The 144,179-nt window shown below is 36.3% G+C and overlaps 1 protein-coding gene across 6 annotated transcripts; it reads right to left on the reverse strand.

The window, feature by feature from the left end:
- Positions 1-14,252: 14,252 nt before the first annotated feature.
- On the reverse strand, positions 14,253-87,552 carry LOC131038525 (transcriptional adapter ADA2). Of its 6 annotated transcripts, none has more exons than XM_057970975.2 (14): positions 87,076-87,552; positions 83,802-83,857; positions 74,878-75,050; positions 65,463-65,528; positions 65,198-65,323; positions 65,007-65,082; positions 61,016-61,091; positions 59,873-59,934; positions 59,578-59,733; positions 55,939-56,161; positions 40,755-40,965; positions 38,922-39,257; positions 18,131-18,314; positions 14,253-14,281 (listed from the first exon to the last, which is right to left on the reverse strand). In XM_057970975.2, exons 1-14 carry the CDS (start codon positions 87,126-87,128, stop codon positions 14,268-14,270), a joined length of 1,812 nt encoding a protein of 603 aa, XP_057826958.1. In that variant the 5' UTR covers positions 87,129-87,552; the 3' UTR covers positions 14,253-14,267. The 6 variants fall into 6 exon arrangements, 4 of the variants coding, with proteins under 4 accessions (XP_057826958.1, XP_057826956.1, XP_057826955.1 ...); XM_057970973.2 differs by lacking the exon at positions 14,253-14,281 and adding an exon at positions 17,073-17,980; XM_057970972.2 differs by lacking the exon at positions 14,253-14,281 and adding an exon at positions 17,075-17,895.
- Positions 87,553-144,179: the final 56,627 nt, after the last annotated feature.

Here is a 144,179-nt window from a genome sequence, read left to right on the forward strand (position 1 = left end):
AAATTCCCATCATTGCATTCCTTACACCCAAATCTGTAATGCTATAAATTCAAAGAGCTCTCTTATCATACACAACCCCGGTTAGCTTATTTACTTCCTCATTCTTTACTGATTCCAAAACAATAACCTTTCTGATAGAACACAAACTGGTTACATCCTTCAGGGCTTCCTTGAAAATTAAATATGGTTGATCCAACCACAAGAAATCTTCACGTATTCTTCTCAATACAACCCTTATTACTTCTTAGAAAAACATGTGAAAATTACTCCATGTGTCTAACCTCATGTGCCCTAGACTGGCATATTTCGGTTTAAGTCTTTAAAAATCATCAACTAGATGGGTTCTTCTAAAATCATTGATTTCACTATGATCATATTCATCCAAAGAAACATGAATCAATAGTGAATATCCTCTTTATGAATAACTTTGGTGGGGACGAGAAAAAGCACAAATAGGGTCTTCCACCGCAAGAATGAATGAATGAATCCCGAAAACAAGTCGAGACTCATCAAAAAATATTAATAATCTTAAAATTTTCCATTGAAAGATCACGATTTTAGAAATACTCTTGATTGAATGTAGTGACATCCCTACTCCTTTTTGCATTCACTAACTCCTCAATTGCAATTGCACAAAATGAACTCTAAGAAAACAATATATATTTGTCACTTAGAGTTTCCAAAAATTTCCTCAAAATGTTAATACCCTATACACCTAAAGACCTCAATCAATGTTTCAAACCAACAAATCCATTAAAAGACCATTGGAACCAACTTCCTAACATCTACCATGCTAAAGGAAATTCAACATTTGAATCATAAAAGGGCACAAGGGATCTGTGTTAAGTTCTCCCCCTCATATAATGCCAGCCAAATTAGTTTCTCGAAGAGGGATCAACACCCGCTATAGGTGTGGATCCATCTTAAATCTTCTCAACCATTTTATCTTTTGATCTCTTTAACCATATCATCTTCATTTTCTCCTTCTCATTGATATCAATTTTTTTTAGGACCATTAGTCTTCTTACTTCTTTTATTGCAGAATTTCGCAATATGTCCCATTTTGTTACAACTATAACATATTGGATTTCATTGTGGTCCACTCTCATTCATTTTTCCATTCTCGGTCCTAAATCTCTCATTAGTCATGCACTCAACAATTTTGTGTCCATATACAATGCAAGCATAACAGTATCGATTAAAAAATTGAACATCACTTGAAGTTCCATATTTATTCTAGTTCATCCTACTTTTGCATTCACTTACTTTGTGCCCAAGATTATTGGAATAGAAACATTGGCCATTAAAATTTTGATTCCTGATCTAACTTCTACATTCACTAGCTTTATGTCCAAATTTATTACGTGAAAAACAGTTACCACTAAAAGATGAGGAATACCTAGATAGAGCAAGAGGTCTCCTAAAGTTCTTCAAGTTTTGAACTGAAATCTGACCATTATTAGTATCTTCCAATTCATACTTGACCTTTTCCTTTCCTTTGTCCTTTTTGTTGGATGACTTAGAGCATTCACCGTTTTCAAAGCCAAATCCACCTTTATTTTTATTCTATTTTTTAGAAGTGAGTATTACATCAAACACTTCACTACCACCTCTCGATTTTGGACCATTATCGATCCGATATTTACATCTTTTAATTAGTTCTTAAGTTTGATCACTTCAATTTTGGAGCATTATTTGGTTGTCTTGTCGATTTTTTTTTTAAAATCATCAATAACCTTCTTTCCTTTATCAAGTAAACTTCTCAAATAATAAATATTTTCTCTACTTTCATTTAGGTCTTCCAATGTGAATCTTAACTCTCCTTCCATGTCAACAAATCCATCGACATCATCCTAATCACTCAAATCCATAGCATTCATGTCACTCAATTCTTCTCCAAACACAGTGTTCAAAATCCGAGATCTACCTAAATTGTTAAAATCTCTCTTCAAGAACCAAGCTCTGATACCAATTGTTGAACACTATCGAATGCTAAGAGGGGGGGTGAATCGGCATATACTAAAACTTGATCAAATAAAATCATTTATTCTATTATTCATAATATCATTCATCACAACTGCATGAAAGTAAATGATTGAGATAGAAAATGCATCAACACAAGAACACCAAGACTTTTATGTAAGAACCCAAACTAGAAAAAACCACGGTGAGAATTACACTCACAAAATATGTATGAAGATTGTTTACAAAGATTTAGGTCATAGGTCAAGGAGCTCACTACTCCTGACTTGCATGATAAGGCACACAACCTTAGAGAAAGAAACAAAAGATGTACACAACTAAAAATCACTTCTTCAAACCAAGATACAAAACATTTGCCTAAATACATTAAGGATAAGAGATTGAACTACAAATAAATAACATATGCCAATATGCAGCTAACAGTTCACGACTTAATACTCATCTAATCCAACTTTCACTTCTAAATTGTACCACATTCAGACCTTTGTATCACTTTGCATATCACCTTTATCTCGTAGCACACTTCCATATCTATATCGGTCACACACTACTCACATAATACTCAATTAATTTTACCTTTATATATCAACCAAATATTCAATATCCTCTATTAAGTCTACCTATAGAAATGTAGCATGTATATGCATCATCAACCCAAAATGATTTATTAAAACACTTGTGGAAGGCAAAAGAGACATGTGAAGATTCACACCATGTCAGCACACCTTTCAATTATCTCCAAAAAGGTTCTACACACAACAACTCAACCCACAATGCATAAGTCGGTTCATACCAATCTATTTTACCCAAACTTTTAATCCCAACCCAAAAATAAGATATGCAGGCCACCACAAAAGAAACATAATGAGCCAAATGACATAATCTAATGATCCACAACACCCTTAAAGTACTAGAAAATTGAGTAGTGCAACACATTCCTCTGCAATGTCATGTAACAATGTTATCTCTAAACACAAACATATATAGCTCTCACAATAAAACATTTGTCCATCTGAAATTGAAATATAAGGAGATCAGCCTTTCATAACCATTCCACTCCAATCCACTCATCTAACCGATACATATCTGGTGCAACCACAAGCCACCAGACAAAGATACAATTCAGCGGAGCAGTCACCTGAAATAGTTACACAATGTTTGAACCAAGCAAAAATACATCAATCCTCTAAAAACATATTACATCGTCAATATTTGCCATCCAAAACACCTGGAGTTAGAACCAACTTACCGATATTAGATTTCATCTTTTCTTCTTTGTTGGTCACCATCACAAATTCCTCAATTCATTAAAAATCCAACTAAAATGTGCACCCAATATGAATTATAAGGACTACAAATTGTTGTGAATGAAAACAAACCTCCTAGAAAAAGGATTGAATAATCACTTGTTGCAAGTATACAAGAAAACCATATGATGCTAAACAAAGAACAAGGCCAAATAATAACTCATAGCACTTAGATATGGAGAAAATATTGTCCTCATTTTTTAATTTTCAAAAATGTGACAATCCCTACAATTTTTTGCTTAAAATGTGTCATTTTTGTCTCCAAGGCACATTTTACAAGGTACAAAACTCACATTTGTTAGTGTCAAATCATTAGGGGATGTTTTTTCCATCATTGTCCAAATTTTGGTGAGTTTTGGTCTTCTATTTCCTAGCTTTTTGTGCAAATTCGAGTTTCAGAGCAGTCACTACAAGTTGAGATTTTACTCTTAAGGTACGCTTACCGAGGCAAATTTTTTATTTTTGTTAAACTGGTTTGATCTATTGTCCATCCTTGATTCATGTTTCAAATTTCATCATGTTTCGAGTTCATTTGCTCTATTTTTTATTCAATTTTGGGTTTTTCCTTCCTGACTGCAGGTGGGAAATTTTCCTTTGATTGCAAGTTTTATTTTTCTCTTGTTTTAGTGTTGTAACAAAATTTTAAAACAATTACAAATGCACTTTATTTAAAACTTGTCACTTGTAACTTACTTTTTATTTCCCCCTTGTTTTTTTTGTCTTTTAAGTCATTGTGGGAACTTTTTGGACAAATTACATGTGAATTTAAAATTATAAGTTTAAAAAGAACTTGTAATATCTTTTAAAAGTTCCTACTTAAGTAGTTTTTGGATGTAATAGGGATTTTATTTCCCTGTTACATGTTTTGTGTCCTTTAAGTTGTTTTAGTTTTAAAACTTGTAAAAGGGATTTTATTTCCCTATTACAAGTCTTTTTGACAAAGTCATTTTAAACTTGTAAAGGGGATTTTATTTCCCTGTTACAAGTTATTTTGACACGTCTTTTTGTTCTTTCCACTCACAAACCGGAATTTTCCTTAGGAGTTGAAAAAGTGAAACATTTAAAACTTGCAAAGAGGTTTTTAAAACCCGATTGCATCTATGGAGGGCACGTTTTGCTTAAAGATGAAGAGGAAAAACCCGGTCTGCATTATTGCTCTCATGAATCCGTTATTTGTGGCATTTACTCTCCTAAATCTACCCCACATTCATGCTAAATGGTTAAGATTCAATTTTGGTTACCACGTTTTTCACCAAAAACGGTTTTGGCAAACATGTTTTGCATTTTTGAAGGCGTTTTTGAAGAAGTTGTTGAAGACGTTTTGGATCCATTTTTTGCTGGTTATTACCACGTTTTGGAGCATGAATTCGCCCTTGTTGCCACATTGCAAACATGTCTCACATTTTTCCTCCATTGATGAGCGTTTGAAGTCAAATATACTTCTCTTTTCAAGTTGTTTTTTCTGCAACAAGGAATGCAATGTGGTGGTATCATTCTTCTTCCCCATTGGTAAAAAGAGTTAATCTTTTTTTTTTTAAAATTACAAATGTTAAAGAATTGCCATGAGACTCATTCATTTGATTCTGGGTTTTACAAATCTGATTGCAAACGAGATTTTTTCCCATTTTCCAAGTTTGTCATTGTCGGTTGGTATCATTCTTTCCATTTTCCCCTAATGTCAAAGCCCCCTTTTATCCATTCATTTCACCTTCATTCATTTTTGCTATTTAAAATCTACTTGCAGTCAGAAATTTTAAAACCCGATTGCAAGTGTCTTCACTTGCAATCAACCTTCCAAAACCCGAAATTGGTCCAAAATGCACTCAAAAAACACTTGAAAATGAGTCTCTATTGTCTAATTACAAGTTGCATGTTTGTTCTCCATATTTGCAAGTCAATGCTCTTGCTTTTCCACACATGTAATGCAGTATCCAAAACCCAAAATTCACTTGCGAGCCCATTTTTGCATCAATTTATCTCTTCCTATGTCATTCTTGTTTGCACACACGACCTACCAAATCAATAAATTAAGGCATGGGCCGTATTTTGCAAACAGATTTCAATATTGGAGGATGATACAAAGAAGAGATACAACAACAATTCATGGATGCAAATTATAGAATGTTTTCAAGACAGAGATGGTCATGACATGAAAAGAGGAGGGCAGCCCTTTCCCTTCTGAATGAATGGTACTACCCAAAGCAAGAAAATAAGATTGAAGTTTGTTGGCAAAAGACATAAAGACTATCAAGGGTGCAAGTTCTTGTTCCGATTTGAGATGTCTTCACCGACCCAGAATACTTCAAGTTCTAAAATCTTGTAGCATCATGAAGATCATCACAGACAAAGGATGATATAGTTGGAGTCGTGTCTTTGGACACCTACATTAATTATGCATTTGTAATTTTGTTTTGACAAATTACATGTAATGTCAAATTTGTAATTGCAAGTGTCACTTTACTTGCACTTTTGTAAAATGTAATTACATGTAAAGCAACTACAAGTTGAGTTAGATTAAGACTATAATTGGAATAAGTCATGGTGGTTGAGAGAATTTCTCAAGTTAGTTAAGATCCTCCCACTCTTTTTCTCAAGATTCCTCTTTTATAAATACTTGAGGAGGTCTTTTGTATTTTCATCTTTTGGTAATGCAACAAAATTATGTCAGTTTGTTTGTGCACTCTAAGACTTTGAGCTTAGATGTAAATCAAATTGCTTTCAATAAAAGAGGCAAGTTGTGTTGAGACTTTGAGCCAATTCAAGTTGTTATGTGACCAAGTTTTCTGGAGTTGATTGTGATTTTTGTTCTATTGTTCAAGAGGAATTTAAATTCAATCTTGCAGACTTTGAGTTGCTAATTGTATTTAGAGTTATATGTTTGATTTCAGATTTGGGCTTGCAGACTTTGAGCTGCCTATCATATCTGAAGCTAGTGTGGAAAGCCCAAATGGGAATATATCTTATAGACTTTGCGTTGCTTCTATTTTTAAGACTTGTGTGTGTAAGGTGAAGTGCATCATGCAGTTAGACTTTGAGCTGCTACATATTGTGCTTGGTTACCATAAAATCATCTAAAAAGGCTGGTAGGACAATAGAAGTGTTGAAGACTTTGTGCTTTCATTTCGGTTTTCTCATCCCGGGGAAGTAACGGAGGTCTTTGTCCTTTCATGGATACTTTGCTTCCCTTTATGTTCCAAAAATCCTACAAAAAAGTCTCATTTATGTACTTACTGTTATTTATTTCCAATTGCTATTACTTTTCTGTGAAGAGAAAAGGGTATAGTTTCTCTGGAAAGAAGAAGAAAGACTATTGTCCCACTGGGAAGATATCTTATAGACTTTGCGTTGCTTCTATTTTTAAGACTTGTGCATGTAAGGTGAAGTGCATCATGCAGTTAGACTTTGAGCTGCTACATATTGTGCTTGGTTACCAGAAATCCATCTAAAAAGGTTGGTAGGACAATAGAAGTGTTGAAGACTTTGTGCTTTCATTTCGGTTTTCTCATCCCGAGAAAGTAACAGAGGTCTTTGTCCTTTCATGGAAACTTTGCTTCCCTTTATGTTCCAAAAATCCTACAAAAAAGTCTCATTTATGTACTTACTGTTATTTATTTCCAATTGCTATTACTTTTTTGTGAAGAGAAAAGGGTATAGTTTCTCTTGAAAGAAGAAGAAAGACTATTGTCCCACCCATATTAAATCAGTTTAGTTTGTAGATAAGGGGAGCCTTCCCTAAATTAGGAGAGTATCATACTCACACATTGTGGTTGAAACCACAATTTTGCACATCCCCCAGGTGTACAAAATTTTCAACCAACAATTTTTGGTGACTTTACTGGGGACACGAATGCATTCGAAAGCCTCACACTTTCGTTTGAAGTCTAGTGTCTTGTTGTTTTCAAAATAACTCTTCTTGGGTTTTTGTTGAGCAAGAGATTTGAAATATTTTGGTAATTCTATCTTAGAATCTCTGATATAAATTTGTTGAATCATTACATAGCAGATCGACCCATTTGAGTCACCATTGTTGACTCTGTTAGGGATACGATACGCATCCAAAAGCCTCACGCTTTTGTTTCAAGTATATCGGTATCCTATTCATTGTAATTTATTTTATCGTAATTTCTCGAGCTTTCACCAAGGACATGTAGGATGGCTTCTCAAGGTCCTTGGGGGGAATGCTTTGGGTTCGTTGAATCTGGCTCCGCCATTACATGCTCTTCCTGATGTTTCGCGGAAGAACTTTTCCAAGTTCTTTAGAGATGGACGACAACATCCAGATGAGCACATTGCTACCTTCTATATTACATGTGGTGTTCATGGTGTTGAACACGAAGATGTATCTATAAGGCTATTTCTGGAGACTCTCCAAGGTATTGCAGTTGATTGGTTTTATAACCTTTATGTCAGTTCGATTATATCTTGGGCCACACTTAAAGACAAGTTTGAAGAGAGGTTCAAGCCTATAGAAGACGTGCATGAATTGTTAGCTCAGTTGACTCAAATGAAAAAAGAGTCACATTAACCCATGTGGGAGTTTGTGGCTAAATTCAACAAGTTATCTAATAGAATTCCAGTTGTTGCTCAGTTTACCGCTGAAAATTTGAAGTGCTTCTTCATCAATGCTCAAGTGCCTGAGGTGTGTTTCTTGTTGAGAAGGGTTGTTCCAAGAGACCTTGCAACAACGCAAGCCTTAGCAATTGATATTGAAGATGATCTTATCCTTGCTGGTAAGATAAAATAGAGCCAAATGGATCCAAAGAAAATTCTTTTTTTGGGATCATGGTCTACCAAGAGAACAAATCCCATGGTACAGAGGTTAGTTAATAACTTGGTTGCCCTTAAAAGGAAAATAGCTCAAGGTGTAATCTCTTCCCCTTATGATGAAGACATTCCTAGGAGATTGTACCCAAATACTACTCCTAGTTATGTAGCTGAAAATCAGGATGAGCTTCCTTCATTACCCAAAGTGTTTGCTCTTGAAGCACCACCAACAAATGCAGTAGTGGAGGATTCTAAATTTGAACAAAGTGATCTTGTTGGTCTCTTCTGAGAAGAGGAGAAAGCAGTCGTAGTTGACGACTCTCAAATATGGTTTATGCAGTACCAGAAAGTTGATGAACAAAAAGAATGGACCATGTCGGATACCATGGACAATACACAACAAGAGGTTGAAGGCCACTTTTCCAAGGTGCTGGTAAAGGAGGACATTCATATCATGAGATATGAAATGATGAACATGTATGAAGGAACCATTCAAGTTGAAGAAAATGAGAAGACTGCATCTATATTTCAAGGTCGTGAACTTGAAAATATTGTACATATGGAAGATAAAGATGAACTTGATGAAGACCTTTTCACAAGCATAATAGAGGAGTTTTGTTCAAGTCTTGATGACAGTTCTCCCAAATCTGAAGTTTGTGAACAGCATACTGAGAAAGGCAATGCAGTCATGTTTTCATTTGAATCACGTGAAGAAACTTATTCTTTTCAGCATGAGGTTGTAATTGAAGAAGCATCTGATAAAGATGTAATCAACAAGAAGAAGTTTGTTTTTGTCCCATCAAGAGGATGTCCAATCAGACATCTTGCTTGGTTGGAGACTAATGGAAAGCCAAAGGTTTCACTTGTTCATAAGCTTGAAGATGCACTTGAGGAAGAGGCCAAACATGTATTTTTCAGTTAAGCAAGAGCAGTCTGATTTCAAAACTCTACTTTGGAGCAGCAGTACATATGATTCATTTCAAGAGGAAGGTGAATTTGTTCATCTTTTCCAAGAAGTGTTGCATCAAGTTCTGGTACACTTGTTCGTACTTCAATTGGTTGTGGCTCCTCTTGATAATGCATGGTACCTTAAGTTGTTGAAGAAAGGCCATTATTTTGTTGAGCCAGTGAATGGTTTCATTTGAAAGGTTTTCATTGTGGCTAGTTTAGGATAGGTGGGTTTCCATTTTCAATAATTGCAGTTGCACAAGTCTGTGTCTTGTTTTCAATTAGTTTCTTTGTGTCAATCATATCATTTGTCTTGTTGTTTGTGTCTTTATTGCTTGACTTTGTAGCCCAATGGATACTAAGGCCCTTAGAGTTTTGGATTCCACTCCCTTCAATCATTCCAACAATCAAAGGAAGTTCCCCAGTCAGAGCCAGCTATTGTCCTCATTTTTTAATTTTCAAAAATGTGACAACCCCTACAAATTTTTGCTTGAAATGTGTCATTTTTGTCTCCAAGGCATGTTTTACGAGGTGCAAAACTCACATTTGTTAGTGTCAAATCATTGGGAGGTATCTTTTCCATCATTGTCCAAATTTCGGTGAGTTTTTGTCCTTTTTTTCTTAGTTTTTTGTGCAAATTCGGGTTTCAGAGAACTCGCTACAGGTTGAGATTTTACTCTTAAAGCACGCTTCTTGAGGCAAAAAAATTCCTTTGGTTGAATTGGACTGATCTTCGATCCATCCTCGATTCACGTTTCAAATTTCCTTGCATTTCGAGTTCGTTTGCTATGTTTTTTCTTCAGATTCAAGTTTTCTTCCTGACTGCAAGTGGAAAATTTTCCTTTGATTGCAAGTTTTATTTTTCTCTTGTTTTAGTGTTGTAGGGAAATTTTAACACAATTACAACTGCACTATATTTAAAACTTGTCACATGTAACTTACTTTTTATTTCCCCCTTGTTTTTTTGTCTTTTAAGTCATTGTAGGAACCTTTTGAACAAATTACATGTGAATTTAAAATTATAAGTTTAAAAAGAACTTGTAATTACTTTTAAAAGTTCCTACTTAAGTGGTTTTTAGATGTAATAGGGATTTTATTTCCCTATTACACGTTTTATGTCCTTTAAGTTGTTTTAGTTTTAAAACTTGTAAAAGGGATTTTATTTCCCTATTACAAGTCTTTTTGACAAAGTCATTTTAAACTTGTAAAGGGGATTTTATTTCCCTATTACAAGTTATTTTGACATGTCTTTTTGTTCTTTCCTCTCACAAACCCGAATTTGCCTTATGAGTTGAAAAAGCGAAACATTTAAAACTTGCAAAGGGGTTTTTAAAACTCGATTGCATCTTTGGAGGGCACATTTTGCTTGAAGATGAAGAGGAAAAATCCGTTTTGCATTCTTACTCTCATGAATCTGTTATTTGTGGCATTTCTTCCCCTAAATTCGCCCCACATTCATGCTAAATGGTTAAGAATCAATGCTGGTTGCCACGTTTTTCACCAAAAACGGTTTTGGCAAACACATTTTGCATTTTTTAAGGCATTTTTAAAGATGTTGTTGAAGGCATTTTTAAAGATGTTGTTGAAGACATTTTTGGATCCATTTTTTGTTGGTTATTACCACGTTTTGGAGCATGAAATTCACCCTTGTTGCCACATTGCAAACACGTCTCACCTTTTTCCTCCATTGATGAGCGTTTGAAGTCAAATATACTTCTCTTTTCAAGCCGTTTTTTTTTGCAACAAGGAATGCAACGTGGTGGTATCATTGTTCTTCCCCTTTGGTAAAAAGAGATAATCTTATTTTTACAAAATTTACAAATGTTGAAGAATTGCCTTGAGACTCATTCATTTAATTCCGGGTCTTACAAATCTGATTGCAAACAAGAGTTTTTCCCATTTTCCAAGTTTACCATTGTCGGTTGGTATCATTGTTTTCATTTTCCCCTCATGTCAAAGCCCCATTTCATCCATTCATTTCACCTTCATTCATTTTTCCGATTTTAAGTCTACTTGCAGTCAGAATTTTAAAACCTGATTGCAAGTGTGTCTTCACTTGCAGTCAACCTTGCATAACTTGAAATTGGTCCAAAATGCACGAAAAAAATATTTGAAAATGAGTCTCTAAGGTTCAATTACAAGTTGCATGTTTGTACTCCATATTTGCAAGTCAAAGTTCTTGTTTTTCCACACATGTAATTTAGTTTCCAGAACTTGAAATTCACTTGTGAGCCCATTTTTGCATCAATTCATCCCTTCCTATGTCAGTCTTGTTTGCACACATGACCTACCAAATCAATAAATTAAAGCATGTGTCTTACTTTGCAAACAGCTTTTGAGATTGGAGGATGATACAAAGAAGAGATACAACAACAATTCATGGATGCAAATTATAGAATGCTTTCAAGATAGAGATGGTCATGACATGAAAAGAGGAAGGCAACCCTTTCCCTCCTGAATGAATGGTACTACCCCAAGCAAGAAAATAAGATTGAAGTTCGTTGGCGAAAGATATAAAGACTATCAATGATGTCAGTTCTTGTTCTGATTTGAGATGCCTTCACCAATCCAGAATACTTCAAGTTCTAACATCTTGTAGCAGCATGAAGATCATCACAGACAAAAAATGATGCAGTTGGAGTCGTGTCTTTGGACACTTGAGTTAATTATGCATTTGTAATTTTGTTTTGACAAATTACATGTAATGTCAAATTAGTAATTGCAAGTGTCACTTACTTGCACTTTTGTAAAATGTTAGTACATGTAAAGCAACTACAAGTTGAGTTAGATTAAGACTGTAGTTGGAATAAGTCATGGTGGTTGAGAGAATTTCTCAAGTTAGGATCCTCCCACCTTTTTCTCAAAATTCCTCTCCTATAAATACTTGAGGGTGTTTTTTTGTAATTTTTATCTTTTGGCAATGCAACAAAATTCTACCAACTTGTATGTGCACTCCAAGACATTGAACTTAGATGTAAATCAGATTGCTTTCAATAAAAGAGACAAGTTGTTTTGAGACTTTGCGTCAATACAAGTTGTTATGTGACGACATTTTGTGTAGTGATTGTGATTTTGAAAAAGTTGAGAAAATACAACTTCAGAGATCCCAAGAACACCTACATGCAAATACCTGTCACAAGAGAAGAATAGAGACACATAAAGAAAAAAGCATAAATACTCTCAAAAAAAAGATTATTATTCAGAAAAGGAATCAATTTAATGAACAAGTACAATACAATTCTTATAAAAAGATAATAGAAACCCTAAAGATATGCAACCCTAAAGAGACCCTAAAGGGGTAATATGTATTTAATAATTACCTACAATGTTTATTAAATGCCTAAGTTTAGCTTTAATGTAGAGTTTAATAGACTAATAATTAAATAAATAACTATCAGCTAATATAAGATAACTCTAACACCCCCCTTAAGATGAACTTAGGGAGTAGCTAAAAAACTAAATGCATGAAGCAAAAAAAGCAACTACATGATGAAGGCAAATTTGGGTCCTGGCAACAAGGCCTGATGAGGTACCCAATCACAAAACCACGTGGGAAAAAACTCTACTCCAAAAAGAGATGGAAAAGCAAGAAGAACACCACTAAAGCAGGAAATAACTACAAACACTGTCGAAGAGTAACTACTGATCTGAAGAACCTCCACTGAAATAGAACATGACCAGGTAGAGAAGACTATAATCTGCATGAGTGCCCTCAAACGACACTACTCGAATCAGATGGCAAACAAAGGCAAACAACTGAACTCAAAGATACAGATGGCATGAGACATCAAAGCCTGAAAACTTGATCAATCGAACCAAGGAAGCATTAGAACCAACAGGACAAACCTCCCCATAATGTTGAAAAGGGAGAGAGACAGGTATACTACCAAGAACGACCAACAAGAACTGCATGACGAAGAACCAGGAACATCGAAGGTGCAGAGAAAGTACATAGTGTCGTGGAAGGAACACTCACTTGACACACATCATGAGGTGATTGTCATGGAATGAACACTCACTAGACAAAGATAGATGGCAAACAAATGGCAAACATGAACCCCCTCATGGCACTTTATAAGTAGTGCATGTATAATAAGGGTGGAAAGAACACTCACTTGACACACATCATAAGGTGAATGTCATGGAAGGAACATTCACTGGACAAAAGTAGATAGCAAACATGAACCCCCTCATGGCACTTTATAAGTAGTGCATGTACAATAAGGCACAAGATGTGCAAGATCTCAAATAAACAATGCATGATGGCACTTTATCACAGTGTGTTTGCATAAATGAAATGCTACAATGATAAGAAGACTGTAAATAAAAAGAAGAACCAAAACCGAGACATCCTACTCAAAAAAGAGATCTTAGGACCTGAAACAACCAAGAAATCTACCAGAATGTTGAAAAGCAAAAAACTGAATAACATATTCCTAGAGCAGAATCTGGAAAGAAAACTCATATGGATGGAAAGTGCACAGAACAAGATTTTGAACTATATAAAGTTTTCAAAAAACCGAATTCGGATGCTCAAGTTACGTCTCCCAGAGTGCAAAAACGAACTTCTGACTTTGACAGCAAAAAACACCATCAAAAAAGAAAAATCGGAAGATCAAACCTTCAGATCTAGAGAGAGCTCGAAAAGAGCTTTCCGACGATATAAGGTTTTTGAAAAAGTGCCTCCTTATGACCCATTATGGCCAAAAGAAAAAACCCCTCTTTTATGGCATAAAAAGGGTTGAAAAAAAATAAAATTTATTTTTTTTGACGAAAATTTTCCGACGCATTTGCAGGTACAGAGGTACGGATTTTTGTCTCGTAAAGTGTGTCAATGAAAAAATCATGGCCAGATGCACTTGTCATCAAAATAAGTCGAATTATATATCAAAATGACTGGAAACGCCCTTCAGAAGCCAACGATGAGATCTTTTTTGGCCCAAACTGCTCTAAATTTTTTTTTAATGATTTTTTTGACGAATTTCTCGAAATTCATGCCAAAAAAAGCAAAACCAAAGAAAAAATTTCAAAACCCAAATTTTATATGGAATGGGGGTTTTGAGACGTTCTAAGCTCAACAGTGAAATCCGTTTGAGCCCAAAATAATCATAAACAAAACTACCCCATATCCAATAAAAAACTCTGAGAAACTTGAAACCCTCCTCCAAAAAATCTTCTGAAAAATTAGGAACAAGCAGCAGCAGATGTAAGCTTTGATACCATGAAGAAGTTGAGTAAATACAACTTCAGAGATCCCAAGAACACCTACATGCAAATACCTGTCACGAGAAGAATGGAGACACATAAAGAAAAAAAGCATAAATGTTCTGAAGAAAAAGATTATCATTTAGAAAATGAATCAATTTAATGAACAAGTACAATACAATCCTTATAAAAAGATAATAGAAACCCTAAAGATATGCAACCCTAAAGAAACCCTAAAAGGATAATGTGTATTTAATAATTAGAATTAAATACCTACAATATTTATTAAATGCTTAAGTTTAGCTTAAGCGTAGAGTTTAATAGACTAATAATTAAATAAATAATTATTAGCTAATACAAGATAACTCTAACAGATTTTTGTTCTATTGTTCAAGACAAATTTAAATTCAATTTTGCAGACTTTGAGCTGTCAATTGTATTTAAAGTTATATGTTTGATTTTAGATTTGGTCTTGCAAACTTTGAGTTGCTTATCATATTTGAAGCTAGTGTGGAAAGTTCAAATGGGAAGATAGCTTGTAGACTTTATACTATTTCGATTGTTAAGACTTGTGCATGTAAAGTGAAGTGCATCATGTATTCAATGGAAATCCTTCATTTACACCATTCTTTCAAATGAATGAGCGTGAGGAGGCAAATGATTTGATTGTTTTTGCTGAATTTGTTATCAAAATTCAAATTGCAATGGCACAACACATAACAAACTTAATTAACATGTGAAACATAGTGCCAAAAGGCTCCACATTTGCAGACCTACAAAACTGCAACTACGTGCTTGTATAATCAACATCAACACCTTTGCAAATGTCTATAGGAGAAATGACTCTTAAAGGCATTTCATCTTACTCTTCTCACAAGCACTAAATTTGTTCACAGCCTCTTCAGTAACATGGTCTATCAAGCAATCCCTACACATTCCTTGCACGGATTGAAACATCTTATTTTCAATTCATTGATAAAAATCTAATATACATACACACCCTTTTTATTGTTTATGTTTGTAATATAACCTCTTAAGAGAATTGATATGAGAAAATATATATTTGCTACAACAAATATAAGTTTTAATGTAAAAAATAGAAATTACGAGTCTATGTAGAGAATATTTCAGGTCTATTAATTTTTGTCAACCACATATCAACATTTTAGGAAAATACTGTACTTATATGACGTGAAAATCCTCAATGAGAAATTTCCCAATATATAAGGGATGTTTCTAGATGTATAGAGATGCAAAGAAACTTCATCTTAAGTTTCCTAATGTATGGTGGTGTCCCCATATGGCTCTCTAAGACAAGGATGTGTTTCTAGTATGAGAGACAAATACTAAGGGTTAACTTAAGTCTCCCCGTTAACTGTCTGATTGAGCATCAAGGGTGGATAGACACTACCTCAACAATTTGTTTTGTAATATTATAGCTAGTTATCATGTAATTTAAATACTGTAATGTTAAAGACATTGGTTTTGACGCAACTTAAAAGTGCTAGGTCAAACACAAAATAAATGTACACATTACGTTATGCATTATAAATATGGTTCAAGATTTGTGAACATACTAAGATACAAAAGGTGCATATGTATATATATTCTTTAACATTGTAATTACTATAATATTATTTCTGGTAATAAAAAACGTAAAAACATTTGTGAATCCCTTATGAGTGAAACTTTTACATCATATAACATCATTCAAAACTCGGACCAAAAGCAAGCCAGGAAATTAAAAACTCTCGAGCAAAAACAAACAAAGCAAATTCAAACGCTGGAAAGCAAATTCAAACGCTGGTGCCCTGGGGAGGCCACTTTAAGGCATCCCTTCCCCTACTTTAACTACATTTGAGTCTCTTGGACCATATAGACCTTTTTATAGCTGAAAACTTGCCTCCAACATATCTTCATTATTTACACTGCACCATTCTCCCAAGCAATGGTACTGGAATAATATTCCAACCAGACTTTATTGTTCCATATAAGAGCAATTTAGTGCATATTCAGTTCACGACCATAGGAATGAATTTCACATGCTTACCCCAGTTTAAATTCCATAACCACACTTCCAATCAATGGTATGTATCTAGATGACGTGTGGGAAGCACACATCCTTATTCGGAAATAGCATCGTCTAGCTTAATACAAAGACAAATTTTAGTGCATACATGGTTCATAAATTCAACATGCTTACAACAGTTATAAAATAGCAAGCAATGTGCAATTTATACCGTATAACATCATGAAAACTCAGACCAAAAGCAAGACAGGAAATGGAAAAGTCTCGAGCAAAACCAAACAAAGCAATTTCAAACTCTGGTGCCCTGGGGATGCCACTTGAAGGCATCCCTTCCCTACATTAACTACATTTGTGTCTCTTAGACCATACAGACCTTTTTTAAAGCAGAAAACATGCCTCCAACATATCTTCATTATTTACACTGCACCAATCTCCCAAACAATGGTACTGGAATAAATTCCAACCTGACTTTATTGTTCCATAAAAGAACAATTTAGTGCATACTCAGTTCGTGACCATGGGAATGAATTTCACATGCTTACCAGAGTTTAAATGTCCATAGCCACATTTCCAATCAATAATATGTATCTAGATGACGTGTGGGAAGCACACACCCTTATTCAATATAGCATCAGCTAGTTTCATACAAAGATACAATTTAGTGCATACATGGTTCATAAATTCAACATGCTTACAATAGTTATAACATAGCAAGCAATACGCTTAAGAGACGAGCATTCATTAAGAATTAACATTTCCTTAAAAAATGAAGAAATCTTACTCGAGATTTCAAAGTTTGTATTCACTGTATCACATTGAGCACCACAAATGAGTGAAACAAATACAACAATCCCTCATATCTTCCAGGCAGCTTTTTCATTTCCGCAGATATAGCTTGTCATCTACATGGTTGAATCCTTTACAACAACTAGGACAATTGTTAATAGTACTCTCTGGGGGAAATCTGATTATTGGTTTTTTGACCAGTACATTTTATTATCATTTTATCTTTATAGAGTAGGCTTCTTTCAATCTATTTCCCTGTGGATCAGACAGAAATATTTTGAGGATCCCAGATGGAAAGGACCAATAGATTCTTCAGCCGATAAAACAGCAAGAAAGGTCTATAATGTGACTACTTATATCTCCTTATAATAATCACCATCTCTTTGGTAAAAGACCCACACTTATGAAAGTTAAACTTAAAGACAATGGGGAAAACTTCTGTGATTTGAAGACTTTGCATTCCTTACTTCAATAATTATAGAATATATTATTTTGAGAAAAAAACTTCAGGCATCCCTACAAAAATACTCCTGTGGATTTTTAAATCACACTATCCCAATAGATTGACATCCATTGAAGAATTAGGTGTATGTCTGCTACCCTGAAAATGACAGCAGCAGCTTGAAAAAATGCAAAATTCATCATTTTCCTTGCTTTTCAAGCTCTGTCGTTTTATGATTACAAAATCAAAAAGATGGTGGAACTTGTATTCTTAATTCCAGCCACATTTGTGGTAATTGGTGAAATTATTGACTGGAAATATTTAAGTAACCTTCCTCGGCAAAGAAAAGTTAAAAAGGGCCAGACAACACAATGAAATTTTGAAAAATCTGCTCAGCATGAACTTTTTGTTTGTTCCCTGATGCTCCTGTCCTACACTTTCATCAGGGTAAAAGGATGGAAATTTAAGTGTTTATTCAATACCAATTTCATCTGTTACATGTACGCACCTTAGGTTCTGTAAACATGCAAAATCTCCAAATTATTATTAATCAACAGATCAAGCAATTCAAACAGAATTAGGACACACAAGAAGAGATTACAAGTAATGCAAATTTATATATATAATATTTATTATTAAAGAATCAGATAGTGGCTGATTCCTCACCCTGAATCCAGCCCATTCTTGACAGGAAATCATACACTTTGTCCACTTTGCTGGAATCAATTTTAAAAAAACGATATGCATCAGCCCTTTTTACAGGACCGCCTGTACTCTTGAGCACAAGAATATTCTTTATTCGTCGATAATGTTCTGGGAATAATCTATTCTGAGAGCATAATTGTTGTTCCTGCAACAAAAATAATAGCATTTAATGCCAGCCATTGTCTCAAAGGCAAACAAGAAACTAATTCAGAAGAAATAAAATAATTACATTGAACATTGAATGGAAGCAATTTCAATACTGTACCTGGATGAGAAAGAAAACTAAGCACAAACCCATGGAAATTTTATAAAGCTTGAATTTGACAAATGGATATACCTTTCAATAAGTCTGTTTTTTAGATTTTAATGCAGATTTTCTTGAATTATAACAACCGGACATCACCAAGTACAGATAACAAAAAAATAACAATGAAAAATGAATTATTTCAAAACACATTTGGAAGAAGACAGCTCCCTCGGTGCAGATCTACTATGGGTTAATAAGTCTGTTTTTGAGATCTTAATGCAGATTTTCTTGAGTTTCGCCATGTACAGGAAACAAAAAAATAACTAAAAAAAATAAATTATTTCAAACACAAAACATATTTGGAAGACAGAACTCCCTCAGTGCAGATCTACCATGGCTTAATAAGTCTTTTTGAGATCTTAATGAAGATTTTCTTGAGTATACATTAAAAAAATTATTGTACTAAGCTGCTACAACTCTAAAAATAAGCAAAACACAGATAAACAAAGAATTCAGATTATTATGAGGAAGACTTCAAATTCAAATTGACTGAAAACAGTAGAGATCGGTTGTTCTGGCAGTAATTTATGCCAAACAACTTCATTTCAGGATGGTGGTTCTGCCAGGAAGGTCAATACTTCTAAAGATAAGGAGTATTTCCAGGTGCAATAATTTGGACACCAACAAATGCAAATGCAAATCATAAATCTACCACACAACAATCAAAGTTTTAATGAAGACATGTTAGTGCCGTTATCCAAACAACTTCATTTCAGGATGGTGGTTCTGCCAGGAAGGTCAATACTTCTAAAGATAAGGAGTATTTCCAGGTGCAATAATTTGGACACCAACAAATGCAAATGCAAATCATAAATCTACCACACAACAATCAAAGTTTTAAGGAAGACATGTTAGTGCCGTTATCCAAACAACTTCATTTCAGGATGGTGGTTCTGCCAGGAAGGTCAATACTTCTAAAGTTAAGGAGTATTTCCAATTGCAATCCAACCTACCTCCCACTCTATATTCCTTGGCAATAAGAGAAGCCAACCTAACAATCTTCAAAACTCACAGTGAAATATCCCATGTGCACCATTAAGAGCATGATCCACCTAAAACAACTATGCAAAATGGGATAGTATCATCAATGCAAGTGCTTGAATCAAAAATATAAAATGCAAACAAATAAAAAAAAAAGAGATAAATGCAAATGCAAATGCAAATCATAAATCTACCACACAACAATCAAAGTTTTAATGAAGACATGTTAGTGCCGTTATCCAAACAACTTCATTTCAGGATGGTGGTTCTGCCAGGAAGGTCAATACTTCTAAAGTTGAGGAGTATTTCCAATTGCAATCCAACCTACCTCCCACTCTATATTCCTTGGCAATAAGAGAAGCCAACCTAACAATCTTCAAAACTCACAGTGAAATATGCCATGTGCACCATTAATAGCATGATCCACCTAAAACAACTATGCAAAATGGGATAGTATCATCAATGCAAGTGCTTGAATCAAAAATATAGAATGCAAACAAATAAAATAAAATAAAAACAAAGAGATAAAGCGTCCAATGATAAAACTATTCCTATGGCACCTTGGGCAAGTAACATGATTAAAGCTAGCTTTATGGGTGTCATACAGAAATTTGCTACCTATTTGTACCCTACACTTGGGGTAAAGATTCTTGCACCCACTCATCACATTCATCTTTTGCAATCATTACCTAGTCATCCATGTCATACATATATCGTATCATCCCATCCATCTCCAACCCCATCCTCATTTCCCACTTTTGAAACTAATAAATAAGTGGACAAGATCTTGAGCATGAGCATATCATTTTTGTGCAACATCGCCTTTGTAAATCGCATCCTACATCCACCCCCCTCCACCCCTTTCCATCTCCAATCCCACCCTTCCATCCATTATTGCCATCAATACTATCATCCTTCTATCCACCCAACACCTTCACCCTTGGAGCTCGAATAGTCTTTCTCATTAGCAATTAGAACATTGATCAATCCTAAGCTAGACACAAGATCCATAAATCCTATATTCCAAACACTCAAACTTTAATAATTATGATCCCCCACATAATATGCAAATCCAATCACATGTGGCCAGTATTATCCAAATCTATTTGACACAAGAACTCAACCAACCAAAGCTCCTCATCATCCAAACACACCAACAAAACCTAGCCAAGCAGTGCAGCTCATATCCAAAAAGAATCCAACCATTTCATCCTTATCTTGTTTAAATCAGCTAGTTATCATCATCGAAATATATCGAAACTCGACCAACCAAAGCTCCTCATCATCCAAATGCACCAACAAAACCTAGCCAAGTAGTGCGGCTCATATCCAAAAAGAATCCAACCATTTCATCCTTAATCTTGTTTAAATCAGCTAGTTATCATCATCGAAATATATCGAACCTCGTCCTCACATTGTCTTCTAGATCTATTGTTCTCACATCAACAACACTATCATCATCAAATCAACCAATCATTGGCTTTCATTTTAATCAAAGGCAACATCTTGTGTGTTTGCTTGTCTTTTTATTCATTTGTGCTTGCTTGCTTGTGCTTCTTTTGCCACTTGCATTTGTGAGTCAGTCCTTGGGGCACATCATGACTAATGTCATCATGATTTCTATATCATGGTGCATTAGGTGATATGGCTACTTGAATATTAGTCCCTCACGCACTTGGCACATGGCCACCTTGGTCCTTATTGTGGTGCACAATGTCAATTGCTACAACAAACATTTCTTGCTCACTATAAGTTTAGCATATACCTACATCCAATTTTCATCATCGATTCCTCATAAAATCTATCATCCTCATCACCCATTCAATCATCCTACTCATCCTCATCCTTATCTTATTCTTTACTAACATTATCTCTTCCTTTCCTTGCATTCCAATCTTAATACATCTAAACATCCCCCTTTTCCTTTTTCTTCAAACCCCATCCATCTTCCCCCCTTCTTCCTTTTTCTTCAAATCCTATCCATTTGTTAGAAGTACGGTTGCCATTGCACCAAAAGATCGTCCTATTAATGCCCAATACAACCACTAGACTTATAGAATCCACAGGAGGTGGTTAAGCCATGTCACAAACCCAAGCCCTGCACTGCACAACACAAGGAAACCAAGGGCACACACCTTGCAACAATCCCCCCAGCGCAAGCAAGGGGGCTTGAACCTGTGACCCAGGCTCTGATACCACTTGTTAGAAGTACGGTTGTCGTTGCACCAAAAACCGACCTATTAATGCCCGATACAACCACTGGACTTATAGAATCCACGGGAGGCAGTTAAGCCATGTCACAAACCCGAGCGTTGTGTTGCACAACACAAAGAGACCAAGGGCACACACCTTGCAATACCATCTTCCATCCTTTTGGACCTAGTTCTCCTTTCAAGAGAACACTCAAGCCCTCTCAACCCACCTCATTTCTCAAGGGGGCATCCCTAAACCATTTCTTGTAAATGATAGGGACATCCTACTACCAATTCTATCCCACAATGTCATTGCTTCTACTAAGTCACAATGTTGTCTCCAAGAGGGGTAAAACATACACATAAAATTGTCCTAACATCATTCCATATTAATGTTTCATTGCTACTAAGTAATTATATAATTATACTAGTTCATCACCAGCTAAGTAAACAAAGGTTATTTAATTAGACTAATTCGATGTCATCTAATTAAATATTACCTCAATTTCCACCACATGGATAATTAAATTAAATAATATTTTATTATTTTCATCCACCATCCCAAAAAAATGCGTTTCTCTCCCAAATTTTAAATAGACTTGTATGGTTGCAACAAATTACTATTTTTAGTAAATGAAATCTTAGCCATTAATCTTAAACAAATTAAATCTAAACCCTTCATTTTCTCCTTAATCTAAAGAAAACGCTTGCATTGAAACTCCATCGTAGATCCCATCATCAAATCATTACCATCCATCCTTCCTAGTAAAAATCTATAAATTGGCAAAATCATCCCATGCAAATGAAGACATACTACGGAGATTTCAAGCAACCACACCCTGAATCCCATTGAGCAAGTCCACTTCCAACTTTATAACATTTTCTTGTTTGTTATTTTGAATTTTCATTTGTGCTCAATCTTGAGATGAATATTAGAATTCAACTTTCATTTTGCATGTTTATTTCATTTAGTGAGAACAAATTTCCACAATCCATGAATAATCTATTTAGTGCTTCTGAATTTGACTGTGTAAAAAAAAAAATTGCATCAACATTTCGGGTCACACTGCATGAACCATTTTTTCAACTCCTTGAGCTCTCTCTCATCTTGATAATGGTTCACATAGTGTGACCGGAAACATTGATGCTAAAAAAAATTTACACAATCAAATCCAAAAAGCACTGAATAGATTGTTTATTTTATGTTTTAAACTAGTTTGAATGTATGCTCACATTTTGTTCATTAACCGTAAATGCTATTTAATGGCATTTATGATGGATGTTTCAAACAAACTGTGGTTTTTCCATCACAATCTAACAATGGCATAGGGAAATGTAAATATCTAGTGTTGTATCAATTATTGTGATCATTCAGATTGGTTTCAAGGAGTTGTTATAACCCATTGGGGCCTTGGGTTGGTGTTTGGGTGGAGGTCCTATGTTGGCTTACTTGCCACCACTACTCCTTAAATGTGAAAGAAGACTCTAGATGTTAGTTGGATATATTGGTGTCTCACGAGATACTTAATCCAACAGATATATTGAGGGCCCTGTTGGTGTATGTTTTATCATTCACTAAACATTAGAATAAAATGTCAAGGACACTCTACCCTCTCTTGAACAAAATCACTACGTGTGCTGAGATTGCAAAGAAAGACCACACGGCGACTCCAAGGTTTATATGTGCGAACAGGCGACTTTATGTCGGATAGCTTCCTTGGTTATGTATGATGAAATACAAGGGGGACTTACGCTCAACTAATATCATTCACAAGTTAAGACTTAGACGAATTTGACAGAAACTGCTCTCTTCAAATAAAAGGATAAAAGGATAAGAGTTTAGAAGTTCTATGCTACTCCTAAGAACTCAAGAGATGGTAAAGATTAGGTGAAACCAATAACAATACTCCGCTTCACCACACTAAGGACAACTACACACAATAAGTGCAATCTTCTAGGGTTGTGCTCAAGATTTCTATACTATGAAAAATACCATCTAACAAACAATATTTATCCAAATTAAGAGTTAAAGCATCCACAATGATAAGCTCGGTCTAACTTTACACTTAGAACAAAAATCATTCATTCAAATAAAGTATGAGCAATTGTTTCACCAATCTATACTATCAAATCCTTCATTCATCTAACAACTTTGAAAAAAAAAATTTACTCTAAGCAAATCTATTCTATGTTGAAGAAAGTATGCAACCATGCAATCACGTGATAATAATAAGGTTTCAAAGCAAACTGCAAGTGAACTTATTTTACCAAAGTAGCTCTTAGCAACAATTTCATAAATCTCTCCACAATTGCAGCTTAACGATAAAGCCCACTTCAAAAGGGTAAATGATGTGCATTATATTTGTAGACTTAGTGCATTTAAGTCCTATGAGTCTTGGTTTCATTGACGTAATATAAGTTAAGCTGGTAATGTACATCAAAAATGCATCATTTACCCTTTTGAAGTGGGCTTTATCGTTAAGCTGCAATTGTGGATAAGACTCATAGGACTTTTGAAGTGGGCTTTATCGTTAAGCTGCAATTGTGGATAAGACTCATGACCTTGCAAATCAGTCATGTATATTTGTAGTTTCTTGCCAATAAGTAAACAATGTAGGAATTCATATAAAAGGACTTCGTCCTTTCCAAATTTTTCAGCTGTTCATTAAGGTTGTCGCTGATTATCCGAGACCAATTGAAGATTTTGACACCTGAGGTGATCTCGTCAATGAAATAGTACATCTAGGTTTCAAATGGTGCACCCTAAGGGCTGCCCATTACTCTATTTAGCAATAGAATGATATCACCATAGTCCTCTTTGAAGTCAGTGCGAAGCAATCTCTTTGGCACTTGCTTGAGGCTGGGCCTTGGCTTCTCCAACCACAACTTATTGACAATTGTCGTGCAGAGCTCAAGTTGGTCTTCATAGAGCCTTTTGGTTTCCTCCTTAGTTTTATATGAAGTTCGTTTGTAACTTGGGATCCCAAATGCTTCCTGAATGGCTAACTCTTCGAGATGAGCCAATATTCTCCCATCTGGCACAATGATTTGCCTTTCTTGAGCATTGTAATGTATGGCACATTCAACCATCAACTCAACACATTCCATAGCCGGTGGAAATCCAGCTGCTTGGACAAGACCATTTCTCATCATTCGGCGAGCAATAGGTGTGGGTAACTGTCCATCATGCCCATACATTCTCCTTTTGAAATCTTTTAAGTCTACGTGCCCGAGGTTGGTGTCTCTAACATTTTTCCATTTGGAATTGATCTTTGACTCAAGCTGCAACCCGTTGCTAGCGAACTTCATCTAGACTTTTCTTGCAAATCCTCCTCAATTGGACATCAACCTGAGGGTTTTAACTCTGATTTTGGATGCTTTGCCCCAATTTTCAACCTTCAACCTGTCAAAAGGCTAAATTTCTATGAAAAAACAGACTGAAAATGGAAGAATTTGGCCTAACACTCAGCAAATTTTGTGAGAGAAATGATTAAGACAGAAAAAAAGGACAAAAGAAATCGGTCAAAAATATGGATTTTTTAACTTCTCGAATTTACTTTTGACTGATTTTGGTGAATATCTGCCTTCACTTCTGGAATTCTTGGTAAATTTCTTCTCCTTTACTCAAAAAAATTACTTTATCTTTCGAAAATCCTCCTTAAAAAATCTATTTTTCTTAACCTCAAGAGAGAAAACCTTTTCATCATCGAACTTCAATCTTCAAACTTGAGAATGAATTGAAAATGAGAAGTTGAATTGATATAGAGTTGAAGAGTTCGATTATTTTAGCAACTTCACATTTTTTTCTTAGATTCATCGACTTTTATTTTTTGCCAAAATGGAAACTTAATCTTCTCTTTGAACAAGTCGGCATGGAATCTTCTAGATTCTTCTTGAGTTCGAAATTTCCAAAGTGTTAGAATTATTTTTGAAATAATTCTAAGTGTTGAGTTTTCGAAAAAAATTCTGTGTTGGATTTTTGAACATTTCTCTAAGTTTTTTAACTTGGCCAACTTCTAACCATGGCGAACTTTTCTATGTGCTGGAACATTTCATTTTTAATCATGGACAAACGTTGAATAACCTTATGCCATGCTAGGGGACTTCTTATTTTCCAAGCTATCATATCACTTTTAACCCTCTCATGTGCTAGGTGGACTTTGAGATTAGTAGGCCAAGGTTGGGCGGACTTTATGATTGTTTGGCCATGTTTATCTAGCCTTGGTGGACTTCAACCTCTTCAAGCCATTGCCATCTTGGCATGGCAAACTTTACATTTTCCATGCCAACCAAGTCTTGGACATTGTCTTTCATTCCTAGGCGGACTTCACTTGGCCTTGGACATTTCGAACTTGCTTAGGCGGACTTGACTCTCCATAAGCCATCTTCCATAGGCGGACTTCACCTTGTGTTGGACAATGTTTTGCCAAGCTTGGGCGGACTTTGTCTTGTCTTGGACATTGTCCTCTTTACCTAGGCGGACTTTGAGTATTTCATGCCAAAGCAAGTCGGACTTGGCATATCCTTTGCCATTTCCCCTCTATTTCTTTCCTTGGCGGACTTGCTAGCTGGTTGGACATTAACTAGGGCGGACTTTACCTTTGCCATGACACTTCTCTCATTTCATCAAGGCTGACCTTGCCATTCTTGTGCCATTTTTGCTCTGACCTTAGGCGGAGTTGCTCATAGGTTGGACATTTTCTTGGACATGGCCAACTCTATTGATGGCAAGTTTTGAATCAGCCAGAGACATGATCTTCTCTATTTTCGCCATAAACACTTGGATAAATTTTCTTGCTCAATAATTCATGTTTGTCTGGAATAACAATACCTTGTCTGGAGATTTTCCCTTGCGTTTTGTACTTGGAGACACATTTTTTTTATTTTGAAGATAGGAAACTTATTGCCATGACTTGAGCGACCCAATCCTAGGTCAACTTTCAAAAAAGCTGAAAAAGCAAAAAGCCAAAAAAAAAGCAGGTGAAAAACTGCTTCCTGGATTGGTCCTAAAGTGCCAAAAATCAAAAAAGGAAAAAAGCGAAAAAAGTAGAATCCCACAAAATAGGAAGGTGCACTTTGATAATTTCCAAACACTGTTTCGAGCATGATATCCCTATTTGACCTGGATGACTTCAAAAAAATTCTAACTCCAGACTCTCAAAGAAATGGACTTATGAAATTGCAATGCTAAGACAAAACCCTAATAAGCAAACTACTGGGGTCCCCATTTGCAATGGGGCGATGTGTGAAATAGGTCACAACAGGACCTATCAGTGTTGATTGTAATTCTGAGTTGATTGTAACAACGATGTCAATGTAACCTAGAGGCATATGCATTGTACTCCATCCATGCTATTATTTGAGATGACTTTAGGAATTGTAAATAGAAGGAAACATGACTTAGTACTGTGTTGTAATCATAGTTTCATTTATGGTTAGGAACATAGAAATTGGAACTTGAGTACTGATGTACTTGACAGTTACTATATACTGATGTACTTGACAGTTGCCCTGAAGTTAATATGTACTTGACAGTTGCCCTGAAGTTAATATGACTATGCATCTATATGGACTTTTATAGCATGAATTTGAATGATTTCAGTGGGATGCATGTATTAAAACTGAATGGTGTATGGGGTATTGAAACTCAGTGAGGTAACTTAAATAGTTAAAAAATGATTGCTTAAAGTTTTATAGATGGAAGATATGTACTCCTTAAAAAGTGAAATGTTAGTGAACGATTGAGCAAAGATATATTGATTGACTTATACTATGAGTAAGGGTATTAACTTATATCAGGCAATAATTATTGATATTCCATATAACCGTTGTTTAAAATAGGCAAGTGATGATGAAGAAAAATGTATTTGTTGTAAGGTTAAATTTTGAATGAATTGAATCATCATGGTCTATTAGAACAACATGCAAGGTCATGGGATAGTAGCAATCTTAATTGAATAAAACCTAGGTCAAAGAAAGTTATGACCTGTCAGTTTGTCTATGCTAGGCTTATTAAATTGGCAAGTCTTAAGACTTATGAATCCATGTGGCATTCCCAAGCAAAGTTCCTATTTGGTAGAAAGAGAAGTAATTGAGCAAAGATCATGATATTTTAGTAAATTACGACCCAAGTGATCTAATTCAATGGATGTACAAAATTGTGGTTTCAGCCACAGTGTGAGTATGATACTCTCCTAATTTAGGGAAGGCTCCCCCTATCTACAAACTAAACTAATCTAATATGGGTGAGACAACAGTCATTCTTCTTCTTTCAAGAAAAACTATATTCTTTTCTCTTCACAGAAAATTAATAGCAATTGGAAATAAATAACAGCAGAAACTTATAAAGTAAAATGAGAGAGAGGAAATGAAGTTTCCTAAAAGCACAAAGACTTTCGTCACCTCCTCCGGGATGGGAAAACAATATCAAGCGCAAAGTCTTGAATATCTGAAATCCTATCTACCCTTTTATAACAATAATTTTCAAAAAGTGCAAGGTACAATAGCACAAAGTCTACAAATATAATGCGCTTCTAAGACTAAAATGAAAATCATCACAAGCACAAAGTCTTGTAATACTTCACAACTTCAAATTGAGAACTAAAACTAATTTCACCTTTGATATCTGCAACACAAAGTCTGCAATTATTTGGGGTGAAGCTCTTTCCAATAGCCTTCTACAATCTTAAGTAAGCATAAAGATATATCCCTCAATGACACAAGAACACAATGAGAGCTAAGCAAGATTTCACCACAAAGTCTGAAATCTTACACTTCTTTATATTACTCAAAAATGAGAATTTACAGCTATAAACCTCAAAGTCTTTATGAGTATAAAATCCTGCAAAATTTACTTGCTTGCAGAAAGATAAGATATACAATAGACCCCCTCAAGTATATATAGGAGAGGGAATTTGAGAAAAAGGTGGGAGGATCCTAACTAACTTGAGAAATTCTCTCAACCACCATGACTTATTCCAACTACAGTCCTAATCTAACTCAACTTGTATGCTCTACATGCAATTACATTTTACAAAAGTGCAAGTGAAAAGTACACTTGCAATCACAAAAATTGTCTTTACATGTAACTTGTCAGAAGCAAAATACATAACACAAAAGCCAAGTGTCATGGGACACTCTTTATTCCTTCTCATTCGCAGACATAAAAGACTGGAAACTGCTAATTAACCTTTGCATTCTTTTTGGATCGAGCCCTGAAGTATGCTTGGCAACTGCAATCGTCTTGATAATCACATCATAATACCTCACTGTTGCTTCCTTATGTTCTTCAAGAACAGTTTGCATCTTATCATAAAATACTTGACAACTCACAAACTTATGGATTGAATCCACAGTAAACTGTTATGCTTCCAGTTCCTTGCGGAGTCTTGAAACCATTTCTGCAAGTACCTCATCTGCTGCAAGTAACTCTCCATCTGAATTTAGAATCTTACAAGACATTTTATCAAAATTAGAAAGTACGTCTTGTTCAACCTCACCACTCATCTCAAGTGTTACTTGAACATCTTTGATGAGTTCTTTGACAACCAATGATTTGTTTGTCAAAAGTTCATCAAATTCTATGTACTGTTTTCTGTCAAATATAATCATATGGTTGCACAATGCCTCTAACTTAAACTAATCCATTTGATGCCAAATCTTCAAATCTTCTTTAATTGAGCTAAGACTTTGCTCAAAAACTTCCAAAATCTCATTCAATTTGGTTCTTATTGCTCTAACGCCGCTCAAAACATGCAACACCTTCTTCACTACTTGAGTACTTTGATCAATCAACTGATCAACCCAAGTATCAACTGCGTTGGCTTTCTGAGCAACCTTTTCCAACTATTTGACGGATTCTTCAGAAGTAGAGGAGGTCAAAAGATCAACTTGCTCTGAAGAATTCGTTATCTTCTGAATTACTATAATGAGTTGTGAATTCTTCTCTTTAAGCTCATTCTTCTTCGGCAGTAATTAGTCATAATTCTGGACCAAGAGGGCTATTGAATCTGTGGCATCATGCATGATACCTGTATGCATCTACTTACCAAGTTCTATCTTGGTGAGCCTGTAATCTAACAGTTGCATCTCTTCTGGTGGCTTTTCAACTAGTGGCTCTGCTACTTCTGCATACTTTATCTTATTCTTATCCACCCCCACCCGCGAAACTGTCTTTGCTTTCTTCGCGGCTCTAGGCTTAAGTTTTGTAACTTGCCAAAAATCAAAGATATCAGGAGAAATCTCCTGCTTCTTCCTCTTTGGTGTGATCGAACTCAGCCAAGGGGGTAGTTTTAATGAGCACGTGTTTGAGACAACAACTGTGGTTTCTGAAGAAATAGGCTCTACCTGTACCACATTTGTGACTCGAGGAAAAGTTTTTGTTTAAACAACAACAATTCTTTGCTCATGTGGTAACTCAATACTTGCCTCTGTCATGAACTTCTCAAAGTTCAAAGCAAAAGTATCAACCTCTGGAAGAGAAACACTGGACATGGCCACATAAGAAGGATTTATCTCAAAAACATTCTCAAGGCTGCCATGAGACGTTTCAGCAGATAATCTTGTGTTAATAACAACAAATATACTTGGTTCAACCGGAGACATAAGAACATCCACTGATAGTTGTGGAATAGCTGTATGAAGAGAATCTGATCCAACTGAAGGTGGTGATTCTGCAACATTCTCATCATGGGATTCATCCTCAACATCAACAACATGGATCTGCACCTGTGATTTCTCCTTCCCTTTCAATGACACTTCTGGTGGAGGGATAACCAAGACTCTACTCACTCGCAACTTGATCCTTGTGCCAGAAGAAGAAGCACCTTCCTTAGATTTGATCCTAACTTTCGATCTTCGCCTAGCAGGCCCAACCAAGTCACTTTCATTCTCCACCTTGATCTTAATAGTCTTGACCCTATTATCCTTCAACCAAGCATTTGTATTTGCAAGGATGGGCTGAAACCTATCAATGATAGAGTCACATTCCTTCTTTGAATATTGTGGAGAAGGAAGAGGAGCTTCTGCAACTCTTTGCTCGACATAATCAGGATCGAGGATCTTTCCATCATCTACCATGTCCTCTAGAATTCTAGTTAAATCAAGATCCACAATATGCTCCAAAGTCAACCTACTGTAGTCCATTCTCTTAATTTCTTCTTCAGTGCGGAGATCAACCCAGATGTCTTCAAGATGATGGACATGGGTGAAGGCCCTTTTGATTTTGTGTTTCATGCCTCGGTAGTCAAAATCTTTTCTGGCTAAAAAACTTCCTCAACTTGATTTCCTGAAGTTCTGCCTCCATTGTCTTAGCCCTCGCTAAGGTATTCAAAGAATATCAACTAATCTGCAGTGGATTATGTGAGGAAATGTTTATACCAAGTTTATGATTGGCAAGTTGTACTGCATGAACTGCCGTCAATTGTCTTGCCAATTCCATCGGGAGAACTTTATCTGTAGGATATCGAGGTAATATGTATGGTTGTCCCTCAAAACATCCAACCCTCATATATGTGAAGGTTGGGAACTGCAAATTCAAACATCCATACTCATTCACCTTCTTCCATGCAGCCTCAAAAACCCTCCTGTTCTTGAGTGTCTTATCAAAGACACGCATGAAATGACTGAAAAATGTGTCCTGCACTCTTCTGTTATGAAGCCTACTAGGCCTCAAAGTCAACTGATCATAATATTTCCATACCAGCACTAGAGATCTATCGCCCTTGGTAGAAAGACCAGGAAACTGTATGAGTGACGCTGCAATAAAAACCAAGTAGGAAACTTGTGACAGCTGATCACACAAGTTGTCGCTGATAATCTCTCCCCAGAAGATGTGAGATGCATTCTTCCTCATGACCACAATGCACTTGTACATACAGATTTCGAATACATTGGAATGTTTCAAACCCATGATCCTGCTAAGAAGCGTGATCATGTCACTCACTTCTTCAATGAACTCACATCTATACAACTTGGGCCATCTCGAGAAGCAGGTCCAAGGAGTTTTCAGCTATTTTGCATTAATATGCCTAATGTATTTTGATCTCCTCTGATTATAATGATCCAAGGCACTCTTCATGGTTATAAGAAGATGTGAGATGTATTCTTCCTCATGACCACGATGCACTTGTACATACAGATTTCGAATACATTGGAATGTTTCAAACCCAAGATCCTGCTGAGAAGCGTGATCATGTCACTCACTTCTTCAATGAAGTCACATCTATACAACTTGGGCCATCTCGAGAAGCAGGTCCACGGAGTTTTCAGCCATTTTGCATTAATATGCCTAATACATTTTGATCTCCTCTGATTATAATGATCCAAGGCACTCTTCATGGTTATGTCAGCATACACAAGGGATGCAAGAACTTTGAAGATTTTGTCTATTGTTTTTGGATCCAGTCTTATAATTGCATTCTCGTCCTCATCTCTGATTGTTCTCGTTTCTCAATCAAAGTGAGCAGCACATGCGAGAACAAACTCAGGTTCTAAGGCAGCCACTGGAAATGAAGACACTAGATGGATATGATTGTTCAGGAGCAGCTGCATCCCATGTGTTGGTGAACACTATGTTCTTTCCAAAAACTCGGACATGTCAGCGTGTCCGATCTTTGTATCCCGAATCTCTTCAATGAAAGAGACCACCTGTGTGAGAGCAACCTCATTCTGGTACTTGTCATATTTGTATTTCATCTTCTTGTCTGGAGGTGAAGATGTCAGCTCTTCTGACATCGAACAAGAATCTGCAACACTGTGATGAAAACTCAAAAGGGTAAGAACATCTTCTGCTGCAACTAGAGATTCCATAGTCTTCAAGCCTTGAAAACTAATGCTCATACCACAACTTGGGAAGGATTTCAATATGAAACAACTTGGACTGACTCAAAGATGCTTTATGGATAAGCTCGGACAGCGATGGGAAGGCAAACCAGATCTCGTGAGGGTGACTGCAAGTGGAATAACTTACACAGTTCGCGCTTGTAATCGGGTCTCCAAGACCCGACTGCAAGTGGAAAAGTGAACTGTGGAGGCAAGCGATGATGCATATATGTAAATGGAAGCTTGAGGCCTGATTCAAATGGCAAATGTGCAACATGACTTTGTGGAAAGCATTTTGAAATGGAGGAAAATGACTGCAAAGAGTATAAGTTTTCCAAGCCAAGGGAAAGACCATTTTAGGCACTTGCAGTCGGGTCTTGGGGACCCGATTGCAAGTATGCATGAGAAGTAAAACAATGTGTTCTACTTGTAGTCGGGTCTCCAAGACCCGACTGCAAGTAAATGTGAGTTTTCCAAATGTGTGAAAAGTTTCATTGTTCATCCTTGCAATTGAGATTTATTGAAGGGGGGGAGAATGCATAAAACAAGTATGAAAGACACATCTTCAAATGGAGCAGCCTTTACTTGTAGTCGGGTCTTGAAGACCCGACTGCAAGTAAGTCTTTATATTATGAACTTGCAATAACAGTAACAAAATCCGATTTTGCCTTAGGAGCGATGTATCTCTTGTAATCGGGCTTGAGACCCCCGATTACAAGTGAAAGACATATGTTATACAACAGACTTGCAGTAACACATTTCAAACCCGGTTTCAAAGACGAGCCTCAATGGGAGAGTCAATTTGCAAATAGGAGAATGACTTTGGGTAGAGCAACTTCTAATTTACTTGCAGTCGGGTCTCTCAATGGGAGAGTCAATTTGCAAATAGGAGAATGACTTTGGGTAGAGCAACTTCTTATTTACTTGTAGTCGGGTCTTGAATACCCGACTGCAAGTAAATTAGAATATGATTTAAACTTGCAGATATAGTCATAAGATCCGACTTGGAGCTTATAACGTAACGTTCTTGGAGGAATAAAAGATATAAGACAAATACTTGTACTCGGGTTTGCAAGACCTGACAACAAGTCTTTCTTATTTAAAGACCTGCATCTTTAAACAAATGACCAGATTGCATTGTCATTAGGGGATGAACAAGTAACAAGGGAAAGCTTACAAAACAATACACCTTGGATACATTGGAAAATCATGACGCCAACATAGGACCAATGATGGATGCAAAGCGAGTACACAATCGAAAAGGAAGACTCAGCGAGGGAAATGGGCTAACATATACAAGGCAACCAATCAAACAAAAGAGGAATCTAAAGAACATACCTGAAAGATGAAAACCCACTGAATATAGAAAATGACTTAGAAGAAGCAATAAAACCCTACGAATTCACAAGGATTAATCATGCACTTATAGATGATATGGAAAAGACTCCCTTTCGAATTCAATCTCTCCTGCATTAACCGATCTCCTCAAAAATTGCAGAGAATGACGAAGAAGAAAAGGACTCTAAGAATGTTCTTCAAACTTGTAAATGAGAAGAAGGAAGAACAAACTCGAACTTGAAGTAGAGCCCCAAAAACCCGATCATAAATGCTTAAAAGGAAGAAGAGACTTGTGGTCGGGTTTTGCACATTCGACTACAAGTCACTAAGAATGACCAAAATAAAACAAAGACACTTGTAATTGGGTTATTATGACCCAAATACAAGTAAGAATAAAAACAAAACTTGAAAATCAGAAGACCCTATGCACTTGTAGTCAGGTCCTACAGGCCCGACTACAAGTGAATAGTTTCACTTGCAATGTGGTTAAAAATTCCCCCAACTTGCAGTATAGTCTCTGAAACCCGATTTTGTACTAAAGGTGCAAAAAAGAAGACTAAAAACAAACAAAAATAAACTAAAGAAGAACAAAGAAAGGTACACACCCAAAATAGGCAAGATCTGAAACGAATTTTAACCTTGGGAAGCGTGCCAAAAGACTTGAAGGATGAATTTTAACAAAAATTTAAAGGAATTGCCCCACATTTTTAATTTACAAAAATGAGGACAACACAATGAGCCTATAAGGCAGTGGTAAATGGATATTGAACAGAAACTAAACATGATGATGATGAAAGTTAGATGCTAGCCAAAGAATTATTGACAGAAACACTGAGTCACTTACATCATCTAATTATGTTATGAGAACAAATAAACAAACAAAAGATAATCCTAAAATCTTGATAAGCATGACGGTATTGCATGTTAAACAATTAGGATAAGTGTGTGATAGCACCTCTGACACTTGGATAAAAAAGCTATTTGAATCTGAGATGTCTTTAGATGGACATTCACTCCGAATCAGAATCAAGAAGCACTAGGCTTTCTCTTCATAGATTTGGATTGTTAGTTTCCCTAGTCATTGGATAGCAAGTTTCATCGACAGTGTCAACTTTCCAGTGATAAGCATGTGTCACCTTAGTTCACAGTGAAGACTCACAGATACATGTTGACTATTCTTATTCCTGTATATCTTCTCTTCCAGTCTCTTCCAAATTGTTTAAGAGATAATAAGCAAACCAGGGAAGAATACTCATCAAAATAATAAGAGAATTATTAGCATAGATAAAATACAGTCCTAGAACCAAATTTTGAAATATAAAAATCATTGTATTTGTAAGCTATTGTAAATAATATCACTACTTTATAATGATATGTCATAATTATTAGACAAATGTAGTTTTGTTTGTAATAGTGCCTACAATGGTTTGATATTGTGAGCATTCTAAAGGTGTAGTATTGCTTGTGCTAAATATAGCACATGGTTATATGTAGGTTGTAGGTTGTTGTGGAGTTGTTTGTAGAATGTAGCAAGTATTGTTGAATGTGTGAGCTTATTTAAAAAGTCTCTCTGCAATGTATTTGTCTATGACTCAAACAATAAAATGCTTTAATGGTATGTGAACCAATTGTGTGAATAAGAGCTTGCTGTTATTGTTTGGAGAGGCGGAAGAGAAGCATAATATCTTGTTATTGATGTTTCATGTTGCTACTGAGTGAATATCATTACATGCTGCTGATCTATGATCAATTATTAGAATGGTCGGATAGTATTTGCACTTCTTCCATAAGAGCATTATGCAGAGCCTGGATTGAGAAGATGTGTCAAAGATGTGGCAGAGCAACATGGATGTCCAACCTGCAATAAGACTACAAATGACAGGCTACAGGATGCTAGCAGGACAGCAGGGGGGTATCAATCTAACATTGCTTGCACAGCAACAAGGGGGTTAACAAAATTTCAATAGAAAACTTAGATATTCAGCAAACTTTATTCAAGGTTATAAAAATCATTCACAATCACTCTTCAGATTTGTCATACAGATGTTGTCAAATCAAATCAGAAACCTTAAAAAAAGTAGCAAATCACCTAATACAATTGATTTCGTTGGCAGCCACTAGGGCTTTCCCCAGTTTGTTTTTGTAGCTCACATCTGTGTTTGTTTAGATGGGCTTATCGAGCAGCTGAAATAAATGTTTGCAGAGATGAAATGTATCTTTAAATCTCAACGAAACAGGATCCAATACAGATGTAACAAGTATTTGAGTCTAATTTGAAACAATCTGAAAATAGATTTATGTTTCCTAAATGAAATAGGCATCTCTAGAACGAACAGAAAGAGATGCCATCTCAAAGGCAACAACATTTTTTCAGTCTGACAGGTGCTGCATGGGAGGTAAATCTTTAGGTTTTAGCTTCTTTACTGAAATCTTATTTTAATTTGTTAACCTAATTATTTTTGCTAATATTGGGTAAATATTTATAAAATGTGTACAATTAGAATTTTACATTTATTAACAAACAATTTCTTAATCATAATAAATATTTATTTACTAAATACACTCAATTTTAATGTTTTGTACAGATATAAACTTTTATATATCTTAAGTTTAAGTTTCTATTTTGTTATTTATTTACACATTTATGAATTGAGATTTGTAGTAATATTTATATTTAACATATACATTTATAAAATTCTAATTATAGATCTTTTGAAAAAAAGATTAAAATTAACATGAAACTATATATATTTATATTTATAATTTATAAATTGAGGTTTGTATTTAATTATAATATTTATCAGATTAAGCAATTATTTGTTTATTTATAGTAATAGATTATTTTTATTTTTTATTTTGAAAATAAATAATAATCAATAAACATTATTCTTTAAATTTAATCACAGCAACAAGGCCCCATGACCCAAAAGAATCACAGCAACACTACAAGAGCAAAGTGAGGGTTGAAAAAGTTTTGGTTCTGAAAGCATAATGCATCAGTGTGGCAGCAGCACTCAAGAAGCCATGGGGGGTAGATTCATTACTTCTGAAAGTAATAGTGATGAAAAAAGTTCAAATGTTTTGATTTCTAAGACGAAATCTTCACTCTGCTAAGCAGTATTGGGTTCAAGCAAGAATATCAAGGGGAAATGAACGATGAATTGTTTGAATATTTAAAACTCACTGTGGATAAATATGTTTTGCATTCTTGGGCTATGTTTATAGATGCTTTGGTTAATGTGCTGAAATATCCTTGGCTGGTCTTTGGAGATTGTTAACATTAATAAGAAAAACAGGTTCGTGAAGCTTTGGTATAAAAAAACAAAGATTTGAGTTGCAAGGTAGTTCGTAGCATATCAAGGAAGAGTGTGAGGAGACGTGTGAAGAAGAGGGAAAAGGGAATCTAGAAAAGATTGTAAGGAAGAGTCCAAAGTAGAACACAAAGAATGAAGGCACAATGAAGAATCCAAAGAAATGCAAGAGCAGAAATCTGTGTAGGTAACAAAAATTATCTCAAGAAGCACGTAAAAGAAAAAATTCTTATTGAAAGCTTTTATGATTTCATAGTAGTAGAGCATGAAATACTCCATTCTAACCACAAACTGAAATCCAGGTTGATGATTTAATTAAATAATCAGCTGTAGCAGATATTTTTTTTCAAAATTCTAAATTCAACTATCTATGGACAAAAATTACAGTGTCATATTTCTAAGAGACATTCAGCTAATCTAGTGTCAGGCCATTAATATAAGAGCATAAACATAAAGGTCAGTTGATTGATTAGTGGATACTTTGTAACTTCCAACACATCCCAATACTTTAAAAGTAACATTGAAATATTCCAATTCAGATAAGCAAAAATATGCAGCCACTTGCATTGGACCCCTCTAGCTGCAAGTATGTGGAAGTTGGAAACATTTCAAGCTAGTCAACTTCAGCACCATAGGGGATACAATTATCAAGAAAATCCTATAAATTCCAAAAAACACATGAATGGGTCTATTGACACTGTTTATCTTTACCATTCTGCTTCAGGAGAAAAACTTGCAGAAAAATTATCTGACCACGTAAAGAAAGGGCAATGCATTGCAAGAGAAATAATTTGTATGTTCCCCCTTCTCCCTTCTCGTATGTTTCGGTTATATAAAAAGATATATATCATCTGACCAAGTAAGGAAAGGACAATGCATTGCAAGATAAGCATTTTGTATACTACAGACATATGATTTCCACAGTTCATAATATTATTGTGCATAGCTTCTGGTTTTAAATGTGAATAAAATAAATTTGTATATTCTATTCTCCCTTCTCATCTGCTGTGATTAAACACAGACATACATAGTAAATGGCATCAACTTGCATAGCAATTGCATTTGTAGCAATAAAAATAAGTTTCATCTAGAGCTAATTAATACAAGGGAACAAAGTGATAAGCAAATGTCATTATGATGACCAAGAAGGCAAATTTGAGGTTGCAATAGAGAAGTGAACAATATATTTGTCGGAAGATACAAGAAAATGCCATTGAAAGAGTTGAGGAAATCCAAAGGATGGTAAACGATGCTATAAAGTTGCTTATCTTGTTTCAAGACACCACAAGGATACAATAACAGAAGAGAAAATGTGAAAAAGGACTCAAGCACTCAACTGAAACTACCAAGGAAAAAACGATGAACAATGAGGCTACAAAACATTTTGAACTAGTTTAAATAATAGATGTAATATGCAGGCACATAAGTGTCTAGCAATGAAAAGTTAAATAAATATTTCAGATAATCCAAAAATGGAATGGGTCCGATCACCACCATAGAGATAACATTAAGTTCCTGACACACATCTTATATGTATATATAGTAAAAGAAAATGGTGCAAGTGAAATTCTAACAATATCATAACATCCAGTTGCCTTGACTGCTTCTCACCAAATTGGCCTGAAGTTAGACTACGGTCACATGCAGATCCATCTCTTTCTCTACTCTTCTGAATAAACTGATTTAACAGTCACTGAAATGGTTCTCACTGTTATAAATTAATACGAAATGCGTACTATCAACACATGTTTACATGAAGAAATCTAGGGAACGAAGTTAAAATCAAGGCTAGCTGGGCTTACAGTTAAAGATAACAACTCTGCACCCGGAAGGCCTTTAATATCCCATGGTAGTAGAGATTTCTTTGTCCCCTTTTGTCCTGTGGTCACAGGACACATGTTACCAGAAGCTCCCTGTGCTGTGGTATTCCTTGCCTTTTGGTTCTCCACCACACAGCCTGGACTGCTATCCCCTTCCCCTCTTTCTCTATTCACAGAGCGGTTTGCACGGTGCACTGCTTTTGCAGTTGCAGACAATGGACCACTTTCCTTTGATTTCCTATTACTGGCTTCGGCCTCTCTCTTAGCTTTTAACTGTTCCACGTCTGCGAATGTATGACAACCAGCAATGTAATATTCCTGCAAATTAGAATTCAGTAGAGTAAAAGTGGTTATTTTCTCTGGGAAACAATGATTTTAGAGAAGCAATCTTTTTCCAGATCAAAATTTTCTACAAGTTAATGAGCCCAAGTTCTGGTTGTCCAAAAAAGGAGCATAATTTAGTTGCTGCTTAAGAGTGAAATATATTATCAATGATTTAATTATACATTTTTTTCAAATTATATTGTATTATACGCATCTCCAATCAATCAGTTGTCATACCAAAATCATGCATTATCCCTGAACCATACAAGTGTTCAACCAGCAGAAATAATACCCACTAAAGGCTACTAGATCAAAGCCTTCCATAATCCTATTTCCAAGGATTTGATTGGATTAAATTTCATATTATTCAGTTCATGTTGTTTGAAAGTTTAAAAAAATTTGACTTGTTCAATTCATTTTAATCGCGGTTTTTCTAGCTTTTGTTTCGGGTAAAGTTGATTTCTAAAGGAATCCCATGATTCTATTTGCCTTAAAAAATTGAAAATCATTTGTTATTCCTGTGATCTTTGAGATTGTTTATTTCAAAGTTATGACTGGACCTTCAAGATTGAAGTTTAATTATTACTTTTTAAGTAAACATACCTTACGCAGAGTGCATCATGGTTTGCATACAGACACATTTTCAATTATAATCAGAGTAAAACCCAAATTATGTAACCCTTACAGTGTGTAATCTGTTGTATGGAACAACTAATAATATTCTTTCTGCAATGTTGAAATTTGATACAAAAACCTGACTCAGATCCTATTTTTATAGGTTTTCTCTTCAACATATTTCAAAGCTGTTAAAAAAAAAAAAGTGCATCGTGACTGATAAGAATGTTAATGTCCTTCCTACTAATGAATAAAATAGCTCACAACTTTGTAACTTATCAAAGGCATAATCCATCTTGAATTTTAACTATGTTAATTAGTAATTACTATAGATGTTAAGGCTTTGTCCTCTAAAATATGAACAGTGCATATAGTTTCTATGTGCATAGGCGTAAGCATTAAAATCCTCTTCTCGCTGATGGAGATATCTTGTATAACTCAATAAATTATCCTTCCATACAATCTCAATGGAATCTTCTCTCTTGCAGAAGATTATGTTTTATTACTTTTATATGCTACAACTTAGCTTCTATACTTTTCCTTAGTCCAGAATCTCCAGATAAATAGATCCTTCTAAAGAAAAGTCTAAATCCTTCTCATGCTAGGGGTTGCAGATAACAAAAATGACTATACAACAGATACCCTAGGCGTAATCCACAAGAGGATTGAAATAGACACATTGAAGCTTCATCATAAACTATGATGTATTAAACAGGAAGTAAAAAATTTATTTATGAAATAACTTCCAAGTTCCAAAACATGATCATGTGCAACATTCTACACTGCTTTTCAATTCATCAGAGAAGAATTTGTTTAATATAGGCCAACATGAAATGGTAGATACTTGAAAATGATAGATTTTAATCAGTAACCAACCTGTAGTTCTTCAATCTTTTGTTTAATCTTACGTTCCTTGTTCAGATCCTCAAGCAATTTATAATGCTCTTCTTGTGAATGGAAACGCATGAACACCCTGAAACGCTGGAAAAGCTCTCTTTCCTCCTTTGTATGCAATTTTTCAAGGTGCCTAGAATTAAGGAGGTCCATTTTCAATATAAAATCTTTGCGCCGTTTGCGTTCATCAAGCCTGTCACTCGCAATATTGTCTTTCTTAGATGAAAATTTTTACAAACAGGTACCAAAAAAGGTCAAAAAAATCTATTCCCTATGAGGTTGTCAATTCATCTATTGTTTTTCTAGTAACCTATCAAAATGCAATTATCTTTAATTCAAGAGTAACATTAGTTGGTCTCATGTCAGGAAGCATCCAAATTGCAATAATTCAAGAACACAGGCATGAAATCTTCCACAGTCAACTTCCTGCACGTCACTACTTTTGCAAACCAGTACCAAAGACTATTCCATACAAACCATTATCTGATACAAAAAAGATTAGTGGACATAGAAGACCTCCAGGTGCAATTGAATAAAATGCATATAATATTATTATAGATGATCTACATGCTCATAGTGTCTACAAGTAATCAAATTGCATACATGAAAATGTAATCAGCAAACATGTAAAAAACAAACCTGCAAGGGCGCAATATATAATCATCACAATTCAATCACTGAAGATGTAACCAGCAGTTTAATGATAGTCTTATATTTAAAAAGATATGATGAATATTGGTAACCAGTTACTCAGTGTTGACATTAGCAACCCCCATATAATTTTTGTTTTGGTTAACTGTGATAGTACACAGAACTATCTTATGTGGACCATTCAATGGGCTCATAAAGTATCAGCAGCATTCCAACTTAATTGTCATCTGCCGCTTACTCTCAACAGTAATTTGCAATTTGTTATTAATCCTGCAATGGACTGAGATGCTGATAAGACGCACTCTTGAAAATATTTCTGTAATTAGGTTTAAGCTTTCATAATATAGTTTATGTTTGTTTCTTTTTTCTTTAAGTTCTAGTTTTCTGCTTTTTTCTTTCGATTTTTGTGCTCTGTTTTCTCTTCTGGTTGTAGATTTTATTTTCCCCTTTCTCCTTCGTATTCCCTTTCGATTCTTCTTTTGACTTTTTACATGTACTTTGCCTGTCCAGCCACTCACATGTACATCTATAATCTACACTAAAGAAGGTGTAACAAAATCAGTTTTGGTGGTTATCTCTCGAGGTTTTGTCAACAGATCATGTACTTGTCTTAGCATTCAGCTGTGCAATTCTGCAAGAAAGACATGTCAATTATGATCCTACGAGGATGTACATTTACCTCATTAGGTACAAAAGGAGTCCAACAATACACAGACCAATTCTGCCAACTCCCTACCAAGTTGGAGATTTAGGATGCCAATGAAATTCTTCACATTTTTATCAAGGTAGTAGAATGAGATAAAGCTCTTTGAAATCAATTCTTAAGAGCAATTTTTTCAACTTGATTTGAAGATTGAAGCCAAGCCTTACAAACAACCTCCTAAAGCCGACTAGTCTTCACCATATCAGAACGAATGGTCTATTTCTAACTCTGGGAACTCCTCTAAGAATAGGAATTTTTCACAAAGTGCTCCAACTCATCCTTGAAGAATGAGACTTTTTCATACAAGGGCTAAACTAAGTGTTTGTCCCCTTCAGCTTGCAAAGAGTAAAAGTATTGTTATTTAATATTTATCACAAGCAAATTGACAGTTTACAGATAAATGTAGTGTTCTCAAATGGTAAATATCCTTCAAGCTGATTAGTCACTACATGAAGCTCCAAAGATTCCAGTATCAACTCACAAACTTCCAATGAACCTAATCCTCCACTCATACTTATGGTTAGTGATTGTTTGCTAAGAATCAGGAACTTTTGTTCACTCACAATTTTCAAGCCACGAATAATTTGAACTTGATTTCGAAGATATTGGTAATTTTGCCAACTATAGCACATCTGCTCTCATGACACTTAGTATGTATCAAGAAGGAACTATTTAAAACTTGGGTTAGGACAGTTAATTGTGACTTCACTCTACCTCATGGTTGAGATTTAATACATGGGCAGCTTTTGAATACAACTGCAAGGTTTTCTTTAATGACTTCCAGAAGTTTAAAGGATTTGCAATCATATTTTCCAGGTATGTCTCTTGATACCATAGTTTGCCTACCATATCCAAACTCTTGTAACCTTCTACAGCAGAAAATTTGGTCTGCTAATCCTTGATTATTGCAGCATCCTTCAGGATCTCATGACAGTAAAAGCAAGGGATGTAAGGGATATGAGTCACATCTCACATCAAACCAAAATGAATCAATGACCACCACATTCTCCACACTCTTCCTTTAATCTGTCTTGGACTCCCCCACTTAATCCACTTGTATAATAATCATTAGTTGCAAGGACTCCTACAACTCAAGCATTCTTCTAGTAACAGTGAAATAGGAGGTTAACTGGATCTTAACTAATTTCAGAAATTACTTCCTCAGAAAGGATTGAAACAATGCCAATGAGATGTGAGAGACATACCTGGAAAATATGACTGCAAATCCTTCTTCCTCTCTCTCCTTTTTTCTTCCCTGTCTCCTATTTCTATCATTTATTTCCTATAATTGAATCAGCTTAGGGTTTGAGTGCATTGCATTGGGGAACTTGGTGAAACCATTTAGGTTTAAGTTTATATTCTTTTAAAGTGCAGTGAGTTTTTGTCAGTGTTTTTTTTAAAAGTGTGACAACCATCAGGGACGTCCTCCTTTTTTCATGAAAACAGGGGCACAGGATGGGAACATCGTATCCCTGGCCCCTTATCTCCAAGGTATCCTGAATGTCAAGCCATGACAAGAGGTCGGCCCATACAATACACTGCTTTTGGAAGAGTCATGCCTTTTAGCCTCACCAAATACCCCTACCACATTCATGTCCGTTATGAATTCAAGCAACCCTTGTGATTAAATTGTTAGCATCTAATCACCTAATAAATGACACCTTGGTCTACAGAAAGACCTAGGAGTACCACTATAGCATGTAGGAGACCAAACACAACTCCAAGTAAGCCCACGGTAGGAGAGCACTTGGTTTGTAAGCTCACTTATACTCTAGTGACGCCTGAAATAGGCTCATTTCATAGATTCTCAGAGGCCAGAACAGCACTAAGATTGATCCATAAGAATCTACACAGAAATATTCCTCAAGGGAATGAAGTTTTCAAAAAATTGCAGATTTTGACATACACCCTACAAACTAGTAGGATATAACCGCCATTTACATTAGGAGGCAATTTCAAAACTGCCAGTTCACCTATAGGGGCCGTTCCACAATAACCAGTCTGCTGAAAGGAGCAATTGTGTCCCAGCTACAAGAACAAGAATATGAAACAATCAAAGCATCTCTTGAAATTCTCGGCAAGGAGATCTTTCAGTGCACAACTAGGATCTTCCAAAACCTATAAGAAGACATGGAGATGGTAAATAAGTAATAATATCGCTAAAGGCTTGTGAGAGTGTTGTAGTGAATAAAAAAGGCGAAATCAGCTGTAAAAAGGCCAGATTCACAGTAAGCATTGGAACAGAATTTTGGTTGTATGAGCTCTTTGTACTAAATCTGTACTTATGTTTCTTCATTTCAATTTATGTTTGCAAAACATACAATTCTCTTGAACTATCATTTCAATAATTCAAATAGAAGAATAATTTAGTTGTGCAGTTTGCTAATTTCTACAAGCAATTTGAGGAAATTATGGATCATTTTGGGATCAATGCAGATTTTTAATCCTTGGAGTTGTGGAAAGCTGTATGACAATGACCAGATATTTGAAAAACAAAGAACTTGAAAATCCTCTCCTCGAGAGTAGATTAATGAGCAACATGAAAGCTCTCAAGCAAAATATAAGTCTAGGCATGGGCAACACCAAAGGGCACATAAACTAAATGCAGAAACAAGGTATCATTGTCCCTAGGCAAAGAAAGGTTATATGGGCAAGCCAAGAAAACCAAACCTCTATGATATGGTCCATTTTCCACCTTGGAAGCAACTGGAGACAATGCATTCGATGGTGAAGACAAGGGAGACTAGAAGAACGTAATGGTCATGGCAAGTGGAACTCAAGGAGAAAACATTGAGGCACATAAAGTAGTACTCCCAGGAAAAAGTAGAATAACTCTTTTCTCACTTAGCATCTCAGTGCAAACCAAAGTCTCTATATGAAGGGAGGTGTGATCCATGAGAATCTAGGGAAGACTATTTCTCAACAAAATGCTTAACATTAGGGGGCGGTTCTACAAATACTAATTCCATTAAGGGATGGTATTGTAACCAATGGGATGTCTATACAAACAACGGGATGATTAAGAAAGGGTTTATTTTGTCCCAACAGCAGAAACAATAATGTGAAACAACCTATTTCTTCAAAATCTAGGGAAGAAGAGCTTTCAATGCACAATTTGATTTTTCCAGTACCTAAAAGAAGACATGCAGAGAGCAAATGAAATCATCAGAGGCTTGTAAGAATGTTGTAGCAATTGAATTAAGGAGAACTCAGTTGAAAGAATGATAGGCAACTTAACAGTAAGCATAAAAATAGCAATTCGCTGCTATTGATGTAATACAAACTCTTTGTATTTGATTATTATCGATCTAATAAGATCCATTAAAAAATATAATGTCCCTTTTTAATTAATTAGCTTATGTGGATACTATTCTTATTTACCCATTAAGGAAAATGGGACGTTGGAATTTGTGTCCTACTAGTTCTATATCTTGTAGTGCTTTGTTGTCTGCCATTTTTCACATGATGTATGTCATAGCTTGAGACTTGTGTTCAATTATCAATTCAAGAACAAAAGCCCTTGGATTTGGAAATTGGAGGGTTTAAGGATCTCATTCAGAGGTTGTATTTGTGTTGAAATTTCTTGTTTTACTTCTAGAGCAAATATTTGAATTTGGAACAACAAAATATTGTAATAGCAGATTTTATCCATATTTGTCTATTGTCTACTTGATGATATTTCAGCATATGTGAATATATTTATTCCACTCCAGCATAATTGTATTGTTCATGCAATCTATTGCTGCATCCCTCAAGCATTGTTGTATATTTGAATAATGTATATAAAAATCATTCATCCACCTGCTGCAGATATGGTGTTGTCATTGATGTCAGCTGAAGATAATTGCAAGAATGGTGGTGTCATTGTTACAGTATGATGTGTTGCAGATATGGTGACTGTGTCCAACCTATGTTTATATGCTTGAATGTTCATGTTGGATGTCAAAATGTGCTGATTCCACATTCATAGTTGGATGTCAAAATATGTGATGCTTTGAAGTTCACGATTGGATGTCAAAATGTTCTTGATTGATAAATTGGTGTATTGATATAGCTCAAGTATGATGTGTCATTTTTTGGAGAGATTGTACCGCATTTCTCTACAGTTGAAGATGTGATTGTGCAGTTTGGACATAAGAGTCACAAAAGTCAATACAGTCATTTCCAGGGCTTGTTAAGTTGAGACACTTTGTTGTTTCTTAGGATGGGTCAGAGGAATGCTCTACACTTCTCTGCATTTCAAATTTGGCTCTTGCGGTTTGGAGAACTTGCTCACATTGTTTGTATATTACCTTTCTTCAATGTTTCAGGTGTTCAAGTGTACCGCAAGGATGAACCTAATTGCTATATGTCATGACTGTGTTGACTAGCATGCGTGTGATGACTGGTATCAACTCAACAGCCAAATCGAACGTGACAGTGTGAAAGAATGGTATAGCAATGATGTTTGTATGTCATATGATGTTGTTATGTGCTCTGCACTGTGGTTCCTAATCTTTTTGAAATCAATTGTTGACTGAGTCAACATTTGGAAGGTTAAGTGGTTGTCTAGCCAACCTAGTATATTTGCGTCAATCATCTGTGGCATACGCCAGCGTGGAGAGGTGTGTTAAGATGTTTTGGGTCCAATTTATCTTTTGCCTCAGTCCACATTTACTTCCCTTCCACCACGGAAGTGTTTGGGGCCAACCTCCTTGGGGGATGCATGTTTCATGCCTATACATTTCATCCCAACCGACTTGGAGTATGTGCACCACTGTTTTCAATGTTCTTGCAAGCATGGAGATGTGTTCTGAGTTGAATTAGGTCCTTTTTATCCTTTGGATTGGACTGCAATTGCTCTCTTCTCTCCACGAATGTTCTCAAGGCCGACCTCTTTGGCCGATGCACATTTCATGTTCATATGCTTCATCTCGGCCAACTTGGAGAATTTTTTGATGCTTGTGGATGATATAAATGGAAAATCAAATGGATGAGTTGAATTAGGACCTATCCATCTTTTGGATTGGACCGTAGTTGTTCTACTCTCTCCCCGGATGTTTTCAAGGCTGATCTCTTTGGCCAATGCATGTTTCATGTTCATATGCTTTATCTTGGCCGACTTGGAGAGTTTGTTGATGCCTGCAGATGATATAAATGGAAGATCAAATCATTGCAAAAGGTGTGGTTGTGGTGCAGAAGTTGTGAGCTGAAGATACCTACATATGGATAAGTCCTGAAGTTTTCTAGAGGTAGTGAGCCGAAGGCAGCTGATGGTGCAAATGTGTTGCGGTGGGAATTCATCAATCATTCATGATACTCTAAGGTTGTAACCTCTTTTGTGAATGTTGTAATCTTCAAGGAGTAGTGAACTTCCTTTGGTTGAAGCCATAAAACTATTATTCAAAGAGTTGTAGCTTCCTTGGGTTGTACCCCTAAAACAAAGTTGTAAATCTATTTAACTTATTTGGAGGCTAGATTTGGACAGTAGCTCCAAGCAGTTTGATCATCGTTATCTTTCCCTTGTTGGGTTTTCCACGTAAATCTAGTGTCTTCATGTGCATTGGTGTTGAAAGCTTTGTTCTTTCAATTTTTCATTATTGTTGATCTGCTTTATGATGCATTTGGTTTTAATGGTAATGAAGGGTTTGAGATTTGATTGTATACTAATTCGCCCTCCTCTCGTATTTCGACGTGTCTAACACCACTATATGCTCTCAACTCACCCTCACACAATCTTGGTAATAAAAAAGTGTTAAGTAATAATATTTTCTCACCTCACCCTCACATGAGGTCATTACATGTTAGTTTTCGTGATCAGATTAACAATAATGAGTACGAAATAATAATGCAGTGTCACAAGAATCAAAGCACACGAATAGAAAGGGCACACAACACAAGACTACCCTGGGAAAACCTCCCCCTTGGAGGAAAAACCCAGCAACAACAGATCTTCAGATCTGATTATAATGGACAGAAATTATAGTTACAAGTCTGACCCAGCTAAGGCACAATAGCAGCAGATGACACTAGATAGAAACCGACTTATCTCAGTCCTTCAGATGCAAGGAAATCACAAGACAATGAATTCGCTTTCCTTCGATGATGGTTCACTGTGCTTCTATGATGATATGCTGCGCTGCCCATCAATGATGTTCACTGTCTTCATACAATAGATGCACAGCAGATGGATTTCACCCAGCAGATGTAATTCGCACCATACAATGACAATTCGCTGACTCCTAACTGAGTTTGCAGACCTTCAAGGATAATTTGCACAGCTGGAGATTTCGCACCTAGAGCAGATCTGAATCGCACTTTTGGAGCAGAGGTATTTTGTGAACTTGCTTGAATAGTTTCCCTCCAAAATGAATCTGTATTTATACAAGGTAGAGGGAATGCATATAGGGTCGGCCCAGTACATTTTGGCGCCTAAACTCACTTTAATTCACACGCCACATAATGAGGATGGGTCCACACGTTAGCCCACACATTTGGTAAATAGGTCCATGCGTTTTGAACATTATATGTTAGGAATATAAGGGAAGTAGGGCCCAGCCCTATAATGATCTGAACAAAATTGGAATAGGGCCCAGCCCTATTTGTTTTACATATTAGATTGAGATAGGGCCCAACCCTATTTAATCCTAATGGATTCGAATGTTGCCTTTGGCAATTCGAATCCATTATAAATATTTTCCAAACTAGTTACAAAACAACATTACAAACACGCAATTGCTGCTACCAATTGGTCTTTCCCCACCTCACAGTTTGTAGGATATAAACTTGATGTTTGCACTACATTCAATCCTCTTAAACTATCATTTGATCAATTCAAGTAGGACGCTAGTTAAATTGTCGAGTTCGCTAATTTCTATAAGCAATTTGAGGAAATAATAGAGTAGAGACCACCTACAATTGAATTAAAGAAATTAATAAAGAAACAATCTCCAAATCTAAGACTGCAGTTCACATACTCAGACTCAAAAATTACTCAATTGACCCAAAAAAATTAAAAACTCAAAGACTTGGCAAAAACTTGGGGAAAAACTCAACAATAGCTTGACAAATATAATGAACACTAAAAATACGTAAATTTTTAAAATTGCACTATTAAATTTATGGAACATATTAACGTACTCCTTTGTAAATAGATAAATATTAGAGTTCAATACACTTCATAGACCAAAAAACAAGTTCAAATTTTCAATACACATGAAATTAAAGTTTTAATATCAATAAAAATTACAGCTCATAAATTTCTTCTATAACTAAAGCTCCAAAAATTCTATTGTCATTGTGTGTGTTGCCAAAGTGGATCGTATAGATCCAATATCCTCAGCAAGTCATATATGTATACAATCAAGCTGTATATGCAGTGAACCCATTCCTGATGGCTCACCAAGCTTGCCTTCTACCTCCGCAGGCTGCCACATTCACTTGCCAGCATCCTCCTTCAAATCAGCTATGTCATGATCAATAAAGTATAAACAATGGATCCACATTGAAATCCTCAACAATACAATCCAAATATCGATCAATGTCATCAACATCAAGGTGTGATGTGTGTTTTGCCCTCGTACCCCCATTTTATGCAACCAAAGGTTGTATCACACAAAGACAAGGTCATTCAAGCACTTTTCAGTCAACATGTTGCCTTTTTTTAATGGCCTCAAAAACAATTCACTTGCACTCACAACCAAAAGCATTCTAAGGCTAGGATAAAATGCACATCACAAGCCTTTGAAGAATCAACATTGTGACACCAAAATCTTCCCACAACAAATCTACAAGGATAACATTTATAATATTGTAAGAATAATAGTAAACTTAAAATAAATAGTATACTGAAATTAAACATATATGTTTGTTCCCTAGCTACAAATTGTCTCTCCTACGTGTTGTGACCTTTTTCACACATCGCCCCATTGCAAATGGGGACCCTCTCTTTTCCTGCTTTCTAGGGTTTTGTTAGTGTCCTATGACCTTTTGTTGCAGTTTCACCAAGCCTTGTCCAGCTCAGAGCATTTCAGGCCCTAACGATTGAAAGTTAGTTTTTGCAAGTTATGTGATTTTGAAGTGTGAACACCACCAAAGTGCTTAGAAAGGCCAAAGGACGAAGATCGCAATCGATTTGGACGAATTTGGACAACTTTCTATTTTTAGAAAGTTTGATTTTTTGCTTTTTCCTATTTTTTAGGAAGTTTCGTTTTTGGCATTTTTAGCCCGATCCCCGGTATAGCTATTTTTATAAAGTTTTTCCTATTTTTTAGGGATGTCTGCTTTTTGCTTTTTCGGGATGCAAACCTAGGGTTTACACTTGCACCACTGACCTGCTTCGACCGGAACTCGAAAATTCCAAGTTTTGACCTAAAAAAGCTAAATCCATAGATTTTAGGCTTTTTGCTTTTTCGGGATGCAAACCTAGGGTTTACACTTGCACCACTGACCTGCTTCGACCGGAACTTGAAAATTCCAAGTTTTGACCTAAAAAAGCTAAATCCCTAGATTTTAGGCTTTTTGCTTTTTTTCGAGATGCAAACCTAGGGTTTACACTTGCACCACTGACCTGCTTCGACCGGAACTTGAAAATTCCAAGTTTTGACCTAAAAAGCTGAATCCCTAGATTCTAGGCTTTTTGTTGCTTCAGATGATCCACCTAGGCATGGATTTTAAAGTTCAAGTTAATCCGATTAAATTAGACTAAACTATGAAATTTTGAAATTTCTCTGAAAATTATTCTAAGTCTGGCTAACAAGGGTTTTGAAGTATTTTTGCAGGTTCAAACCCCACCACGATGCAAGAGAGGCCATGAAGGAGCCTTCCCTGAAGTTCGCCATGCCTTAGAAGGCTGTGTGGGTGCTCACCCTGAAGTCCGCCATGTCTTGGGAGGTCACATGGGTGCTCACCTCAAAGTCCGCCATGCCTTTGGGGGTCACATGGGTGCCAAGTCAGAAGTCCGCCATGTCTTGAAGAGGCCATGATGGCCAGCACCACCAAAGTCCGCCCAAGCAAGAGGAGGGATGCCTAAAGTCCGCCCAAGGGCTAGAGAGGTCATGTGGGAGCTAAGGCCAAAGTCCACCATGCATTAGGAGAGTCATGAAGAGGGACCTTCAAAGTCCGCCCCATGCCTTAGCCAAATTCTCACCTTGATGGAGGTCTTGATGGAGCTAAGCCTAAAGTCCGCCCCAATGCCTTAGCCAAATAACATCAATAATGGAGGCCATGAAGGTGCCTTAGCCAAAGTCCGCCATGCATTTGGAGGCCATGTGGGAGCACTCTCCAAAGTCCGCCAAGGTTGGGAGGCTAAGGAGGAGGAGTGATCAAAGTCCGCCCAAGTGATGGAGGAGCTATCCTTAAAGTCCGCCACACCTCAGGGGGCCATGAAGGAGCTAACACCAAAGTCCGCCAAAGGTAAAGGAGGCCATGAAGGTCCTCACTCCAAAGTCCGCCCAAGAAGGATGTTGCTTGAAGCCCGCCTAGGCCAAGGTGGGGAGGTCTCCAAAGTCCGCCATGTATGTGTAGGGTGTATAGGAGTGTAGCCTAAAGTCCGCCCAAGCATGCCAAGTGATGGAAGAGCCAAGTCTGAAGTCCACCATAAGGTGGAGAGCCCTCCAAAGTCCGCCCAAGGGGAGGTTGCTTGAAGTCCGCTTAGGGGATGGGTTTGAAGTCCGCCAAGGTGGGAGCCTAGCCTAAAGTCCGCCAAGGTGGAGAGCCCTCCAAAGTCCGCCCAGGTTGGGAAGCTAAGGAGGAGGAGTGATAGAAGTCCGCCCAAGTTGGGGACACCACCAAAGTCCGCCCAAGATGGAGGTCATGTAGGAGCCCTCTCCCAAGTCCGCCAAAGTAAGAGAGCAAGGTAATAGGTGCCAAGTTTAAAGTCCACCAAGGGTAAAGAGAGCTATGAGGAGAGACCTTCAAAGTCCGCCCCATGCCTTAGCCAAAATTTCGCCTTGATGGAGAGCCATGAGGAGAGACCTTCAAAGTCCGCCCCATGCCTTAGCCAAAAATTTCGCCTTGAAGAGAGCCATGAGGAAAGGTCTCCAAAGTCCGCCATACCTTGGAGAAGATGGAGATAAATTTCAAAAGTCCACCTACGCATTGAAAAGTCAAACAAAATCAACAAGATGCCAGTGACATCACAAAATCCATTGAGATTTCAAAATTAAATCCAAAATGAAGAAAATATCTAAGGATTATTAAAAATCCTCGAAATAAATCCAAAATAGAAAGTTTTCAAAAGGAGAATATTGGAAGATTGATAAGGATTTCGAACTTAAATCCAAAATGGAAAGTTTTTTTTAAGAGAATATTGGAAGATTAATGAATATTTCAAACTTATAGCCAAATTGGAAACTTTTGGAAGATATTTTCTTCGAATTTGGAAACATGACAACACTTTCCAAAAGAATGAAGTTAAAATTGGAAACATGATTTGGAAGATTTTAAGGGTTTCTGATTGAGGATTTAACTTTATTTACAAATACTTCGTTGTAAACTTCATTTCTACACCAAGAAGTTCGAAAATATTAAGGAGAGCATAGTAAAATACTTTCAGTTTGGAGTTCATCTGGAGAAAGTTTTGGATATTGCTGGAAGTTGGATAAACTTTTTTGACAAAAGTTTCACAAATTTTTGGAGAAAGACAACCAGTATAAGGACGAATTATTGAATCTCTCCTGAATTTTTGAGGGTGAAATTAAATTCATGATGCAGATTTATGTATTTTTTGAGTTTTTCCAGAGTTTGAGAAATGATTTTTAGTGAATTTGTTCGAATTTCTAAGGGAGGAAAATCATTTTTTTTTGGCTAAGTATAAGAAATTTTCAGAGTTATAACACTTGGTGTTGGATTGCGATCACAGTTATCTTGAAGGTTGGAGAATTTACATGTGAAAATCCCATTCTCATGGCTAAGTATGAAAATGAAGTGAAATTTTCCAAACACTTAGGCGTTTGCAGCCTCGATTTTCTTTAATCCAAGATAGATTTCTAACTTTACAGGTAGCAGGAGGAAATAGAAGCGAGATCATCATAAAGATCGCAGTTGGAGTTTCAAGCCAAACGAAAGATTGAGGACAAGTTCACAGGCAAGGTTCATCCGGGCGTGAAGATAGCCAAAATTTGGCTAAGTATGGGAAATGTTTCACAAAGAAAATTCCAATTTCCTCAATCATGATGAAGGCATGTCAGGGTATCGAGAAGAAGGACATGATCACAGCGAATGCCTAAACAGCTTCATCCCATCATTTCACATTTGCAAGGGGTTACCCAGAGCTTTTTAACCCTCCTCCCACGCAACATAAATTGGCAGCTAAAGGCAGGATCGTCACAAAAAGCACAAATGGAGTTTCAAGCCAAATTCAGAATTGAAGACGGGACCACGAGCAAGGTTCGTCCGAGTATAGAGAGGGCCAAAATTTGGCTAAGTATGAGAAAAACTTCACGAGGGGATTTCTTCTCCAAATTCGAGGCACTTGAAAGAATCTCAAGGCATCAAGAAAGAAAAGTTCTCAGACTTGGTGAAAATATGGAAAAGTTAGATAAACTTCCAACTTCTTGAAGGATTACATCTCCTGAAGGAATTGAAAAGACAAGCTCCCCAGTAGAATCAAATGGCAACAAGAAGGAATCAAATTTCCATACTTAGACGATTTCATAACACAAATTGGAGAATTCAAGAAAGACATCCAACACGTTGAGGTGGCGCCTCGTCATTTTCCAACCAATCAGATCGCTCCAAGTCAGCATGTCCAGGTTCGATGAACCTGACTTATCCAAAAGCTTCTAGAAGGGCACACTTCACAATGCAACAACCTTCTATTTTCATTGATGGTTCATATTTAGCAAGAAGGACAAGTGTCCCAAATGTAATTGGTCGAGGGTAGTTAGTTTTGGGAAACCCTATTAGGGTTTATAGCTTTCAATCTTGGCCCTTGATCACTGTTTGATCTCGGCCATTCATTTATTTTTGAGAAACTATATAAGGTTGCCTCCTCTCATTTGAAAAGTGTGAGGTTTTTGATGTATTGTTACTTAAGGTCATTTCCAGATAATATATTGCATGTGCGCTGCTTTGTAATCTCTATTATTTGAATGATTTGCATGGTTTCAATTGCCTCAACACTTAGTTAGAAATAATTTAGATTTGCTTTCATTGTTGTTAATTTGAATGAAGGGTTTGATAAGTATCAATTCATGGTGTATTTCCGCTCATACTTTTGGTAAATGGATGATTTCCATTCTACCGTGCAAAGTTAGTCTGAGCCCATCCCCTATGCATCCCAATATCTCGATCATAAGCACAACCCATTGAAGATTGCACCGGCCTTGTGTAGTTGTCCCTAATGTGGCGAAGCAAGGTTTGGTTTCTCGAGAGCACCCAATTGATACCGTCTCCAGAATTCATAGGATTAGATTAGCCTTCCTAAACCCTATCTCTTTTTCCCTTTCTTTTGAAAGTCTAAATCCCGGAAAATCCAAAAAAAAAAGAAAAAGAAGAGCCTAAATTGCTAAATCCATCTAAGTCCAGCAATTCAAAAATACTTGTCAAACATAAGTCTCCCTTGAAAATTTCAGCATACACTACCCAAGAAGCTATTCCACTAAAGTCGCTTGTTCGCACATATAGACCTTGGAATCAGTAGTGATTTTTCAGGAGAGGATAGAATACCTTCGGGTATCCTATCCTAATGTTTGGTAGATGATAAAACAGACACCAACACTACGAATACATAAAACTGAAGAAAATAATTCCCCCTGCACCCTTTTATAACCTTGTATCCAAGCATAACCTGTGCATCTGCTTTGAATGAAAGGGAGAAGAAAGCTTGAGGTTCAAATAGTAGGAAGCAGCATGGAAATGTTGGAAATATTGGTTGCACCTTTGATCAATAATGTGCCATATGAAATATTCAATTGCTTCTTTAGCCTTATCCATAGCCTCATATAGATTCCCCATGGGTTTTTATCCCCATCCACCAATCATAGAACCTTAAACAACGATTCTAAATTTCTAACACCTAAATCAATAGTGGATGAAAATGAAATCAAAGTATTGTACTAAATAAACAAAGAAAAACATCATAATATTTAGTATCAGCAAATTGTAACATCATAAAAAAAAATTAGAGAGTGAAAACTTTGATGAGCTCCTCCATGACCTTGGCAAAACTATCATCAAAAAATGATCTTCATGACCATCTCTATTTTACATTGAATCTATTTTGGGAAATTGTCATATTAGTGGATATACCACTATTGTGGCATGTCACATGAGAAGAGAGTCAAACAAATCTAATGGAGAAGACAATTAGACACTAGCGCAATGAAAAAACTTATCAAAATCATTGTAAACTCAATTGCTGATTGGTTAACACTTAACAGTGTCTACAGACCTATGTGGTCCAAAGGCTCTGAGATGCAAATAGGTCATGCATCTAGGACGATATGAAGCAGGGGCTAAGTTGTGTATGAGGCAATCATAGCTGTTTATAGAGTTTGTGTATCAAGAACAAGTGCATAGACCATTGGAGAACTTAATCCAACAGTTACTGCAATATTCCCTTAACAGATGTCTATCCCAGCCAATGTTGAACAACTATTTGATATTATGGCATACTGCTTGTGCTTGAGTAGTCATGCATCCACATAATATACACGTAAAGAACAACCAGCTTAAAATAACATATGTAATCAGAAATAGATTATTGTATCACTATCCCATAAGGAATGATGTTCACAAAGTTTCATTAACTCATAAAATGCATGTCATTCTATAGATAAAAAATTACTTATGATACTGTCACAGATGCAACCCTTGGCAGTTAGTAATAACCTGGAGTAATATATATGCAACATACGCAGCTTCAACTCGCGGTCTGTTTCAGAATCATTTTCCTTAAATTCCATCTCTGCCAGAGGCAACTCTGCATCGTTGTCATATTCAGGTTCAAATTCTTGTCTTTTAGGATTATAACCACTTAATTCCAGCAAGGGTTGGCAATCTTCCCCTGATGGCTTTGGTTTCTTCCCTCCAATACTCCGGTTTGTCAGATAATCTGCAGAGTAGCCATAAAAATTAATATGTACACAAAAAAGAAGATTTTCTTCCAAAATTTATTCATTAGGAGTAGGTGATCATACATTATATAACATGACATGAAATCTGAAAGTTATAAGAACCTGCACTGATACTGAAAACCTACATGTTTTCCTAAGCATTGATGTACAGAGTATGCACTTCATTTTTGTCTTATCAGTCTAATTCATTTACCATAAATTTCACTCAGAAACTATACTCTTCTAGCTGTATCTCATCTTTATTTGGAACATCAAGCAAGAAAATTGGAATGATCACTAATTTTCTTTCTTCCTAAATCAAAATCTAAACATAAAGGAACATAAAGCTTAATACCATTAAAGTTTTATTTGGAACTTATGAAGATAAAATTTGAATTTATTGTTATCAAGATTGATAAAAATTATAAAATAAGTCCATGAAACCATTTGAATAATGAAAGCCAGTGTATTAGGTGGACTTACGGCAAACAAATTAGGAGGCAATGCATTCAGTAGCAAAAGGATCGAACTATATAATTGGAATTAGACATGCTAACTTTTATAGAGACCAGAAATCTTAATGTAAAGCAGCAAAGAATGTTAAGCAAAGCACCAATTAGTGGACTCTGCTTCCCTGGAGAATCAAACATTTTTAGGAGGCAATACACTCAATGGCAAAAGGTTCAAACTATATAAATTGATATAGGATGACTTAATTTTATAGAGACTAAAAATCTTTCAACTGGTTTCTGCCAGGAACCTGGGTAAATGACACCAAACACACTCAACATGAATGAAATGTGAAGCAGCAGAGCACCTTAGACAATTGAAAAGATCTGCAAGCTATAGATCTCTTTCAAAACCAACAGAGCAGGCTCCAGCATTAGAATTTAAAGAGCATGAAATAAAGGGTGGCATGCCCCTCTTCAATGATGTCATCAACAACAGTGAACATTAGATGGAATGCTAGCTTGTCCAATTGAATGACATGCGAGTATCCAAGCAAAAAAATTGAAGGTGGTAAGAGAAATTCAATGTGATCAACCCCTGAAAAAATGGGACCCGTGGGCCTTAACTAATTTTGTTTTAAAAAGATAAAGTGAAGCTTCAGTACTTAGTGGTGAAGAACGGGCTTCAAGGACACACCAGGGGTCTGACAAGGAGTTGTCAAGCAGATGAGGTTTGCAGACATGGATTTTTATGTAGTGCCATCGCATTGAACAATGTTTGAATATCCAAAGCTTCAAGGCAACAATTTCCAAATTCTCATAAGGGAAATGTGAAAAAAAGAAAGTTTCCACAGAACAATGAGTGCCAAAGTATACACTGTCAATGATTTGAAAGTAGAATAAAGCCATAAGGGACTGCTCAAGCACAGGTAGAAGATCAAGTTCAGCATCAGGGACTTCTACAAGCCAATTGACAGAGAAAATCGGGATTTTCCACTTTCAAGTGCAATTGACTAATAGAAAAATAGAAGCTGCTGAAGTTTGGAACTCTGAATGCTCTTGCATGTTCTTTTTCACTGTAGTTTTGCTTTAAAGCAATAAAGGTTGAATGCCTACTAGCTTTTATGAATAAGAGCTCTGAGCTCGTCGTTGAGAATTGAAATCCTTGATTTGTAGTCAGTTAATTTATCGAGTATTTTGGCATTCCTAGACGAAATGCAACTTCTATACTCTTAGTTTGAGTTTATTATGAACATTTCATCCTGTTTACAATGTTGAATTACCTTCCTCTGACATCTTTTGCTTAAATAATCTTGAAAATTGGTTTGAAGGGTTTGTCTATCCTGGTTCATCAGCTCTTCATTTTAATTTTCCTTCTTCTCCCTTTTCATCCAACCAGTCTAGTTTTAGTACTAGAATAGGAGGAACTGGCCTACTCTAGAGGTCGTCCTAGACTTCAGGGTGAGGACTTCCCATTGCTTGGAGGAGGGATTGCAAGGTCCCAACAATCATGTGCTAACTTTCCTGCCAACATGGACATGTTTGACATTGATATCCATGCCTTAAATGCCTAAGATTTTGTCCAGGAACTAGAAGCCCTAAATTTTGTCTAAGCTCACAACTCCATTATAAGAATGGAAGCACTATTGTTTCCTTCATGTTCCACATTTGGGAAGAATATAAACTCGCAATTATTCATGCACAGAAATGGGACTCCATACTTTCAAACAGCATAAAGCTGACTAGGAGTATTTGTCACATGCACATACAACACAAAAGGTTTGTCATGGTTTAGGAATATACTTGCATTGTCTAATCAAGGGGCATAGATCCATGAAAGACGGGCTAAAAATTTCTTATGGAATCAATTAGCCTCTAGATTTTATTATTGTATGTCTTTTGGACCAAAATACATATGATAGTTACTGAAATAAATGCCTTCTTCCAACAATTCCCTTTGGATCCCTTATCTATTATGGGGCATTAACATATCAAAATAACCAGGGAACTTGCTCTCATGTGGATAACATACTACTAAGTCTTCAAATTGCACTCTATAGATACATCACTAAAATCATGTGATGTCAAACACTCTCCAATTGACCATCTTTAAGTATTTAGATTTCTCACATATTATTTGAATCTTTCACAGTCAACAAGTACCCAAGTATTATCCAGTTTTAATTGATCAAATCTGATTCCACAAAGCATGATTCCATAAAATTCCCAGGATTTACCCATAATCAGCTTGTACTTTGACCATAGGCATAACATGAGAGATATCAATGACAACATCAAACAAAGTTCACCTACCACTCTGTTGCTTTTGTAACTACTACATATGTTATTTTGAATATCACATCAGATTCAGATGAGGCAGCATGTTTTTCAGTAGCATTTTTTGGTATTCAATTATCAGAGCAACTCTAAATTCGTCAACAGTAGTAGGATATTATACAATCTCCAAACTTATGTCCAGATATCAACATAAGATTGGGTAGATTTTATTAAATGAAGCAAGATTAACACATGCAGCTTTCCCTTCCTTAGGTGGGTTCTCTCAGGCTCTTCTTCCACAGATATTCCCCTTGCAATCACCATAATTCCTGGTTAACAGTGCTTGAATTCTACCAGCTATTGGAATATGAACCAGACACAGAATCAATACACACAGTCAACTTTATTCATAACATATGCACATTTCTACTTGTTTATTCTTTCATTCAGATTTCAAATGTGAGACATTAATTTTGTAGTAAATGAAAAAAATATAGTTACAGAATACCTGTGTGCAAGATTGTTTAAAGGAATCTAACAAGCATGTCATGAAAACAGAGAGCTTCAGTGAAATAGAAAATTCCCACCTAACTCGAACAGTCTTATGTAGTATGTACAGCTTAATTATCCTCAATTCTTAATAAGTAATAAGCCAGTAAACAGAAACTCACACTGAAAATTTTGTTTACCTTCAGTTAATGCTGCACTTCCAGCACGAAGCCCATTTGAGCCTTCCTTGACTTGAGTTGCATTTGAAGCCATTTTGCCTGCACCTAATGAACTGGTCACTGTACTATTGCCGGTGAGGCTATTTGCCTTGCTCTCTGCATTTTCTCCTTCAGTGCCTAGACAAGCAAGATGACACCGACTTTTAATTTATATCTTGAGACTTTTACATCAAGAACAAAAATAACAAGTAAACAATTTTTCAAGAAGGTTGCAACAGAATATATCATCCATGACAATTGACAAAAGCTACAGCACCTGCTGTAAAATTTGATGGTGATCGTCCTTCTGCCGATGCATCTTTATTAATATCTTCCACCCTTTATAAACAAGAAACTTGGAAATTAGATGAAAACTTGCAAACTACAATTCTAAGCTAAGTCACCAGGTTCGGCCGAATTTCATCCTTGAAGTTCAAAATTTGCCGAACTTTAAAACATGCAATAAAAATTGTTGAAATTCGTTGAAGTTCGATTGGCCAAAATTCATTTAAAATTCGCAGGAAACAGGCAGAGGTGTTTTTTTGGTGTCGGCAGATAACCAGTTCGCTATTGCCGTCGGAAGGTACGAGGGCTGCGAGTCAATGGTCGATACAATGCTTGCCGCCGGTAGGGTTTTTAGACGGCCGCATCGGGAGAAAGAGGATATAGGTAAATGTTAAAATTAAAGAAACTTCATAAAGTTGCCCGATAAATGTGAACCTTTATTAAACATTTAATAATATTAAACATCTAATATAAGTTGTTGCCGGATGTAATGGTGTTGCCCGATAAAATGTTAAATAATATTAAAATTTAATATAAATGTTAACTAATAATGTTGTTAATATATTAACACTTAGTATAAAAGTTATCAGATTTAACATTTAATATATTAAAAATTAAATATTTTAAAATATTTAATTCAAATTTTTAATTATTCATATATAAAATTTGATAAATTTAAATTAAATCTTGTTTATTCTGATATTTTTAAAAACTCAAATTTATATAAAGAGAATTTAATGACAATTTTTTTTTCAAATTTTTGCCTCTTTTCGAATTTCATCCACGGTGAATTTTTGACAAAAGAACATCTTTGCAATCACGAAAGAATATGTTTCCTATGGTTTATATTTTATAAATATGTCATCTTTTTGTAATGATTTCAAATCTATTTATCAATGTTAAACTATTTAGGCAATTTTATAGATATATTACATATATTTATTAAAAAATTTAAAAAATTACATATGGCGAATTTAATTCGAATTTTATACATTTCAAATTTTCTCCTCATCGAACTTCATTCGAATTTCAAAGCTGTCGAACTTCGAATTCGAATTCGAACCTGGTGACTTAGATTCTAATCAATTAGCAAACATTATATTTGGCATAATAATAAGATGAAATAATCTCTTACTTGATCCTTAATGGAGATATAGAAGACTCTTCCTTAGGAGTTTTAGATATGCCAGCATCCCCATATACAGAAAATCCTGCAAAGAAAAGATACAAAGGGCATATGGCAACCTTATCATCAAGCAGGCCAATTAGGATTATATTTCATGAAAAGGCAATATCAGCACAATTAGATTTTATTAGGACTACAGAAATGAATGCATATTATTACTTGCCTAATCTAAAATTCTCATTTAATGTAAACATTAGATACATCTCACCGATAAAAAAAAAAAATGGATACATCTCTCTATAAAGAGGAACTAATGAGACTCACTCTAAAAAAAATTGTGATTAGTTTTCAGCCTTCTGCTTTTTGCTTTGTTTTTGCTTCTGATTGGCTTTAACGGCGTAGCACATACTCTAATTAATCCACACTAATGAAGAGTGTATAAATAATTGCTAGGGAAGTTGATTTGTGTTGCTTGACATCAACTACAAAACTTTTGTTTACACAAAAATTCACAACAATATTAGGAATTCAATTAACTAGAATCAAGTTGATCTTGAAAAAGAGACAAACCTATGATCAAACTGAGGACAATTAAGGACCTATTGACAAGAGTGGATTTAGCTCTTCTGCACTCTGAGATGTAAAGCTCAAAAGAGTGGTTCTTCAGCAATCTCAGAAGATGATGCAAAACATTACAAAAATTGTTGTGAAATAAAGCTGAATTCTATAAACAAACCTAGAACTAAAATTCTATCACTAACCTATATTGTGCTAGTTTCATGTGAATTTTCAACTGGAGATCTAAATCAGCAAAAAATGGACAAGGATTTATAGTTCAGCAGGTGTAGGTGTGATCCCTAGTACCCCTAAAGCTCCGTGAACAGGTAACTAAGAGCAGATATAAGGCAGAAGTAGAGCAGACCTTCAAGCTGATTTGGGGCAGACCTTTAAGACAGATTTATAGCAGATCCTAAAGGTTGTGTCAGATGATCAATCAAGCAACAAATTCAAGCAACATCGGTACTCATAAGAGAGAAGATCAGTTTATAAGACAACAGCAATTTAGCATATAAATTGATCAGATCAGAAGATTACTATATATTGCAGACAATTAGCAATCTTATTCATCTTTGTGGTATGCAGCATGATAATGTTTTTATGCATAATTCCTCACATATTGATATAGGCAGTAATATGTGTGCAAAATAATAATATATTTGGTACATAACCTCTCATATATATTGGATATAGGCAATAATGTGAAACACCTAGAGTCCTAGTCTATTCATCAAATTGCTCCAATCAATCATGACGAGGTTAGTAAGAGAATACACGGAGAGAGAACTGATATGAGATCCTCTTCTAAGTACGCCACCTCATGGTAGATGGCTGGCAGCCCACCGCATTAGGCCAAGTGGGGCAAGGTGTATCCTGCCCTTGGGCTTAGATGGGAAGGATACTCCAGGCACCATATTGTGGTTGATTGTTGGAATGAATTTAGAAGTCTCAATCATAGGAAGGTGAATAAGGTTGCACGAATAGGAAGGGCAGCGACGAGCTTCCCCACTAAGTACACCACCTCATGATGGATGGATGGCATGGTGCCAAGAGGGATGGTATATCTGCTCTTGGGCTTAGTGTGAGGATTGCTTCAGGCACCCTATCATGTCTCCTCATCCAATCCATGTTATGGTTGAACTTCAATAATGAATTATAGATATTGTATGATTTATTAAAATTAAGATGGTTATGAATGTATGTCCTTTAACCCTAGCAGAAATGATTGATTTTATGAGTTATATCTCCAATACTTGTCTAACATGATTGCAGGATCTCAACAAGGATCTATCTTGCTTAAACATTTCTTTGGGTAAAGTTATATCTCTAACTATACTACATTTCTTGTTTTTATTGAACTTGTGAATCTAGGCCAAAATTAAGGGTAATCCCAAAAGGGGGCAATACAAAGATTACTGGATGGAATCTCAAACTCATTTTGCAAATACCATTCCTTGTTTCTGCTTGGTGCCATTCCATAGACAATGTGCAATTCTAGTTCCTGCCCATCAAACTGCTGTGCAAGGTTGATTAAATGATGTGCCATGACCAAATATTTTTGTGCACAAACAAATATTTTTGTGCACAAACAAATATTGTTGTGCCAATCATTTGTACTGTAAATCTTTATTCAATACTTTATAGCTCATAAAACCATTATTTAATTGTCAAAACAGTAACAAAATGTTGGTAGGCATTCATCCTCTGTGTTCGGAATGTTGATGCCATGTTTGTGCATCTTTTGTGCCCCTTTACAGTCTTTCACGCTGGTACTTTATCAGCTATATTTCTTGCACAACTCTTATTATGTGCAGCTCTTATTCTTTTCTCACATGGCACATGGAAACCATTTTTTAATATTAAAACAGTGGCACATAATACATATGCCTTTCAATTCAAAACTAAGACTTCTTTTAAACCTGCATCATGTCTTTTATATGCTATGCTGTTTTTATTATACTATGTCAAAGATAAAACCCACCACTTGTGTCTCTGATGAACTGTTCCTCTTTATTTACCTTTGAAACAGTTCATGCTTTTTCATACACCAAGCCGCCTTCAATATGGTACACATGATAAGGATCCACATAGGCCACCCCACTGACTGTTTAAAACTATGTGTCATCTGGACTGAATCAACCCCTATAAACATTGAGCAAGGGGCACTTAAAACCAATAATCTGAAATTGTTAGCAAGCACAGGAAAAAGGGTGCCGACTAGTTCGCTCATTGGGCAATGCCAACATTAAACCAATCAATGCTTTACATTTGAAAAACAAAGCTCTACCATAAATTTAAAACGTTGTAGCTTAATTATTTCACTGTGTCTGCCACATGATGTGCCAATATAGATTATATCTGCCAGTAAAATATTTATCCCTTTTTCTGGATTTAATGTCTCCAGGCCCACCATATAATTTTAAAAAGGAAATAACATCAAATTGTTTTTCTTCCATAGTTTGATTGACTTGGGACCTTAAATTGTTAAACTAAGACATCACCACCATTGCTACTAGGGCTCAAATTGTGCCTGAAAGTTCAGAAATTTTTCCAGAGGGTAGATGACAGTCACTACTAGCTCTGTCATCCAATTTTTTATTTTCATTTTTTGTAACTGAGCCATTCATAAACATTGGCGGAGCCAAATTTGCCTTTGGGGGATGAAAATGACAACTGCAACCCAAAAAGAGAGCTAGAGACCCAAACTTAAACATGGCCTATCGTTTCTACTGCATGCGTTCTACTATCAACCAAAGAAACATAATCTGTTGAACTAGAATCAACAATAAACTTTACATACCGATCTCTACAGTAGATAAAATGACATTATGCACTAAAATCAAAGAACCAACAATTGGTTGCATCATTCTTATCAAGAAAATGTCATAAAGTATACTCTTCATCCCCCAAATGCTTCATAAGCCTAGGCCGATGGTTTCTTTTGGGATAGATATATTGTCATTTCCAACATTCTTTTTTATATGTCCAAAGCTAGCTTGCCAGTTCAGGTTCCACTTCTTTAGTGAAGAGATAAGGAAGAAAAAACAAATTATGCCCAAATGCGACCAAAATATTTCAATTTGAATCAATACATAGAGAAGTCATGAAATGCAAAATGAATAGGAAGAGAAAGTCCTTAAAGATGAAAAGGAAATAACTTTGAACAAATATGCTAAATAATTAATAAATATCAATGCAAAGAAAACCTGAAACAAAATTATAGTCATGCCCATGAATCAGTGAATTAGGTTTATGTAACTAAAGTATACCAGTAAAAACATACAGCAACCAAAAAACCAAAAAATATAGAAGAAAATGTCTCAAAGACCTCTGCAACAGGTACTTCTCTATTCTGTCCAAGGAGAGGTGATAATTTTTTTGTAGTTCAAAAGTAGTTAACATCCTATTATACACTTCCAGAAAATTTGCCTTCTGAACTAACCTTTTTTTCCATCTCCATGTACCTTGGCCATGGTTAAAAGCTCTGCCTTCGTCTTTCCAATTACATGTGACATATCCTGAAAAAGGATTGGGATCTGAATTCTTAGTCTCACGATAAATATTCAAGCAACAACATTTTACATGCATTAGAAAAAAGTAATATGAATGGAAAAGCAAAGGTGGGCACCATACAGGTAGAGGATAACAAGGAGAATTGATGTATGCCTTCATATAATGATCATAACATTGAACTTTTGTTTTTGTTCCAACATGCTCTGCAACTACTCCCCAATTTCCCAATCCGTACATTTCTACTCCCTGCATAAATAATATTTTTTAAGAATTAAAAAACTCAACGAAGATGAAAGAAGAGAAGAAGAAGAATAGAAGAGGATTAATCTGTGCAGAAAGTAATATCTAATATGTGAAGTCCAAGAAATCTTCTGCATTTTCATACCTCCAAGAGCAACATCTCTTCATCTGCATTCCAGTCTGGGTGAAAGAGGGGAAAAGACAGATTGTCCTAAGCATCAAGAAAACAAAGAATCATTATACATTTAACATCTCTTCATCTGCATTCCAGTCTGGGTGAAAGAGGGAAAAGACAGATTGTCCTAAGCATCAAGAAAACAAAGAATCATTATAGATTGACTAAGAAGCAAGAACCATCTTCATTTGCATGCACTTAAAATTAGAATTTAAGTAACCATGCAGTATCAACATGGGATAGAGGTCATTAATGACAAGATAAACAACAGAAATGTTTGTTAAGTAATTTCTTGTAGATTGACAAGAAAAAGATAAATGTGTTAAAAATATCAAATGGTAAGCTTGTGAGACATTAGGGTTTTCTTTTTGGATGCCCATGTTCAAATTAAGAGATATGTACTGAAAGTAGTGGGCATGTTGAGAGGGATGAACAAACTGAAAGCCAATTGGTTGAAGGGAGACAATCTCAAAGAAATCCATTTGAATGCACTTCTGAAACTTTAAAAACATATGCAAAAGGCCCCTTTAATCCTAAAAATATTCAATTGGCAAAATGCCTAGACCAAAACAAAGAGAAAAACATGGGGGACAGTAGATTGTGTTCATGTCACATTTGCAAAGAAAAATTTAATAGGAGCTACACAAGAGTCTATTCTCATTATTGGGTTTTACAGGCCACGGGGTCAAGGTTTGTAGAGAAATAAAAGACAATGAGAGGGTAGAGTGTTATAAATTGCAGATGGAGGCAGAGGGACAGCCTACAAAGCAGCCAATGCAAACACAATCCGCACAATCAGCTATGCATATGCCCTCTATGTTTGGCAGTCCTAGTGTTGCTACTAGTAGTGATATTCATAGTTCCACAAGAGTGAAGAGGAAGGCTACTAGTACTTCTAATGACCAGCCAAATACAATTGCTAGTTTGTTCAATGTGCATGCACAAGATGTGGCAAGTCCTCCATATCCATATTTTTCTTTGCCCATGCCATCCAATCCCATGTACCACATTATCCCTACTTCAAACAAATGTTTAGAGATGTGGCAGCTGTTGGTACCTCAATTGCCCCCCCTAGAGAAAATAAACTATGCACTACACTCCTTGACAAAGAATATAACAAGGTGAGTGTGGTGATGGAGGATATGAGACAGTGTTGGATTAGGTCAGGCTACTCTATTATCATGGATGGGTGGACCGGGATTAGACATCAGTCACTTATCAATACCATGGTCACATGTTAAGCTGGCTCATGTTTCCTTAGAGCCATTGATTGTTCTAGGAAGTGCAATGAGGCAGAATTCCAGTTTCATATTTTGAGAGATGCCAAAGACGAAGTTGGGGCAGCCACCGCTCTGCAGATGGTCATTGATTTGGCACGTGTGCAAATTAGCTGGTTTGATGGTTAAGAGTGCTGACAAGCACAGCTTTTGCACCCCTTGTTGTCTTCATGCGTTGAACACTACATTAAAAGACATAGGGAAGACAGATTGGGGGCAGCAAGTGGTTGTAGATGCTAGAAATATTCAGGTGTTCATTTGCAACCATCACACCTCACTCTCTTCAAGACATTTTCAAGCCTGTAGAGACAAGGTATGCTAGCTACTTTATTTTGTTCGAGAGGATACTCGAGGTGCAAGAGGCTCTATACTTGATGACGATTAATTCAGAGTGGAATAGACAGTTTATGGCAAACACTGCAGAAGGGAGAAGCATCAAACAAAAAAATCTTGATGATAATTGGTGATCCAATGTGAAGTTAACAAATGCTATTAATAATATTTAATAACTTGCTGATTTTCTTTTTATTAATGCATTTTTTATTTATAATTTGATTGCTGGTTTTAATGAAAAAAATCTGATTTTTCTAAGTTCTAACTTGTCTTTTTTCAAATTTTTGTTTGCAGATATATTTGCTCCTTCATTTCACCAATTGTGGATATAATAAGCTATGCTGATTCAAACTCTCCAAATCTTAGAGAGATTTATGATACATTTGACAGCATCCTTGGAGAAATAAAGCAAACAATTTGTTATAGGGATCCTAATTTGGGATTATATGAGCAAGAAATTAAACCCATTGTGATGCAGTGGTGGAACACTATGAACGCCCCACTTCATATGGCAGCCTTTGCTTTTAATCCCAAGCGGTATGCACCAAGACCTAGAAGGATACTTCCCTTTGATGACAAAGAGGTGAAAGAAGGATTTATTAACACCCTTTCAAAAATGTATTTAGTTAAGGAGGTGAGCATAATGGACTAATGTTTATAATCTTCGCGGTCCATCATTCGGCAAACCAGAGGCCAAGGTAGATAGTGTTGAGACATGGACCAGCTAGGATTCGAACCTAGGACCTTCCATACACTGCTGGAGTGCTCTACCACTGAGCTACTGGCCCCTCTTGGACCAGTCCATCGTCGGTCCAGGTGTGGCTTATTTCCAACACCAACACCCCACCTTAAGCCACACCTCTCGTGTGCTTGGGGCTCCTAGCCTGGACCTGGCTCTGATACCATGTTGAGACATGGACCAGCTAGGACTCAAACCTAGGACCTTCCATTCACTGCTGGAGTGCTCTACCACTGAGCTACTGGCCCCTCATGGACCAGTCCATCGTCGGTCCGGGTGTGGCTTATTTCCAACACCAACACCCCACCTTAAGCCACACCTCTCGTGTGCTTGGGGCTCCTAGCCTGGACCTGGCTCTGATACCATGTTGAGACATGGACCAGCTAGGACTCAAACCTAGGACCTTCCATACACTGCTGGAGTGCTCTACCACTGAGCTACTGGCCCCTCTTGGACCAGTCCATCGTCGGTCCGGGTGTGGCTTATTTCCAACACCAACAGATAGAGCTACATTAGCTCAAAAGGATCCTATTGGATAGTGGACATGACATGGGAATGATGCACCAAAGATGATAAAGCTTGCCATTCGCTTCCTTTCATAGGTAATTTATTAATTTGATTAGTGTTGAACATTTATATATTTTGATAATCATAACAATCGAATGTCCTAATTAGTAATTTATTTTTCACCTCCTTTCACAGGTTGCTAGTTTCTCTGCTGCAGAGAGGAATTCGACAGCCTTATTCACTATGTCATGAGGAATAGGCTGACCTCTAGACATGAAAAGAAATTAGTGGCCATGCACAGTGCTTTGCAACTCCAGGATCATCAAACTTTGGAGTATTGACAAACCCCAGCTTTAAGGTGGGCTATTGATCTAGAGGGCGCTGCCCAGATGAGACATAGGAGAGAATGGTTGGAGTTCCATTGGATGAGTCAACCCCTCCTACTCATAGTTGCAGTAACTCAGACTCTGATTTTGATGTCATGCTGGTAGATGCTGATTAGAGGCAACCGTCATACTTTCTATTATTATGCTTTGGACATTGTGACTGTGTTTTGCTACAACACAACAATAATGTATATGTGAACTTGTACTTTTGAATCTTTCATACTATAATATATATGTCAATATGATTAAATTTGCAACTTTGTCAATGTTATCATATGAAAATCTGAAATTTCCCTACATTTTTAATATATATATAGTTGTCCTCTCTGCCATTCCTTCTCATCCCCAAAAATGGCCTTAAAAAAATCTCATCCCCGAAATGCATGCCGTCATCCCCCTATCCTGAAACTCGGCAAAACATAGTAATCAACAGTTTGCATGTAATGATCTGAATGCATTTACCTTGAAGTTTTCTTGTTCAGCTGCTTCAATTAAAGCTCACGATTTGTTGTTTGTCAATAGATAACCTATTTGATGTTATTAAAATAAGGAAACATGCTGCTACATTTAATGTGATCATATCAATTTTAGGGAAGAAGAGAAACCTTATGATTGGTTTCTACTTGATGTCTAAAATTTACACTGTTTAAAACAATGGATGTCAGTATAGGATTTGTTCCCACTTTATCTGTAATGTCCCCTTCTCCATAGTGATCACTCAGAGATACAATTAGCCTATTCCATCATTCCGGTAGGCTAATTTGGAGGTATAAGGAAGGATCAGCTGGACTTCTTGATATTTTGGCCATGGAGAAATAAAAGATTATAATCTTATTTTAATGGGCTTTATAAAATAATATTATAAACAATCTTTGTAAAATAATATTATAAAAGTCAGTTTAAATAAATAAAAGTGAAATTGAATAAAGTAACTTTAAAAAAAGGAAGGGAAAAGTAAATTTTAATAAAATATTTTATGCCTAGGAGTAGGACGACCCCTTTTTAAGAGGAGAAAAACTATTAAAAATCATATAAAGTGATTTTGGGTTCCAGGGTTGTGCAAGGAGGTATTATAAAAGTTACTCTATCACCTCCTAAGCTCATTATGTTGATTTGTGATACATGAAATTTCTCCATTATTGGCTGGTCTTGACAGGTTCAGCCATTTGAACATGGAAACCATTGGAAATCAGTGGATTGGATGGAAACCCAACATTGAGAGGTGGATTCATCCATTATTCATCATTGGGCTTATTGCAGGTTTATAGTGATTATTAATGCAGGTTGAAGACAAAGGAATTCAGATCTGAAGTTTATAATAGCATATTTTCATCAATATCGCTAGGGTTTGGAGGAGAAGTATCTCGCTTGGTAAAGCATTTTGGGGTTATTAGCATCATTCTCTTGTCTGCAGATTTATATTTCATATCAGAATTAAGTTAGAAGGGTTTGGTGGCAAATTTATGGGTTGTAATGGCAAATCTTCCAACTAGGGTTTGATATTGGCTGCCATATCCTCAGGATATATTCAGATTTATCTCAGACTTCTCTGCAAGCATTTCCTTCAGCCATACATGCACTATTTGATGTCATATTGGGTCTACACAAGGAGAGAAGCAATCGGGTATATAAAGAACCCAGATCTTAAGTTTGTTTTGCTATAGGCACATGTTGTGAAAATTACAAGTCTGATACAGTTTGAATCAGACCAAATTAAAGTGTAATCAGACCTGGTTCATTATTGAATAAAGTGCAAATCGATTGTGTCAAGCTTGTTATTGGTTCATGCAAATATTATTTGTAGTTTATATGTTTTGGCATCATTAAATCAACATCAAGTGCAAACAAACTTAGAAAACAGAACTCAGACATTTGCATGCAAAGTGTTTGACGAAATGTCAAACCTACCTAACTGAAAAATTAAGGGCCAAATAAGCAGGGATTCTTAGATTATCCTCCTCCTTTTGCTTTCAGTTCAATGTGTCGTGAAGGAGAATAATACACCCATTTCTAGATTGAGAGTTGAACTTCGAAGAAGTTGCTTTTGAGGGGCCTATGTTGTACTTATTATATATGCACATTAACAATGAAAACAATGAAATTACATTAATTTGTGTGTCGAATCTCATACAAAAGCTCAATCCAATTCTAATGTTGGGTAATATGATTCTATAATGAACATGATGAATTTCTTGTAATATGAATAAAGAAGCCAGTCAACTACACAAGTTACTCCCTATGGTTGCATACTTTGCCCTTAACCAAAATTAAACACCATAATTAAACCACTTTTTTATAATAGAGATTACATATTAAAATTTAATTTTAAAACAATAAAAATACATTTAATAATTTGGCATTTTTTGTTTTCAATAATTGTTTTTAGACTTCTTGTAGAGAGTGTATAATAGCTCTTTGATCCAAGATGCCCTAATATCAAATATACTCAAAAATGGAATATACCCTTGAGATAGGGCATCAGCATGCAATGCTGCTTACTGAAAGATGTCGTTGCACGCTATACCTCCAACACAAGATCCCAAATGTATACAATGTTCACCCTACATATGACTCTTGCCTAAGCACCTTAATTGATTTCAAACTACTTATAAATATTTGGGATAAATACTTTTTTCCTAGCATTGTCCAATACAACTCAAATATATATTATAGTATCATACCCCTAGGAACCTAACATTCCATCCCCCTATCATGTTTCATCCTCAAAACGAAAGAAGAAGTTCAATAGTAAAAATTGTTGCAAGTCATTACAAACATGATGCCATGATCTATCATAAAGGCCATCCATATGTGCTTGATTGTACCCAACTCCCAACTTTGTTCCATATTTTGTTGTCAATTTGATTCCATTCAAACCATACTAGTTCTTCATTTGCCTCCACAAACAACAATCACTACTCCCATGAATGTTCATACTTAGTTCTACCATAATATGTAGTATTGTAGTCCCATGATTTTTAAATCTCACAATGATGTGGATGTGTATATGTTACATCCTTTTCAACTATCTCTAGAGCATTATTTGATATATTTGACTTTTCAACCTTATGTCCACGAGTTCGTTTGGATATTGCATGGAACTACCCCTTTCCTCTTGATCCTTTTCTTAATTTTCCTCTTGTTCTTATTTCAATCATTCTATATGTTCTTCTTCAGTTCCATTCACATTATCTACCTTAAATTTGCTTTGATCCCCATTATTTGTGATATCCTTCAAAGTTACAGTTTTTCTTCCTATACCAAAGAACTTCTTCTCCACATTAATGTTTACTATTCCTGATGTCTTTAACCAAAGACATCCAAGAAGAATATCTAACATAGTCCTATCCAAAGCATAAATATTTCAAACCTTTAAAAACTTTAAGAGTCTTACCATCTTCTTTTCTTGAACATATGGTTCCTTGGCTAAGTCAATGTTGATGAAGTTATACATTTTGCTAGGTGTTATGGATACAATGACTTTTTCCCTTTTGAATACATCTATGAAATTGAAATATTAAATGTTCATTCCTTGGAGCTACATTGCATGTGTTCTTATCCTCTATCTCATCCACCTTTATTGTTAATATCAACATCGTCTCTTCCTTGTCATCTTTGCATTTTGCTGCTTCTTCACCATCCTCCTAATCCTTATCAACTATTGCTTCTTTTGTCGTTCATATATCTAAGAAAACTTGTTATGTTTTGACCCATAAAAACTTGATCATGAAATGACTAAATCATGCAAAAGTTGCAACTTCCAAAAGCCTATTAAATATTGCTTGTCATAAGCCATTTTGAATCAGAACCACAATCCAATAGCATTAGCACTTCCATCAAATCTAGGAAGCTCAAAGAAAATGAGGGCTTTTAAAAAAATCATCCAATTAATCACCTTTTCTACTATAAATCTAAAAATAAATGTGTAGAAAAGTAGATTTAAATATTTTTTTCCACTTCCAAAAAAATTAATAATAATAATTCAATTTCCTTGCTAGGCCTGCAAGATATTAAAAAATTGACCTAATTTCACATTGAAAAAATCACAATCACAACATCAACTTAAAATCATCGTATCTTCTCAATACTGCTACAAATCCATCTTATGATTAATTTTTGAAAAGCTAACAAACTTTTCCTTCCAATGAATTAAATTGGAGACTAGACGAGGTTAAAAACCTTCTACAAAAATAGTACAGTAGTTTCAAGCTGAAAAACTTATGTCAAAACTCAGAATCACAGAGACAACTTTACATCAGCATATCTCCCATGATATGGCTATACATCCTTCTAGGGACCATTTTGCAAAAAGCTCACAAAATTATCTTTCCAATGAATCCAAGGCCACTTTAATTGCAGACCAGTGTAGGTGCACGACCTCTACAATATGGACAGCTTGTTTGGAATAAAAAACAGCAAAAAAATTCTTCCACTTTGCACAAATCGAATTATAATACCAGATGTTATAAGCCTGCCTATGCTAATAGAAATTCTCAATCTAATAAATGAGAGATCTCACAACACAAATTGTTTTCAAGCCAAGCTACCATAATGTCAAATATACTTAGAATTGAAGAAACCCTTGTGGTAGGGCAATATTGTACAATGCACCTTATCAGAAGAAAACACTCCGTGCTATATCTCCTACATGATATCCCAAACACATACAATACTCATCCTATGTACGACTCTCTCTTGCCTAAGCACTTCAATGTATTACACTCAAATACCTCCAACTACCACTTCCCCGCTCATGTGATAAATACTTATATTCTAACATTAACATTTCCCAATATAACTTAGGGATGTAAGCCACATGTCACCCTCTTCATCAACCAATATATAACAGAGGTTAAAAGAATTGGGTAAATAACAAATGACATATCCTTCAGATACAATTGTTGTTATGAAGTGGGACATCTACCCCTAGGTTTTAGGTAAATAACAAATAGCATATCCTTCAGATATCATTGTTGTCATGAAGAGCGACATCTTGAGATATATTTCCCAACAATTTCATAAAAGAATGGGTCATACTTAACTTCAATGGAGCTTCTAAAGTCAATCTACTTAGCAAGTTTAAAGTACTATCTGGGATAATTAATGTAGAACTCTCATATTTTACGTCAGGGACTTTGGGACAACTACAAACAACAGTTTTGAGGCCAAAGCAATCTTCTGCAGTCATCAACTAGCAATTTAGTTAGGAACTTTTAAGCTGGAGATAAAAATGATTCTAAAATCATTACCAACAGCCCATCTATGGGCAACTCTGAAAATCCGAAGTTACAACAAATCTTACAAAATTGTAAGGAATGGAGCCACCATATGAATCTAGGATTAAGAATTTTATCAGGAAGATATTTCAGTGCTGGACCAGCTTGCCAAATTCAGAAATGATCTTATCAGTGTTACGGGTAGGCATTTGGTTGTAGAGTCAGTAACCATCCCTCCTCCCTTTGCTTGATATTATTAACAAATATGCTGATCCTCCTAGCAGGCAGTGATAACAAAGAAGCCAACAGTTACACAGAAGAAAAGGGATATACTTTTATCAACTTCAGTTCAGATTTTCAAAATAAAAGATGATAGGATTGTGATATTGATGAAATTCGCCAATACAATGAATTACTTTTTGTTTTTCCTGAAATTTCTGTTCATGTTATTGAAATGTTATTCGAGGTAAGTGATCTGAGGGCATCCACGGCATCTATGGATATCCTAAATAGTACTTGGCCATTTGACGATCTCCTATTCTATGTCCAGGCTTTCATTTTGAAACCCCAACTTGTTAAGTGATGAGGACCCTCACTAACCCCCATTTTTTACCTACAAAAAAGACAAATAATGGTCTGCATTTAAGAAATAAGACGTAACCAGTCAAGCATGAGACAACCACATATCTAATATGTTCCAACATATTATGCAATAATATGGAAGTCGATATTTTATGGCCCAATGAATAAAATCAATTTTCCTGCTGATACTAGGGTGAATTGGTAAGTATGGTCAAACTATTGTCTAGATTGACTCATTTAATGATCATTACGAAAGAAAGTTGTATGATATTACAAATGCTTGCCAAATACTATCTCCAAAATAAAGGTAGTAACTAAAGGATAACATTTATCCTAACCACTTACCATAACCTTGTAATTATGATTGCTCTTGTGAGGGGTGACCTCAACACCTACAGAAAAGCACTCAACACAGAGATCAAAATCAGGACATTTAGCACATTTGATGCGTATTGTCCCAGAAATGTCCTTGCTACAGTAATTACAGTGATACAGTGCCCTTTTTCCTTCATTTGTACCTGCACAATGCCCAAAACAAAGAAAAAATGTTATCAAGAATCTGGCAATTAGTGTTCTACAAAGCATGATATCCTTACTAAAGACTATTTGTAGAAGCATGGTGCTTTCAAGCTAAAGCAATGAGAAAGATTTGTTAATATCCATTGGAACCCTCATTTTGTTACATTTATCGGTACATTCAACAACCTTTTTTTGAGCAATCAAAATGGCATCATATAAATTTGAATTGAAATTAAAATTATATCAATTTTGCTAGATGATCAAAGTAGGTCAATTGAAGTGGAGAGCACAGCTAAGGATAACAGCCAACATGAGCACCCAGTAAGGGAGTAATTCATCTGAGAAAAAATTGAAATATGGAACTTATTTAAGCCAGCAGACATGGTCTTCTCAGGAAATGAGGATCCACTTTTTAATAAACATTGAAATTTCATCAAAATAAAACAGAACACTCAACATGCCCAAATTATACTTAAAATCTTACGTAGTGTCTTCTCAGCAGAGATAAATTTATAAACCTAAATGACATCATTCCTGGATTCCAGTTGCAATCACGAGCCACATACCATGGTTGGAAGGTAAGGATAAAAGATACAATTTATTTGCATCTACATTGGCAAGACCACAGTACTGGAATTCAAGATCCTTTTAACACAGGTTCTTGGGATGGCTAATGCTTGACCAATGTTAGGCAGCCAAATCAAGGCATAACAAGGCTGGTCTGACCATATGATCTTGCAGTATTTGTGGAAAAGAGGAAACATTCAGCCATGTCTCCTGAAGTTACACTGTTGCCAAACCTTTTTTTGTAGTTATTTCCAAGCTGAATTCATTTTTTTGATTGCTGCAACTTTCTGGGGGAATGGTGGAACTACAACATGATCAGGGAAAGTTGTGACATACTCACAAACAAATTGGCTGGCAACTTTTCTGCTGGACACATCCCCTTTCAGTGTAACAAGAATAGAGATTGCTCAAGCAAGATGTGGGTCATCTTATCAGAGCCAAGCATATCATTTCTTAATTTTTCATAAGGATGCAAAATCCTGCCACTTGAGCCCAAAACCATCTGTTACCTTTTCTCTACTTTCAAGAGTAGGATTTTCCTTGTCAACATCTTGTTAAGTTGATGCCATCTTATTACCTCTAGTTGTAATAAGATGCATTTCTTCAGAAATCAAATTTACACTCACAAGATCGTAAACATAGAATTCAGTACAAATGGATACAAAAAACAATGTATAATAGATATTCCTGCAAGAAAATTGTTAGAATAATATCCGATACCATTGAAACATTACTCAGCCAAAAAATGCACACAATCACAAACTGAAAATCTTTCACTGACATTAAAGCCATCATCAAGTTAAGAATTTCACTCATTATGGACTACATTTGATGTGAAATAATAAAATCAACATATTTTGGCATTTTGCCTTTTAAAATCATGTAATTAAAAAAATAGTAACACACTTTCCAATAAATCTCAGTTGAAATGTAAATGGACTGCTAATACTTTTGACACATTGTTGCAGCACTATCAGGAAGTATAAACCTGATCAATGTCATTGTCATTACAACCATAAATTCACAGCAAAACCCCATGTATACCACAATAGTCATACTACATGCATTGTCCAACAATTGATTGCAGTATGAATTAATAAATAGGGAATGAATCAATATAGTAGGAGATGGTCATTCACTTTATAAATTTATAAAAGGTAAACCCATTAATTGCAACCAGTGACATTTTAAGAAGTCAATACTCAATTGACTATGTTTGTAACACGTTGAGACAACAACCAGCATCCACTACAAAATACTCTAATAATTTAGTGCTCACTGAGCTTGTTATGGCAGGAGTATAGTAGGTCACTGACTGAAGGCCTACCATTTGTTAAAACAATTTAACATGCTCAAATATAGTGTAATGTCCCCTACTGGGAGGCTGCCAATTCCAAGGAATAGCATACATCACTACTCATTAGTTTTGCCTTTACACTAATTACACAAACTAAGTAACTATGTTTGCTCATAGTACAACTGATATTGTCCATGTTCAAGTTTTAATCTTAATCCCTTCTAATTCTCAATCCTGGATGGGGATTTACTTGTCTAGGGTGCAATGACACCACCTCCATAATGCAGCCCAGATTTCAGGAACACCAGTCCATTCACCCTTGGAGCTCATAATGCAGCCCAGATTTCAGGATCATCAGTCCATTCACCCTTGGGGCTCATCTATTTTTGGGATGGATTCACTCCGCCTCTCCCTAACAACACCACACCTCTCCTTGGGGAAGAATTAGAATTGATTAAGTCACTGACTGGAGGACTACCATATGTTAAAACAATTTAACATGCTCAGATATAGTGTAATGTCCCCTACTGGGAGGCTGCCAATTCCAAGGAATAGCATACATCACTACTCATTAGTTTTGCCTTTACACTAATTACACAAACTAAGTAACTATGTTTGCTCATAGTACAACTGATATTGTCCATATTCAAGTTTTAATCTTAATCCCTTCTAATTCTCAATCCTGGATGGGGATTTACTTGTCTAGGATGCAATGACACCACCTCCATAATGCAGCCCAGATTTCAGGAACACCAGTCCATTCACCCTTGGGGCTCATAATGCAGCCCAGATTTCAGGATCATCAGTCCATTCACCCTTGGGGCTCATCTATTTTTGGGATGGATTCACTCTGCCTCTCCCTAACAACACCACACCTCTCCTTGGGGAAGAATTAGAATTGATTAAGTAATTGGGCTATGAGTACACTAACTTTTAATGTATTATGAATAAATATGTAATTAAGTATCATACACTAACTTTTAATGTATTATGAATAAATATGTAATTAACTACGACTGTCATACATATTGCAGTCTATATTAATATTACTATTAAATTCTGCATAAAAGCATTATCAGGTTTAATATATTAAGCACATCCCCATGCATACCACCAAAGAACAAGGATGTTACTGCCTGTAACTTAGTAACAGTTCTGATCTGATCTGATCCATGGTGATGTCACTAGAGGCTTTTGATTCCTTTTTCTCTCAATGTGAGGGAGAGGTCACGCCTCTTCATCATGTATGCCCTTTGGCAAGAGACACACCCTTTCACCATTAGCACCCTTTGAAAATGCAACTCTTCATTATTTCTGCCTTTGAAAGGGACACAACCTTTCACAATCAGATCTACACTTCTTATTTAAATGAGATCTGCACATCTGATTCCCAAATTATCCCACTTTCAAATGTATTCTCTTCTCCCTTTTATACCTCATATTTGGGGGAGACACAACTTATCATTTCATGCCTTTTGACCATTCATTAACTTTAATCAAATTTTAATTATATTTAAGTATATTCCTTTAGATTTTTATTTTATTTTTATTTTTATTCTTTTGTATTTTAATTTTATTATTATTATTTATTATTAAATCTTATTCAAAGAGAGGATATTACATATAGTCAGATGTAGGATGAGAGTGTGCTCGTGAAATTTCACTGTCCAGGCTGCTATTGTAAATAGCATATATTTTGTATATACAAAGTATAACCAAAGTTTTTTGTTTCTCTTTTAACTTTTTAATCCTCCCTATGATTACCTTTCCTATAGCGTGTATCCCTTTTGCACTTAATCAATATGTTAACAGATAAAAATTAAATTTCAGTTCGTGGTTGTAAGAAAATGTTAGTGCTGTATATCATTTCTTTAGGGAAAATTAAATATAGGCCCAATCAGGATTGATTTTAGGTCTTTACTTAGGTATAAGTTAGCATTGGAATATATAGTATTTCATTTGCAACAATTATTCTTTTTTTCTGGATGTCTCTTGGTTAACAAAGACTTGAATTGGAATATGAAGGATATCGTAGATTGTTGGAGTAGATATCAACCATGTCTAGTTTGTAATCTGTAAACAAAAACTTCTAATCAAATCTGCGCATAAGTTTTACATTACTAAATAATGGCAGTTGGCAGTACCTCAACAGTACTTCATAATAATCAGACAACACTAATCTTTTATGTAACTTGTTCGCTGCCTTTCATGATGGTTCCATACACACATATATGCATACCCATATACACACATATACACATTTGTAAGAAGTCAGAACACTGGTCAAATAATCAAAAAAAACTGTAGTTAATGCATGTAAAATCTCTACAACTCTAAACAACCATAATGATAATACCAATGGACACAATAAGAAGAGATCTGTAACTCTCATTATTCTATTGGAAAAACATTTCCCAATTTAGCAGCTATCAAATGCTGCTGGGAATCTCACCTAATACCAAAAATTTAGGTTCATATTTATAAACAGTCGTCCTATGGAACTCTACCTGAATGGCAAGGATGGAGGTGGAATCTGAAAAAACCCTGGGAAAGATCTTCCTACAAGCTTCAACCAACAAGCTGATATGTACATACATATTCAACTGATTGTCCATTTGGATAGTAAATAAATATATTGAAAAATGATTACCTGAAAGACAGTCATACAGAAGACATCAACAGATGAACTTATTGCAGAACATACATAAATTGCCATATACAAGCCCTCAAAATGTGATCCAATGCAAGCCCTCCAAACAAACACATTAGTAGTTCAATCAAGGTACATCTCAATGACACGCATCCAGATGTCAATAAGTCAACATGAGTGGCATCTCTCAGGAGAGTACTATGTGAACCTAGTCTTTCATAAATTTATTTAGAATATATGAAATGTGAAATACGTCAGTTGCAAGCCAAAATCATAATGAATCAAGGTTGCACGGGTACGGGGGGTACTTGGAGACTTTGGAGACTGGTGCTGGTACCGGTATGGCTATTTTTTCAAAATAGGAGATGTGGGTACTTGGAGATGCCAATTTCTTTTAAATATAATTTAATAATTTATAGAAATTCTGAAAATATAATGGCATTGAACATTAAATATAATATAATAATTTAGTAAAGGCTGTTGCAACGTTTTAAGAAATCCTTGTGACCTGCATTTGTTTTGAGCATTGTTTTTTTCCATTTGTACTGCATTTTGATTATTTTGTTGCCTGCGTTTTGTTTTTTTTTTAACATTTTAGGGTTTCCTTTTTTTGTTTGGCTTGCAGACGGTGGGAGACAGGTGGATACGTTAGTGGGAAGTCTCCTCTCTATGGAGACGTTTCCAACCAAGTTTCCGGTGCGGGATACGCGTCCGAGTCTCCGGTACAAGTACCCATGCAACTATGCAATGAATATAAAGGGAGACAAAATAGCACCAAATCCAGATGAGATAATCCATACAGTTATACATAAAGACTGATCCAGCTTAAATCTCACATTCTTGCATGATATGAAAATAATAGCTACAGATTTCCTTGTTACATTAATGAGAGAGATGTGGAAACAAGGATGATAGTTGAATATGAAGTCAGCTGAAAGAAAGTGCAGTGGTCTTCAGTTTACCTCAGTTTAGAATTGCTCTATACTCCTCTTTCCCCCATTGTTGTAATCTTGTGCAGCTTCTATCGTGGCCACCAATGAAGGAACTATAGCATTTAAGGTCAAGATGAAGGAACATGCTGTTGATAGTATAATCGGTTGGCTGAGACTTGAATGATTTACTATCAGCCATTTGAGAGCCTTCATATATCTAATCAGGTGCATTAAGAAGATTCTCTACCAACATTGGAAAATAGTTTCGAACTCCAACAAGTTTCTGTGGTATTCTGAATATTGCAGCTAGATAACAGGCTCTTTGTAATTTTAAGGTCCCAAGAAATAATTATAATGCTCTGTTGGTGACTGATATTTTAACTCCACTTTTACAGGTCTAAGGTCCCTAAACACTGCTATCTTTCGCAAAAAAGTAATTAAGCCAGGAGAACATGTGATAGAAATAAGATTTGTTACATGATTTCAGCACTATTGAGGGTTTATACATCACATCAAAATGTGGTTAAAATAGTTAAAAAATGTGATAATTCTCAGAGTTGGACCGTTGCAAACAGTTCATATCCTTATTACACTAACAATACAAATATAGCCAGATAATGTAGTGTCAAAATTTACATCTAAACTTTTCATGTAGACTAGAATATATGGTGCACCAATCTAAACTACCCATACTACTTGCAATAGATTTAAGTTTTCAACATCATGTTGAAAATATTACATCATAATATGATTTGTAAGTTAGAATTTTAAATGAAAGTTAGTAACTGGAATAATATTTAGATAAATAAAAATTAGGAATAAATATCCCAGAAGGCAGTTTTTGGGTGATTGAAACAGGCTTTATAATAGCCACCGTTTGCAAATGTAAATCTATCTGATCAAATCATAAATGAAATACTAGTATATTTATTGTGTATTATCAATTTCAATCATGGTGTGATTATCTGTGTTTTGTGAGCTCTACCATTTTCAATACAGTATCGGAGCACGCCAATCATTAAAAATCATAATGAAACAAATATGAGGGACTTTATTGAGAGTGTTTGCCTCATCAATATCAGTTATTAAGGTCTGCATATTTCTCAAACAGGATTAAAATTTAAGGATTGAGTGGCATTGGAGAACTGCCAAGAGAGATATTATTGAAAATTAAGTAGGAGATGGCAAAATAAAGTTTCTGCTGTTGTAGATAAACAACCATTAGTAATATGCCTTGAGAACAGAAGGATGGCAAGAGAGGCAACGATTGCATGATTTTTCATTTTTATGTTCGGTGAATGTTTCCTATTTTATCGTCTTTTATTAAATTATTCCTTTTTTGTTTTTTCTCAAACATTGATAGTCAGAGGAATGTCGCACAGCAAACAGTTTTTACTTTTTCTAAGGTAGCAAATAAGAGATTACAAAAACATAGGTAAAAGGGCTGGCCAAGAAAGATAAAGTTTTTTAAATTTTGCACAATGATTTACTTTTAACCATGGAGGAAAAGTGATATGATAAATAAGGAAGAGTTCTTTTGCAAACATGCTATAAAATATTTGCATAAGAATAAGTTGTGCTAAAAAGGCATTGAAAAAGGGCATTTCAATTTCGATTTGTGTCGACTTATTGGAATCAACATCTTTCAAATTAATGTTTAAAAAAATTATATAAAGGAGACATTTTTTTAGATATAGAAGGACGAGAGATCTCAAGTCAACTTTCACAAGGTTCTTTTTGTTCATGCCATATTGTCTATGTATACATGCTCTATGAAATAGGAGCTACAAAGTTCTTTTCAAAGAAAACATAGGCATGTAACCAGTCACCTCTAGAATCTACTAGTGATAGCATCTTTCAGTTTTGGAGATATGGTAACACATTTTTTGGAAAAATCCTTTATAATTGTGCATTATCATTTGAACCAACACTCTCTTTTGAACATGGAAAAATGAGTATCACAACAACACAATTGATACTCGCATTATGTTTGTGTTTTCAGATGCTAAAGCTGGTATATAGAGATTACAGAGGTCAAAGAAAAGGGTGGAGGACAGAGATCAGAGGAATCTTACCCATCTCAAGCTATAGCTTCTTGCTCAAAGATGGTACATTGCGTGAGAGGCACATTTCTTCATCTATGTGGCTTCTTGGAGCAAGGGGGCTTGGCAATTTCATGGTTTGTCGTGTCTATGGATAATTGAGTATGTCTCAATCCATAATACAGGAAAAGTGTGTATCTAAAGATGCTGAGTATGTCTTCAATTGCAGAAGAATTGTTGTGGATAGTTGAATATGCCTTGATTCACATCCGTATGTTGCAGTGTAGATAGTGTGAATGTCTCGATTCACATACGGAGTGGTATCCTTGCGGATAGTTGAGTGTGTCCCAATTCACAAGACTGGTGTACTTGTGAATAGTTGAGTACGTCTCAATTCACAGGTATTGTTGGACAGTCAGGGCATACTAATATGTTCAGTCTGATGTATACTGGTTGAGTTAGGAGATTTGGTGAAGCCACTTCATCAAACTACTATGTGGGGCTGTTGTGGTCAGACCCAGTGCAATGTTCCTTCTTTTGGAATAGTGTAATAAGGGGGGGCATGTTGCATATATTACATCACTAGAAATTTTGTAGATTAGTAAGTGGGTTAATATTTAAATGAAATTAACAAATAAAGATTAGCCAATTGTATGGGGATAGTATCCCATATGGTAGATTTTGGGTAGTTGAAAGAGGCTTTATAAAAGCCAATGTCTGCAAATATAAATTTATCCGATTGATTCAAAAATGAAATAGTATTATACTTATTGTAGTTATTATCAATTTCAATCATGGTCTAATTATCTGAATTTTGTGAACTCTACCATTTCGAATGTATCTGTTCTAAGGGAGATGAACATTATAAGTTTGATGAACCCAGAATTTGTTGCTTTTCTTGTCTAGATTAGCAAAAGATGAATATCAAAATTTTAGTAATAAAATGTGAAAACAGGAGTCAGATAATATAGATTTGACTCGTCCAGAATTTGCTTATTTTTTTCCTAACTCAAATCAACAAATGAGAACCCTCAAAAGTTAAAACATTAAATGTAGAAGCAAACTCACAAATAAATTCAGAGATCTGAACAGGAACCAAAATATCAAGGTCAATGATAACAAACTATGCTCTTAGTAAACATATAATAATACACCAATTGCCTCAACCAATATAGACAACCATTCATGGTTGGGAGAGAAAACATAATTAAAGAAAAAATAATTACTCCGTGATTCCTGTATACAACAAATTAATGACTAACCTGAAATTACACTCTCCAGATTATCTCCACCCGATGCAATCCTTCGCCTTTTGGACCTGAACATTTGAGTTAGATAAATCAGTCCCTTCCAAAGTGTCAAAAGAAAACCTTCTTAGTAATCAGAAATCAACAATTCTGCTTGACGAACCATTCAACTACTAGGACAGATGGAGCCTAGAACCCCCGTGGATTTAATTTGTCTGAAAGATGTTAGCAATGAGATTTTTTTAATATTGTCTCACAGCATATTCAACTCAAAGTTAACTAGTCTTGAAAATTGAGACAACTTACCAGCATTTTTCACTTCTCAATATGTTTTTCTTTGGTAACAAAAACCAATTTCTCACAATGTTCCATTTCATAAAGGCATTAGTGAATTTTAAGATTATTGCTCATTCAAATTTAATTTCTCTACACTGTCTCAAATTGTAATGTGCATTCAAGAAAAATAATATAGCTTAAAGTAATCTTATTATTAAAAATAATAAACTATCTGACAGTCTTCCACTCCAATTACAATATATAGAGAAGTAGTAAGAAACCTAATTAGACCAGACAAAGATTGACAATGGTCCCCCCTCCCTCCAACAAAGAACAGCTGAATTTGGAAGACGCGACCATTGAGTTTAGACAAAATTTCTTATTTATCCATATCCTTCTTGATCAAGGCATTGCCCCACCTTTCAAGGGAAGAAGATGACAAGAGACACCCACAATTATCTAATAAGGAAAAAGACAACCAATAATTACCTTGCGACAATTGAAACATAGAGACCTTGGTCACTCAAAATAACATGGTATAAAATAAGGGCACCTATATGTAAATAAGAGACCACGCTAAAAACATCATTAACCTAATTTTGTGTAAATAAGAGACCAAACTAAAAACATCAAGGAACTCTCCACTAACACAGAATCATGTCCAGAGCATAATAATATATAGCCTGTCCATATATGCCCAAACAAAACCACAAATAAAAGTGGCCTTAGCGCCAGATACATCTTATTTAAAATGTCTCCTATATAAATTAATAAAAGCACTAGATCTCTAACCAAACTAATGGGGTAGATCCTGACATGGTTAATTTTGAAAATAACACCCCTTCCAATTAATGTCACGTTTTGAAATAGGCAGCTGAGTCATGTGTCTTTCAATTTGGCAGCAGTTGAGTCTTTCAGTATCTGTCAGTTCTATCAACTGGTTTCAATTAACACCATCGATTGGGGTGTGTACAATCTAGTTAAGTGCCAGCAATAAAGAAGTGATGAACTAAGATTTAGGATCACACGAAACATGGAATATGAGCAGTGCTGGACAAGAAGAGACAACACAATAGAAAATTAACAACTAAAATACTCTATTCATTCCCCAGGAAAGTAATACTGCCTACACCACTCTTGGCACATGGAGACGAAAACCTCCAGGCATGCCAGCTTGATTTTTTAGGGACAGAAACCCTCAGGAAGCAGTTAGTGGTACAGCGTGACAACAGGATTGTACAGAGTATCCAGGATCAGCGAGGCAATCAATTTGCATACTGCAGAGTTTCTAGAAGTATCAAAAAAATTCAGATCTGTATGCGTATGCTGAACATGTCTAATGAGTTACATTAGACTAGTTGATTTCCATTTAAATGTATGTGTTTACATAAAGATAATATAAAAGAAAAAATAAATCAAGAGCCTTTTTGGACTTGTCTTTATATATGCAATTAGTTTGGGCTTACCAACAACAAAAGCTGTGATACTTTGTGTTGATTTGCCTGATGGCAATGAAATATCTCAGGGCTACACCCTGGAAGGGTAAAATGGAAATTTATAGTTTATTCTCTATGATGGCTCCTCACAATTCCTCCAGCAGAGTGCAGGATTCAGTTTACAGTTGGGTGGTGTCTGACAGGCATGTTCACAGCATTTTTCAGAAGTACTAGTGTCAAGATCTAGGGCATCTATGATGGCAGAGTTTCTGAAATAATTTGAATCCATGGTGTCATCAAAGCCTGTCAGATTAGGTAATGTGTGCGCTGCTGCCCTAGTATGAAGCTTCTCCCTCTGCCCTGGTTGCAAACATGAAAATGGTGGGTAAAGGTAGTTCAATGGATCAACAACTTGCCAAACAGGGGTAAGTTAAGTGATCTCAGGAAAGAACAACTAGCAGTTTGTAATCAACACCAAGTGCTGCAAGGCTTCTGTGATGATTTGACTATGGGAGTAAAACATCTTATGGTTATGTTCCAGGGTAAACTAGAAATTTCTAGTTTACTCTCTGAATATCTACACCATTACTGGAGGAGGCCAAGCCCCTAAGAAGTACGAAGTCATCCTGGGGGTTCAACTCAGGTATATGGATGATTGCAAAATCTGTCAACTCTCTGCTTGAAGAGATGGTGTTGAAGGCACATTCAAAGCAATATAGGATTAGATAAGCATACCAACTATTCATCTACAGCAGTTGTAAACTAATCAGATACTCAAAACCAAGTGGAGGTGTTCCAATGACGGTTGGCATTTGTTCTTTCTTACTAGTTCAGACTAAACTTAATAGCTAGCGTAAACAACCATGAAAAATGTACATGTCATAATCAAAAAGTCCTTTTCCTATAGTTGCATTCCTAAAGACCAAACAGCTGGCCTAAAAATAGTAAATGTGATAAAAAGTCAACACAACTGAAGATCACACACTCTTGTGTCTAAGTAAAGCCAAGTTTAACAGTATCTCTTCCTGCTACATTGCATCATTCTTGGATATATTTTAATAACTAAATCAAAAGCTAATTAATGAAGGCTCTACACTAAGATGCATAGTGTGATATTTTTAAGTACATTCTTTTCACAAAAATGGGATGAATTGCCATTTATCAAGTTATGCTACACAACATGGTAGTGATGCTTGTCCTAGATTGCCCACCAGTACATTAAAACAGATTTCATCTATCAGGCCTCCACCGTGTTTCAATTTGTACCTGTGCGCTTATAGGATAACCGTGTGAGATCCTTCTAAGTCCAGATAATCTCCACACAGTCAAAATAATTAATAATAATTTCACTAAGTTGAGCAATTCTTAGCTATACTTTTACTATCATTTAAAATGACAGAAGAAGCAAAAAGGACATCTTATGCCCAAGTCTGGCAATATTTGAAGGAAGCGCTAAAGAAAACCTAAACTCCCACTTGTAACATTCCCAAACATCGAGCTAATTTGAACAGAATGGTATGGCAACAATTCTGCTCGACACGCTTGAAAGAAAAAATAAATGCAGGGGAAACTCTTACCGTTGAGAAGGATCATCCTCTGTAGAAGCGAGGACTCCCCTCGAGCGACCCATGCCCACAAAATCCTTCGATAATTTAAAAGTCTCTCCGGCTCAAATGTGACCACATGCCAAAAACTAGTTCCTGGCGACTCCGGGGCATTTTAATAGAACGGTGCGTTGGTAGTGTTTTCGAAAGAAGCTAGCGGTGAGCAGAAGAAAAAGTGGAGCGTAGACGTTGAGGATCTATTTTCTGCTCTTGCAATTGCCAGCGGTATAAATTGGTTACTCAAATAATTGGGCAAAACCCTCTGATCAAACCCTCCATACGGCCCCCGCAGTGTACATCGTCCGTATTATACGGAGGTGAGTCTACAGCGTACACCGTATGTATCAGTCATGCTTTACCTGTCGGCTTATTCGCTTGAAAAATACAACGATGAAGTTCAGACTCCCTTGGGGGAACAAGATTATGAAAAATGCCTCGAATTTCCTAACGCGTTCGTTGAAGCAGTATATATAGGCCCGTGAAATTTGTTCACAGTTTTGTGGTCTTTTTACGAAAAATAAAAACCCTTAATAAAATGTTAATCTAAATAATAGAACAATGACAAACTTTAGGGACTTTTTGAATAAATTTTATGGAATTTAAAAAGATCAAATATGATTTTTAATTTAAAATTTAGATGAAAAAACAAATTCAGAGATGTTTGAAATTGATATGTGAAGGTGCTAGAAAATAAGGTAAGGATTTGTTAGATGAATGGATCTAATCTTATTAGTTTTGTGTATGACTATAATTCATAAACTTGAATTAATAGAATGTTATATCTTTAATTTGAGTGTACATGACTAGAGTAATCTTTAATTAATTTATATGATCATTTCTATTTTACCATAGGTAGTTAGATCAACTTAAGTGGTATGTATGGTATATATAGGAGGTAGTTATTAATTGTTTTCATTGTATTGTGAATAATGTTCTGATTTTAGAGGTTTGCCCCTCGAAGTGGTTTATTACTATCAAATGTTATCAAGTATTTGTATATTATTCCCTTTATATTCTTCTATCGCATAAGCTATTTCATTATGTAGAATGTTGATGATTATTACAATTGTGTATCAACTTGATATACTTCTATCTAAATTGGGTCAATATCCAAAGACATCATTTGGGAACTCATTGGGGAAGGATTTATTCACATTTAGCCAATCCCCTGTGTGGATTGATTAAATGTCTTTGGAACAATGATCTAAGATGGTAGGCAAGCATGTAGTATGCCTAAGAGGAGGATGTGAGCAATAATACAATTAGAATCCTTGATGATGTCACTGTGACAATGTGCAAATATATTAGGACATGCACGGCATGTTTTCAATTGGAATAATGAATCTCTTTATATACAACAACATAGCACACAAATCCACACAAATGTGTGTTGGGTTATCTCACAATGATTGGTAGGAAGAAGTTGGTGAGGTTAACTTAAATTTTGAAATTTGTTAAGTTTTAGGTTCATAAATGTGACCACAAAAATGATGAGTCAATTCCACACCCGCATGTCTAATTCAAGGTGGTGAATGGGAGATCTAGGTACCAAAATAAATCCTTGAGGATAAGTGATGATGAGGACATATTAGGATAATGTAATGAGCAAATTTTAACCAAGAAAGTGCTATTTGTAGACTTGTTACTATATATGGGAAATTTTAATCAAATTATGCTCAAAACATAAGGGTAAAGGGGTATATGATTCTCATCATGTTACATTTTACCTCCACTTTGATGTGCATGTGAACTACAATGAGAATGTCTCTTAAAGTAAGGCAATCAAACAACATGGAAAGTACTTTTTTCTAACACTAAAAGTATGTGATGTAACTGATGATTCTTGAAAAAGTACTAAAACAACTTGATTGAATTCGTGTTTGAAAATAATGAAAGTAAAGAAAGGTGAAAGACACGAGATTCCATCCAAGTGAAAAGTGTTAGAGCTCTGAATAAGAAAAAAAATGGTAATATGTTAACTAAATGAAAGATTATACTAATGTATAAAGGTTGATAATGCTCCTTTCAAGATGGGAATGATTATGAGCATGTCAAGTTGCAAAACATAACTCACAAAAGGGATGTTAGTGACATATTCATGTTGAACACCCCACGGGACTAAGAGGGGGGCGAATCAGTCTGCACCTTAAAATAACCTACTTACAACCATTTAAACTTCAAACCATAATTAATTTATCTCTACAATAATGAAACATGAAAGCACGAAGCACAACACATACAAGAACACTAGATTTACATGGAAAACCCAGGGAGGGAAAAATCCCGATGAGAATCACACTCACAATATGAATAACTAATCACAAAGTATTAGGCTTAAGGTCAAGGAGCTCACTACACCTTATTGGACTAGCAAAACTAAGGCGCACAACCATAGGGAAAGATACAAAGGACTTGCAATACTAAGACACGGAATTGTAAGGCAAGATACAAAAAACTACACATACTGCCAAAGGACTCACTATCTTTCGGTAGGTACAGGGAATAATGAATTGTAATTAACAAAATCTCCTAATCATGAAACTATCCTTGAACCACTATGTAGCAAACAATATAATGGCAAACATCTCGAACTACATTCAATGTCTCAACACACTATCGTATTGAATATATGATCATCAAAGCTCATCACAAACTAAAATTCGCACTTCTGCTACTTGCATATCATTCACATACAATTTATAACAATCTACACACCAAAGCACACATTCGCACTTCCATTTATACAAGGTTATACATTGAAACCCTCAACTACATTGGCCACAGATAGAATATACTTGATGATGGGGCCATTGTAATCCTCATCATTTAATTTATCAATTCAGGGCAGTGTCCATGGCTGTATGCAATAGAGAATTGAGAAAACTCATTTGATAGTCTGTTCTAAATTGCAGGAAAGGAAAGATAATCTAAGTCACACTTGAAGGAATTGAGAATGAAAGTAAATAGCTAATCTATCTCACACTTGCTAGAAAGGAAATGCTTTCTTGAATTCAAATTTCTAGAAGAAATTTGAAAATACATTGCTGGAAATGAAACTACAAACTATCCTATTTCCTAGGGCTAAAACAAGTCTTTCTAATCCCCCCCTTTGATCAAATGAATACAATTAATTTATAGAATTATCATTCCATATATACCCAACAAATTTACTAAGAATGTGGATCCAAGATCCTATTTTTGAGGGATCGTTTACAAAACTTTGAGAAAACTAACAATGTTGTCCTTCATCCCGCCAATCTGTCTTAGTCATTTTCCAATGCAAACTTCTCCTTCATTATTATGAATCTTGCCCAACCCTCAAAATGGATTTTATCCCTTCAAGTATACTTTCCAAATCCTTTTTAATTTTTGAATTTCATTGAGAAACGAGGGAGATATGGCCATTTTACTAAGACTGCATTTTTCACAATTTTTGGGAGCCTAAATTTTAGGAAGTCTCAAGTTCTCAACATGAATGAAGGAATCATTCTTCAATTCAATCGACCAAATGATTGTAGATAATCATGAAGAATATTATGCAATCATACAATTACATTGGAGTGCTTTGGTAACTTGAGTTATCTTTGTTGGAGAAAGATAACATAGTGTAGTGTGCAACTGCAACTTGTAGGAAACAAATACTTTGCCCATTCATTTAGGAATGAATGATGCTCCACAATTTTGCATGATTGATGGAATGTGTTGGGAGTCTTCAAGAGTCTTCTCTTAATGTCTTCAAAGCCTTCTACAATGTCTAGAGTTGTTTGGAGCTCTCTGTTGCAAGTGTTTTTTAAGCTTCATCTTGTCATGAGTTATTTAATAACTCATTCAACTACATTGTAACATCTTGCACACTCGTAGAGACATATTAGAAGAATTTTGGGTCACATTTATTTAACTAAAATAAACTAGATATCTACTTTATATTCTACCTTAATCAAGCTAAAGAACTTTCAATCATTACTCAAATCCACTTTTACAACAATACACTAAGAAGAAATAGATGATTTTAATAGGTAAAATATGAGATAATTTATGGTCTCTTCACTTGAATCACATAAAGTCGGCCACCCAGACCAAAAATACATAATGCAATCCACTCTAGGAGATAAAGGGTAGCCAAATACATCACAACACATCTTTTTAAACTGGTTTCAATGAACCACACATGCTAGAACATCCTCCAAAATCGACATCGAACATAATGTGTGGATAAATAATGAAGCATGCTAATCAGTCAGCCCAAAAACATCACCCCATGCAAAATACACAATGTGGATCTACACAGCCCATGGTGATACCTATATAAACATTCTAATTTAACCTCTAATGCATATCCAGACCAATGGAGCATGATACAAATAAGATAAAACAACTAAGTCAACCAGAGATCAACACAACAAATAACAACATAACTTCACTTGCCGAACAAACCAATGCTAGAGTTTTGAACTGGAACACAGCATGAGCCCTATGAACATGTCCTCCAGCCTACAACACTTGAATCACTATACCGAGGTAATGCAGAGCATTCTCTAGACTAGTCCCAACAAACAACCTCACTATCAACAAATTGCCACAACCAACTTTATAAATTGAGCAATTGAGAACCTAAAAACATGATAGTGCAACATCCATAGAATGTATGTATTATGTCCAAAACCACAAGCCAACATCATCAAGAATCAAAGGAATGCAAAGCACTTCCATAAAAGATGTTAAATACTCTTTCCTACATATTGAAACGTGCATTACTATATGTGAGATTTTGCCAAGGTCAAGGGCACAATGAAAAGTATAAAAGAGAGACAAAAGAATGACAAGAACAAACTGTATTCTCATCAATATACAAATGATCAACTGGATTAACCAATACAATGAATATAGGCCTACTTATATAGGCAAGGCCATATGGATGTACGAGCACACAATCATGACATGTGGCTCAATGAGAAACAAGGATAGGTAAGAAATACTAGGGGTGGGTAGGAGAAATAATATAATATTCCACAAGAGGTGGATGACCCACCGAATGTGGAGTGTAACAACAAAATAAGACCACAAAAGGTGGAATTTCTCCTACAAGCTATATCCCTATGTGCACACTTCCCTAAGTGTCTCAAATCCAAACTACGAAGAGATGCATTATCCTAAGTTAACTTAAGTAAAGTGTAATAATATCCATGATGAATATTTATTTACACCAACACCCCCCCTTAAGTGCAACTTAGGGGAATGGAGACTCAAGTCAACAATGCAAGATGGGTCCCGGCTACGAGGCCATGATAGGTACCCATTGAAGAGGGAAAAATAGATTTGAAAGGTAAACTGATCAAAACATAACGAAATAAACATGCAGAATGCTAAAATATCATAAAAAGACCATTTCACCTTGCTATTTTACCTTCTCCTTCGGATTGAGCTTGATGAAGTGAAGGCGCCCCTTGATAATGCTCCACTTGATGTGCTCCTTTGATTGCTGGATGTGGATGGCTCTCCAATATTGTGCACAAATGATAAGGATGAGATGATCAAGTTGCCAAGATGATTTCCTGGGCTTAAAAGGGCAGCATAAGCTTACTGAATTTCAAGATGATTTGAATGAAGGGATGGAACCCTATTTTATAGGAAGAGGAGAGGAAAACGGATGGCTAGGATGAATTCGAGATGAAGGGCTAAGATTTACTTGTGAGGTCACACAAGGTCCAAGAGAGGGTATGGAGACCAAGAAATATGCCTTAAAGGCATTTCGTATCTCCACACTCTACAAGATGCATTGGAGGAATTAAAAATTTCCAAAAATGGATATTATGGGGATTAGAAGAATAAAAAGGAATTAAAAATTCCTTGGGAGAGGGAAATGCCTAGAGGAATGTAAGATTTCGAAAATCTTACATTCATCTAGAAAAAGAGCATTTAAAGCTAGTGGTTGGATGAAAGAACAAAGAGTTGACTTTGTGGCTAATCATGATGATTAGCCATTAACGACTCATTAGGAGGGGAATTAGAGGAAATGTTAGGTGGGATTTATATTTGTAGGAGAATTTGACTAAAAGAATAATGTTAAGTGAGTTTAGGGAGTTTCTAGAAGAATTTATTTGGTTAATGATGAATTAAGAAGATGATTTGTAGGAATCATGTAGGTTAACTAATTAATTGAAATTAATTAGCTAAGAGGAAGATTTGTGAGGATTTGATTTTTTAGAAGAATAAAGAAAGGGATTGATTTATTAAATAAATCAATCATATGCTATAGTGACATTATTAATTATATTTAATTAATATTGAGAAGAATTTTAATTAACATAATTAATTAATTAATTATGTGAGGAACTAAAAAATAATTAAAATAATTATTTTTAAGTGTCTACATTTTGCCCCTCTTTGAAGCGAGGTGTGATGATGCATTGACTCAAAGAATAATCTTGTTTTGATGTTGATATTGGTTTGATAGGATGCCCCGGCTCTTGATTTATAAATTATGGTATGGTGATACCCCCTCGGGAGATCAATTGAGGTATTTGATCTTTGGAGTTTTGCGAAATTGATATCCCGATAGATTTGATTTGATTCGATTGATAAGATCTAGATTCAATCTGGTTTCAAGACGAATTCATCCTGTATAAGACAAAGATGATCAAAGTGTCTAGTTTCAGGAAGGATTCATCCTGTATAAGACATGATTGATCACAACGTCTGGTTTCAGAAAGGATTCATCTTGTATAAGACATGATAAGAGCGTCTGGTTTCAGGAAGGATTCATCCTGTATAAGACATGATTGATCACAACGTCTGGTTTCAGGAAGGATTCATCCTGTATAAGACATGATCAATCACAACGAATGTCTGGTTTCAGGAAGGATTCATCCTGTATAAGACATGATCAGAGCGTCTGGTTTCAGGAAGGATTCATCCTGTATAAGACATGATCATCTCGTCTGGTTTCAGGAAGGATTCATCCTATATAAGACATGATCAGATCACAACGTCTGGTTTCAGGAAGGATTCATCCTGTATAAGACATGATCAGATCACAACGTCTGGTTTCAGGAAGGATTCATCCTGTATAAGACATGACTAGAATCAGAATTGATTATGTGAGGAAAAGAAAAAATAAAATAAAATTAGAGGAAGAAAATTAGGGTGGAAGGAACAAATGAGGAAGATATATGAAGTAGTCATGAGGTATTTGGAAAGAAGAATAAGAGATGCGAGACCACGGAGGAAAATGGGGGCAATTGAGAACTCCATGAGATTATTGAGTTTAGGATTTGATGGAATGATGGTGAGATTTTGTGCACAACAAATGTGGAGAGCCAACCTAGTTTGATGTTGCCCTGAGTGACTTGCACCACTGCTTATAGAAATCAGGATGCCATGAGAAACCCAGGGCGTGGACTGACTCTGTAGACAAACGGGAATTTCTTGCACACAACGATGTAAGTGTTAAGAAACACTAATACAAAGTTGTGGGTTTGTGCAAGGAAACCCTCAGACACACCGATACCTCTTGTATACGAGAAGGTAAGTGTTGATAAACACTAGTACCAGGTCGCCGGTTTATACAAGAAGGATCCAAAACATGCCATACTATGAAATATGCCCCAGTATGCACCTATCATAACATACCTGGATATGGAAAGACCCAGGCAGTCGTAAATAGTGGCATTTGTAGAGCAAAAGATGCAAGCCTATATGAAAAAAAATAAAAATAAAAATAAAAATAAAAAAATCTAACAAGTCTCTTCCTTGCGACCAAATGATACCTCTTGCCAAGAGTAGAACTAGGATGGACTTGGGATTGTTTCTCAAGACTTCTTGAAGCTTATACAGAGGCATGAAAGCTCAGTTTCACTGGGACATGTCTTGTTCATGACTTAGGCGAAGACTCATCATCATACGCATGTTTTATTGGGAGGCAGAAAAGAAGGAATGTTGTGCATGGGTGGGCTAGATGGCAAATGATTTGTAGTATCGACCTGATAGACAGTGGATCCGGTTATTTACCTTGGCACCTGCATAGAGGTTTTCACCAAGATACTTGCCCATAGCGCCACAAATTGTTTTTCTTTCTTTTTTTTTCTGATTTTCTCTTCTTTTTTTTTTGCTAATTTTTAATTATTATTTTTTTTGACAATTTAAGACTTTCTGAGGACTAAGCATAAAACCTTTTGAGGTGCATGATATTCATTGGATCATCCAAAGGATCGCCTTCAGGAGTAGCCAACTGATAAGCTCCTGATCCATATTTCGCTGTGATTACATATGGTCCAAGCCAGTTAGGCTCGAACTTGCCTTTCTTTTCTCGTTCTTGTAGATTTTTCTGATTCTCCATGAGGACAAGATCACCAACTTGGAATTCTCGGGTTCTGACTTTTTTATGATAACTCATGCGCAGACAGTTTTGATATACCCGGAGATGATTCAAGGCCTTGAGGCGCCTTTCATCTAACAATTCTAGCTCTTGTAAGCGGGCAATTCTGTATTCTTCCTCTGGTAGGATGTTTTGCAGCGATACCCTTAGAGAGGGGATCTCGATCTCAAGGGGAATGATAGCTTCAGAACCAAATACTAGGGAATGAGGAGTGGCGCCTGTGGGGGTGCGGATGGAGGTGCGGTAGGCCCACAATGCAGGATGGATTTGGAGGTGCCAATCACGGCCCGCTTCATTGACTGTCTTTTTGAGGATTTTTATTAGGGTTTTATTAGAAGCCTCAGCTTGGCCATTGCCTTGGGGATAATATGGAGTGGAGAAGCGGTGTTGGATGTTGAATTTTTGGCAGAGTTCTTTGACATCTTGGTTTTTAAACTGTTTACCATTATCTGTGATAATAACTTTTGGGATGCCATATCGGCAGATTAGGTAATTCAAGATGAATTTGGATATTTGCTTGCCAGTGGTGAAAGTAAGAGGGATAGCCTCTACCCACTTGGTGAAGTATTCGGTGGCAGTGATAATGAATTTATGTCCGTTGGAAGATGAAGGGTGGATTTTCCCAATGAGATCGAGCCCCCACTGCGAGAAGGGCCATGGTGTAATAAATGGCTGCAATTCTTGTGACGGTGCATGAATCTTGTCACCATGTTGCTGGCAAGGGATGCATTTCTTCACATAATTGTATGCATCTTCTTCCATTTTAGGCCAATAGTATCCTGTTCTCAAAAGTTTTTTAGCCAATGTGAGTCCACTTGAGTGTGCCCCACAGATGCCCTCATGTACTTCACGTAATGCCCATTCGGCTTCTTGTTTATCTAAACACCTTAGGAGGGAACCATCAAAATGCCTTCTGAACAAGGTGTCTGCAAGGATGGTGTAACGGGCACATTGACGGATGAAAGTTTGTTGTTGGGTTTTGGTGAGATGTGGGGGAATGGTGTTGTCTTTGAGGAAAGCGAAGGTTTCTTGGTACCAAGGGGACTCTGGACCAACGAGAACACACACCATTTCAAATTCTGGTAGGTCGTATGCCGGTATAAATAATTGCTCGACCAAGAACTCGCACTTTTGACTATGTGCTGGCATTTGAAGGAGGGAGCCAATGGTGGCCATTGCATCTGCAGCCCTATTGTTTGTTCGTGGGATTTGATCAAACTTGATTTCCATGAAATGTTGCTTAAGATCTTCAACCATGGTACGGTAGGGAAGGAGTTTATCATCTTTTGTCTGGTATTCATCATTGACTTGTTTTATGACGAGCTGGGAATCGCCATAGACTTGTAATTTCTTTATTTTCCAATGGATAGCCAAGCGTAAACCTGTGATGAGGGCCTCGTATTCTGCTATGTTATTAGTACATGCAAAGGCTATCTTGTATGATTTGGGGATGCCATCTCCTTGAGGTGTGACCAATAATATTCCTACCCCCGATCCATTTTGAGTGTAGGAGTCATCAAAATACAATTTCCATGTGGAGGATGTGGTAACAGTCATAATGAACTCATCTGGTAATTCTGTGAGAAGAGGATGGTCGCTTGGAAGTGGAGCTTCAGCCAGTTGATCTGCAATGACTTGTCCCTTGATTGCTTTTCTGTCCACATATTCAATGTCAAACTCGCTTAAGAGCATGACCCATTTAGCCGTTCTGCCAATGAGAGCAGCTTTTGACAGGAGATATTTAAGTGGATCAATTTTAGCAATTAATTTTGTTTTGTTGTTTAGCATATAGTGTCGTAGTTTCTGTGTGCTGAATACTAATGCCAAACATGCTCTTTCAATGGGGGTGTAGTTGAGTTCATATCCTACTAGCGTCCGACTGATGTAGTAAATGGCGTGTTCCTTCCCTTGATCATCTGTTTGCGCCAGCAATGCCCCCAATGCCACTGTAGTAGCACATATGTACAAAATGAGGGGTTTTCCAAGGGTAGGTGGCATCAAAACTGGAGGTGATGCTAAATATTCTTTTAATTTTTCAAAGGCCTTTTGACAGAGGCAATCCCATTTGAATTTTGTGTCTTTTCATAACAAATGTGCAAATGGATGGCACTTGTCGGCTAGCTGTGAAATGAAACGCCTGACAGACTGGAGTTTTCCCTGGAGACTGCGTAGTTGTTTGAGAGTTTTTGGTGGAGGCATTTCCATAATAGCTTTTACTTTTGCGGGATCAACCTCAATGCCTCTGCGGGAAACAATGAATCCTAGTAGTTTTCCCGATGTGACGCCAAACACACACTTTTTAGGATTTAGGCACAGCTTGTATTTTTCCAATCTTTCGAAGATCTGTTTTAGAATAGGGATGTGCTCTTGTCTTGTCTTGGATTTGCCTAGCAGATCATCCACATAGTCCTCCATAATTTTGTGCAAGAGGTCATGAAAAATTGTTGTCATTGCCCGTTGATATGTAGCTCCAGCATTTTTAAGGCCAAAAGGCATGACCCGGTAACAGAAAGTACCCCATGGTGTTGTGAATGCGGTTTTATGCTGATCCTCATCTGCTATCCTGATTTGGTTGTATCCAGAAAACCCATCCATTAGCGATAGCATTTCATGTCCTGCTGTAAGATCCACAATCATATCTATGTTTGGAAGCGGGAAATCGTCTTTAAGACAAGCTATATTTAGATCTCGAAAATCTGTGCAAATGCGGATGCCCCCAGCAGGTTTGCCGACAGGCACAATGTTGGAGACCCATTCAGCGTAGTCTATGGGTTTGATAAATTCTGCATCTAACAACTTTTGAAGTTCTGCCTTGACCAAGAGAGCAATATGCGGGTGCATTTTGCGGAGTTTTTATTTTACAGGTTTTGCATCTGGGCGGACGACAAGATTGTGAACCACCAAGGCAGGATCCAACCCTGGCATATCGGAATAGGACCATGCAAAATTGATTTTCACCTCTGTAAGGAAGTTGATGAAGTCTTGTTTCTCGATTTCGGTGAGGGATTTGGCAATGAGCACATTTTTTGGAATGACTTCAGTGCCCATGTTGATGCTGTCTGTTTCTTCTATCAACAAATTTGATTTGTCCTGTGGAAGATAACCAATGGTAGGGAGGTCAAATCCCTCATCATCAAGTGCCTTTTCTAGGTTTTTACTTTCAGATATGCCCTTTGTTTTTATTTCTTGTTCATCCAAAGGCGCCTCAAGGAGGTTTTCACCTAGGAAATCATATCTTTTTCTTTTATTATCTTTTTTGTGGATAAGGGTATTGACTTGACTACCAAAGTATCCCTTTTCGTGTAGTTGAATACCCTCAATTCTATTACCATCTTCCATATTTTGCGTTGTTAGGAGAGCAATGAGAGCATTATCGTCAACGCAAATATCTAAATTGGGTTTGTCTTGTTGGCCCCAGTCAATGAGTTCAGGATGGACAAGATGTAGCTCATGTGAAGTGGGAGGGGTTACGGGGGTGATGGTATTGATGTAAGCATCGAAGAAGGTATCTTTCTCATATTCATAAGGCATTTCATGGAATTCCTCTTCGTCAACGCTTTCGATATCCAAAGAAGGACTAGAAGGGGCACCAGGAATAGTAATCTTAGGCACCGGGGTGTACCCTAAGCCTCTGTTGTATCTATAGGAGATAGGATTTATGGGTGTTTTTCTTCCTTTTTCCTCTGGTCCTAGACCGTGTCCTTTGTAACCCATTTTTTCAACTATGGCAAATGCTTTTGGATACATTTCTTTGGATATTCTTGTTGGATCATCGTCCTCTTCCCGGTACAGCCATGAAGAGATATCTGCTTCAAGGTTCTCATTATCAAGTGGACCCCATTGCTGGAAGGTGGTGCTTTGGCATTGCATGACTGGTTTTGGGTCCTTTTTTAGCTCTTTTGGTTTGCCAAATGACTTAGGAGAGAGAGGGAGGTTTCCTATTAATAAGACGTCCTCCAATTTGTATTCTCCACAGCCATTATCCAAGATCTTGATTTGATTATTTGGTTGGGATGATGTGGAGGCAACATTTGATGTGTCAGATGGAAGCGTTGGCGAAGGTCTATTTAGTGGGCAATGATACGGATGTTTCCCCTCTAATAGTTTGCAATATTGAAAAGGTTGGGGATCACCTTTGATAGTGATCACTCTTCCATTATAGGGAAATTTGATGCATTGGTGATAGGTGGAGGGTACGGCTTGCAAGGAATGAATCCATGGCCTCCCAAGGAGAATGTTGTAGGGGAGATCAAGATCTAGTACTTGGCAAGGGGTTTCAATTGTAATGGGGCCCACTTGAAGAGGTAAGGTGATCACGCCCTTTGAAATTCTTTCTGCATCATCATATGCCTTTATTGTGATCCTTCCTAATATGTCTATCAGATCCTCAGAAAGTCCCAATTGTTTTATCAATTTGTATGTACACAGATTAAGCCCGGATCCACCGTCTATCAAGATTCATTTGACCTTGTGCTTGTGGATGAGAGCTTCGATGTGCAAAGGTTTGTTATGGTCCTCATCTGCGGGAGCATCTTTGGAGTTAAATACAATGTGTTGCTGGGCAACAAGGTTTCCAATGAGGGTTTGAAATTGGGTGGCATTGATGTTATTAGGAACGCGTGATTGGAGAAGGGCTTGTTCCAAAATTTCTTTATGGGCTGGAGAAGTCTTGAGAAGTTCCAAAATGGAGATCTGCGCAGGTGTCTTCCCAAGTTGATCAAGGAGGTCATATCGGCGGGTGGAAGACATGGGTGGAGGGTTTGGTGGGGGAGGAACTCCTTGGATGGTGACTCTTCCTCGGCGTGTAGTTGCATTACAGTCATTCTGGAAATGGGAGGTGGAAGGCGTGGCACCTTGAATGACTATTCTAGCCGGGTTTGGTCTACTTTGGGAAGAAGGAGGATTAACTCCTTGGATGGTTATGACATTGACATGATTGTCTGCAGGTTCAATGCGACTTACTAAAAAATCAAAACCGGTTACGTGATTAGCATAGTCATAATCCATTACATTAGATGATGAGCCTTTTCCTTTATCATGCTTTGGGAAGGGTTCTTGGTACATTTTGAGTTTTGTCATTGTTATTACCAGGTTTTGCATTTGCTACCTCAATCTCACCTCTATCAATGAGATCTTGTATGTAGATCTTCAGTTTCATACACTTTCGTGTATCATGTCCCTTGATACGATGGTATTCACAATACTCATTTTCATTATACCATCTTGGTTTAGGTTGATTGGGATCAATCGGGCGAGTGATTGGAAAAACTACTATACCTGCTTGGACAAGTTTTTGAAACACCACTTCAATAGGCTCAGCAAGAGGAGTGAAATCTCTTGGAGTCCTGTTATTCGATCGGGGTGGTCGTCCTTGGATTGAGACATTGTTGTGAGGTTTTTGAGATTGATTTGAATTATTTTGATTGTTGAATTGATGAATATTGGTGGTGGATTTTGGGGGAGTGGCCACGGTTTGGACCCGCTTCACATCAGTTACACCATCATTGACCATGTTTTTATTTTTAGCCCAGAATTTTGGCTTGTCGTTATGATAAGAGGAAGAACTTTGTGATGACTTCTGGTAATGTTTCAAGGTTCCTTCCTCCAACAAAACACGTTCGAGGGCGAGGCCCTTATCGGTCAATTTTTGGAAGGATTTGATACATTGAGATATTAAAGGTCTTGAAAGTTCAGGCACCAAGTTCTTTTGAAATAGTTCAATTTGATGTTGTTCTGGCATGTCCCATTAGAATTTTTTGATAAGATGTCGCCATCTTTGTAGGAAATTGGCGAAGGTTTCTCCAGGCCTTTGTTTTGTATTACATAGGTCCATCATAGAAACATCATTACCCATGTTGTATGCATAGTGGGCCACAAATTTTTCTGCCAAGTCTGGAAAAGAGACAATGGAACCTCGTGGTAAAGATGAGAACCATGCCAGGGCGTCTCCCGTGAGACTCTTGGGAAAGAGTCTGCGAAGATAAAGGTCACTATAGGAGACTTCTTGGCATAAGATGTGGAATTCGCGGACATGGTCGTGGGGGTCTCCTTTGCCTTCATACTTGGTGAATTTAGGGATCTCAAATCCCGGGGGATACGGTGCAACTGATATAGATGGGTCATAAGGACAAGGGCAAAACTCTTCGAATGAGTAAGCTTTCCTTTTATTAGTGTTTTCTTTCATGTTTTTGATGATATTCTTCATGTCTTGAATTTCCTTGACGAGGTCTTGTTGTGGACTTTGATATTGATGAATTGTATCTGCCCCAAGCATTGGATGAACTAAAGAAGGTGCACCACCACCAATATATTGATATGATGAGGAAGTGGGAACGTGGGATGCGATGACCGATGTTGCTGGGGTTCGTGTGATAGTTGGTTGTGATCCGCCAACTGTTGTGACGGGATTGAATGCGATCTGGATAAAATTTGCGACATTGTTGGGAGAAAGAGAAGTTTGTGGAATAGAAATATGTGGTTGAATAGAAGGAGGTGGTATAGAAGTTTGTTGGAGAATGGATGAGATTGGATTTGATAGTGGTATGGATGGTAAGGAGGAAGAAGGTGGGATGGAGATCGTGGTGGGAGGTGTCGCGAGTGGCATTGATTGGGCTTGGATGATTGATGGGGCTGCAATTGATTGAGTTTGAATAGTAGGTGCAACACTTTGTGTGGGAGCGAGGTCTCCTTGTGGTTGTTGGACAAGAGCGGATCTATTAAATTCAGGTGGAAGTTGAGCTCCATGTTCAAGAAGAGTTTTCAGAAGTGCAGTAGGATTGTGTTTAATAAACTTTTCTACCATCTCTTGGTTATAAGAATCCACTAGGAAAGTTTGCACTTCCGGACAAAGTTCATCTTGGTTAACCATGTCAAGATTTTGGCTTTGACCTTGATCGCTTGGTTGCCCACTTTGTGTATGATCTTGCGTGGGATCTTCATATAGGACACCAATGTTTGGCATGTCATATTGTTGATCAGCCATCTTTTTTTTTTGGGATCAAGTTGCGACCATACACGATATTTGTGATGAAAAGACTTAGGAAAAATGTGATGAAATGACTTAGAAAATTTGTGATGGAAGGTTTTTAGAAACTTGTGATGAAAGGACTTGAGAAATTTTGAGAATGAAAGGACTTAAGAAATTTGTGATGAAAGGACTTAAGAAATTTGAGGATGAAAGGACTTAAGAAATTTGTGGATGAAAGAACTTAAGAAATTTGTGATGAAAGGACTTAAGAAAACTGTGATGAAAGGACTTAAGAAATTTGAGGATGAAAGGACTTAAGAAATTTGTGATGAAAGGACTTAAGAAATTTGTGGATGAAAGAACTTAAGAAATTTGTGATGAAAGGACTTAAGAAATTTGTGGATGAAAGCACTTAAGAAATTTGTGATGAAAGGACTTAAGAAATTTGAGGATGAAAGGACTTAAGAAATTTGTGGATGAAAGAATTTAAGAAATTTGTGATGAAAGGACTTAAGAAATTTGTGATGAAAGGACTTAAGAAATTTGTGGATGAAAGAACTTAAGAAAATTTGAGGATGAAAGGACTTAAGAAATTTGAGGATGATTGATGAAGAAGGTATGGTAGTGATGGTTTAGAAGAAAACTTGATGACTAGGTTGTCTTTGGCACGAACATGAAGGATCTATTTAAATGGCAAGTTGTATGAAGGGATATGACCACCCTGATTTGGATGATAGTAGGTGTTTCAAGGGACAAACTTGAATGTTGACGTAGAGGATAAACTCTTAGCTTCTCTCTTAGGCTTATGAAAAATGGGACGGATGGAGTTTTGACGCAATTTTGAACTTGGTGTGGGTAATAACTTGGACAATTTGTTTGTGTCTTGACAAATATTTTTGCAAAGTTTTTTGGGGATAGTGATGTGTTTTTAGTCTACTCTTGGCAAGTATGTATCAAACAAAGCAAACACAATGATTAAATGCATATTATCTCAAAGACACTCATGCTCATATACAACATTCTTAAGGCTGGCAAGGACAATAGTCATTGAATCCCAATTGGTTTCCCATCTACGCTTACCCAGAGCGGACACTTAGATGCTTGACCCCACTGGCTCCCCTCCACGACACTCACTTCTCAGGGCAGCCAAGCATCAATTCCCATGAAAACTCCTCATGGCGAACTTTGTGTCTCTACTAAGGGCCGTAAGAATATGGGCCGCTTCAGAGGTCCGACCTCCTGCACCAATGACTAGAGGGTTTTTGGCCACTATGAACAAGGTGTTTAGTAAGTCTTCCCGTTAGGAGCTACCCTTCGAAGTTGCGCAAGCGCAATTGAGGCCTATAGCCCAACGAAGCACCAAGAACTTAGTAGTCACGCAAGCATGATTGAGATCTCTAGGATCCTACTAAGCACCCAATGTGAGAGTGAACTCTCATATAGCCCCAACCATTAACCCTTTCGTAGTCAATGGCCTATTTATTATAGTGAGTTGGGAACCTCAGGTCCGGGTGTACTCACTTGGGTCGTTCCCCTCTTACCTTCTCAAAGAGCAAGTTGGGAGGGCAGGCCCGCTAGAGATAAACACACAATCAAACAAGAAAAGGTTGGAGGGTCTGGATTTCTGATCGTCTAATAAGACGAGAGCATACTTTCCTACCTTTACGCTTTTCTTAAAGACACATAAGACAATGGTTCATTCCATTTTAATTAATATCTAGGTGCCTAATTTAAATAAATGCACAATATTTGGTTGAATCAGCTAGGCAACCTGCAAAACCACTTGATTAGTAGTTTGAAAAAAATAGTCTTCAACAAGCGTCCTGCAAAACAACTTGATTAGTAGTTTGGAAAAATAGTCTTCAACAAGCGTCCTGTAAAAAATCAACAAAATGACAAAAATATTAATTTTTTTTTTTTTTTGGGAATAAATAGAAAAACATGAATAAAAACTTTTTTACTAATGACAAATGTGGATTTGAAGAAAGCTTTGATGGGTAAATGGGGGTTTGACTAGGTTTTTACCACTTTCTGAGGGAGATGCAAGCGAAAAAATGGGGATTTTAGAGGAGAGATGAAGGAATGGGAAAATTTGTCTAAGAGGGACAAAGAAGCAAAAGTTGAAGATGGATAATATGGGAAAAATTTGTCTAAGAGGGACAAAGAAGCAAAAGTTGAAGATGGATAATATGGGAAAAATTTGGAGGTGATTGGATGAAAAGGGAAGAAGTTATGACAAACCCTAAAAATAGAGAAATATGGGATTTTGGGCTTCAAAAAGTGGATTTTTGAGATAAGGCCTCCAAGGAAGAAAATGTGGAAAATGGCAATGTAGAGAATATGGTGAAGTTTGAAGGGTAATGGAGTCAAGATAAAAAAGATATGGCGAAAAAACAGAAATTATTATTATTTTTTTTTTTAACCCTAGATTTAACGGAACAGAAACCCTAAATTTTTTTTTTTTACCCTAGATTTAATGGAACAGAAACCCTAAATTTAACAGTACAAAAACCCTAAATTTAACAAAACAGAAACCCTAGATTTAACAGAGCAGACAGAAACGGAACAGAAACCCTAATTTAACAGTACAGAAACCCTAAATTTAACAAAACAGAAACCCTAGATTTAACAGAGCAGACAGAAACGGAACAGAAACCCTAAATTTAATAAAACAGAAACCCTAGATTTAACAGAGCAAACAGAAACCCTAGATTTAATAGAGCGAATTGTCTCACTAAACAGAATAAAATAAAAATGTCAAAGGTCCGGATTTCTGATTGTCCAGATAGACAAGAGCATACTCTCCTACTTTCACACTTTCCTGCAGGCGGACAGATTATATTTAAACAGAGCAGATAACAGGAAATAAATAAATTAAATACAGACTACAGTTAGCGCCTACAATTTTCAAACAGATTAACAAAGCAGACAGTAGCACTACACAGATAGAAAAGTGTCAAAGGTCCGGATTTCTGATTGTCTAGATAGACAAGAGCATACTCTCCTATTTTCACACTTTCCTACGGTCAGAGCATACAGTCATGCTAAACAGAATAGAAAAGTGAAAAGTCTGGATTTCTGATTGTCTATATAGACAAGAGCATACTCTCCTACTTTCGCACAGATTATACTAAAACATAACAGACAACAAATCAAATAACAAATCAGATAACAGAGCTGTCATGCTGCAACAGAAACAGAAAGAAACAGAACAGAATAAGGAGGAGCTATCGCGCAGAAATGCAGAGCCACGATTCTGGAACCTGCGAAAAAGATATATACATATTTTTATTTTTATTTTCTGCAATCGCGCTATTCTGGAACCTGTGTCTCACAACTCATAAAAACCTTAAAAAAAATAATAACATTAGTTCTCAGGGACGTGAGTCCCACCGGGCATGCCAAAATGAAGAGGGAAAAGTAGATTTGAAAGGTAAATTGATCAAAACATAACGAAATAAACATGCAGAATGCTAAAATATCATAAAAAGACCATTTCACCTTGCTATTTTACCTTCTCCTTCGGATTGAGCTTGATGAAGTGAAGGCGCCCTTTGATAATGCTCCACTTGATGTGCTCCTTTGATTGCTGGATGTGGATGGCTCTCCAATATTGTGCACAAATGATAAGGATGAGATGATCAAGTTGCCAAGATGATTTCCTGGGCTTAAAAGGGCAGCATAAGCTTACTGAATTTCAAGATGATTTGAATGAAGGGATGGAACCCTATTTTATAGGAAGAGGAGAGGAAAATGGATGGCTAGGATGAATTCGAGATGAAGGGCTAAGATTTACTTGTGAGGTCACACAAGGTCCAAGAGAGGGTGTGGAGACCAAGAAATATGCCTTAAAGGCATTTCGTATTTCCACACTCTACAAGATGCATTGGAGGAATTAAAAATTTCCAAAAATGGATATTATGGGGATTAGAAGAATAAAAAGGAATTAAAAATTCCTTGGGAGAGGGAAATGCCTAGAGGAATGTAAGATTTCAAAAATCTTACATTCATCTAGAAAAAGAGCATTTAAAGCTAGTGGTTGGATGAAAGGACAAAGAGTTGACTTTGTGGCTAATCATGATGATTAGCCATTAACGACTCATTAGGAGGGGAATTAGAGGAAATGTTAGGTGGGATTTATATTTGTAGGAGAATTTGACTAAAAGAATAATGTTAAGTGAGTTTAGGGAGTTTCTAGAAGAATTTATTAGGTTAATGATGAATTAAGAAGATGATTTGTAGGAATCATGTAGGTTAACTAATTAACTGAAATTAATTAGCTAAGAGGAAGATTTGTGAGGATTTGATGTTTTAGAAGAATAAAGAAAGGGATTGATTAATAAATCAATCATATGCTATAGTGACAATATTAATTATATTTAATTAATATTGAGAAGAATTTTAATTAACATAATTAATTAATTAATTATGTGAGGAATTAAAAAATAATTAAAATAATTATTTTTAAATGTCTACACCCATGTACAATATGTAAATGCAAGCAAAACTATGCAATGCAATCTTGCACAAACGGAGAAAGGGAGAAAACCCAGTGGGAAAAAACTCCCCCCCAAAAGAGAGATGAATGTACAAAAGACTCTCAAAGAAGAAGAACAAAACCTCAAAGAGGAAAAGGTCCTTCCCCATAAGAGAGGAAGGAGAAGTCAGCTAACCCCCCTAATGACACATCCTGCACCCCCAAGAGAGCTCACAACTGCTAGAACTTACTCTCGGTGAAAGGTTTGGTGAATATGTCTGCAACCTGCTCTGCTGTAGGACAATACTACAAATCAATGACCTGCTCCTGAATCAGCTCTCGGATATAGTGCATATGAATTTCGATGTGTTTGGTTTGTTGGTACTAGACTGGGTTCTTCGAGGTTGCAATAGCACTCTGATTGTCGCAATGTAGAACTGTCGGTCATGGAGTGGTGAACCCAAACTTTGTGAGAATATGTTGAAGCCAAATGGTCTCATTCGTTGCGTTAACAGGTCCTCGATACTCAGCCTCAGTCGAAGAGAGAGCAATAGCATGTTGCTTCTTGCTCTACCAACAAATGACGCCTGAACCAAGGTGAAAACTGTAACCTGAAGTAGACTTATGATCATCAAGATCACCAGCCCAATCGGAGTCTATGTAACCAACCAAGCAAAGTCCTGTGCCTGCTGCATAGTGAATCCCATAGTGATATGTACCCTGGATGTAATGAAGGATGCGTTTGGTGGCTTTCCAATGAAGCTCATGTGGTTCCTGCATGAAGTGGGAAACCATGCCAACCACAAATGAAATATCAGGATGTGTATGAGTCAAGTAGATGAGACTACCCACAAGCTGACAATACAAAGTGGCATCAACTGGTGGAGAAGAACACTGAGCCTCAAGCTTGACTCCTGAAAGAAAGGGAGTCGGTGCAGGCTTACAATCAGTCATATGAAAGCGTGCAAGTAGATCAAGAGCATACTTGGGTTGCGATAGTGTAATCCCAGAAGGTGACTGTGAAATCTCTATCCTAAGAAAGTAGTGCAAAAGACCCAAGTTAGTCATAGCAAATCTGTCATGCAAAGCAAATTTGACCCTGCTAATGATGGATGTGGTGCTCCCTGTAATGATCAAATCATCAACATAGAGCACAAGTATCAAGTGAGAGTTATCCTATCGCAAAATGTAGACATTCGGATCGGAATGACACCTGGTGAACCCTGCTGAGAGAAGAAAGGAATCCATCTTGGCGTACCAAGCCCTGGGGGCCTGCTTAAGGCCATAGAGAGATTTCCTTAGTCTTCAAACCAAGGAAGTATCCTGGATGAAACCCTGTGGCTACTCCATATAAATCTCCTCATCAAGATCACCATGAAGAAAAACACTCTTCACATCCATCTAATGTACAACCCAACCATGAGCTGCAACAATAGCAAGTGTCAAGCGAATGAAGTTCATCTTGGCTACGGGTGCAAAGGTCTCAGTATAGTCAACACCTAGAACCTGAGAGAAACCTTTCGCAACAAGCCGAGCCTTATACTTATCCAACTACCATTCGCTGCAAACTTGGTCTAATAGATCCACTTACATCGAACCATCTTTCTCCCCTTAGGAAGATGGACTAAATCCCATGTGTTGTTCCTCATCAAGGAACTATACTCTTCCTCCATAGCGTGGTCCCATTCAGGAACCCCTGATGCTTCCTGAAATGTCTGTGGATCGAAAGCAGTAGCAATGAATGCATGTGGAAGATCCTGATGATGTGATAGAGTTCTCCGTGATTCTGAAGGGTCCCCAACAAGAGAACCCGCTGACTCAAGTGTTTGTCGAGCCCAACGAGGTCTAGGTGGAGGTGGAGAACGAGGCTCCTCAACTGCAAGTGGACCCTGCGAGTCAGAGTTGAAGGAGTATCATCATCTGAATCACTAGCATCACTATCCACAATGGAGGAAGGTGGAGGAGGTAGAGAGGCTAAGCTAGGAGAGCTTTCCTCAAAGTGAACACTCCTCTCAATGAACACCTCATGTGTCTCATGATCCATCAATATATATGCCTTAACACCCTTAGGACATCCAACAAATATGCAAGGTCGACTCTGGGGTTCCAATGCCTTGTGTTTCTGCAGAGGTATGCGAGCCCATGCTGGACACCCAAAGACTCTGAAATGTCTAACAAACAGTTTCCTACTAGCCCAAGCCTCAAAAGGAGTAATACCTTGCAAAGCTTTGTGAGGAACCTGATTCTTGATGTGTGTGGCACAACTGATAGCCTCTGCCCAAAAGGTAGGATCAAGAGAATGTGCATGTATCATATAGCTAGCCATTTCTTTGAGAGTTCTATTCTTGCATTCTACAACTCCATTCTGTTGTGGAGTGTATGCAACAAAATGTTGAAGATCAATCCCCTCAAATGTACAAAAATCCTCAAGTCTCTTATTCACATATTCCCTTCCATTATCTGTACAAAGAATCTTGACCACTTTCCTAGATTGCTTCTCCACACGAGTCTTGAAGTCTTAAAATCTATCAATTACTTCACTCTTATGAATGAGAAAGTAGACCCAAGTGAAGCGGGAGTAGTCATCAATGAAGGTGAGGACATAGTGGGTCTTGCTAAATGAAGGTACTGGAAATGGACCTGCTACATCGTTGTGAGCAAGTTGAAGAACTTCTAAAGCTCTCCAAGCTTTCCCCTTATCAAACTTCTCATCGGGATGCTTTCCCATGGAACAACCTAAACATACACCCTCTGAAAAATTGATTCGAGGTAGACCTGTGACCATGTATTTAGTGTTGAGTTGTTGAAGATAGCAGTGGTTGAGGTGACCAAACCGCTCATGCCATAGCTTACTTTCTGAATTTGAATGAGTAAGCAAGGCCCTAGAAGGAGAACTTGGCACAAAGTGGGAGAATGAATAAAGCCTTGATTTGTCATTGACTTGTCCCACTACTACCAAGGCATCATCATTGAGTTCCTTTACCACAACTAAATCAGGTGTAAACTCAACCTTTTTCCCATTCCCATAGTGAGTGATCTGGTACATAGAGAGAAGGTTGGTAGACAAGTTAGGAACATAAAGAACATTCTCAAATGTTCCATCATCCATGTCAACTGAACCTTTCCCTTCAACCTCTACTTGTGTATCATCACCTATGTAAATGTGAGGTACCTTAGATGGCTCCAATGAAGAAAACTGCTCCTTTGTAGAACCCATGTGATATGAGGCACCCGAGTCAAGTATCCATTGCTGTGAAGAACCTGTTGTAGCCACAAATGCTTGCCCTTTTCCCGTAGACTGTGAGGAAGAGGAAGAAGATGAATCCTTCTTTGTGTAGGCAGATGGCAAGTTGATGTTGTTTTTCTTAAGAATATTTTTTAACTCATCATCTTGCTTGGTGTGGCATTGATGCTCATCATGACCATACTTCTTGCAATATGCACAAGTTGGTTTATCCTTCTTAGGTGGTGTCCCCTTCTTGGAAGAGGATGAAAAATTGCCTTGTGATGGAGAAGATGATTGTCCTTTTTCCTATTGTGGCTTTGACTTAGAGTGCTTCTTCTTCTTCTTGGAATCTTTGCCTTGACCTCCTTGATTCCCTTGATTAGCCACCAAAGCCTTGGACTTTGAAGACTTGAGAAGCCCCATGTCCAACAACTTAGATTGTTCCAATATCAACATTTATGTGAAATCATCAAATGAAGGCATAACATAGGAACTCCCCACTGTCAAACGATGAGTTTGGAAGCTAGACACAAATGTTGCATATTCTGGTGCAAGCTTGTCCAACAAGTTGAATATCAACTGAGCATCCTTTTTGTCAATTCCACAATCCTTAAGCTTTGCTCTTAGCTCATTTTCTTTGGTGACATAATCTTGGATTGTATCAAAACTCTTGGGATCCAAGTTGGTGAGCTCATTGTCAATCTTGTAACCTATGATTTCATCAACTTGACCATACAATTTCTGAAACATATCCCAAGCATCTTTGATTTTAGTACACTTCTCAATATGAAAGATGAGGTCATCTGATATATACTTACACAAAGTTCCAAGAGTCGTGCAATTCTTATTGATCCATTCTAACTGAGTTCTAGGATCAGCCTTAGGATCAAGTGGTGCTGCTATTGTTCCATCTGTGTAATGCGTGAGACCTTTTTCCATTAATTTGCTCCATACTTTAATTTTCCATGTTGCATAATTATGTGGAGTTAAAGGTGGAAATTTATGAGGACTCATTGCAACAAAAATGAAAGACAACAAGGAAAGAGAGGCGCAATCACACAAGACACCCCCCCAAATTCACTCAATCAAAGAACCCCCCCAAAAGTGATGATTTGACACTTTATACTTAGTGCATGTACAATGGGCCACTTGCAAAAAATGGCAAAGTGGACTTCTGATTTCAATTTTACAACTGCCTCAATAAGGCCAAAAAAGACTCAAACCAATAGTGCAAGAGATCTAAACTAAGATCCAAACAATTTACAAGTACCAAATAGGCCAAATAAGACCAATACCTAAAAGTACAATTTCCACTCAAAATTTCTCAAATCTTATCATAGATTATGAAAGTAGAAAACAATACCTGAAAAGGAGGTCATATGAGCTCAAACGAGGCCTTTGAAGTTGCAGAATTGAGGATTGGGCAGGTACAGTTAAGAGAATCCAAAAATTCTAAAAAACATGTGCATCAAAATCAGAAAATAACCACACCACTATGAAGAGCACAAAAAATTATCCCAAATAAAAAAAAATTGCACCCAAAAAGGAGCAAAATTGAGCAAGTTATGGGCCTCCAAAGTTGACCCAAAAATCCAAACTATGTTGGCAAATGCACACTCCAATGAGAAATTGTAGGCGATTGAAGGTATTGTCATTGATGGAAACCTTACAATCATATATCATAGACAGACACCAACATCGGCACCGGCAAAGATGTTTACCGACACCCCGACCGACAGGATTTTGTTTATTGTATTTTGTATTTAATTGTAAAATCTTTTTGTATGCCGACAAGGCAAATTGTATTAGGACTCATATAAGTATGAGATCTTGTAAATAATTTGTAAGAAGAGAGGAATACATGGAAGGAATGTAATAGGCAGATGCGAATATTAAGGCAGACCTTGGAATAGGGTTTTGGAAGTTGTTGAGCTTAAACCGGTATTGAACCTGGCATAGTAGATGCTGAACCGAAGCAGTACATTACATTGGATTTACATAATCTACTTTTGTAAGTCAGTGAGACTTCTCTTTTTGTATTTAAGTAGTGAGCTTTAGGCAGTTGGCCTCCTGCATGTGCATGCCCCTATTGTATCAGTAATATTCACTTATTGGCCAGTGAGCGAATATTGTGGGTCACAAATCCCATCGAGGTTTTTCCCACATCGGGTTTCCTCGTTAAAAATATTGTGTTATGGTGTGCTTTCTATGTTGTGTTTACTGATCTTATTTACTGAATTAATTCTGGTTTACCGGTACACTGTTTTGGCATGCAATTCATTTAATAAATTTAGAAAATCCATTAACCGATTAGATACTGATTCACCCCCCCCTCTCAATATCTTTGGGAATCCTAACAATTGGTATCAGAGCGTGGTCCTCTATTTTCAAAAGGCTAACAACTTGAGGAAGATTCTAACACCGGTACAAATGGAAAACTTGAGAAAGCAATTGGAAACAACTCTTGTAGATTATGATGCAAAAAAATATAAGAAAATGAAACTTGAAGATGATCTGAAGGTTGCATAGGAAATCATTCAAGGACTTCAGGAAAATATCACTATTGCTAGGAACAAAAGAAGAGAACTTCATGAGAAGATACAGAGCGATGATGATGAAAAAGAAACTCTAAATAATCTTGTAAGCAAGATGAAGCAGGACAACATGGCCTTGAGAAATGAAATGCAAGATATGACTATGAGGTTTTGTAAAGACATTGAAGACCGAAAGAAGAATGAAGATGACTTGGCTAGGAGAATCAATGATGCTGGAAATGAAAATCTAAGATTCAGTCATGAAAATGATATGTTGAAGACAGATATAATCCACCTGGAGCATGATAAAACTAAGCTCATGAGACAGAAAGATTTCTTAGAAATGAGTTGGCTACTGCAAATCAACACAAGGAGAAATTCAAGAAAAGTTCAGAGGAACTTGATGACATGTTGAAAAATCAGAAACCTAATGGAGATACTAATGGCCTTGGCTTTGAAGTTGGTGAAAGCTCTGGTACTGCAAACAATCATGATCACAGTAAACTAGTAAGACAACCTAATGCCTACAAATTCAATGGAAAATGCTTTAACTATAACAAGTATGGTCATAGAGAAAATCGGTGTAGATCTAGAAACTATCAGAACACCAATGCACTCACTGGTCAATATTCTAAATGCAATAAAGTTGGACATAATTCAGAAAACTATAGAATGAATGTAAGATGTTATGTTTGTGGAAGATTTGGACACTTATCTAATCAATGCAGAACACATACCAACATAGGATATGGAAAAGTTATTCAGAAAAAACAATGTGACTTGTTATGATTGTAACAAGATTGGACATATTGCAAAATTTTGTAGAAGTAAGGCATCATCGACAAATAACAAAGGGCCCAGTTTGAAAGGTAAAGAGAAGGTTGAAGAAGTTAAGCAAGAATTTTCAAAACAATGGATCAGAAAGTCAGATATGAATGTTAATGAAGCTATTCCTTCACTGGTAGAACAAAGTATCACTCCACCGACAGGAGATTCTTCATCTAACTGAAAATAAACCTTTTGGGGGTATGGCAACGAATTGAAAAACATGCTAATTTACCCTTGGTTGATGGTGAGAAGTTGAAATACTTCTTTACAGGCAGATGTGTTAAGTTTCACTTAATCGACAAACATTTAATGTGGTAGTTGAAGGAAATGACATTATAAAGCAAGTGTTTTGGCTCTTTTTTCATTCACCGAGCATTCAAATTTCCTTAGAGCGCGGAAATCCCGAGTGAAGGCATCCATAGCGAGAAGTGAAGCAAATCATTCAAGCACTCATACCTAAAGGTAGATTAAGGTATTTATAACAATGGCTTCCTCCTTTGCACTTGAATTCATTGCAAACCCTACTGTAATTGAATTTGTTTAGCGCCCTAGAACCGTATTTAAGATTATTCCCGAAATTGCGAAGAAAGATGATACCCTAGGAGCATTTTCAAAAATACCCACAGGAGTTGCTTATGCTGAGGATCCTAGAATTTACATACATTGTCATATAGAAGAACTAGGAGACGATGAAATTAAAAACATGTACAGGACTGTTATATGTGATGTAAATGGAAATGTTAAACCGGAACATAAGATAGTTGAAACCCTAGATTTTGTGGAGATTCTTAGTATCCCTAATTTTCCAAAGGATGTTATAAGGATTGTGTTAAGAAGAGTTCATGGGGAGTTCTTTTGGTTGGATTCAATTCACAAGATAACAAAAGAAGCAGTTAGGGCAGTGACAGGCTTACCTTCCACTGGTAGCAGGCTTGACAAGACTAAAAAGGTTCCAAATGACATTGTAATGACCCTAACCAGTGCAACCTTTGACAAGAGATCCTTGAGAGTAAACGATGTTAAGGATATCAATGTAAGGTTCATCAACATGATTCTTGGATACAAAGTTAACATGCTAACAGATTAAACTCTGTTTCTAGCTTATGTATCAAGAGTGCCTATGACATGGTAAACAACAATGCAAAGATTGACATATGCGAATGGTTGAAGGATGAATTGATAGACAATCTAAAGAAGATCAAAGGTGATAAGAAAGGTACATTCAAATTTGGCAACCTACTTGTATGTCTGATGCTATATATTACCAAAGAAGTAATCGGTATTGGTAGAAAGGATTTTGGTTTTGACATACCGGTAGGAAAACAACTTCTAGACATACTAAACATGGGAGATGATGGAGAAAAGAACACAAATGAACACTTTCAAACACTGAAGGATAGAATGAAAACTAGGATAAGGCTATCTCAATCTATAGTAGATAAATATCAAAATGAGATATGCTTTGTAATAAAGAAGGATGAGATTTGGATGGAGGCAGTGGTCCCAAGGACTATTTGGGTTACAGAAATGGGATATGAGGCTGATGAGAATGTAATAGAAACTTATGCAAAAGCACTTCTAGAAGCCCCTAAAGAACCAACTGAAGAAATATTTGGAAATGTTGAAACAATTGAAAGCAAAGTTCAATCTTAGAAAATAATAAAGAAAACTGATCAGATAGTTAGAAAAGGAACAAGGCAGGCTAAAGCAATCAAGGAAGATGTATTGAATAAAATTGTTATTAAGGAGAGTGACTTGGAAGGATTACAACAAGAAACACATCTTTCACCAGTTGGTACCTCCTCTGACAGTGAAATACCAGCAAAGTTTAAAAGGGTAGTAAGGAAAAGGAAACCTTCACCGGTACCCACTCCTACACCTAAAAGACCAAGACAGAAACAACAGGCAGTTAGGACTCCAACAAAGAAGTTAACACCAAAGAAAAGAAAAGAAAAAGAAGTTGTTCCTCCACTTGACAACCTTTTGAATGAGATAACGGAAAATGGTAACTTATCAAACATTAGCAAATTGTATGATACTTTTAACAGTAATGAAAAGGAAAGCATTGAAAACAGTGTTATCCTACACTTGGATATCTACAAGAAATTTTGTATTGATGTTGTAGATGATTTACCCAATGAGTTGTATAGAAGGTTAGAAGCAAGGAGAGCAACAATTGTTGAATTGGATAAAAAGACAAAGATAGAAAAACTACTTGCAGTTCACCCAGTAAATTCAACAGAAGAAATTGATGAACTAATAAGTGAGGCTAATCGGACTGTATTTTCAACCGGTCACCAACATGTAGAACTAATGTGACAGAGGTATTATTAGATTCAATCAAGAAAATAATAGATTGTAATGCACTAGCATATAGAGCTATTGATGACACCATACCAATTTTGAAGATGATTGCACCCAAGTGTAACATAGAGAATAAAGATTCTTTAGGCCAATTAGACACATTGTCTAAATTCATAACCGACAATCTTCTAACAATTGATCAAATCAATGAGGAGACTTTCAGAGAGAAAATGAATAAAGAGAAAGAAAAATTCTTTGAAGAGACAGTAAAGAAGAGTAAGGAACATATAGATACATTGTTACTGGAACTAGGAAAGACAATTTTGAACTTCAAGAAATTGTATAGAGACACATGCAAGGCAAACATTTTGATAGAGGATATAGATAAAGAGATCAGCAGAGCTCAAAAGGAAATCAATGATATTGCTGACAATTTAATAGGTTCATCAGATTCAATATTAGTAGTAGAACAGGAAATTATCGGCTTTGAAGAGAAAATTGAAAAACTGGAAAAAGATAAGGAGAGATTAAAGTTTAAGGCAAAGGAACTGAAATGTAGACTAGGTCCTAAACTAGATATCCTCATCTCTTTGAGAAAAGCAATTTCTGAGGCTCTTGTTCCAAGACTTAAGACACCGGAAGAGAAAATGCACTTACTCACCGGTACAATCCAGAGGACTGAAGCAACACTAAAGGACAATGAAAGATTCTACAACAGTCTGAATGTTGTTTTTGTAACCCACCGGTTACAGGGATCATAACAGGAACTACACTCAATCGACATTGAATGACAACTTTTGTCATTGATGCCAAAGGGGGAGTAGTAGAGGATGAGAAAAAGGAATAAGGATGAGAAAATGGTATGACAAAAGAAATCATCTGCTCATGGGGAGCACACATTGACAGTTTTTGGTAAGACAGTTTTGGACAACACTTTTGGATATACTTTTTGGCTTTTTTCTCATGAGTGTTGCCATCAATGCCAAAGGGGGAGATTGTTGGCAAATGCACACTCCAATGAGAAATTGTAGGTGATTGAAGGTATTGTCATTGATGGAAACCTTACAATCCTATGGCACTGACAGACACCAACACAGGCACAGACACCGACAGTGGCAGCAACAAAGATGTTTACCAGCACCCCGACCAACAAGATTTTGTTTATTGTATTTTGTATTTAATTGTAAAATCTTTTTGTAAGCCGACAAGGCAAATTGTATTAGGACTCATATAAGTATGAGATCTTGTAAATAATTTGTAAGAAGAGAGGAATGCACGGAAGGAATGTAATAGGCATATGTGAATATTAAGGCAGACCTTGGAATAGGGTTTTGGAAGTTGTTGAGCTTAAACCGGTACTGAACCTGGCATAGCAGATGTTGAACCGAAGTAGTACATTACATTGGATTTACATAATCCACTTTTGTAAGTCAGTGAGACTTCCCTTTTTGTATTTAAGCAGTGAGCTTCAGGCAGTTGGCCTTCTTGCATGTGTAGGCCCCTATTGTATCAGTAATATTCACTTATTGGCTAGTGAGCGAATATTATGGGTCACAAATCCCACCGAGGTTTTTCCCACACCAGGTTTCCTCATTAAAAATATTGTGTTATGGCGTGCTTTTTATGTTGTGTTTACTGATCTTATTTACTACATTAATTCTGGTTTACCGGTACACTGTTTTGGCATGCAATTCATTTAATAAGTTTAGAAAATCCATTAACCGGTTAGATACTGATTCAACCCCCCTCTCAGTATCTTTGGGAATCCTAACAAACTGCTCAACGGAGAGGGGTCTAAAAATTTCAAAAAAATATTGACTGTGCAAAAATTGTCAGGTGGCATTGACTGGGTAGATCTGCTGACGTGGCAGGTGACTGGTTGGAGGTCATCGGAAAAATAACAAGCGGCAACCGGAAAAACTATCGAAGGTCGCCGGAAAACTGTCGGCGGCAGCCGGAGGGCCGGAGCGACGGGGCCGGCTGGGGCCGATGGTGGTGGGCGATAGCTGGCGAGGCCGGAGGGGTCGGCGGCGGCGGAGCGGGAGCGGCCTGCATGGGCGGTGGCGTGGACTGTCGCGGGCAGAGCCACCGGGAGGGAGGCACAAGGAAGGCTGTCGGATGGTCACAGCAGTGGCAACTAGTGGCCGAAAGGCGGGTGTTGCACGGAGGGGAGGCAGAGACAGAGGGTACTGGTGGCCGGCGGCGTCGGGGCTATCGGAGTCGGTGGTCTTCAAGGCTGTCGGAGCACCTGTGCGGGGAGCTACACGGGCCGCAAGAAGGTGGTGCAATGGTCGTTGGAAGGTGGTGGCAGGACCGGTACAGGTGCTTCGCAACCTACAACCTGCAGAGGAGTACGATGGTGCAGGGGGGGGTGTCTATGAACCCCCCAAAATAATTTTTTTCTTTTCTTTTTTTTTTTTGAAAAATAAAAAAACCCCTTTTCAGATTTTTTTTTTTTTTTGTCAAAAAAATTTCATTTTAAAAAACTGGAAGAAGAAAAAAATTTCATAATTTTATTTTTTTTTAAATTCGAAAATTGGGCAAAAAATTCCTCCATGCCCAAAAATTGATTTTCGCCAAAATAGGTCGAGTTTATACTCTATTTTTATGGGAACGGCCTCCCGGACACAATGGTGAGGTCGAAAACGCTCTAAGATGCCCCCCAAAAACGCTTGTCCCTCAGATCTGAAAATAGAAGCCTTCCAAAATGTTTCCAAAAACCAATCAATGAAGCCCCAATGGCTCTGATACCATGTGAGATTTTGCCAAGATCAAGGGCACAATGAAAAGTATAAAAGAGAGACAAAAGAATGACAAGAACAAACTGTATTCTCATCAATATACAAATGATCAACTGGATTAACCAATACAATGAATATATGTCTACTTCTATAGGCAAGGCCATATGGATGTACGAGCACACAATCATGACATGTGGCTCAATGAGAAACAAGGATAGGTAAGAAATACTAGGGGTAGGTAGGAGAAATAATATAATATTCCACAAGAGGTGGATGACCCACCGAATGTGGAGTGTAATAGCAAAATAAGACCACAAAAGGTGGAATTTCTCCTACAAGCTATATCCCTATGTGCACACTTCCCTAAGTGTCTCAAATCCAAACTACGAAGAGATGCAGTATCCTAAGTTAACTTAAGTAAAGTGTAATAATATCCATGATGAATATTTATTTACACCAACACTATATCCTTCTAGAAACACCTCATACTTAGTCAATATCACCACCAGACAACATAACAAAATCTGAACACTCATTTTTGGACCATCTACAACATTTGCACAACTGAGAAACATCAATGACAACATCGGTTAGGTTGGTATCAATGACAACAATTTTAACACCAATGACAACACAAGTTTCCATCAATTTTTCCCTTTGTCATTGGTGGAAACACTTGTACCACTAATCAACATTAAGCTCTTTCCAACTATATATTTCTCTCTTCTTATTGTATCTCTCTCCCTCTTTGACATCAAGGACAAAGAGCACATTACTGCAAACGATAACACTCTCCCAAACACTAAATCTCTCTCTTTTTTCTAGGTACAATTCTAATATTTGCAACATTCCTTGCAACCAGGAAACCACAACCTTCATTACTCTCCCTGAAAGAAGCCACCACATAAATCTATGAGATAAAATATAGTCTTTGATTCTCCCTTAGAAAGATGCACCACTTGCATGCATCTAGTTTGCAGAAGGAGGGGCAATTACCCCTAACTTTTGTCCAAGATACTCAAAGGTATCCTTCACTAGTGCATTGGTAAAGATGTCTACAATATGATCCTTTGTAGGCACATATTTTAATTTGACTTCCTTCTCTGCAACCATTTCTCTTAATAAATTATACCAGATAGAAATGTGTTTAGTCCTTGAATGGATTACCAAATTCTTTGAAATTTTAGTTACATTTGTATTGTCACACATAATAGGAATTGCCTCATCATACATCACCTTGATATCTTTGAGAGTTTTCTTCATCCACATGACTTGAGTGCATCAAGATGTTGCTACAATATATTTTGCTTCTATAGTAGATAATGATATTGAATCTTGTTTTTTGCTCAACCAAGAGACTAATTTGTCTCCCAAGAAAAATGCACCACTGGTCACTTGTACTTCTTCTATCATCAACACATTTGGCCCAATCAACATTTGTGTATGCTTTCAAAGAGAAATCATCATTCTTCTTATACCACAAACCAAAATCTGGAGTCCCTTTCAAATATCTGAATATTCGTTTCATTGCTCTATCATGTGATTGTTTTTGGATTAGCTTGATATTTCGCAACCAAACAAATAGCATGCATAATATTTGGTCTTGAAGTAGTCAAATACAACAACCCTCCAATCATAGATCTATATTGTTTCTTACCAACTTCTGAATATCCATCTCCCTACTTAGCTTGCAACCAGTAGTTGTAGGAGTTCCAACTAGTTTACAATCCTCCATACCAAACTTCTTCAAACATCTCCTTGATATACTTGATCTAAGAAATAAAAATTATTTATTTTGATTGTGTTACTTGAAGATCAAGAAAAAATAATTACTCACCAATCACTAACATCTCAAATTATTTATGCATTTTTGTTGCAAATCTCTTACACTATCGACTCCTAAAAAAATGCTAACATCAACATACACAACAACTATTAACAATTTATCACCTTCAATTTTGAAATAAATATTATTATTTTTTGTACTTTTATTGAAGTTCTACTACAACAAGTACTTATCGAACCTTGTGTACCAAGCTCTGGGAGCTTTATTGAGTCAATAGAGTGCCTTCTTTTTTTCTGATTGGTAATAGTGGTATTTTTATTAAAAAATCGGGATTATAACAAGCCCGAACTAGGTGGGGCTACAATTAGGGAGTTGCCTCACCCATATACATCTCCCCCTTCCAGCTAAGAAGGGACATTACAGATACTCCCTCCCTTTCCTCACTTATCCTTTCTCTACTTAACCTCAATTCACTCATCCACTCTAGCATTCTCCAAAAGTTTTAGATTTGAAACCCCTACACCCTCCACCTCCCAATTAACCCCACAAAGCTTCTTAACTTGGCACCCATCAACCACCCTAGTAGCACCTTCTCCCAAGGAACTAGAGCCAACCCTTATCTTCAATACCTCTCTATCAGCCTGATTAACACTACAATCCAAAGGATCCCCATCCAATACCACATCCTTCGAGCCTTCAGCCACTCCATGCTCAATAAACTCAACCTCTAGTTTCGTATCCTTAATATCTTTTTTCAAACCCCTCAAATTCTCATGAGATATCCAATCCACTTCCACCTTATCCACCGTATAACATTGTGGAGTGACCTCTTTCCACCAAGATGGTGGACGCATCACCCTATGCTTGTCGCATGAATCAACATTATGTCCAATCATAAAGTACCTCCTGCACCTAAAGGGGATCCCTTTATAATCCACGATTTGAGTCCAACAACCTTTCGAAGTTGAAATAGAAATCTCTGAAGGGAGATCCTAAGATACATACACCTCAACCAATAACCGAGCAACTGTAGTGTGCAGTAAATTAAGAGAGTCTTCATCAGTCATTAAAAACTTTCCTAAAGCATTCCCAACATCTCTGAAATGGGAATCAAACCAATACGGCATTGGAATATTTGGAAGTTTGATGCACAAAGGGATGCGATCAAACGATTTTATCACAGGATTGAACGTCGGATGCCAAGGTTTTAGCATCAAAGGATGAGTGTCCTCCCAACACCATTGACTACAGCCAAGGACTTTGTTCCTATCCTCCTTAGTTTGAAAAACAACAACAAAAAACCCTCAATCATGAGGGTAATTTTGCACACAATCCTCTACAAGGGGTTTCCAATGCTCTGAAATCCACTTATGGAGATCAACAAGACTTGGCAAGAACCCCCTAAATCGCCTAATAAGCCCTAAATCGATAAAAACATTTTGATTATGAACTACTTCCTTCTCAACCTCCTCTGAAAGATTAACAACCACCTACTTAGTCGATGTTGCCCTAAGTGTAACAGAGGAACCCGGTTTGTCCCTCCGATGGGACAACAAAACATCCTTTGGCATCAAATGGTGAGCCCTCCGCTCCACCATACCACCATTCCTCACTCCTACCAACCGTTCCTTCTCTGCATGAGGTCGAGACCAGAAACAAACCCCCATTCCACACTAGTCAAGAACTCTTCATCTTCAACGAAGCCCTTCTAATCTCGAGATCCAAAGAAACCATGCTAAAAACATTTGTGGGCAGCAGAAAATCCCCCATGATCATAGTCTCCCTTAATCATTAATACCCAGCTTTGAGTCCCCCATTTTGGACAAATTCCCACTAGTACATTTGGAGCGGTTTTTCGACAAGCGTTCGTTGGAACTCAGACAACTAAATGTCGAAATTCAGACATATTCAGGGAGAAAATCCTTGTCACTATTTTTTTGTCGGTGATTTCGATGATGGGATTCACGTCGAAATTTCAATGACCCCATGATGGAAATTTCTATGCACTCGCAACATGTTTTTTTGATGAGGAGACATCGAAATTCTGACCTCGTTGCATCCTTTATCATCGTAACCTTTGCCGATGACCCTATATTTATTGTCGTAATCTTTGCTGATGCATTTTACTATTGCCAGTGTCCATTGGGATAAGTCTTACCAATAGCCTCATCGACTATCGACAAGACATGATTTCTCCATTGTTGCTAGTGTGTGTTTTGTCAATGGACCATCTTAAAGGAGATGTCAAAATTTTGACGATTACGACAACAGATGATGCTGCATCTTGTGATGTTTTTGTCATCGCAGGTATGACAACATTGTCGGTTGTCTTGTGGTGTTTGTCGAAATTCCGACCTTCCCCAACATTTTCTTTTTTAAAAATCTCGACTGCTTTTGTCTACATCGATGACCCTTTATCGTTGTAACCTTTGCCGATGCATTTTACTTTTTTCCAGTGTCCATCGGATTAAGTCTTACCAATAGCCTCATAGGCTATCGGCAAGACAAGATTTCTCCATTGTCACTAGTGTGTGTTCTACCGATGGACTTAAATGGTGTATACTATCCCTATCACATTCTTCTACTTGTCGATGTTACCATCGGGTTGACTTTTGCCAATTACAAAGGATTGATATCAGCAGCATTAATATCTGTGAGCTTACAAAGGATTAAGCATAGTAGGTACTTCATTATCAAGAAGATAAAGATGAAATCGCTACAAGAATGCATGAGAATAATTATCATAAGGAATCATAATAGTGTTTAAAAACCTCATTCTCACGTGTGGAGAGGTTGCTGATTGATTTGAAGGTTGATCTATGTGAAAACAAACTATTGCAATAAAAATTCAACGTTTTCCTTGCATTTCATGAGTGAAATCTGAAGCATATTGTGGTTTTATTTCTTCATATTGGTCTGAACCCATTGGAAAGTGTTAGGTGGATGTTATAAGAATAATTTAAATTCATTTTGAATGTTTAATCAATCATTTTGTGCACCAAAACGTTGACTATCCTGAAGGCTGTTATTTGACAGTTTTTATTGGATTTTGGGGTTTATTATGGATGAGTGACCCATTCCACTTTTATTTCTATTGTGTCTTATGGAATGGGTCCAATATGTTGTAAAATAAAATATAATAACCATATGTGTGCATGATAAGCATGAATTTTTGAATGGTGATCACCAAATGAGCAAGTTGTGTGTTGTGTGAGTAGGGGGTGCATGGTACCATGTATTTGATCTGAAGATTTTCCTTAATGAGGGTATGTTTTTCTGATTGAATGTGTTAAGATATGTTCAATTCAAGGTGCTAAAACCTTTTTTTTGGTTTGGAAGTGTTTGTGGGGTTCATTTTGAGAAGGCCCTAGTTTTTGTTCCTAGAAAGGAGGGTTTGTGTTTTGGGGTAACAAATGAGCATGGCTCTTTGAATGGGCATGAAAATCCTTTGTTTTGGAAGGTAAATTAGGACTTTTTTTTGGTTTGGAGTCTTTTTTATAAGTTTTGTGGGTACTTTCTTTGTAAAAGTGGCCTAATTAGGCCTAGTTTTGGGGTAAAAGTGACCATTATGTACAGTTTGTCCAAATGAGTAGTATGATTATTTTTTATATGTTGTGTAACTCTGAAAAGGGTATCTTAATATGTTATTTATTTCCCAAGTGTTTTGGTAACTTTGGAAGTTAAGTCTAAAAAACAAGGTTTGGAGACCTAATTGGGGAAATAAACCTAGTTGGTACCTAGTTTGGGGTTTGGGTATAAACCAGTTATTTGGGAATTTTAATTATATTTAATCATGTTTTTTGGGGTATGAGAAGACCCTAGGAAGTGGCAAAACAAGTTTGGAAGGTTGAAGTCAAGTTTTGGTCCCTTGAGAGGGCTTAGCGTTGAAGGGTAAGTTGGTAATCATGTGGGTTAAAGTTCAAAATTAGTTGATAATTGTGTGAAGATCCAGCCACCTAAGAAGGACCTTGGAGGAATCCAAGGGGAATCAGGCTCGGACCAGGACCCAGGCAGAATCAGGATCTAGGGATTTTAGTGAAAAATTAGTAACTTAGTTTAACAGTCAATTTCCAACAATTCCACCTCCTTTTATGCATGCTCTTTCTTCAAATTCAACCCAAAATAAACTCAAAATGAACAAGGAATGAAAAAAATGAGGCAATGTGTCTATTCTAAAACAAAATGAACAAATGTTAAGGAATGAACAGAGAAAGTTTGTCTATTCTAGAACAAAATAAACTCACAAAACCAATGAGGTATGCATTCACTTGTAATCAGGAACTGTCTCGTAGAAGCATGTTCACAACCTGCAACACTGAATATGTAACCTGCAAACAAGATTCTTAGCATCAATAAAATTAACAATGGAGCATAATGAAATATTGAAAAGTGTGTTACCTTATTAAGCTTCTCTTTGTTTCAAGAATAGTTTAATATTCTCTACTTAACAAGGCCAACCACGCGAAGGTGGAAGCTCATTTGGCCCCTCCCCCCCCCCCTAATATCACTCTAAATTCCCTATTAACCTCTAACATTCTTTCATCCATTAATGAAACATAACATTCATTCATTATCACGTAACATTCATTAACACATAACATTCATTAACACGTAACATTCATTAACACATATCATTCATTAACAAGTAACATTCATCATCATTCATTAACATACATCATTCATTAACATTCATTAACACATAATTAAATTCATTAACACATAAAATCCAGTTGTTAACATATAATAAGATTACAATCATTTTTTTTTTCATTTTTTTTAAAGCTTGGAGGTAAAGACTAAGTGGACGATCGTTGTCTTCATCATTTGTCCCCTCTTTAGTTCTTCTACCATCTGCTTGTGATCTAGTTTATGTATGCCTTGTCCTGTACTCATGATGAGGACGCGTATGCAAAGGGGGGTCTGCTGAAATAACAAAGAAATGGGTTAAATTCATGAGATTTATTATTATTGTTACAAGTATTTCATTAATTAAAAGAAAATTATAGGGGTTCTCTTTACCTGATGGGGCCCCATCACATTCATTATGTTGTCTACTTGGATCATGCTCATCCTCAACATCCTGAACACCCTCTAAATCCTCTGGAGTTGAAACATGAAAGGCTACATTAATCAATACACCAATTGCAATTAAATTTGTTTAAAGGAATAACAATGGTCCTCTTTACCTGGTGGGGCCCCATCACGTTCCTGATGTTGTCTACCTGGATCATGCTCAACTTTCTCACCACGGTCTACATGCTCTGAAATAAAAACAAAAAAAGGTTACATTAATTACTACACCAATTTCAATTAAAGATGTTTAATTGTAATAATCATTACATAAAAAACAATTGTTTAGCACGTGAATACCTCCAATACTGGGATGCACACCATGACCTTTAACATGTGTAGGTTGTGTTCCACCCTGTGTAGGCTACATTCCAATGTCATGTGCATTGTTATGATTGCTTGATTATTTAAAATAAATCTAGTCACATTATGTTGAAAATTAACATTGACTAGATTATTGCTCAAGTATTCAATTTTAAATAATTTTCATTTAGGAACGTGATGGGGCCCCACCAAGTAAAGAGGACCACTGTTATTCCTTTAAACGAATTTAATTGCAATTGGTGTATTGATTAATGTAACCTTATGACAAGTGATTCCCTAATTCCTTTGTGGCTGTCCTAAACTTTACATAGACTGTCAACTTATGAAAATAGTGAGAATATTGTCTCTAATGTGCAAACAAGGAGCCTGTGAACACATAAATGATATATCAAAGTATTAAAGTAGTTTTAATGTATGGAACATGGTCATCACCTGAACTACCTGGAGTACCCTGATCATGGCCACCAGCTTGAGGAGGATGCAAAATTTCCTGTAAAAACAACATGTACATATTTTAGTTCCTGACATAAAAGAGTATAAATTATAAACCATTTTTGAACTTATTTTATAATTAAAGATTTCATTACTACTTACTTGCAAGTTTTGTGCTCTCTACATCAATTGTTGCAACCTCTCTTTTATTGCATCAGTTTTAGGGACTTGGTATGCCGGAGCAATAATTTCCCTATTAACTTTTTTTTGGATCTTTCTCATCATTGAGATAGGGTCTGTGGAATATGCGATGTCATCACCGCATAATAGTGATTCCACCATTGTATTGTCATCAGGTAATGCAACCTTTCCCCGAGTATCTGTCTATGACAAGAATATTAGTAACATTATCAAAATTACTCAAAACCCCTTAAGAAAAGAACATAATAATATAACATTTTGCTTCTATCTAATTTGTACAATTACAATAAGGTTTACCTGCTGGGTAGAAGGGTTGGGAGCTACATCCCTGTCTGTGATATGTGTTGGATGAATGTCGCCCTGTGACAAAGATCAAATATAAAAAAAACACATTAGCAAAATGAAACCAATAGAGCTAGTAAAAAAACTTAATAATAAAATGATATATTGGAGTCATTAATTGAAGGTTGGTTTAAATGGTATATAGTATGTACCACCCCCATGATAGTAAATTTATTTGTATCTATGCAATTCAAATTATAATCGATTAGCAACTCTTCCCCTGCACTTATTGATTTTATTGGACATACAAATGCACAATTTCCCTCGCGCGCCTCAAATATGCAATTGGGTTTCTTATTAGTTGACCCAGGTCATGTACTATTTATAAAACCTACAATATTCCGTGTCGCTTTTGGCCTTCCATCAATGTACATATCCACTCTTTTACTTTGATCATTATCTTTCTGTTGTATATAATCCACTAAGAGTGCATACCTACGCATACTTTTTTTATATCGAACAATCTACATCCAATTTTTATAATTGTAACAAGGTCCGACATACTCCATCAATTCAACAACTTTTTTGTAACAAACCTCTATGTCGTCCATGGAAAATAGGCCCAAACCATGTAATGACGATGGTGCTATGCTATATATCCTCTCGTTAACACAAAAATCAATATTTATTGGAGGAAGTTCCTTGGGTAACCATTGTTTCTATAGATGTTTGTACCTTAAGGGCACCTTGATGTTGCCTATGCTCTCATCATCATAAGAATATGGCCCCCCTCGAGCAAGAAAAAATTGCATGCGTTTATTGAATTTTCTCCTAATCTTTTGACCTCTAGTTGATCTCCCTCTTTTAGGCACACTACATGTCTCACTTTCGTATCCTCTTCCTAAATTTCCCTCGCTCGAGGAAGAGAGATCTGACAAATATCTATTTGGTGGTACCTGCACTCCATCAAATGAAGAAGTCGGCCCTAAAGTTGATGTTGAGATTAAAATTTGAATAAGCCCAACTGGAGCCTCAAGTGTTGATAACTGTATTAGATTTGTTGCATATAGGAGGGCTGAGAAGGTGGAATGAGCTATAACATGTGGTTTTGATGAGAAAAAAAATTAAAGTTTTGACAAAATATTGTTGCTAAAACTTGGCTTATTATTAAAGAGAAAGCAAGCAATTAATAAATGGTTTCTATAGGGTGTATTGACTTATACCTGTCATTCCATGACACTGTGCAGGATCCTCTTCAAAGGGGTTTAGGTTCCTGCATATGTAATTCATTTATCTTATGTTAGCTAAAAATTACATGACACGTATGCTAAAAATTACATAGTAGACAAGATGAACAATATGCAGACATCATAATCATTGTATAGTTTTTTTCCTCACCTTTCGTTTATCTAGAAAGTGTAGGGTCCTCAACAAAAGGGTTGATGATGTCTGCAGTCAATTACCTGGTTCCACCAAGGATGACAGAATCAGACAAAATATATACATATAATCAACACCGACAATTGAGCATCATGAGCATTACATGATACATATATTTTACCCGTGTATATTTTAAAAAGAATCTCAGAGATCATGGCAAGAAACAACAAAGCTCCTATGTGTGTTAGAGGTTTTGTTTAGTTTATATTGAATCCATTAAGTAGATTATAAACATTTGTATCCATAAGATGAAGTAAAAGTTGCAAATAATTGAAATTTGTACTATTGGCCAAAGTTATCTCGATGAAAACACTTAGACAAAATGAGTAAGTAGCGCATGGTTGGGATATCATATACCGATGTATAAGCATGATAAGCTGAAGTTAGATGCATCTGTGGAAGTCATATCGATCATTGCCAAGGAGCCAAGGAAGTTGGGTAGATTGGGGAAACATATACCGATTATGGTCATCGACAAAACATACACTGGCGGAAAAGGAAAAATATTGTCTTGCCGATAGCCAATGAGGCCAATTGTAAGACTTATCCCGATGAACACAACCAAGGATAAAAGTGCATCGGCGAAGGTTATAACGAAGAAAGATCATCAGCGTAGCCAAAGGAGTTGAGATGTGTCATTTTGAGTCTCCCCGATGCCCGATGAAGTGATTGGTCAGAAGATCATCAAGAAAGATTATGCCGATGGAACATGATGAAGCAGGAAAAGTTATGCCAAAGGAAAAGGTCATCGGGAAAACTATGTTTGTCACCATGACACATTTGAAGTTACCCCAATGCCTGATGATAGTATCGTGTTGACATATACCGATAAAGTAGGAGTGTCATCGACTTATGTTATCCCGATAGGAAAGATAAAGTTTCTAACAGGAAAAGGGATTTTGCTGATGGTGCCAAAGATGAAGTTTCATCGGAGATACATATGCCTATGGTAGATTTATGGTTCACACGAGGTAGATTTATGAGAGGATCATCATTACAAAGCTATATGCGGATGTATTGGGCATATAATCAAGATTGCTTGACACAACTTTTACACATCAAAGCAATTGATAGAATAGAGAATTGAATTCCTGAGAGTTAGAGCAAATAATTGTGATTGCAAAAATGGAGGCTTTGAGTTCCACAGGAAAGAAAATAGTGACAAAAAGCTCTAAATCTAGGGCTAAGAAATCTAAGAAAGAAGAGGAAGCCTTGATTCGAAGACTGAACCAAGATATGATACAACAAATGCAAGCACCGGGCCCTAAGTCAAAAAGATTGAAACAACATTTGTCAGGGAGGGACCAATTGGAAGATAAATACAAAAATGTTGGAGATGTGTGGAACAAAGTGAGAGGATACAAATTGTTCCTATTTTACTACCTAAGAAGAGATAAGGAAATGCCACTGTGCAACCCATGGAAGACCAATTTGGGTAAGCTGATTGTCCCAAATGTGTTTGTAAGTGTGAAATTGCTAGAAACCCTACTGAAAAACTATAATTCTGTGGGGAGGTATATTCAGGCCCCCAATGGAGATGCCTTTATTAGGTTTTATGTTGGTACACTGAATGAAGTATTTAACCTTGATCCCAACCCTAATAAACCCTTGTTTTTCGAAGAATTGGAAGAAGAATACCTCAGAATGGATACAACATATACTAGGTGGAAGTTAGCTATCCATAAGGAGGAGGCAGGTATATTGACAAAATAGGATGGGCCACCATTCAACATTGAGTTATTCAGACATTACCTATAATATACTTATATGTCTTGTGGGAAATTATGAGGAGTTGAAGTTCCTAATCTAATGAGTACTGGGTCGTTATTCTTAGCCTCAGATATCCAAATGTATGAGCCCAGACCATTTGGTTACGCCTCTTATTTGGTAGAAAAATTACATGAGGGTTTCCTGAACCTTAGGGATAACAAAAGGCCCAATTTCAAGTTTTATTCATTATTGATGCATTTAGTATTGTTTTATGGATGTTTCAGGGGTATGTGGCCCAAGGAGTTAGTGCTTAATACCAGAAATAGGGAAGGGGAGGAACAACCGATTCAATTATGGACTTCTATTTGGGACTCTCATTGTGTGAGATCAAACTACATAAAATTTGAAGAGTGGATAGCGAAACCATTATACAGGATGTATAGAGTTCCTTGTGATGGATCAATTTCAAATGAGATTAGGGCATTTTTAAGGCCTAAAGATTTTGATGATAGGCAAATTGTGAATCCTAACTGGGGAGATTGGTACGTGCACTAGAACTTTACTTGTTTTAGGATCTATGGATTTGAAGGAAGCCCACACATGTTACCAAAATGTGTGCCTGAGAGAATAACATATTTGGAGATTGTAAGACAAATAAGTGTCTCAAATGCTAAACACATTGGAGATCAACATAAGCAGACTTTCTTGCCCGGAACTCTTAGTTTTGGAGATTTCACTATTGTTTTAACAAAGGCATATGAAATAATTGACAGAAAGTTAATGGAGCAATATAATTTGTTTGAACATATTGCAAGATAAAATAGAGGAGATTATTTGCACTTGAGTCTGGAAGTAGAAGACATTTCAGAAATATGGAAGATGCAGAAGCACGAAAGGTAATTGATAATTTGAATAGAGAGCTAGAAGAAAAGAAACAAAGGTTGATGGAAATGGAGACAAAAGAAGAGATGTCAGAAAGTGAACTTGATGACCATGAAGTTGTTTCTAGATATCGGGCAAAGGAAGATGAAGAAGAACCAAATGAAAATGAGCAAATTGTGACTAAGATGGAGATTCATGCAAATTCAAGGTTAGAAGAACATTCTTCTTTTGTAGCAGATGATGTATTTGTGAAATCTAAAGAATTTAAATCTTTTCTTTATAATTTCAAAGGCAAAAGGTTGAGGGAATCTATCCCACATATAACACCTGAAAATGAGGCAGAGTTGTTGAAAAGGTTAAAGGAGGATATAGAAGCAAAGTTGGTTACAATGAATCCCCCAAAAGGGAGGCAATTACTTGTAGAAGCCGGAGTAATTCTATTTCTAGGATGGGATTTGAGTGCATCTTTTATTTTTGATAGCCTATTACAATCTGACAACAAGGATTTCAAATTGGACATTCAAGGAGTAAATGATGTGTTTATTGGATCCAGGTTTGACCAAGATGAGGAAGCCTTACTGCTATGGGCATTGTATCATCTGAATAAAAGGCCTAAAATTATTGATGTGGATAAAGCATTTGGCCATATGATGAAATTGAAAGTTGGGGAAATTGATCCCATTGTTTTAGCAGACATTGGAGTCGACATTTCAAAGTTTAACAGGGCACAAATAATTAGAACGGTAAGGGAAAGAGATCAATACAAAATATTGTATGAGGAAACCATAAGACATTCAAGGAGTAAATGATGTGTTTATTGGATCCAGGTTTGACCAAGATGAGGAAGCCTTACTGCTATGGGCATTGTATCATTTGAATAAAAGGCCTAAAATTATTGATGTGGATAAAGCATTTGGCCATATGATGAAATTGAAAGTTGGGGAAATTGATCCCATTGTTTTAGCAGACATTGGAGTCGACATTTCAAAGTTTAACAGGGCACAAATAATTAGAACGGTAAGGGAAAGAGATCAATACAAAGGATTGTATGAGGAAACCATAAGAAGAAGTGGACAGTTTGTGCCAATGATACTTTCCCCTAATAATTCGAAATGGAAAAAGAAATGTGAAGAGCTACAAAAATAAAGTCAGATAATTCTTAAACAAATGCGGAATGTAAGAGTTGATACTACCTCTTTTCTATTGAATAAAAGATTTTAAAATTTGAAAGGATATTTGGAAGAGTTCTGGGTTGTTTTTCATAAGAATATGGACAATGCTATATCACATAATAGGATAAAGAACGGATTGGGAACCAGACTACACGACAAGACTTTGGAAGGGACACATGTTAAAGAAATTGAGAAGATCAAAAGGCTGCTTGCAAAACATGGAAAATTTGATGTAGAGTTACAAATTGAATATGATGAATGTAAATGCATAGTCCAGCATGGTATCCTAGTGCTAACTGATCAGAGGGGAGAAATCAAGAATAAAGACAAGTGGATTTCAGAATGCCAAAATCTACGCAGTGCTGCCCTTAATGTTGCTCGATCAGATGGAATTGATTTGAAGGAAACAATTACACAAATGGAACAATTCGTCACATGCGAGATTGTTGTCAGGGACCTGATCCATAATGCAAACACCTACAAATCAGAAAAGTACTTGGAGCATATTCAAAAATGTGGTGAGATACTTGGGGATTGAAATTGTTTTCAAATATTTCAAAATGTTATCTTCAATGCTTTTATGTAATATGTCTAGTAGTTAAGTTAGTTTTTAGTTAGGAGTTTAAGTCTTAATTAGTTTAATTCCAAATGAAAGGGTATGCCCTTTCATTTTGGAACTGAATCCTCATCTATTTATAGGGGATCCTTTTGATGAGAAGACATTCATGATCATTCTTTTCAAGACATATTTTATGCAAGTCCTTTTGAAGTTTGTTTTCTGGAAATGCCAAAACTGATGAATGACATTACATTGTACTGAAGCCAGTTGATTATCTTATGCTTATTTCAATATAAAGATCACATGTTTTGCATCTTTGATGGTATCTATCTTTTCAATTGTTTGATTAGTTCCCTGTGATAAATCTATCCAGTTAGATTGTTTCAATGTGATATCTCATATTATTATAATTTGAATTAGGTTTCAGTTTGAATATTAGTTTGAAGGATTAATTATCAAACTTCACGCTGTCTTATTGGTCTTTTAGAGCAAAGTTAAATTCAGTAAGACTAACTACAACATCGCATTTGAATTATAGCTCATGTAGATGCCTTTGAAGTGATGGTCTTGTTTTAAAGAGCAAGTTTAATAAGACTGTCTCCAGGGTTTACATAGAATTTTTCAATTGAATTGATAAGAAATCAGTAAGGGGTAAAGGCACTTGTCTGCTATTGATTTTAAGATAATTTAATCAAGTATTTTTAAGAGTAATCTTAATTAAGAAATCATACTTATAATTTAAACACAAAATAACCTTTTATATAAGGCATCCATTTACAATTAAGCAATTCAAAGTTTTCAATAAGTAAAAATTATAATTTGATTTTTCTGGAGAGCCATTTGCCATCTTGAGAGATCACTGAGTCTTAAAATTTGTTATAGAAAAGCTTCTTATCAGCAGGTTTGGATTTGAAGTAAAGGTTCACCCACCTTGGTTTAGCGAAGCTTTAAGTGCAGGAGAATTTGATCAAGTGAACATTCCCATTTGTTGGCCAGGACTGATTGAGAAGTCATTAAGATAAGTGGCAAACCTCTTTGATTTCCAATCTGTGGTTTTGGGAACCAACAAATTTTAGCTTCAGATGTTCAAATGTATGAACCCAAGCCGTTTGATTATGCGTCATATTTGGTGGAGAGATTTCATGAGGGTTTTTTGAACCTCAAGGATAATAATTGCCCTAATTTAAATTTTTACTCATTATTGATGCATTTAATCTTATTCTATGGATGTTTTAGGGGCATGAGGCTCGAGGAATTGAGGCTTAACATCAAAAATAGGCAAGGGGAGGAGCAACCTGTTCAATTATGGATTTCGATTTGGGATTCTCATTGCACAAGATCAAATTATATCAAATTTGAGGAATCAGGTGTTTTCAAAGTAATCTCAATTAAGAAATCATACTTATAATAATGTAACCTTTTATTTAAAGCATTCATTTAAAAGCAAGCAATTCAAAGTTTTCAGTAATTATTTAATTGAAGTGACAATCTCAGGAATCATTTGCCCTCTAATGCACATAAACCTTGGAAACATTCAATTCTAATCAGGCATACTTGACAACAATGGGATTAATACCCATCAAAATTATCTTCTCAATCTTCAAAACACCCTTACAAGACAACAACTTAATAGACACCAACCATACTTTGAGGAAGACAAACATGACAAAGGCTACCATTACCTTGTAATGAAGCCAATCTCTTTGGGCAGTCTCTTGATATCATTGTTGCAGACTTATCCACCAATTTATAGAAAGATCCAACAGTTCAAATAAAAGTTATGATAATTCTTCCAAAACTGCTACAGGATACAAGAAAGACAACATTAAGATAAACTATACAAGATACACATTATGAAGAAAACTAGTCAAAATTCTTGATAACATCAAATAAAATATAGTGTTTGATTAGATTCTACTTTCTTTTAAAGTTCTATACAATACCCATATTTCTATTAATCCATAACAAAATATACAACTAACAAATAAAATGAGATAATTTATTCATATTTCAAGCCTCCAACTCAAAACGATTCTGCATGATAGAACCAATATCCATTAGGACATGTTTCACCTTGTGTTTTATGATGATGAATTCAATGTGTAGGAAAAAATTTATGGGATTGTGAGGCACGTTGTGGCTCTTGGTCGGTACCTTCTGAATCCATTGGCCATGGTTGCAACATTATGTGGTCTTGGCAAAGAGATATTATCATTGAAGCTTCATTCACTGGAACATTTCCTTAGTCCAGATGACAAGTATGAAGCTGTTGAACAAGTAATGGTTACAGTAACCAACCAAGTTGGTGTTTACATAAACCTAGAAGCATCACATGAATGGATGTTTTCTCCTCTGCAATTTGTAGCTAGCCTTGGACCTAGAAAATCTACTTCCATACAAAGGGCTATTTTGAGGGCTGGAAGGGTTTATAGTCGCAGATAATTATTGACCCCTCTAGAAGCTATGAAGCGACTTGTCTTTATAACTGTCTGCCATAGAATGGAGAGGTTAAGGAGGTTGAGGATCCATATTTTTCCAAAGCGGATACCATTAAACAAAGTGAACAAGAGAATGCAAGGAAAACAAAGGAACTTGCAAAAAAATATTGATGACAAGAACGAAAGGACCAACCTCTTGTATGGTTGTTGCCGAACATCTATCTACAACAATTGTGCCCTAATAATATCCCTAATTTTAAAGTTTACTCATTATTGATGCATTTAATCTTATTCTATGGACGTTTTAGGGGTATGTGGCTCGAGGAATTTGAGGCTTAACGTCAGAAACAATGAAGGGGAGGAGCAACCCGTTCAATTATGGACTTCTGTTTGGGATTCTCATTACACAAGATCAAATTATATCAAATTTGAGGAATGGATAGTAAAGCCAATTTATTGGATGTATGGATTTCCTTGTGATGGATCAATCTCAGATGATATTAAAGATTTTTAAGACCTAAAGATTTTGATGACATAAAGATAGTGAATCATAACTGGGGAGATTGGTATGTCCAACGACTTGTCTTTATAACTGACAGCCATAAAATGGAGAGGTTGAGGAGGTTGAGGATCCATATTTTGCCAAAGCCGATACCATTAAACAAAGTGAACAAGAGAATGCAAGGAAAGAAAAGGAACTTGCAAAACAATCTTGATGACAAGAACAAAAGGACCAACCTCTTGTACAATTGTTGCCGAGAATCTATCTACAACAATTGTGCTCGCTTCCTCCCAATTTCTACACCCTGAGCCCATGCATAATGATGGCGCATAATTACTTTTTTTTCTAAATACCACGTGTTCGTCGAAATTTCGATGTGAAATATGAAATCTGCACTATCGGTAAAAGTCAACCCGATGGTAACACACAAGTAGAAGCATGTGATCGGGATAAAATACACCGATGAAGTCCATCGATAGAATGCACACTAGCGGCAATGGAGAAATCTTGTATTGCCATAGCCGATGATGCTATCGGTAAGACTTATCCCGCTAGACACTGGCAAAAGTAAAACGCATCAACAAAGGTTACGGCGATAAAGGGTCAAAGCTTATGTTGAGGAGACATAACGTATCGGGAGGAGCTACACCAAGGGAAAAGACATTAGGGAAATTATGCCCATCGCCTTAACATATTTTAAGCTATCTCAATGCCCGATGAGACTAGTGGGATAACTCACACCGATCAGGAGGAAGAGATATCATCGACTTATGTTATCCTAATGAGTAAGAAGAAATCAAGAGACTGTGAAAATCATCAGACCAACATATGCCGATCAACAGGTAAAATCCATGTTTGTCGGGATGTCGACGTGAAATTTAAAAAACACGGGGTATACTTAAAAAAAAAAAAATTAATCCGACAAAGCAAAAGAAATCCCATAGTCGGTCGAAAATGTTCATCGGTTTTTCATCTAAATTTCGACGTGAAATTTTAACACATCGAAATTACAATGAACATGGGGTAATTTTTGAAAAAAAAATAAAAAAATCCGACAAAACAAAAGAAATCCCATAGCTCGTCGGAAATGCTCGTCGAAAAACTGCTCTAAATGTACTCGTGTCCAGTGCCCATAAACCCTACCATAGGAGCCCTAGCGTGTGAAGGAAAACACAACGACATCTCAAATCAAGATAAAATTATATTAGAGTGCCTTCTTGAGTCTATAGACCATATCTAGATCTTTTGAAAACTTAAACCCATCTAGTTGTTCAATATACATCTCTTCTTCAAGTTCTCCATTCAAGAATGTTGACTTGACATATGTCTAATATACCTTAAAGTTCTTATATGCAACAAATGCAAGAAGTATCCTTATAGCTTCCATCCTAGCTACCAAAGCAAAAGTCTCCTTGAAGTTTATGTAACATCCTAAATTGTACTCGCTTATTATTTGGTCCACATTTGGGCCCTCATCTTAGCGTTCATGTCCCTAAGCCAAACTAGGACCTAATTCTGCTCATACCATTCAAATCTAGCCTTCTTTTCTCTTTACACATCACATGGCCCCGATTATAGCTCTTAAATGGGGTAGGACTAGGGCGTGGCACCCTGTTCCTCAATTAGACCGAGGTGTGGCGCCTTGGTCCTCTTAATTGGGACCTTAATTTGTCCTCCCTTAACGACATAATGAGTTAGTGAGAATGTGATCTCCATGTCAGCTTATGTCAAAAAATTAAGATGTTTTCAATGGGAAAGTATAAAAGGAGGACCACCTCTCTCATTTCATCATCATAGGAGAATACTAAGGTGTCCAGTCAATCCATATTCAATAAATCTTCCATTCGAGCATTGAAGCATTCATCATCAAGCATTTCTAGAGATCTTCAAGGTTGCATATTCTTTATTTATATATTGTGGAGCAACATTACATCATTCATATGTAAGAATGTGTGTTTGATTAGGGTTTTGTCATGTTCATGCCATTTCATACAACATATGTGGTTACATTCAAGAAGCAAAGCATCATTATTAGTCATTGTAGATCTGAGGTATATATTTTCATTATTTATTTTAGTATTTGCAATAGTTCATTCAAGGTTAATTCCTAAACCGGGGTTTGACATAGGAAAACCCCTATTCCCAACCTATTTCCCCTTTTTTTTGTGTGTAGGAAACAGGTATGGAACTACGATCTTCAGAATAAACATTATTTACAGTGACAAATTGATCCCCCATTGGAGTGCAGAAAGTTTGGAGGACTAAGGTGACCATCATCATGGTCTTGACATTTTAGGATCTCCTTCGGGGAGCAAGTATAAATCTACTTACACTGCTCAAATGTAGGTTTGTTGCTCAATCCCACAAGTATAGCTTACTTTTTACGCGTTTCTACTTCAATTTCCATCACTTTTACCCTAATTTCAGAAATTCAACTTACAAAAGAGGGTTTATTAATTCACATCATCAAAACCCTCAATCCAATCAAAATTCTTAGTCCTAATCCTTGATGGTTTGTGACTAGATCTATTAGATTGCAACCCTCTTTTTAATGTAATGGTCTCTAAGCAAAATTAGTGGTTTTCATACATCCTATGGTGGAAACCCTAAATTTCACCATTACAGTTTATATCATCAACTTGTGAATAGCCTCTACAAACTAGGCTTTCCTTGTTCCTTGTGACTTTTCCATCTTCATTCAACTTATTTCAGAACACCCACTTTGTTCCTATCACATTCTTATCCACTGGTCTAGATACCAATTCCCATGCCTGATTATTTTCATTTTAATTTAGCTCCTCTTCCATAGATTTCATCCAACCTTCATCCTTGCTAGCTTTTGCAAAAGTTTTTGGCTCCACCTAAGGCTGAAAAAAAAAAAAATTCTTTCTCACTAGTCTTAATAAGTTTTCTTCTTGTCTAAACTCCTTTATCTTTGTCTCTAATGATGTAATATTCTAAATGGCTCTTTTGCACATACTTTGCAGGTGCCTCGGGTGCTTGTTCTAGTTCCTTCTCTTTTGCATTTGTCTCTTCCTCATCTTCTGAAACTTCCTTCTCTTTCGCAACAATAGGAGTATCTTCTATCTCAACACCAGGTTTAGGTGCAACATGATTCTTTTCTTCACTCACTTTCACATTCATACTTTCCACAATCTTCTTCAGACTCTTGTTGTAACATCGATAAGCCTTGCTCTTTGTAAAGTATCCCAAGAATATTCCTTCATCTAATCTTGCATCAAACTTTCCCAAGTCTTATTCATCTCTTCTTATGTAGCACTTGCTTTCAAATGTCTTACAATATTTGATAGTAGGCGATCTTCTGTGCGATAGCTCATAAGGTGTCTTTGTATAATTCACTCTTACTTGTACCTTGTTAAGAATATATACAATAGTATGCACAACTTCTTTCCAATACACATTAGGCAGGTTAGCATATTTCAACATAGTTCTAAACATCTCTACAACAATCCTATTTCTTCTTTTAACAATTCCATTACATCGAGGAGTCCTAGGTGCAGATAATTGCCTTCTAATACCATGTTCTTCACAAAATATATCAAATTCATGTGATGTAAATTCTCCTCCTTTATTAAACCTTAAGCACTTGATTTTAGTATATATTTGATTCTCAACCATAGATTTGAATATCTTAAATCTATCAAATGCTTTAGACTTTTCTTTTAATAAAGTAACCCATGTCATTCTAGAATAATCATCAATAAGCAACATAAAATATATTTCACCATTTAGTCCTCTTGTCCTTATAGGTCTACATAGATCTATATGAATCAATTACAAAAGCCTTGTAGTATAATATTCCATGTTGTTGAATTTGTTCCTTGTTTACTTTCCCATCTAACATTCCTTGCACATTGTATTAGCTAGTTTGATAATCTTTGGCAAGTCACTCACAACATGAGTTGAGTTAATCTTCATCATGATGTCAAAATTAACATGTCCCAACCTTTTGTGTCATAACCAACATTCACTGCTATGTGTCATCAAACAACTACTTTCTCTATTTTTCTTCACATAGTAGACATTGTCATTTGTTCTTATGCCTTGTGGAACCAATCTTCCAAAACCTCTTTTTTTTGATCTCACATCTAGACCCATGAAATAGGAGCTTGTATCCTTTAGTACATATCTGACTCACACACAAAAGATTATGTCTCAAACCTTTAACATAATAAACATCATTTGTCTTATGCTTACCATAAATAGTTTTGGTTCCTTTACCATAGATATGTGTTGCCTTCTCACTAGCAAACTTCAGTAATCCATCATCATACTTTTCAAATTCTATGAACTTATCTCTTTCACCTATCATATGATTTAAGCAACCTAAATCAATTATGCAATCTTTAGGTTCCACTTTTGCATGGATCGTAGTCTTCATAATCATTAAAATTTCACTGTTATTCTCATCATGTGGAGTACCATACCTTTCACTATCCTTTCCTTCTATGGCTAAAAAAAATGATTCTTCATTTGAGTCATCACCATCTTCATTTTCAGAGGAGTAGGTTTCCATTGAACAATAACTCATTCTAGAATTATCCCTATCATCTATCTTTTTGTTTCTATCATCTCTCCTATAATTATCTTTTTTTTGGTTATCATCATCTTACCTCTTATAGTTATCCTCTTTGAAAGTACATCTAGAAGCATAATGACCAATTCTTTCATAAATGGAAACTTAACTTTGTATTTCTCGAATGTTTTCTTTAGTCTTCTTACAAAGTTTGCTTCCACTTCATCCATGTCATTGGTATTGCTTGATTCAAGTTCATCTTCAATCTTCTTGGTAACTTTTGATGCTACTTCCTTCATCTCATTGTGCTACTCATCAAGTTTTGTAATCTCAAAGGTAGAGAGTGATCCTTAGAGTTAATCCAAGGTATATTTATCCATATCATGACTTTCTTCAATGGAAAACTTCTTAGGCTTATAGCTTTTAGACAATGTTCTTATTACTTTCCATACAAATTCACTTTCTTTCATTGATCCACCAATACTTTTGATTGCATTGATTACCTCATTCACTTGTTGTATGTAACTTTCAATGTTCTCTTCTTTAGACATCCTCAGTGTCTCAAATCTATGCTTTAGATTCAACAAGTTAACTTGCTTGGTCTTCTTATCTCCTTCATAAATGTTGCTCATTTTTTTCCTTATTTTATTTGTACTTGTGCATCCATTAATCTTAAAAAACTATGAGTCACTCAAAATACTAACAAGTACATTTCTTGCCTTGGTATTATTTTCATGATTCTTGATCTCATATAGAATAGTACAACCACCATTTGGAGCAACATAACTAGTCTTGATAATGTCCCATATTCCAAGTGGTATAGAATTCAAATGATATTCCATTTATGACTTCCAAGTAGAGTAATTTGTGCCATCAAACCTCAGTGCTTTTAAATAGATTTTTTGTGTCATGCCTAACCTTCCTCAAGCAGTTAAGCTTATATCACTAGAACGTTTCTCTGATGCTAATTGTTGAACACACCACAGGATTGAGAGGGGGGGTGAATCGATCTGGACCTTAAAATAATTTACTTATAATCCTTTAAACTTCAAACCACAATTAATTTGTCTTTGTAATCATGAAACATGAAAGCATGAAGCACAAGAACCCCAAATTTATGTGGAAGAACCCAAAGAGGGGAAAACTATGGTGAGAATGACACTCACAATATGAACAATTGATTGCAAATTTTTAAGCTCAAGGCCAACGAGCTCACTACACCTAATTGGACTTGTAAAACCAATGAGCACAACCTTAGGGCAAGATACAAGGGACTTGCAATATTGAGACACACAATCTCAAGACAAGATACAAAGAACTACACATATTGTTAAAGGACTCATTTCTTTCGGTAGGCACAGGGATTAATGAATTTTAATGAACACTATTTATTGATCATGAAATTGTCATTGAGCCATGTTACCCCTCTTTTATTTTCCTTAAGGTTTTGATGTTTTTATGTTCGATCACTCTTTTTCAAACCCGATAAAACTTAGTTGCGGTCCTTTAGTTCCTAGGACCCCTGATCGTCTAATTCCCGATAGAACAAATGATGCCACTTAGTGTTTTACAAAAGGACTCCATCCCTTTATATTGTCGATCAGTCATGTTTTTTTAGAACTTTAACTCTCGAGACTTATATTTTTCTATTTTTCCTGTCTGACCCGATCACCTAATTATCACCTGATTATCAATCAAGTCAATTTGTCAAGGAGTCCTCACATGTCTTATTATTGGTCAATCGCACTTTTAGGGAACTATGCCACACACATTTAAAATGGTTATATAGTTTTTAATCTTGCCAATGCCCCGACTTCATAAGAAGCAAGGACATTTTTATAAAATATATCTTATGGTGATGTTAGCAAGCACTATGCATTGGAGCATTTAATGAAAAGCACGATATCCCACTATCTAGAACTTCGGGGCAATACAAATAGTCATCAGGGTTTAATGAATTAAATACCCCGAGTGTGTTCACGTCCATCACCTTTTGCATTCAATCTATTAATATTTGTAAAACACTAGCTTGTTGTAGTGGAGCAAGAGAGAAGCGGTATTCTCTCAGGCGTCCAGGAACCAGGTTTGGAAGGAGTTGTTTTTAACTTTCTTTGTTATTATGAGATTATTTAGGGCATCTATTGGTAAATATGAAGAGTTTTTCTTTTATGGGTCTCATGAATACTCATCCACATTATATTCTTGTTGTTTTATTTCCAAATTATTTTCACCCTTTGTTTCTCGAAGCCCTAATGTTCTTTCTTTTTGGGCAAATGAAACCAAAAACCCCATGCCCAATAGAGATTCATTTGGAAAACATAAAGGATCCGTAAATTGGGTACCTTACCTTGTATAATCTTAAAAGAAGATTGCAAAGCCAAAACAATTCTCCCATCACACAGAAAATCATGGACAACAAACTCTTGCAAGCTGGAGGTTATCATTTCCTTGAGTTAATTCTGCTCTCAAAATTATCATTCAGACTCCTGTGAAATCCAAAGCATACACCAGTCTACAATAGATAGGATTGATGCAAATGTTATATCGTAAGCATTTTAGTTACCTAAAAGGGAGTAATATATAAATATTTCTCTAAAAATGGGTTGGGAATTATTTCACAATTGAGTTGACTACTGTCTCTCCCATATAGCTCAAGGTTGGCTTAAGGTGGCATGGAAAGGAAAATCTAAGTTACTCTCTCAAATTAAAATTGAATTGTTTAGAGAAGAAGTTGCAGATATAATTGTGTTGTTGTATCGTGTGATTAGCAGGCCTAATGTCAAATATTTTAAGCCATAGATGTGTTAGTTTATTCAGACCATTTGTGATGAAAATCAATATGTGGACTAGGCAAGTCTAATAAGTGAAATCTTGCATGAGCAATTGTTAAATTATGGGAAAAAGCAGCAATTTCATCTATGCTCTGTGTTATTCTAGGTGCTTGCTATTGGAAAGTCAGTTCGGTTAGGTTTGAGAAGAGAACATCCTATCCTGGATGGTGTTCCTCTATATGATTGTTTCCCTCAGTTGTAGAAGAAAGAAGGTTTAAAAGAAGATTACAGGGTCCATGATGCTTTCTTCATGACCCTACTAAGAAGAATCGAAGCGGCACTAGAGAAATGATTCTCGATTGAAGCCATTTACTTGGTGACATGGTTTGGAAGCTTCTACATTTAGTTTTACACATTATCTTATTTCAGAATTTGGGGTTATGAAAAGGCCCCATTAAAATTGCCAGGGTATGTTTATGACTACCTTGTATTCTTAGAATTGTGATACCAAATGACATTTGTGAATATCAAATATGTTTCCATGAGAAAGAAAGGATATATTTTTCCCTTGGGATTGTCATATTTTTCTTGTAAAAGAAATGAAGTCGCTAGTTTTTCTGACAAGCTGCTCCCCAAATTTGGTTTTCATTCCTTACCCTTGAGGAACAATTTTGATATTAAGGGTTATGTTAGACACAACCTCTATGGTGCGGCTCAAGATTTTCATGTGCCCTATCTCGAAGACTTTTGAGAGGATTGTGCAAATGATAAGGAAGTGTTGAGAAGAGACTTTATGAGACTATCTCTTGATCAAATCATTGCCTTCAAATTGTCTCTGTCGGTTCTAGAAGACGTGATTGATAATGGCTTCAATATTATTGATGCATCCTATTAGAATGTTGTATGGGCCCCATTCTAGTGATCTGATGAAGAGGAATGTATAGATATTAGAGTTAGAATCGTCGATGTTTTGGATAGAACATATAAGGTTGGAAAACAAATTGAAATCCCATGCGGGTTCGCCTTGTCAGAAGGGCACACCACAAAGAGGATAAAATATTAGATTTGTGTGAATGTTGTCATTGATGTCAAACCTAGTGATCTGGTTAGGATTAGATGTAACATATTGAGAAGAGCAGTGATAATGAACATATAATGTATGCAGTAAGAAAAGCAATGATATTGAATAGATACTGAGCAACTAAGGTTTGTATGATCTACTGGAGTTATTTATGAAATATGCTCTTCTTTGGAATCTTGTGTTTTGTTTATCATGGTTTGTATTAAGTCTCAGTATCAGTTGTGTGTTGTATTGCCAAATGTTTGTATTGCATTATAATTTATGCTCTGAAATTTGTGGCACCTATATCTTGAAGGTACGAGTTTTTATGCTTGGAACTTGTGCTTATGGGTCCGTATATTTGGTTCCGGTAGATCTTTGTTTTGCTTCGGTAATTGAGGCATGTGTTTTGGTAATTGGAGCATGTGAAGGAATAAAAGATCTGTGAAGGCCGACTTGG

This window comes from Cryptomeria japonica, chromosome 10 (genome assembly GCF_030272615.1).
Source record: "Cryptomeria japonica chromosome 10, Sugi_1.0, whole genome shotgun sequence".
Classification (NCBI taxonomy): Eukaryota; Viridiplantae; Streptophyta; class Pinopsida; order Cupressales; family Cupressaceae; genus Cryptomeria; species Cryptomeria japonica.

Bases quoted from the DNA above. Each gene is read 5' to 3' on its own strand.
- LOC131038525 (XM_057970972.2), bottom strand. From the start codon at position 87,128: ATGGGTCGCTCGAGGGGAGTCCTCGCTTCTACAGAGGATGATCCTTCT. The intron at 65,083-65,197 runs GTATGGTGCCCA...ATCCTTTTTCAG, and splicing joins CTCCTTGTTATCCTCTACCT to GATATGTCACATGTAATTGG. The intron at 40,966-55,938 runs GTTATTACTAAC...TGCGAGTGACAG, and splicing joins TTGCATATATATTACTCCAG to GCTTGATGAACGCAAACGGC.